The 144,179-nt window shown below is 43.2% G+C and overlaps 1 protein-coding gene and 1 long non-coding RNA gene across 5 annotated transcripts; one reads left to right on the plus strand and one right to left on the minus strand.

The window, feature by feature from the left end:
• The first annotated feature begins 12,333 nt into the window (after positions 1-12,333).
• On the plus strand, positions 12,334-87,755 carry SNX10 (sorting nexin 10). 4 transcript variants are annotated; one of them, XM_030308132.1, is made up of 7 exons: positions 12,334-12,421; positions 55,840-55,886; positions 73,868-73,954; positions 77,545-77,645; positions 78,045-78,143; positions 85,281-85,493; positions 85,966-87,755. In XM_030308132.1, the coding sequence occupies exons 2-7, from the start codon at positions 55,863-55,865 to the stop codon at positions 86,045-86,047; spliced, it is 606 nt and encodes a 201-aa protein (XP_030163992.1). In that variant the 5' UTR covers positions 12,334-12,421; positions 55,840-55,862; the 3' UTR covers positions 86,048-87,755. The 4 variants fall into 4 exon arrangements, with proteins under 4 accessions (XP_030163992.1, XP_030163991.1, XP_030163990.1 ...); XM_030308131.1 differs by lacking the exon at positions 12,334-12,421 and adding an exon at positions 41,645-41,855; XM_030308130.1 differs by lacking the exon at positions 12,334-12,421 and adding an exon at positions 41,645-41,787.
• LOC115509006 lies at positions 84,829-85,688 on the minus strand. The gene is made up of 2 exons (XR_003967187.1): positions 85,596-85,688; positions 84,829-85,438 (listed from the first exon to the last, which is right to left on the minus strand). It is a non-coding gene; the product is annotated as an uncharacterized LOC115509006 (long non-coding RNA).
• Positions 87,756-144,179: the final 56,424 nt, after the last annotated feature.

Below are 144,179 nucleotides of genomic sequence, written 5' to 3' on the forward strand. Positions count from 1 at the left end.
GAGAGAGAATCTGAAGCAGGCTCCATGCATGGAGACTGCTGTAGGGCTCAATTCCTCGACCCTGAGATCACGACCTGAATTGAAACCGAGTCAAACGCTCAACCCACTGAGCCACCCAGGGGCCCCTCCTGGGGATATTTTAAACCCTAGTGTATCCGTAGCACAGCTGTACAAATTAATTACCTAAGAATTTGGTTGGGATGTGGAGACTGATTATGGCACACATACCCCAAAAGGGTATGAAAAAGGTTTACTACTTACTGAGAAGAATAGGGTGTCCCCCCAGCAGGTCTCAAAATAGTTTGAGAGAGCCCAGAGAAAAGAGACCGGCTTCTGGGTATTATGTTTGGGGTAAGGCCAGGTAAGGATTCCGTGTGTGTTTGAACTTCCTTTTGGTGCCAAAGTGGGGAGCACCACACTTTCTTATCAGCTTGCCAAGATGTGGGATGCAAGGGAAAGAGCAAGGTGTAAGACTTAAAAGCTATCAGAAAACATAAAAAAGGAAAAGAAAAGAAAAGAAAAGAAAAGAAAAGAAAAGAGAAAAGAAAAGAATCAGCCTCTTTATTGTAGTATGTGACCTTGTTGACAGAATTATCTTGATGCAAACTAGTTGAAGCCGATGTTGATGTTTTGACATAACATACTTTCAGGCAGATAAAATAACAAACCATTAAATTTGAGTTTTCTTTTTTTTTTTTTTTAAGTTTATTTATTTGTCTTGAGAAGGGAGGGGGGAGAGAGAGAATCCCAAGCAGGCTTATCAGGGCGGAGCCTGACACAAGGCTTGAAGATCATGAGATGAGCTAAAATCAAGAGATGCTTAACCGACTGAGCCACCCAGGTGCCCTGAGTTTTCTTTTTAAAAAAGGATTGAGTCATATACACAAAATACACTGCACTCTAACCCACCCATCCCTGAGCCTTGCTCGATCCTACCTTCTTTTCCTTTTGATTTGCTCCAGGCCCCTGCTCTTGCGACTGCTTTCATTAATAATGACAATGATGCCTTCATGACCTGTGGTAGGTTATCAATTGTGTCCCTGGATCAGGAGGGCAGAATGGCTTGACAGTGTCCAGGAAGCTGCCTATAGGATATGTTAAATGAGAAAAAAAAAAAAAAAAGCATCACTCTGCAGGAATTAATGCAATAGTCATATCTAGTTGGAATTGCAGAATGTTTGCTGATGAAAACCATTTATTCCACTTTGATGGATTATACCAAATAAAAGAATTCACTGTTGGCTCAAGCATGCTTCACAGGGCTGTAAAACCAGGCTATGTTAGGCTGGGGAAAATTCTACCTGTGGTGAATGAAGACTTTCATGGAAGTCATATTGCTCAAGTTCTTGTTGTTGCAATTCATGCTTATGTAAATGTTGAGCAGGGAAATTCTTGAAGCGCCATCTGTGTCTTCCAATGATGCTTATCAGAACACTTGAGAGGCAGTGAAAAGAAAATTGCCCAACACTGAAGTAATGAAAAAAACATACTCTCATGAAGGGGAGGCTGGGCCCACTGTCAGGTCCAGTAAACCACAGACTTGACATCAGCAGGGTTTCTGGGGTGCTGTGGGGTGGAAGGGGAAGACATCTCACACAGTGGACCACTGTTTGGCACGTGATCCTCCCTGGGGACCTAGTCCTGGAGAATTACCAAAGTGCTTCAATAGGAGCCAGCAGTTTCTTATTCCTAGGGGGAATCCTGGGAAGAACCTTGATAGGGAGTATAAGAGTTTACAGGAGGGAGATTGTAAGCAATAGTCCCTTGGCTGGGCAGGGGCTGAGCCGCAAGATGTGCGAGGGGAATCACATTAGACCCTTTGTCTCCCTCTATGCATCCATTCTGCATATGCACCTGTGTGAATGCTAGCGTGATCAAGAAGTAGAATAGTAGGTCATGTCCCTTCCAGTCATGACTTCCTGCTGCCGTGACTAATAATGCCGCAGCTGACTTTCGCCTGGTTTGTGTTTTATACAATCTTGTATTTGGCTTCTTTCACTGAACGTGATGCTGTAAGAGTCATCCACATTGTCCTGCATAGTAATAGGTGCATTCACTGTCAGGATTGTATGAATATACCACAGTTTAGTTCTCCTGATGGTGATGGTCATCTGGGCTGTTGGCATTTTGGGAATATTATGAATAGTGTTGCTATGAACATTCCTATACGTATCCCATGAACGTATGTGTGCATTTATGTTGGGCATATATCCAGGAGTGCATTTGCTTGGCCATATAGTGTCTATTCAGCTTTATTACATGATACCAAAGGATTTTCCAAAATGGATCATGAAAGTTCCAGTTGCTCTTCATCCTCAGCAAGATTTACTGTTTGTTTTACTCTAGTCAGTAGTTTTAATGTACATTTCTCCGAAAACTTACGAGGCTGAACACCTTGTTATAGCTTTATGTTAATTGTTCATTTGAATATCATCTTTTGGGAAGTTCAAGACTTTGCTCATTTTCCTATTGGGCTGTTTGGCCTTTAAAAAATTGATTTGAAGGGGTTGTTTATGTATTCTGGACACAAATCTGTTGTTAGATTTCAGATATTCAAATATCTTCTACTCTGGTTAATTTCTCCATTCTTTTAGTGGTATCCTTTGATGAACAGAACTTCTTTTTAAAAAAAATTTTTTTAATGTTTATTTTTGAGAGAGAGAGGGAGAGAGACAGAGCATGAGTGAGGGAGGAGCGGAGACAGAGGGAGACACAGAATCCAAAGCAGGCTCCAGGCTCTGAGCTGTCAGCATAGAGCCCGACGTGGGGCTCGAACACTCGAGTCTTGAGATCATGACCGGAGCTGAAGTCGGACGCTTGACTGACTCAGCCACCCAGGTGCCCTGATGAATGGAACTTCTTAATGTTAAGGTAGTCCAATTTATCAAATTATGTTCTTGATTATTAATGCTTTTTGTGTCCTGTTTTAAGGCCAACAAATAGTATCCTAAATGTTCATCTGGAAACATACGAGTTTTACCTTTCACATTTAGGTCTATGATGCATCTTGAAATGATATTTCTATATGGTGTGATGTTAATTTTATTTACATCATATATATATAGATATATATGATGTAAATACAGTGTAAATATATATATATTTTTATAAATGTGCCCCTTACATTTTCAGACCCCAGGCCAAGTGTATAATGGAGACATACATATCATATATCTAAATATTTACAAATTATAAATCAGACTGGAAAACTGTTAAATGAAACACAATTCTTCTACCTTGATAGATGTACCTTTATAATGTCAAAGTTGAAAAATATGTTCATGGTCGTGTTTTTATGTGATTGACATTTGATAAAATACCCAAGATGACCAAATTTAATAATTATTGGGCATATCTAGTCTTCTGTTGATGGACTGGTGATGTTTGTATGAGGGATAAAATAAACATTCACAATTCATAAATTATTACATATTTATCCCATAAAGTTATGTTTCTTTATTTTATCTAAATCATTAATTTTATTACTATAATAAAGATTTTTCACACAATTTGTCTTCTATTGACACTAATGATCTAAAGAATTAAAAATAAGATGTAACTATAATCAAAAAAAGAAAAAAAGGAAAACAAAACAAACAGACAAAGAAAGATGTAACTATGGTCAAAACGACCAAAATTTGAATGTATTTCTATTGAAAGTTTCATTTGTTTTCCAAAAATTATTCCTCTTCTAAAACATTCACTATCACCTATTAAAAATTAAAAAGCAGAAATAGGGGCACCTGGATGGCTCAGGTGGTGGCCCAACTCTTGATTTGGGCTCAGGTCATGATCTCACGGTTTCTGGGTTCGAGCCCCGTATTGGGCTCTATGCTGACAGCGCGGAACCTGCTTGGGATTCTTTCCCTCCCTCCCTCTCTCTCTTCTTCTCTTTCTGCTCTTCCCCCATTCACAGGCACATGCTCGCGTGTGATCTCTCTCCTTCTCTCAAAATAAATAAACTTTAAAAAAAAATACATAAAAAGCAAAAATAGACCTTGAGAGGCTGGTGGGATGTGGGAGTGGCCAGAAATGCTCAGAATAGCTTGCAAAGCTGAGCTCCCTGTGATGGGAAGACAGGTCCTGGATGCAGAGATGCCTTATGCCCTGTCTGCCCCACATCAAGGACAAGTTCTTCCTGGGAGACTCCATGGTTTATCCCAGAATTCGCCTGAGCAGACTCCTGGGACCCTGAGGGACAAGTGCTGCAGCTGGCAACGGGGGGCACCCTAGATGGGAAGAAATGGAACCAGTCTAAAGAGGCTAAATGACTTGAGACCGGCGTGAGAGAGAGAGGCCAGCCAAGCCACCAACCAAATACAAGCAAGTGAATGGGGGCAACAGAAGCCATCACATGTGGAAGCCAACACATGTGGAAGAGCCACCTAGCTGAGTTCTACTTGAATTCCTGACCCACAGAAGCCCCCAGAAACAAAACACACACATGAAAAACCAAAAAAGCAAAAATGAAGCATATACACTAAACATAAAATTTGTTAAATAAATTGTTTGAAGAAACTGACACTTTTTGACTTGATTTTTTGAAAAATTAATGAAATACTATTTAATATTTTCATACAAACAAAATTCTTCACAATTTTATGTTCAATGCCAATTTCATTGCCACTATAAATAACCAGTAACACATTTGACCCTTGTATATCTAAACCCGCATAGAAATTTAACAGTAATTTGAATTGCTTAATATTGCAAAAACATTCGAAGCTGCCATGAGCAATTGCTGCAAATACTTTACCAATTCCTGGTGCCTCCAAAACATGGTTTGAAATATAAAGAGAAGCAAGAAGATGGATACCTGGTTCCACTGAAGAAATGATACTTTGTTATGCAAGATTTATTGCTCTCCTATCATCTAAAAGGAAGGAGTTGAGAGGTAATTAATTTATCTCATCTGATACCCAAGGTTGCTGCTGCTCAAATCCTCCCTGCACTTGGAAGCAGTCAGTCTCTGATGTTGGCGATGATATTAAACCCACAGACCTCACCGCATTGCCACTTAGCTGCCTTTGCACGCTGAAATGTGTTACATGCTAAATTTTAACACACTGAAAATGACCTGATGTTTATCCATGTGGCCAAGGTAACTGTTACCTTGTTTTGTGTAGAGCTCAGAATAAAACTTGATCTCAGTGTCACCGCAAAGAAGTTTAGTTCTTACACATAAGGGGCATGTCCTCTATAGGCAAAGAGCAGGATCATGCAGGTTGTACCCCTGAACAACCCTAGGGGGCAATCTTCACAGGGTAGTAAGTTTTCACGTAGTTTTAGTGATAGTTCTGCACAGACGGCAGTAAAGTGTCCTGATGAAAGAGAGTGTTTAACAAATTCTCACAAAGGTCTAGCAGCAATGTTGGGTCATTCTTTTCTCCAGAGGAAACCTCTGTAGAAGTTTAAAGCTCTCCTAGACCATACATACATATCTATACATATACCAACAGAACAAGTTTTATAAGCGTAAAACTTCTACATAAAATAGTAGCACACTACATTATTTCTCACTTTTCTTTTTTCACTTAATTTGTCTTGAAAATCTTTTGATGTCAATGCATACAGACATTGCTACGCATGTGCTATAGATTAAACGTTCCCTTATTGGTGGACATTGAACTTGCTTCCAGTTTTTTGCTGTTACAAACAACGCTGCAGTACCCATCCCTGCACATACATATTCTCAATCACACAAGTAAGGGTCTCTAGGAGAGATGCTGAGAAGTGATGTTGCTGGCCTACAGGGTATGCATGATTTGGTAGGACACTGGCAAATCACGCTTCAAAATTGTTCTTCCAATTTAGACTCTCAAGAACAGAGCCTGAAAATATCTGTTGTCACCATGTGATGCTCTCAATTACAGTTTTTTTTTTTTTTTTTTTTTTTTAAATTTTTTTTTTTCAACGTTTATTTATTTTTGGGACAGAGAGAGACAGAGCATGAACGGGGGAGGGGCAGAGAGAGAGGGAGACACAGAATCGGAAACAGGCTCCAGGCTCTGAGCCATCAGCCCAGAGCCCGACGCGGGGCTCGAACTCACGGAGCGCGAGATCGTGACCTGGCTGAAGTCGGACGCTTAACCGACTGCGCCACCCAGGCGCCCCTCAATTACAGTTTTTAAACTAAGCCAACGGTTGAGAAATGGATTCTCCTTTTATGGTCTATTAGCTATTGGTACTTCTTTTGTGGAGTTATCTGTTCATGTGTTCCGTGCTTGTCTCTTACTTCGTTCGTATATTTGTGAATGTGCTGTCTAATATTTGAAAGGTTCAGAAGGATATAGAGTGAAGAGTAATCTTCCTCCCACCTTGGCCCCAACGCCCTATTTCTCCTCATCCAAGTGTACCAGAGATATTTCATGCATATGCACAGACTGGTTATTTTAAAAAATGTAGGCGTGTCTATGCCTGTTCCCAGAAAGCTGCATACATGAGTATAAGCATATCCTCTTCTGCAAGAGTTATCACAATGAGATTTCGATATTAGGCAACCATTTACCCAGGAAAGATGAGGTGTGCATTAGAAGCAATACTGTCTAAGTAATGCTTACGAAGCTCTTTTTTTACTCCGTTGCAGCACTGCGCTAAGTTATGTTTTTATATCATCTTTTAATTCCAACCCTTGGGTAGATACTATCATGGATAAGAAAAGTGAGATTTGGAGAGATGAAGTGATTTATCAGGCCATGTGGCTACCAAGTGAGAGCTTTGGGAAGAGAACAGAGCTTTTGGCTCAGGAACCATAACCACTGCCCTCTATCACCTCCACATGGCTATGGGCTGCGATGCACCCAAAATCTAGAACTAGTACCGTGTGTATAAACTAAAAGGCTAGAGCATTTGCAGAGCAGGAACCTCTACTGGCTCCTCTATGCGAGAGGGTGGCTTCTCCATTGTTCTCTTGCTCTTTGATTGACCGTTGGTGCTAATTATACCGTATTACAATTTATATCAAAGGCCTAGAAATCCTATGTCATGGGACTGGATTTAAGTACAAGATATGCTCAGTAATGCTAAGTTCTGTTATTTGGTTTTGGTCAGTTTTAATGGACCCATTTATTATTTTTGGTTTGTAATAATAAAATCTGCCACTAAAACCAATGCTTTTAAAATGGAGTTTTGAATAATGCAAAGCTTTTTTTTTTTTTTTTTTTTTTTTTTTTTGGTTCTTTCTTTCCTTTTAGGGAATGAAGCTATTGGCTATTTGGAAAGAGCAGAATGACAGAACATCCCTGCAGCATGCATCCATGGGTGGGTCTTGTGGAAAACTAGGCGAGGTACCCACCCCTCTGCTTGGTGTGTGCTTCTGTTGGTTGTTGTGAAATAATACAAAAAAAATTACACACACACACACACACACACACACATACACACACACGTATGCTTCGGTTTCCTGGGATAGGGCTCCTAAGATCCTTGTAGTTTCCTAAGTGATAAGAACATTGGGAGATCTTGTGTTCTAATACTTGGTTTTGACCCTGGTTCATGACACAGAGCTCCTAAATCCCTTGGAATTTCCAAGATACTTTGGAATGTCTTTTGTTCTAATTAGGCAATGCTGGGTGGGTTCCTGGATAGCTTCAAGATAGAAGCTGGTCCCCAGAAAGACCAAACCATGGCTAGAAGCTTGAAACTTTCCACTCCACCTCCTAACCTTTAGCAAGGGGAGAGGGACCAGCATCCCAAAAGATCATACCATATATGCCTAGCCCAGGAAAAGATCAAAATTCAAACTTCGAAGTACAGTTTCCACTGAAGATATATCGCTTTCACACTGTTGTTAAGTTGAAAAATCCTAAGTTGAACTGTCATAAATCAGGAACCATCCATAGGGGTGACAACTGGGACCTTGCAAGTGGCATCTGAAGTGCAGGCAGGCTTGTGGGCCTAAAGACTTAACCTGTGGGATCTGACACTAACTTCAGGTAGATAGCGTCAGAACTGAATCGAACTGTAGGACACCCATCTGGTGTCGCAGAATGGCTTGGAAACCACACACATCTTGTATCAGAAGTGCTGCGGATGTGGTAGTCATGGGAGAGTAAAGGAGAAACACAGGAGGGTTTTTTCTTATACGGTTATGTAAAGACATGTGGACACATAGCCTGTCATCTGGCGATAATTCCCATTATATGCATCTTAGCATCTACTCTAAATATTGGTCTTCTGCATTTTCTTTCCATTTTTTCAAGTTTATTTAATTAATTTTTTAGTAATCTACACCCAGTGTGGGACTCAAACTCACAACCCAGAGATCAAAAGTCACATGCTCTTCTGACTGAACCAGAGAGGCAACCCACCCCCCCCACCCCCGCCTCCGACCGGCATTTTCTATTTACAATAAAGCACGAGGATGTGTTATATATTCTTAGTGCTTCATCTTTGAAACGAAAATTTCCATTATTCCTCTTTCAAACTTCTGAATACTTTATATTGAAGAAAATCTTAAATTGTTTACAAACTGTGACTATTTACAAACACCTCTCTAAATAGATTAGGTTTTTTTTCCAATATTGAGCCATCAAATACTGAAATAAATTATATGTTAATGCTGATAGTAGATTCCAACAATCATCCACAAACCCCTGATTTCAAATGTTGGTGTTCAACAAAGCAGCTTCCAGTGGTCTGGGAGTTCTTTATAATATGCCAATGTTACAAAGTCGAATTCTTCAAATAAATGTATAGCAAAGCAATAGTATCTATTGCTGTTTATAAAGGGGGTTCATTTTTAAGAAAGGGTCCCTTGCTAAACACAATTGAAAACCACTATCTTGGACCACCGTAAAGAGGATGCTGTAGGATTCTGAGAGAGTGGGGAGCTGGATAAGAGAATGGAAAGCAGAGAAGGTGAGTGACATCAAGATCTGACCACAGTGAAAAGCATGGAACTTGGATCTCTGTGGATCAGGGAAGGGAGCAGGTCAAAGCCAGTGCCAAAGTTGGTAGGATTGTGGCATTACCTGAGAGAAAGGTAGTCCAGGAAGATGAAGTGGTGGGTAAATGGATGAGAAGTCTAAATAAGCCCTTTTGTCTTACAAATAGGTAATCCGGCCCAAAAGTTTTCTTTAGTCATTGTTTGGCAGGGATGCATAAGAGAGGTATTTCGAAAAAACAGGTTAGATTGATGGTCAGGAGTGGTTATTTTTTACTCAGGTTAATCTGTCTTCATACTATTGAAAAAAGATTATGATTGTAAGGTCGGAAATCAAAATCCAAATTATTTGCAATTTGCTTAATTTTTTTTTGCTGATGGCCCTTATTGTTTGATGCATGACAAAAACTACCTTCTGTACATCGTATCTACCATCACAGTGCTTCTCAAGAAGACAGGACAATTAATGTAAATTTAAAGGTAAAGAGTTTTTAATGTAATGTTCTGTATAGTAACAGCTAATTATAATTTCTGAACACTGAGTTCAGGCAATTTCCATTTGTACTGTCTGTGGGTTTTGCAATTTTCCCAGGGAATAGAGGAAGGACTCAGTGTCTTCTTAGTGACTTTTTTTGAGCTATAGGCAGTATATTGGAGGTGGCTTCCTTATGGGCAGCTTGGAGATGGAAGAGATTAGAGGATCAAATTATAGTAACAGCTATAATAAAGCTATAATAATGTTATAATAATAAATATAATTTCTTGAGCCCTTGCTGTGTATCCAGCACAGTTCCAAGAGATTTACCTGGATTAAATATTTCACTTTTTTTCTTAAAATAATCTCGACAACCAATGTGGGGATTAAACCCATGACTCCGAGATCAAGAGTCACGTGCTCTACCAACTGGGTCGACCAGACACCCATACCTGGGTTGTTTCACTTAACCCCCACAACAACCATATGTGGCTGGTGCTAATCTTACCATCCTCCTTTTTCAAATGGGAAAATGAGGCCCAGAAAGTTTAAATTATTTTCCCAAGATCGCATAATGAGAGGTAATAAAGCTAGGGTTTAAACTCAGTTAACCGGGCCCTCGTAACTATTGAGGCCAGACTGGACGGTTAAAAGAATTTCTTCTTAACAGCAATTTTATGGGGGCACCTGGATGGTTCAGTTGGTTAAGTGTCAGAATCTTGACTTCAGCTCAGGTCATGACCTCACAGTCTGTGGGTTCGAGCCCCGTGTCACGCTCCCCGTTGACAATGCAGAGCCTGCTTGGGATTCTCTCTCTCTCCTTCTCTGTGTGTCACTCCCCCACTCACTCTCGTTCTCTCTCTAAAATATATAAAAAAAATTTTTCTTTTAAAGCAGTTTTATGGTGACTTTCTCAGCTGGCTAGGATTTTTTAAGCACCAGAAAGTCCTAGTTTTTTTTACCTGCCTACTGATGCTGTAACAAAAAGTCAGAACCTAAAAAGGTGGCAATCACCTAGCTTAGTCCCCTAGATTCAGGCTACACATTATAATTCTTAAGTTGGTAACACCACCCAGATGCTACATCCACGGAGTGCATTGAAATACCTCATTATTGCATCATTCTATTCTGAATTCTTTCCATATAGTCTTCCTCTTTGTTAGGGCCATAATCCTAACAGATATTTAAATGACCTCCTATAGACTCTCCAAATTTTTTTTTTTTTTTTTCTGCTCTGTCTACAGTTATAAGGTTGTGCTTTGACAATAATAAATTTAGAAAGATTTTAATTTTCCAGAATCTCTTGGGATCTTAGACATATGCAGCATTTTGTTTTCCATTCAATTCTTTCTTTGTGGAGCAAAGGAACAAGATTTGAAAAATAAACTTTAATTTGATTTTCAAAAGTGATCGTGTTTACATCACTTGTGTATTATGACTTGGGTGCAGTTTTAAGAGATTAAATAGTAATATTAAAAACAAGACAACAGGCCCAAAATGGGCCCCACCTCACCAAACTAAGACTTCATTACAGTTTCAGGATCTTCCAGAAATGGACTCTTAAACCAGTCAATCAGGAATAACCTGGTCAGCACAGACTGGGTAATCTGCCTGATATACTCCTGCTAAACCCTCCAGGAAAATAACCTGGCCACAACCAACTTGCTTTTTCCTAGTATTACTTGTTCTGCTCCCTTCTGCCTATAAAATCTTTCACATTGTCCAGCTCCTCAGAGCTCCTTTCTGTCTGCTACATGGGATGCTGCCAGATTCATGAATAGTTGAATAAAGCCAATAAGATCTTTAAAATTTGATTCTGTTAAATTTTAACACCAGTAGCTTTAAGATTCAGAGCTTTAAGTTCAGGATCCAAGATGTTAAGACACTACCTTGTAGACTTGGAAGTTTTGTTATGCAAAGTTAGTTTAGGTGTGGAGGATAGACAGGCACAGTTTTTCCTTTTTTTTTTTTTTTTTAACGTTTATTTATTGTTGAGACACAGACACAGAGGGTGAGCAGGGGAGGGGCAGAGAGAGGGAGACACAGAATCCGAAGCAGGCTCCAGGCTCTGAGCTGTAAGCACAGAGCCCAACGCAGGGCTCAAACTCACAAACTGCTAGATCATGACCTGAGCCGAAGTGGGTCGCCTAGCCAACTGAGCCACCCAGACGCCCCAAAGACAGGCACATTTTCAGGTGGGCCTGGAAAGGCCCTGAATGATAATCTGCAGCTGGCTGCGTCTAACGGGAAATTTCGTGCTGGGAAAATGAAGTATAAGGCTACTTTTATTATTCTGGCCTGTAGTCATCTAGGAGCTGCTTCAGCGAACCCTTGGGTTTTCCGTGCAAACAGGTGGGTCAGGCGCAGCCCAAGGTGTCATTGGGAAAGGATTCAGGTCCCTTGGCAGAAAAATTTCAAACATACAGCAAAGTTGAAAGAATTTTACAGCAAACACTCCATGTGCCCACCGCCTAGATTCTACCATGAACAATTTACCTTTCTTGTCGGTCACGCTATCTATCCCCTCTCTCCCCATTCATCAATCCTTCCATCACTAAGGGGGCAGGCTTGGCAAACTCCAGGTGGCTTTCAGGTGGTGATTCCAAAGGATGCCGCTTGCACACCTTCAGCTTTAGAGCCCCGGCAAGCGCGGGTATTGCCTCCCCAGCCGGGTTTGGCGGACTCGGGAAAGAGAACGCGGGCTCCGCGGCGCCGCGGCGCACCCGGGCGGCGGCACGGTTCGCTGCAGCCCAGCGGGCCGAGGGTGCGTCTCATCTTCCGCGGGCGGGAGGGCGGGGCTCCCGGACGGCGCCGGGCTGCACCTGGGCTGGGCGGTGCGGTGGCGCCCCGGGGCGGCGGAAGCGGGAGGCCCGGCGGCCCCACGAGGTCTGCGGGAGCTGAGCGCGGGCGCGGGCCGCTACGTGCGCGGGGCGCGCGGGGCTGCGCTCGGGTGCGCTCCTGGGCGCTCGCCGCCGCCGCCGCCGCCGCTGTGCCTTTGAGTCAGCAAACTCCGTCGCCTGCCAGCCAGCCCGCCGGCTTGGCCCTGCCCGGAGGAACCATCCGTAAGTGACAGGAGCCCTGCGGGGGAGGCCTCCTCGCGCCGCCGAGGTGGGGACCGCGGCCGTGGGCGAGCCGGCCACCCTTTTCTTTTCCTGAGGGGCCGATGCGCCCAGGTGCCGTTCCCTGCGGGCCGGGAAGAGCTTGGGTCTCCCGGGATTGGAGCGGGGAGCTGCCACCTTTCCAGCCGGGATGTGCAGGGGAGGAAGAAATGGTCGGCTTCTTTGCCAGGGGAGGGCATGGAGCGTATTACGTATCGATACAGGGGTTTATGGCTAAAGAGATACCCCGGCGAGAGGGTGGGGCGGAGATGGAATCCTGGATGCCCAAAAAAGTGCTGTAGCACCTTACTTCAGGCCGGGTTTGGGTGGTGGGTTTTTTTTTTTTTTTAACCCATGAAACGGTAGCTTTGAGTTTAGAAATTGGGAAGGGTAGGTAGGGGTTTTCGTGGGATTGCGGGATTGAGGGAAGAGGCCCGAGAGAAGATCCACGTTGACTGGTGACCGGGTTTGGTACCACGGGAAAGCAACAGCCTGTTTTTCAGTTCTGATGCATCATACTTCTGTGAGATTATCGAGGGGAATGGTCACGGGGACGCAGGGCAGCGTGCCCTGCTTGAAAGGAAAGGCGTCTATTTCTGCAGGAAACGTTTTCTTGTAAGAATGATGGAATTAGAAATTTGAGCAGGAACGAGGCTTTCACGTGATCTCCTTCAAACCTTTCATTTTAAGGACGGGGAAACTAAGGCCCTGGGAGGGGAGTCCTTCAGCCGGATGGAAGCAGAAACAGGCCTAGATTCCAGTGGGCTTCTGACTCTGACCCTCGGGGGACGTGGAGGGGGGCAGGGGCGGGCTTGGAATGCAGAACTCCCTGTCCCCCCCCCCCCACCTCCGCCCCGGGGGTGGGGGTGGGGGAGCGGGTGAGCTGGGCCGCGGTGTAAGGTGGACGCCCGGGAGAGAGCCAGTGAGAACCCACCGGCTCCTCCATCCGTGTCCGGGAGGTACCAGGCACGTGAGGTGAGCACTCCTGCCATTTCTGCCATCACTTCCAGGGATGGCTGTTCCTAAGGCCATTTTTATTCTAAGGAATGGTAGATTTCAGGTTGATTACTGGGGGTGTTTTGGATAAAGGTACAAAAATAAAATACATTTAGAAGTAAATAGGGGAAGATGTGAAAAACGTGGTTACAAGCACTGGCTTGTATTTAACTCATCGTCCTGTTTTCTTCTGCCGGAGTATTTCATTCTCAGTTCCCACCTTACCAGTTACCCGGTTCAGTGGTGAGCAAATTGGTGTTGAAAGAGTGGGGGCGTGCTCAGGTGACAGTGCTCCACACCAGGGGTCTCTTGACTGGCACTCCACTTCTCTCCCCACCACTCTGGGCTGTGGTGAGAACTTCCTCTTATTTTACTTTAGGGGAAGGCCTCCTGGAGCATGGTATCCAAAAAATAGATCTGAATTGTCATTCTTTTCTAATACAAATGTATTCATTAACGGCTGCCGATTGTGTCCTAGACGCAGTTTTCGTGGCTTTGGAGCACTCTTAAGTATCTTCTTTCAGGCTTAGGGTCTCTGCTTTCATTTTAAAGGGTTCACTTTGTTAGTTAAACTAGTTTGTGAAATGGCCTCTTTTTTTTTTTTTTTTTTTCCTCTTTTGGTGTCCCTTCTGTGGTTTAACAACCAAGTTTGCAAAAGGCTTAGAAACTGGTTGAGATGAAAGTCCAGCCTCTGTAGTCTTTCATTTCTAAGAGTGGCAAAGAAGGGCTTTTTGCCAAGTCAGGGCTGACTTCCATGGAGAATATCCCAAATTTTAGACTGTTAGCACCTACCTCTTTCTTTCTCTTGGTTAACGCAGTAACTATGAATCAGCATTTATGCTCTCTTAGCCCTGTTCAAATAAAAGATAGTACGGGGTAGTGGTTACAGATTATGGTCTCAGGCTCACCCACGTTGAAGTCTTGGCACAGTCATTTGCTAGCTGAGGTACTGTCAGTGGGGGCACTTAACCTGTCTGACTTATCCTTTATTCAGAAATTAAAACAAAAAAAGCAATGGTAATCCTTGCGTCCCAGAATTGTAAATAACAACAGCTGACATTTCTTGAGCACTTACTATGTGCTAGGCATTGTGAGAGAGTTTTTATGTGAGTCTCCTTAATCCTCACAACAAATTTACGAATCTGATTCTATTTACCTCTGGGGAAACTGTGCTCGCTTCGGCAGCACATATACGTCTGGGGAAACTAAGGCATCAAGGTATTGAAGACTTCCCTAAACTTCACAGCTCACAATTTTAACCACTCAGCAAATGTATCCCACCTTTCTTTTTTTTTTTTTTTAATTTTTTTTTTTAACATTTATTTATTTTTGAGACAGAGACAGAGCATGAACGGGGGGAGGGGCAGAGAGAGAGGGAGACACAGAATCGGAAGCAGGCTCCAGGCTCTGATCCATCAGCCCAGAGCCTGACGTGGGGCTCGAACTCACGGACCGCGAGATCGTGACCTGAGCCGAAGTCGGACGCTTAACCGACTGAGCCACCCAGGCACCCCTGTATCCCACCTTTCTATAATAGCTAATAATAATTTTGGGCTTCCTGTAGGCCAGGCCCTTTTTCAAATACTCTATGTATATATTAACAGTCCTTTCTACCCCCTCACACTTTTTTTTTTTTTTTTTTAAGTTTTATTTAAGAGAGAGAGATAGAACACAAGCAGGGGAGGGGCAGAGACAAGGAGAGACAGAACCCCAAGCAGGCTTCACACCATCAGCCCTATGTGGGCCCCAATGTGGGGCTCCAACTTGGAAACCACGAGATCATGGCCTGAGCTAAAACCAAGAGTCAGTCGGTCGCTTAACCAACTGCACCACCCAGGCGCCCCACATCCTTCTTTTTTTTTGGTTATAGATGGAGAAACTGTGGTTCAGAGCCCAGGGCAGACAACTAGTAAATGATGGAGACAACATTTGACCTGGGCAGCCTGGCTCTGGAATGGGTGCTCTCACCCAGTCCCCCGTGAATGTACATAAAGGGCTGAGCCAGGCCTCAATCAAAGGCAAGTCTTATTGGCACTTTCATTTATTCTTCCCTAAGTAACTACTTCCTCCTCCCAGTTATCTGCAGAGGAGATGCTTTTAGTTCTGCAGATTCAACTTTGCTTAAGGTTTTATGATTCTATATACGTTTATGGTATCCTCTGGTATTTTTAACAGTGTGTGGTAGGTCTCAGAGATCTTGATCCTAGGAATACAGAGATAGGCTTTTGGGGATCTGTGAACCCCCTGAAAATGTCTGATTTTATACTCATGTGCAAAAGTGCATTATTCTGGAGGAGAGAATCCACAGCTTACTTCCGATTCTTAAAGGGTTACCCATGGCGGAAAGAAAAAAATGACTGTTCTATTCCCGACATCTCATTTTACAAATGGGGCAATGGAGACCCAGTGGAAAGGCAGAATAACTTAATCTGAATGACACCGCTAATTAGGAGTAGAAAGGGGACCAAAACTCGGGTTTCCTGGTCTCGTCTTCTTTCCATCGCACTCCCATGTTTCCCTTTGGAATAAGTGGTGCCAGGTGAATAAATTATGAGATGTCAAAAGACTCACTCCTCACCCGATAGGCTGCCACAGTGTGTGGGGCCCGCAAAGCTTCCTGGAAGTACCTATCAAAATACAGCATCTTTTGGCATATCATGTTGTAAACTGAACCCCTTTACTGTGATTCAGGATGGGCATCAACAACTCTGAAAGGTATGAGCAGGAGCATAAAAATGGGGGAGAAGGTGAGGAAAGATTCATAACATGCACTGATTGAGTCGCAAGGAGGCCATTGAGGCCTCTTGGTAGAATTGTAGTGTTAGAAAATGTTTTGCTGAGACGTTTGTAAATTCAATCTAAATTCCGTGAAGTCTGAGAATTCTGTGTAGTGTGTGAGTCACTAGGAGTCAGGCCACCTCCTGGCCAAAGGCTGATGCTCCGTGACTAAGCAAGACTGAAAGGTCATGAGATCTTTATTAGTTTAGGCCAGTCCTTTAACTTTGCTTCATTTTTACAAATTGATAAAGTTTACCTGGAAAAATAGATTTGTCCTAATAGGTAATACATTTTGAAATGTACCGTCCAGCCAGATTTCAAAATATATCATGTAGGACCAGGGATGGGGAGTCCAGAAATGGTTCCATTGTGAAGACAGGAATTGAAAGTAACATAAAATCAACTACAGTTAAGTCTGTTGAGATGGTTGCCTCATACCATTCATAAAAGCACATTCCATTTAGAGTAAAGATTATATGTCAGAAACAAATTATAGACATTAAAATGTACATACATGTGATGGTTTTCAAAAATAACTTTGGAGTAGGAAAGATCTTGCCAACTTAATACTCAGAAGGCATAAAGGAAAATATTGATTTAACTTTATGAAACATTATACTAATATAAGAAAAGAGATGTCGTAAACAAAGTTGAAAGGCAGATGACAGATTAGCAAAGCAAATAGTTGCAATATCTATAAAAGGCATGGAGTTTTCAAAGTCAATAGAGAAAAGAAAATAATCCAATAAAAATACAGGTAAAGGCTATTAACAGGTAATTCACACACACACACACACACACACACACACACACACACACACATAAATGTTTAACTTTGTTAATAATCAGATAAGTGATTTGTTGCCTTCCCTGTTCTTCCACTCTCCCACTGACCCCTCCATTTGGTGGCTCCTTGGCCTGTCCTGATCTTCTTTTATTTTTTATTTATTTATTTATTTTATAAATTTTTTTTAAATGTTTTTATTTTTGAGACAGAGAGAGACAGAGCATGAGCAGGGGAGGAGCAGAGAGAGGGACACACAGAATCAGAAGCAGGCTCCAGGCTCTGAGCTGGCAGCACAGAGCCTGACTCAGGGCTCGAACTCACGGACTGTGAGATCATGAACTGAGCCAAAGTCGGATGCCTAGCCAACTGAGCCACCCAGGTGCCCCCTGATCCTCTTTTATTTCTCCACACTCTCTCTGTATATCTGTGGTTTTCAAATGTTTTTGTGCATTAGAATTCTCTGGGAAATTTGTTAAAGCAGATTTCTGGGCCTTACTTTGAAATATTCTCATGCAGTAGGTCTGGGATGAGACCTGGGATTCTGTGTTTTGATTCCCACGTGATCCAGATGCAATGACAAACACTGGACAAGCTGGTTTAATTTGTTTCTGAGACTTTGAACCATTAATTCCTTGATGCAGATGGCTGGCTCTCTCGTGAGCCCCAGGATTATGTAGTTAACATCAAATCTGACCCCTTGGATGTGTCAGGGACATTTTAAGTGAACTTGCCAACATTATTGACCCTCCCCTCCCCAGTTTTGCGGGGCCTGACACTCAAGCGGTGTGGGGTCCTCTTTACGAAAAAGAACGCAGCATTGTGAATGCAAAATGCAGTACAGGTCCGCAGAGGTGTCTGTGCAGATGCCGGCCCAGAAACGGGAGATTCTTTAACTTCTTGGTGATTCTTCCTCTGCTCCCCACTCTCACCCAACCCGTCCTCCTCCCTTGCCCATCTGAGAAATCATTACTGCCATCCGTCCATTCGTGTGTCCAGGCTAGCACCGGGAGCTATTTCTCCACCCCACCTCCCAGCCGGCTCAAGGTCTCGGTTCATTTTCCATCTGTCTATGCTCCACCCCCTACCCCAGCTCCCCGCCTTAGCTCAGGCTGCTGCCACACACATTCATATCAGCGCCTGATACACCTCTCGTTCCGCTCGGCTCCCCTCAGATCCAGTTTCCTAAATCAGCCAGAGTAATCTTTTTAAGAACATACATTGAAACGTGTGGTCTCCTGGATTTGCCAGCCCCATGGTGTGGACTGGATTGTCCCTGCAGATGGCTGAGACTCGTGGCAGGGCCATGAATGTGGGGTGGGTGGGGGAGGGTCGGGCTGGGTCACACTACACGAGCTTGACCTTTTTGGGGACTGGTTTCAAGAAGTGGGGTGCATCTGGGGAGGCATGCCCGCATTGTTCACTAAGGCTTGTTGCTTTCCCTCCCAGTTTACCGCCTTTTCCTGTTAGAACTGGGGGCCATGTAAGACCTGTGGAGTGCGAGCAAAGTCGGGGTGGATGTCCATTCTTTGCCTTTTGGTGCATTCCTGTGGTGATTAGATGTTATGTAGTAAAATCAGACTGTTTAATTAGTTTGGGGAAGAAAGGCACATTCTCTTCTAACCCAGGTGGCACCTGGGGGCCTCCTGTTCCTTAGAGAAATAATAAACCTCGGGGAGAACCCACCAGCCATAGTCCAGGGAATTCCACAGTTTTTCCAGGTTTTCTGCTAATTCCCTGGGGTTGCAAGTGGGAGAAAGGCTCACCTGCTCTCTCTGTTTTACTTTGGTGTCAGCCCTGACATGCTGATAGAGCAGTCTGCCACCATGTGCTTTGCTGGGTCAGTGGACTTAACTAGGTTAGTGGGAGGTCAGCCGGCGGGGCCCCTGACCCGCCATCTTGTGTGTCCTTCCCTCTGCCTCTTAGTCCTTCCCTCCCTCCCTCCTCATTTTCCTCTGAGCTCCAGTCTTTTCCCTCCACGACTCTGGATTCTTCCCAGTTCTTTCCTCAGACTTATAAACCCAAACAGTTCAACGTGCAGAGCACAACAAGGGGCTTTGTATATTGGAGACCTGTGCTTCTTAGAAATTAGAAATATAAACACGTAAGAAGAGAATTTTCTATTAGGTGATAATTTTCTTCCCCCCTTTTTTTTTAATTAAAAGTTGTTTTTTTTTTTTTTTTTTTTGTTTTTTTAATGTTTGAGAGACAGAGACAGAGCATGAGCTGGAGAGGGGCAGAGAGAGAGGGAGACACAGACTCTGAAGCAGGCTCCAGGCTCTGAACTGTCAGCACAGAGCCATATGTGCGGCTTGAACCCATGAAGCGCAAGATCATAACCTGAGCCAAAGTCGGGCTTAATCAACTGAGCCACCCAGGCACCCTCTTCCCCTTCTTATTGACATAGCAGCTCTCCTTATTGTAGAGTGGCATTTGTTTTTTTTTTTTTTTTAATTTTTTTTTCAACGTTTATTTATTTTTGGGACAGAGAGAGACAGAGCATGAATGGGGGAGGGGCAGAGAGAGAGGGAGACACAGAATCGGAAACAGGCTCCAGGCCCTGAGCCATCAGCCCAGAGCCTGACGTGGGGCTCGAACTCCCGGACCGCGAGATCGTGACCTGGCTGAAGTCGGACGCTTAACCGACTGCGCCATCCAGGCGCCCCGTGTAGAGTGGCATTTGGAAGAGCTGGGGAGAAGGGGGAAAAGGGGAGAAGGCAGTCGTCCTCACAGCATTCCGGGGTCACCAGCTGGGTTGGGGGATGGTGTTACCATAGCTCTGGGTTCTGGTATCTCAGCAGGAGACACAGAGACTTTTTGTCAGCTATCTATGGATGATCAGACCCTGAGAATCTGGGCTTCCGCTCAAACACGCATGAAAGCTCCTATGCCAGGAAATCAATGCAGTGATTTACAAGGAGGTGCAGACTAGATGCTGGTTTTTCCTAGTCAGCTCATATCCCTGACAGCTTGAGAAAACCTTGAAAAACTGACCTCTGTTTTTGAACTTGCTAAACCGAGTACGGTAAACAACACACGTCAAAATGCCCTTGGAATTACAGTCTAGTGCTTTGGCAAGTTAATTTAGGTGAATAATTACTTTGGTATTTTCCCACTTGAAAAGGACTTTTTCTCTGTGGCTTATCTTCGCCCTTCTTGGATCAAAGTTGGGCATTGGACATCCCCGGGTAATGATTTCCTGCAGGCAATGGCCCAGGATGCATTTCACACACGTGGGCTGAGTTTCAGAGCCGTATAAAGATGTAAGATTTCTGCTTTCTGTAAATATTACTGTTTCATCTGACAAAACAGATACTTGAAAAGAACATTTTTTTTTTTTTAAAGAACATTTTTTAAAGGCACATGTGCTCTGTGGATATTGAGGGAGACTTCCAGCATTTTTCCTCAGGGGTCTTGGAGAAGTCTAGGACCGTAATGAACAGGGACAGTGGCTGACACGGCAAATCCTTGGCATCTGCCTCCATGTTTGTTCCTTCAGTCTTTGCAGCAGATCGACGAAGTAGGCAGGTGTCCTGTTTTTACAGATGAGGAAACTGAGGCACAGAAAGGTTACTTTCTCCTGGCAAAGGGCAGAATGAGAATTCACAGTCAGGCTGCTTGGCATGAACAGGCTCCACTGTTTTCCCATTCACTGTGTCCCTCCTACTTCCTACTTCCTACTCCTAGGGGAAGTCAGAAGTGAAATCTTGCTCAAACATGAAATCTCCCTTCTTGCTTGTCCCTCATTTTAACTTGCGAGTTCTTCCTATCTGGACTGATGTCACTTTGGACAGATTTGAACTTGACCAGTAGGTCACAGTTCCTTGTGTTGCTCTTCTCACAAGTAACTGAAATTGCCTCCCTAGTTGCAGTTCTTTGCAACGGAGGCTGCGAGCTCCTGGAAAGATTGTCATTTCCAGCGTGTGTAATGCTTTCCTTTTGAAAGAGAATTTATCACTGGTACTAAAGAGGAACATTTAGTGCTCACTTCTGTCTCTAATTTGCATCCCTGTACCCTTTTCTTATCTCACTCCCAACCTGTTCTCCAAAACAAGATTGTTTTGTGTGGATGTCCTACATCATCCTAGCTTGTTCCCACCCGACCTCATCTTTCTCTCTTAGCTCTCAAAACAGCGCCCTCACCCCCCACCCCCACACCTTTCAACTTCTTCATTCTGCCAGTGACCACAGTCTTTTTTTCCGGTCACCTGATTGGTGAGTCATCACTGACTCCCTTTCTCCATCATGCTCTTGTCCAAGTTTTCTTCATGATATATATATATTTTTAAATAGATTTGTGTGTTTTTTTTAGAGCAGTTTTAGGTTCACAGCAGAATTCAGGGAAAGCACAGAGAGATTCTATATACTGTCTGCATCCCCTCCCCCATCATCACCCAGAGTCCACACTTTACATTAAGGTTCACTCATGGTGTTGTACTCTGTGGGTTTTGACACAAGTCAGACACGTGGTCCACCATTAGAGTATCCTACAGAATAGTTTCACTGCACCCAACACCCTCTATGTCTGCTTCTTGTTATTTCTAGTGCTTTTTCCATCCACCCAGCCCACCTTGGGTCCGTGATGTTTTCTGCTGGCTGGAGCATCCAAGCAGCCCCCTGATGAAGCTCATGGCCTTTAATTTCTCTCCCGGTCAATCCATCCTCCACCCATCCTCGCATGAGTTGTTGCTATCATATCATGGCAACTTCCTCAGTCATCCCTGCCTTCCAGCAGGATCGAAGTTCAAATTCCTCCTCTTTTTTTAATATATAATCTAAAAAATTTTTTTAAATTTATTTTAGAGAGAGAGAGCAAGAGGCAGAGGGAGAGAGAGAGAGAATCCTAAACAGCTGTACACTCAGCATAGAGCCCGACACAGGGCTTGATCTCATGACCTGAGGTGAAAGCAAAAGCTCAACCGACTTAGCCACCCCAGAGCCCCATCAAATCCTCCTCTTATCATGCAGGGACTTCCCCATCCTAGATGCCCTTTGGAGCCCTTCTAGACTTACCTCCTTGCAGTATTCTGCCAACACAGCTCTTCCACTCCTGGGGGGCCGGGATTCCTGGCTCTCGAACGTGGTACTGCTGCTTAATCACCTGGTCCCATTTTCTGTGCTTGTCCTGATGCGAGCATCGAGGCCTCCTCACTCCCTGTCTTCTCCGTGAAGCCTCTGCCTCTCCATTCTTCCTGTGGCCTTGTTGTCAGTGCTATTTTGGGGGGGGAGAGTGACACACAGTGAGTTCTGCATTACAAGCGGACTGTCTCATATCTGTGCCTGGGCATCTTTAGGCCGTGGAAGTGAGAAAGTGTTACTTAACCATTTAAAAAAATACCCATCACCAGGACCAGACCTGTAACAATCAGACAGCAGAGGCTCAGTGATTACATATTGAATTGACTTGTCCTTGTCCCCCATAATGCTTAGAGGGTCCTTTATTGCCAGTGACACTAAAGAGGTCTGTCATGTGAATGCAGCACACCTCTCAGTTTCTTTCTTTCTGAGGAGAAAGTCACATCTAGATGTTTGGCTGCAGGCTTTCCCAGGTTCATATACAGACAGGACTCTGCCCCCAGCTCACCTTCTAAAGCATTTGAGACATTAATGAGCCAGTGTATCGGTTGCTGTCTTTTAAGCATTTATTTCTAAGGAGATAGTGCAGGTGCCATGCTGGACATAGTGGGTCCCGTGTGGTGAGTAAGGAGGAGGCTGGTTACCTGGCTTTGGATCCTGGCTCCTTCACTTACTAGCTACACGACCTTGGGTGTGGTTTCCTTATTTGTAAAATGCGAGTAATGATACTTGGCCGTCTTGGGGATTAGATGAGATAATTCATCTTACAGGCTCTTCAGTGTCTGACACATGGTTAGCAGTCTGCTATTTTTTATTTTGATTACAGTTTCTGATTATCAGTGGCATAACTGTAACATTATTCCCCATTCTCCTCTTTTACAGTCCAGTGGAGTTAGGTCAGGAGGAAGATAGAAAACGACAGAGGAAGACCTGGGTGGCTCTGATACTCCCCTCTAGGCTGTTGCTGGCTGAAAGCTTTCTTTTCTTCCAAGGTGAATGATTAACGACCATGAGTGAGAAGGGAGAGGGCTGGGAGGAGAGGCAGGTGAAGTGTTCGTATGCCCCTCCTCTCAGCCACGTGGTTAGGCCGCTTAGAAACTTGATGTGGTGCAGACATGGAGAAAATTAGTTGGGAGTAATGCAGTCAAATTTAATTGACCCGATATTTATTGGGCACTTACTATATGCCAGGCACTCTGCTAAGTGCTGTTATAAAGCCTGAATGATCTGACAAGGTCCCTGTCCTTGTGGACCTTTGAGAGGACAGATAATAACAACAAAATAGATTAATAGATAAAACAATACAGATTGTGATAAATTCTAAAGAGAAATAAAAGGGTAGAACATGACTGGGGGGAGTTTGCTTTAGTGGGTGATCAGGGGAGGCTCCTCTGAGGAGGTAGCATTGAAACCAAGAGCTGCAGATGGGAAGGAGCCTCCACGGTGGGTTAGGTGGGGAGGTCGGGGTGGGAGGGGCTTTAGAGGGAACAAGAGGCGCAAAGGGACTGAGGGGGGAGTTCAGAATTGACCTGTAGGGCAACTAGGCACCATGAGTGTGCAGAGTTGAGCCAAGGGGTTGGTCAGAGAACCAGAGCTTGTGCTTTACAGGGGTTGTGCAGATATAGACTTTGTCCTCTGAAAACAGTGGTTTTCAAAAATTGTCACCAGTACACTTGAGGGAGCAGGCAGTGACCCTTCTGGGGTGGGCTGTCGAGGGGGTGGTGATGGGGAGTCTCGGGTCTGCGATTTGAAAAGAGCCCTCTGTGATTGGGATGTACCTCCTTCTCCCCTTTTCCCACATGGAGAAGCACTGTTCTTCAGGATCCACTCAGAAGCCGTGGGATCTGGGAACTTTTACGTCCCTTATTTTTCAATTAAATGTGTGAGGTTATATAGGCACACTATAGGACATGGAATTCTGTCAACTGGTGTGAGAACATTGGCTTGGGCATTTGAGGATGAGTCACTGTTTAATTGGAATGCTGTGTGACCCACTTCAATACCTAACGTTTTGTGAATAGAAAAGTTACTTTTCACTTTCTTTTGAAATTATTTAGAAATGACCTTTGGAGATGTCCTTTAAGATTCAATGCACGTGGATGTTGTCCTTGTGTTAGGAGAGGCGGTCGAGGGGAGAGGAGAGAGAGCTTCTGGCATTTAGGAGCCTCAGTTTGAGTTCTGCACCACAGAGTGTGGCTTCAGTGGGCCATTTATCCTCTCTGGGGTATTGGTATCCTCTTGTGTGAAATGAGACACGTAAGTTGCCTGCCTCACCAACTGTCATGGGACAGTGCTTTTATAAACGTCAGAACGTCAGAAAATAAAGTTAACTTTGAAAAGCTTAAATTCTGGGGGCACCTGGTGGCTCAGTTGGTTGAACATCTGACTTGATTTTGGCTCATCAGGTCACTATCCCAGGATCATGGGATCAAGCCTGCTTGATGCCTGCTTGGGATATTCTCTCTCTCTCTGTCTCTCTCTGTCTCTCTCTGTCTCTCTCTGTCTCTCTCTCTCAATCTCTCTCTCTCTCTCCCCCTCCCTCCCTCCTCCTCTCCCTCTCCCCCTCCCCCCTGCTCATGCTCTCTTGCTCTCTCTCTCTCTCTCTCTCTTAAAAAAAAACAAACAAAAAACCCAAAGAACTTAAATTCTGTTTGTGTACATTATGGCCAATAGCTCTTACGGCCCCGATATATTTATGACATAGAAGGTAAATTTTCACTGCTTACAGATGATTGGTTTCTGGAATAATTTAAAGGAGAATATTTTTATAACTTTACACTAGGAGTAGGCTTTGTAAGTATGGGGTAAAACTTAAAAGCCATAAAGGAAATGACTGATAAAATTCATTACCTAAAAACAATTAGCATAGCAAAACCCCATAAGCAAAAAAAAAAAAAAAAAAAAGTTTACAAACCAGAAAAACATTTGTATTTCATGTTATGTATTAAGGAGTAATTTTCCTAATACATAGAGAACTCCTAAAAATCAATAAGGAAAAGAACAAGAATACTATAGGAAAATGGTCAAAGGATATGAGCAAACAATTCATAGAAAATAACTTAGTGGCTCCTAATCACATAAAAATGTTGACCTCACAAATAATTTTTTAAATCCTAATTAAATTGCACTGAAATTTACAACATTTCACCTGTCTGGGATTCACAAAGAGAAAACATTTTGAAAACCATCCATGTTAGGGAGGCTGTGGGAAAACAGAACTCACATACTCGCTTGAAGAATGTGTATTAGTTTCCTATAGAGGCTGTCTTGCTGGTATTTGTCAGAGTGGAAAATTCACATGGTCTTGCTTGACTCAGAAATTCCATGTGCAGAAATTTATCCTTCGGATAAATTCACGGGATTCACTGTTTCTAACAGCAAGACTGCCTATCTGTGCAAGCTGGTGAACATGAATTAGGGTACATTTGCACAGTGGAGTAGTACACAGCCACAAAAAGAGAACAACAATGGTCTATGAATATCTGTGGAGCAGTGTGTATTGTTAAGTACAGAGTGAAGTGTAGGAAGGACCATATGTGAGTCTACGATTTACAGAAAAGGAAGCGGGGGGGGGATCATATGTGTATGTACTCACATATGCATAAAATATCTCTGGAAGTTATATTAAAAATGATGAAGAGGTAGGGAAAAGAGGGAGAGTTTTTATTCTATACTCTTTCGTGTATTTTATATTTTGAAATAAGTTATGTTTTAAAAATTAATAAATATGAAACAAAAAATAGAACATAAAACTGTCGTTGAGGTAGGGATTGAACCTACGTATAGATTCAGCATTGTGTTTGATCCCCAGGTTATTAAACGTCTTTATGTGTTCACCACTATCACAGTTTGGGGCTGTGAGAAGGGAGGACACTCTTCAAAGAGCTGTTGGCCACTTTGGGGACACGAGACTAATGTACACCACAGTCAGAGGCCAGTGGAAGGACCATCTGATCAAACATTCAGGGGCTGGTGCAGCTGATTTCTGATGGGGATTCGGTTCTCCACTAGTCAGGGGAACACTGTGTTCAAAGTGCATATACAAAGCTTGTGGTAGAATAATGGCCCCCCAAAAGGTCCATGTTCTCATCCCCACAAGCTGTGAATGTTTCCTTGTATTCAAGGGTGGATGTGATTAAATTAAGGCCCTGGAGATGAGATTATCCTGGGTTTTCTACGTAGGCCCAGTCGAATCACATGGATCCCTACAGGCAGAGAACTTTCTTGGCCGTGGTCAGGGAGATGCGCCCCCAGAAGAAGGGTCAGAGAGATGATATGTTGCTGGCTTTGAAGATGGAGAAGAGGGCCAGGAGCCCAGGAATGCCAGCGGCCTCTAGAAGCTGGAAAAGGCAAGGGAGCAGTCTCTCCCTTAAAGCCTCCAGCCCTGTAGATGCCTTGATTTTAGCCGAGAGAGATCAGTGTTGGATTTCCGATCTACAGAGCTGTACAATAATAAGTTTGTGTTGTTTAAGCCACGAAATTGATGGCAGTTTGTTATAGCAGCTATAGGAAATGCGTGCAAAGATGATGTAGAAATAGCCCCGAAGCTTTGCTCTCACGGGCTTTCGAGTTTAGGAGGGAAGAGAAGACAAGAATCTAGTCAATTACCATGCCAAGCAAACATGGAAAGTGGCATGAAGATTTGCAAGGAGCTGTCCACGAAGGAGCCAGGGAAGGCTCGGGGAAGAGGTGCAGGTGAATTGTGCCGTGAGAGGCAGTGTGGCTTTGGTGCGGATTGTGGGTTTGAATATTGGCTCTGCCTCTTTTTTTTTTTTTTTTCAACGTTTATTTATTTTTTGGGGACAGAGAGAGACAGAGCATGAACGGGGAGGGGCAGAGAGAGAGGGAGACACAGAATCAGAAACAGGCTCCAGGCTCTGAGCCATCAGCCCAGAGCCTGACGCGGGGCTCGAACTCACAGACCGCGAGATCGTGACCTGGCTGAAGTCGGACGCTTAACCGACTGCGCCACCCAGGCTCCCCAGGCTCTGCCTCTTCTTATTTATGGGGCCTGGAGAAAGTCAATCTCCCCGTGCCTCAGTTTTCTCATTTGTAAAGTGGGGATACTTAATAACGCCTCTTCGAAAGGCTGTTGTGCAAAGTCAATAAGTTAACCTGTGTCGAGTGCTCGGAGTAGTTTCTGGCCATTCTAAGGGCTGTGGAGGTGTACGCTTTTGATATTTTGCCCTAACGGATGGGTAGGGCAGAGATAGGCAGAGAGACGTGATGGAGCATCTGGGGACACCGAGCCCACTGCTGGGGAGAGGAAGGCTCTCAGTTGAATGGTGGGATCGCCGGTGGGAAGAAGGAGCAGAAACTAAGACTGTTTCAGACCATGGAGCCAGATGATGGTGGCCTTGGAAGTTGGATGGAAGGACATCCACTTAGTGCCCTAGAGGTTTCAGCAGGTAGGATGACAATGAGTTCAGCGAGGGTGCTGATCAGGTTTCTCTAAGAGGGGAGGCAGGTGTGGTTTTTGAGCCCTGACTCCAGAGTCTTCTTCCCACTCACCTCTACTCCATCCCTTCACTCTGAGCAGCCTGACCTCTAACCAAGATGGTCACTCTTCATTCTCCTCTCTGCTACCAGGGCCACCCTGCAGGATTTGGATTCGGGGCCACCACCTGGTGTCTTGTCAGTACTGGATCACCAGGATTCCGTGTCTCTAGAGAACACTGTGGGATCTGTAGCTGGCTGTCATGTGTGTAGATGCTCAGAGTCACCTGCTTCTTCAAAGCCAGTTTTCAGCCTCTTCTGTGTCCCCACAGACAAAGGAGCAGAGACCTGAGCTGTGTGGCTTTAGCAAGTCCCCACAGGCTGATGGCTGGCCCGGTGGTGAGTGTGGGCCTATCCCTGTTGCCTTGAGAAGCCAACTCTTTCTGGCCATTTGGGGTCTGTGTCTTCTCAACATGTAGGGTGGTTCTTGCACAGATGAGCCACCAGAACCTTCAGAGTTCTGGAGAGAATGATCCTGAGGTGCAGCATTGTAAGCAGAAATGGGAATCTGGATTTTCCAGACCCGACTGCCCTAGTCCCTTGTGTCCTGTGTGTTCAACCTTTGCCTTTTGGAATCCCTCTTTCCTCATAGCTGCTCAGATTCCTCTTGCTGACTCGGGGATGCCCAGGGCCTCTCAGGGAGCTGTCCTTGAAATACGGGATTCCCGCCTGGCCTTCCTCCCCATCCCCCCCTCACCCCCCCAACTCTATGCTCTTGGCTTATCTCATCCTTCTGCCTCTCCTCTCACTCCTGCTTTTGTCTCCTAAGAATTTACAAGCTGGAGTGTCAGTCTTCCAAGGCCTCTTCTCTACTACATTATCTGATAAGTGAGTGAACTTGTGCAAAGGGACAGGTAAGGGCTAATGAGTGGATTTATTATGATCATGTGAGGAAATGCCCAGGCCTGCCTGTCCTTGGATAAGTCATCACCTCCATTAGGTGTCTCTTCTTATCTGAGAAACAGAGACCGTAATACTTGCCCCGCCTCAGAGGACTGTTGTGACTAGGATATCATTCATCATTTGTTACATTCACTCATCCGTTCCATAGTCATCGAGTACCGACATCGTGGCTGATACTGTGCCAAGCAGCAGGTATACATTAGTGATAGAACAGATGCGATGCCTGCCCTACTCTTGTGGGGACAGATCACAAACAAGAGACAAAAACATATGTATTCCAGCTTATGGGGACATGGTAATGTCCGTGACAGGGCCAAGCTGTGATTGGTTTTTTGTTTTTTTTTCATTTTTTATTTTTTTACATTGTTTATTTTGAGAGACGGAGTGAGACAGAGCACAAGCGGGGAGGAGCAGAGAGAGAAGGAGGCACAGAATCTGAAGCAGGCTCCAGGCTCCAAGCAAGCATTCAGGACAGAGCCCGACGTGGGGCTTGAACCTACGAACCATGAGATCATGACCTGAGCTGAAGTTAGTTACTCACCGACTGAGCCCCCCAGGCACCCTGGCCAAGCTGTGATTGTAAATGCAGCCTTCGGTTTACCAAGGTGGAGGCCTTCTAGTAACTCGGCAGTTTGGGCTCAAGGTCTCCTGGGTTTCTGGGTGATAGCGTGATGGGTTGGGAAACGTCTGAGAGTGCTTTGCTCTTCCTTTCCCTTAATCATGCCGTGGAGGTTCTCTTTCCTCTGCCGGGGCTTTCAGCTGGCATCTGGGCGGTGTTTGTATGGGCGCCTGGCCTTGCCAACTTCACCGCCTTCTCACTGCCTGGTAGGTGAGTGCACAGGTGTGCCCCCTGGACTCAGGGCTGCTTCCCAGTCCTGTGTGCAGGAAAGGAAAGAGGATCTTGGCTTCTGCAGCAAATGACAGAAGCTTTGGTCACTGTTGACTTCATGATAGTTGCCAGGAGGGGTCACTGGAGATTTAGGACTGTTGTGATAAAGAAGTTTGAGTTGCTTAAAATAGATTCTGAGGAAGCTCCAGATGCCAATGGTCGTGCGTGAGTCTGGCTGTGGGTTACTTCATTCAGAGCATAGGCTACACATAGTTCTTAAAACTGTCATGTTAGGGCGTGTACTGGGCCCTTGAGATCAGGATTGTAGTTTTTCATCCCTTCCTCTGCTGAGGAAACTGGCTTGGACTGAGTCTACTCCCAGGTAGTAGCACACTTGGGAACAGAACCTCTTTTTTTTTTTTTTTTTTAATTTTTTTTAATGTTTATTTATTTTTGACAGAGAGAGAGAGAGTGAGCGAGTGCGGCGCGCGCGCGCACACACACCACACACACACACACACACACACACACGAGCGAGCAGGGAGGGGCAGAGAGGGAGGGAGACACAGAATCCGAAGCAGGCTCCAGGCTCCGAGCTGTCAGCACAGAGCCCAACGCGGGGCTCGAACCCACGGACCGTGAGATCATGACCTGAGCGGAAGGCAGACACTTAACCGACTGAGCCACCCAGGCGCCCCTCTGTTCTTCTTTATACACCGTGCTGCATCTTGGGAAAGGGCCTAGTATTTATATTAAAAAGATACGTGAAGCACACATAGGAATCAAGATGTAGAAGTTAACTGGCAAAAGGAGGAAGAAGCTAGGTGTGTGTGTGTGTGTGTGTGTGTGTGTGTGTGTGTGTGTGTGCGCTGCGTGCGCACATGCACAGAAGAGGCGCGAAGAACCTCCATGCATGGGCATTTTGGGGACCCTGCAGTTTCTCTCTCTCAGCCTTCATGTGTGGACTAGAAAACCACTTAGCAGATACCTGATCATCTTTTTTTTTTATTGTAGTAAGAACATTTAATATGAGATCTACCCTCTTAACAGATTTTTAAGTATGCTACACAGTATTTTATTTTAATTTTTTTTTTCAACGTTTATTTATTTTTTTGGGGACAGAGAGAGACAGAGCATGAACGGGGGAGGGGCAGAGAGAGAGGGAGACACAGAATCGGAAACAGGCTCCAGGCTCCGAGCCATCAGCCCAGAGCCTGACGCGGGCTCGAACTCACGGACCACGAGATCGTGACCTGGCTGAAGTCGGACGCTTAACCGACTGCGCCACCCAGGCGCCCCGCTACACAGTATTTAAAAAAAAATTTTTTTTTTAACATTTATTTATTTTTGAGAGACAGAGAGAGAGAGAGCACAAGCAGGGAGGGGCAGAGAGAGAGAGGAGACACAGAATCCAAAGCAGGCTCCAGGCTCCGAGCTGCCAGCACAGAGCCCAACGTGGGCTCGAACTCACTGACCGTGAGATCGTGACCCGAGCTGAAGTCGGCCACTCAACTAACTGAGCCACCCAGGTGCCACTGACACGCAGTATTGTTAACGATAAGTACATATCACACAGCAGCTCTCTAGAATTGGTCCTTCTAGTAGATACTGGATGGTGTTAGAACTTGTACACTGGTATTTTGTCTCCTCAGGGCTATTGTTCCCTCACAGGCAACACTTTTCCTTGACTAAGACATTGCATAACTGGGCTCTTCACGGTTGGTTGTTCTGCCAGGCCCGGAGAACCTGCTGTACCTGTGACTCTCTGAAAAGAATATTCGGGGGAATTCTATACCTATAAAGATTGCTGTTTTTTTTCTTTTACATTTATTTACATTTTAGTCAGCATACAGTGCAATATTGGCTTCAGGAGTAGACTTCAGTGATTCATCCCTTACGAACAACACTCAGTGCTCATCCCAACAAGTGCCCTCCTTAATGCCCATCAGCCATCTAGCCCATCTCTCACCTCCCTCCCTCCATCAACTCTCAGTTTGTTCTCTATCATTAAGAATCTTTTGTGATTTGTTTCTCTCTCTCTTTTTTTTTTCCTGACCCACGTGTTCATCTGTTTTGTTTCTTAATTCCACATATGAATGAAATCATATGACGTTTGTCTTTCTCTGATTGACTTATTTCGCTAGCATAATACATTCTAGCTTCATCCACGTCATTGCAAATGGCAAGATTTCATTCCTTTTGATGGATGAGTATATTCCGTGGTATGTATGTACCACATCTTCTGTATCCATTCATCAGTCAGTGGACATTTGAGCTCTCTCTGTAGTTTGGCTATTGTTGATAATGCTGCTATAAGCATCAGGGTGTATTTTTGTATCCTTTGGGTAAATACCTAGTAATGTAGTTACTGGATCACAGGGTAAGATTGCATGTTAAAAAAGGGTTAGATCATGTAGACCTTTCATGAATTTGGGGCTCTGCTAAACCAGTGGGACTAAGTTAACCTTTTCCCCCTTTTTCCTGAGCATTTATGTAACAAAACCCCCTCTCCGGATTGTCTCCACCTCTTCCATACTCTTAAAGCTCAGCGTTCACCTGTGATATAAAACTAAAAACATTACAAAGTTAGAACTATCATCAGACTGATAATCAGATCCTGAGCCCTTAAAAAACCTGATTTTTTGACAGGTAGCAAATGTAATTTTCTCTTTAAAAAAGTTACTCCTTTTTTATCTTATTGGACTAAAAAGCTTGCTCGGGATGTGTTTTCGAGTCTTGTGAAGGACTTAATGCTTCTACCATTTAACATTTTAATATTATGAATGGAGTATAATATGGGATGGTGCTATATGATTTGCTTAAAAGATTTTGCTCAAGGGTGCCTGGCTGGCTCAGTTGGGAAAGCACGCGACTCTTGATCTTGGGGTCGTGAGTTTGAGCCCCATGTTGGGCGTGGAGCCTACTTAAAAAAAGACAAAAAATTTTACTCTCAACCATTGGGATTTTCCTTGTGACAGTGCCTTACAAAGAAATGCTGAGATTCAATAACTGCTTTTTGTTTGTATATAGTTTCCTTTATTTCCAGTTGCTTTTGGTTTCGGAGCTGAGTGTTAAGAAACTAGCCTGTGAATGGGATGTGATTCTGCTTCAAGTATTTGAGAAAAAAGATATTCAAGGAAGGGAATAGAATGCAGATTAGAATGGGGGGGGGGCAAGAAAACAGAGGGGACGCCTGGCTGGAGCATGAGACTCTTGATCTCAAGGTTGTGAGATTGAGCCCCACATTGAGTACAGAGATTACTTAAAAGCAAAATCTTTAAGAATTTAATTAAAGAAATGTCAAAACAGAATTAAGCCATATGCAGTGGAAAGAGTTGACCACAATGAATCAGAAGCATGATTTATTATTATTATTATTTAAATGTTTTATTTATTTTTGAGAGAGAGAGCAAGCAGGGGTGGGACAGAGAGAGGGAGACACAGAAACCGAAGCAGGCTCCAGGCTCCGAGCTGTCAGCACAGAGCCCGACATGGGGTTTGAACCCGTGGACCGTGAGGTCACAACCTGAGCTGAAGTCGGACGCTTAACCGACTGAGCCACCCTGATTTATTATTAATAATATCTTAATTGGGTTGATGAAGAGTCCATCTCTTGTACTGCCCTCTTTCAGATGGGAAGATAAACCATGTCTCACCCCTGGGAGGTTTTGTGCTTGAGATCCTCCAGTTCTGCTTATTCCAGTTCTTCCAGTTATCTTGTCCCTCAGAATGGGCAGGAGGCATTGTGGTGCCCACACACGGACGAACACTGAACTGCCTGTGCTTGGTGCAGTGCCCAAGCGGGCTGGCTGATTTCTAAATACTGTTTTTCCCCACTTTTTTGCACAATCAGTGTAAATGTCTGTAGAAAACCCATTATGTGCATGGTACTGGGGTAGGAGGTCAGGGACCCTAAGTCAACAAGCACAGCGAGGAGCTGTGCTATCCCTGAGCTTACAGTTTGGTGGGGAGACAGACATTAATTCAGTATTGACACAAATAAGGGTACAAATATCACTGTGATCAGAATTTCAGAGGAAGACAATGGTGCAAGGGAAGTAGGGGATTTGACTTTGCTGGAGGGAGTTGGTGTGAGTGGAACCGAGATCTGAAAAGTGAGTAGTGATTAACTAGGCAGGTAGGTTTGAATTCCAGTGTTGCCCCTGGACAAGTTGGTGACCTTGAGCAAGCTGCTTCACCTCTCTAAGCCTTGACCTCTTCATCTATAAAATGGGTGATTTTAGGAATTAAACGGGGCAGTGCACATAATATACTCAGCACAATGCCAGCACATAGTTGACACTCAGAATGGTAGCTATTTTATTACTATCTGTGTTTTCTGCTCATTTGGAGACTCTGAAAGGTACCTGTTTACATCTTTTTTTTTATCCTGGTTATCAAGAGCCACTGAATACCTGAGGATACTTAACTTGGAAAATGGAAGCCTAAAGGGAGATTTATTGCTGGTCTTCAACCAGGCCAACTGTCCTTGGCACCTAAGATATGGAAATTCGGCTCATACAGAGCTGTTGGTGTGAAATCACATTCATAATGGGGCTGCCTGGGAAGCATTTGTAATAGACTAGGATTTTAAGACACAGTAGTGTTAGATCACATCTCCATTTCTATTTCTCGTGACAGTCAATCACGAATAGCTAGGCTAATGCGTATTTTCTGTACCAGTGCCATATTCTGTTTGGCCGTTGATTTTGCTGCAGTGTTTATAGTTTTACATGGATATTTTTATAGCTAAAGATGCAGTGGTCTTGTGCATCCTTTGTGAATGGCAAGTTTTGCTTTTCTCTCTCTGCTCCGGGACATATACATACATGTATATGCAGCCATCCAATTGAGCTTTTTATTGAAAATATACAATTTTTTGCATCTTTCGTTGTTCTTAGATTTTGAAGAAAAAGGTGCCAAGAATTCAGCCATTGGTCACACTTAACTTTTATTGCATACTTGGTAAACGCAGTAAGTCATTATGTGATTTAATTCTCATCCTACGAAACCGGCACTATTAAGAATCCTTTCTTGGGGCGCCTGGGTGGCGCAGTCGGTTAAGCGTCTGACTTCAGCCAGGTCACGATCTCGTGGTCCGTGAGTTCGAGCCCCACGTCGGGCTCTGGGCTGACGGCTCAGAGCCTGGAGCCTGTTTCCGATTCTGTGTCTCCCTCTCTCTCTGCCCCTCCCTCGTTCATGCTCTGTCTCTCTCTGTCCCCAAAATAAATAAACGTTGAAAAAAAAAAAAAAAAGAATCCTTTCTTTGCCCCTATAAGAAAATGGAGGACCAGAGAAGTTAAGTCACTCAGCCAAGGTCACACAGCCATGAGTGGAATGGTTGGGATTTGAATCCAGGTGTGAATGGCTCCAAGTATGAGCACTAAACACTTCCATGCTGCCTTTTGAGCTGGTTATCGAGGATCGTTAAGCTGCTGTGTCAGCAAGCTAGGTAGGTGCCAGAAGATCGATTAGACTTATATGAGAATTAAGACAAAGGCTTAGAAAAAGGCCAGTGTCCTCTGAAGAGCATGGGGAAGCTTGTTCAGATTTATTTACTGAGTCGGTAGAAGTGGAGAATGTAGTGCTGTCCTTCTGGATGATTTTCCTGATTGTTATATTCCCTGGTTTTACAGTACAGATCTTAAGGAGCCCTAGTGTATATCAACCCCAAATTAAATATGCTTCAACCCAAAATTAAATATTAGGAGTTTATACTTAAAATGACCTTTTTACTTTTTCCTCATTCTTACCGTATCTGTATCACAATTCCTATGTTAATAGCTTTACTGCCTTAGCTGTTTGGGAAATGCTTCCCATCCATTTGGAAGCAAGGGAAGGATGAATTAGAGATAAATGATATATTCAGAAATGGGTGTAGACCAGGTGGGTGGAGTTGGAAAGACATACCCCTGAGACTTTGGCCAGTTAAGCTGTTGGCTGTCAGTGCCTGATACTGGCCACAGACTTAGATGAGTCTGTTCGGGCCGGGCCAGGCTGGCTTTCAAACCATGTGGATTTGCTCTACAGTTCCTGTTTTGTGTTTCTGCTAATGCGAATCTTGCTTCAAAAATTAACTGTTGGGGCCCCTGGGTGGCTCAGTCAGTTGAGTTGTATGACTCTTGATTTTGGCTCAGGTCATGATCCCAGGGTCGTGGGATCAAATCCCATGTCGGGGCTCAGTCAGCATGGAGTCTGCTTAAGATTCTCTCTCTCCCTTTCTTTCTGCCCCTTTCCTGCTCACTCTCTTTCTCTCTCTTAATTAAAAAAAATAATAATTGTTTTTTGATGAAGTTTTGGGGTGATGGGGGGTTCGTGGGGTCCGAAGCCGACTGCCAAGAAAGAATTCTTGAAGGCGTTGTTGGTGCAGAAAGGTGATTTTAGTAAAGCATGGGGACAGGACCCGTTGGCAGGAAGAGTTGCACTGGGGTTATGTGTGTGTGTGGGGGGGGTGGTGGTGACTGTTTAATGGAGTTGGGGGAGATAAAGTCTGAGAGGGAGTTTCCCAAAGAGACTTCTACATGCAAAAGACTTACTGGAAGCCTAGCTATTTATTGTCAAGCTAAGGTTGTTTTTCCCTCCAGTAAAGCATGAACATTAAGACAGTAGGGAGTTCCTGGACTTTAGGCTATGATGGGATTGCCTTTTTCTGGCAAACTGGTGGAGACTCTTACCAGTTTAACCATTTGTTTTGTTGTCCTTTCCAGGTTTGGAGTAGCCTGGAGTGTCCAAGGAATATCATACATGTCCCACCGGGGCGGGGGCGGGGTGGGGGTGGGGGTCCTAGCTTGTGCTTTGCCCCTCAGCCTGCCTCAGGCTCCCTCATCATTTCTGATGGATCGGAACTGAATACAAATCTGGCCTGATGTGTCAGCTAAAGGAGGGAGAGATATCTTACACACTTCTGGAGAAAGTGGTGTGTTCACTTCTCCAGGCCGTGTTTCCTTTCCTAGTAATTGGGATCTTCTGATTCAGCAAAAGAGGAATAGAGATGCCCAGGGGCTCCGGTTTATTTTATATATATATATTTACATAAATACTTTCAAATTACAAAATCCCATTTTTAACAATGAGAGTTCTTAACAATCCAGGAGTGTATAAACTAAAAAAAAAAAAAAATAAGTGCTTCCCTCCCCTTCCCTCCCCCCCCCCCATACACCTCCATTGCATTCACTTTGGCACATATCCTGTGGAATCTTTTTCAATGCATCACTGGGCATTTAAGTGTATACACATGTATGTTGTTAAAAAATTAAATTCAACGGGTCAGCATCTCATTTAGCAGGTAGAGAGATGCTCCAAGGAACTGTACAAAATGGAAGGTTTCTATAGGAAGGAGGGTAGGGCAGGGAAGTTGTTAGCAAAAGAAAAGAAAAAATTGCTTCAGGCAAAGCCATTGTCCCTTGGGAAGAGTGGGGGTATTACCTGCAGATTATTTTACCTTCTTTCTGTGGGGAGAGTGGAGGAGTAGGACCAAGAGGCCCTTGTAACAGATTATCTCATTAGTGTTGACCAGAAAATTCCTGACTGACCGGTTAAGACTACTTTTCTGGGGGAGGTTTTTAAACTGCATTTAGGTTAGGCATTAAGCAACCCCCCCCCCCACCCCCCCCACCCCCCGGCTGGTGGCGTGGCCTTGTGTAAGTGACTCCATTTTGGGCCTATGGTTTTCTTTTTGACAATGTACACGCTTGAACAGTGGAATCACACTACATATCATTCTGCAGTTTGTTGTTCCCACTTTGTGCATCGTGGATAATCCCCTATCTCAGCACTTACAGATCCCATCCCCTCTTTTGGAACAACTGCAAGGTATGCCATGAATGCGCCTTACTTTATTCAATCTGTCCTTTACTAACGGGCATTCACGCTGTCTCCGTTTCTCCAGTTAATAAACATGGCTACAGCCTCACAGATGGGACTTTGCAACTGGTGCCAGTTTTTCTCAGAAATCCCTTCCTAGAAGTAGGGATGCTGGGTTGGAGGGTGTGTGAGCTCTAGACTTTGAAGTCAGTAACCCTGTATTCTGGTCAGGGTCAAGGTGTAAATCCTGGCCTGAGTTGCATGGAGTCCTGTCTTATGTGCCCCTGAAGCATGCAGAGCAGTGCCCAGCCCAGAACCACGTGACAGGGCTAGTTAATGGGCATGATGATTCTCCCAGCTAGCTTACGCTTTTCAAATTTGTGAAGGTAACCATTTAACCAGTGTTAAATCTGGGCTTTTGCTTCAATCCAGATATATTCACAAAGAACCTGAATCTGTCAAGTCTGCTCCTAGAACAAAGCCAGTCTGAGTTTTCTTTCCCACTCCCCAGCCACCTGCATTTGTTTGCCTTCTTAGTATTTTGTTAATCTTTGGACTTCACAAGACCACAAGATCAGTGTTGTTTGGAAAACACTCCCTTTGGCTTTGTTTGATTTGGTCAGTTTTGTGAAAATCAATAGTTCTACTTTGGTCAGTTTTGTGAGCCCTTGCCTAGCCAGACTCCCTGGGCCAAGGCTCCTTTCCGGATGTACAACACACCCTCGAGGTCACGGATCCAGCATTGACAGCTTGCTGTCAAGGTTATGCTGGGGCAGGAAGTGAATCACGTAAAAGGAGTGAGCGAGGCCAGCTGATTGCTGGGCACCCTAGTGACTTCCTGGCCCTCTACTTCTCTATGTTCAGCAACAACTTACGTTAAGGGGCTGAACAAGTGATTTTAATTTTATACTTGTAGTTAAAAATTTTTTTTTAATATTTATTTTTGAGAGAGACAGAGACAGAATGCGAGTGGGTTAGGGGCAGAGAAAGAGGGTGCACTTGTAGTTTATTTAGCAGGTTTTAACGTTGGGCTCTGACGGGCTTGGGGCAGGGGTTATTTCTGTCAGACGCATTGCTCATGTCACCCTGCCTCTGCTTTATCTCCCATTCCCTCCCTGCTTGGTATTCCCATGGCAGAGGGCACTGAGTGATCTGGTCCTGCCCCTTTCCCTTGCAGCCAGACGAGCCCTCCGGAATATTTACTTTCAAAGGTCAGAGAACGTTTCTTTGGGTTCTTTCACTTAGTATTTATGTCTCTCCCCTTGACCATGAGGGATGACCATGTTGGTCTCCCACGAGTTGGGAGGCCTTGAAGCTGTGGTCATTGTTTGATCTCCTGGATCCTCATGAAGGAGGGAACCAGAGTAGCACTTACAGATTCCAAGGTGACCATTTCCAGTGACTGACGAGATTAGGAACCTGTAGGTCCATAGGGACCTAAGGGCTTGCTTAGATGGCTTGCAAGGCTGCTTCCCTTTTCTTTCCCGAAGCAGTTTTAGGGTGAAAGGTTAGCTTTAAGGTCTGCCTTTTAATGTTTTTTCTACTAAAGTTTTCCTACTATAAATTTATATTTTATTTATTTTTATTTTAGAGAGTGCGCGCGTGCACACGTGAGCAGGGAGGAGGAGCAAAGAAAGAGGGAGAGAATCTTATATATTTCTTAATGTTTATTTATTTTTGAGAGAGAGCAAGCATGAGTAGGGGAAGGACACAGAGAGAGGGAGACCGGATCCAAAGCAGATTCTGTGCTGACAGCAGATGGCCTGATGTGGGGTTCAAACTCACCAACAGGGAGATCATGACCTGAGCCAAAGTCGGACCCTTAACCGACTGAGCTACCTTGTCGCCCCAGGAGAGAGAGACTCTTTTACTTTTAAGTTTTTTTAAATGTTTTATTTATTTTTGAGAGAGAGACAGAGTACGAGCAGGGGAGGGGCAGAGAAAGAGGGAGATACAGAATCCGAACCAGGCTCCAGGCTCCAAGCTGCCAGCACAGAGCCCAATGTGAGGCTTGAACTTACGAACTTCGAGATCATGACCTGGGCTGAAGTCGGACACTTAACCAACTGAGCCACCCAGGCGCCCCAGGAAAGAGAGAGTCTTTTTTTTTTTTTTTTTAGTTAAAAATGTTTTAAAATTTTTTTGATTTTTATTTTTGAGAGAGAGAGAAAGAGAGAGAGACAGAGTACGAACGAGGGAGGGGCAGAGAGGAAAACACAGAATCTGAGCCAAGCTCCAGGCTCTGAGCTGTCAGCACAGAGCCTGTTGTGGGGCTCGAACTCATGAACCGTGAGATCATGACCTGAGCCAAAGTTGGATGCTTAACTGACTGAGCTACCCAGGCACCCCTCTAATATAAATTTATATTTGACTGACTTGTATATAACTTCACAGTAGTGAGGTGTGAAGATGGCAATTTATTGGCTCACATTTGAAGTACTATGAAACAAAATTAGAGATTTTTAAAAATATGGGTAATCTTTTCAAACTAATACTGTGTCAAAAATAAATGCTTGCAGGTTAGGGTGCCAATGATTATTTCCATGGACCTTGGGGCCGGTTGTACCATCTAGTTAACCGTAGGACCTTGAACAACTTAGCTCTTCCTTTGCCTTTTAGCTCTTCCACCTTGATATTCAGGAGAACTAAATACCGTGGTTAAGAAAACAGAGTGAACACGTTCCTCTGACAGTTCACTACCTTGTGAAAGTATGGAGGCACTTTACGTATCAAACAAGACTGGCCATTGGCCCTGGACCAGGTAACAGGAAGCTTTGTGTCTGACACTGTCTTTTCTCTGGGGCCTTACTTTCTACTTCCCCTTGATCCCAGCCACAGCAACCCCCCCTTCCTGTTGCCAGATTTGACTCCCACCTTCTTGCCTTGCTGCGTGTAATCGTACGTTCCCTCCACCTGGAACCTCCCTCTGCCATCTTCCCTCCATCGTGAAGACAGTGTGCCAAAAGGTTAAAGGGACGGCCAACGCAGACATTGGAGCCAGACTGTCTGGGTTCAAATCCCAATTCTGTCACTCAGTAGCTTTATGACCTTTGACAAATTGTTAACTTCTTGGTGACTCTGTTTCCTTAACTGTTAATACGGGGATCACATCTGTACCTGCCTCATAGGACTTTTGTGAGGGTGTATGCGAAGTTCTTAGAATGGTGACTCTATCAGAAGCACTCTCTGTGTGTTGGCTATTACTATTACCTTTTGAGGTCCAGCCTGTCGTGTAAGCCTGTGACCATTAGCCATGATGGGATTTGGGGCCTGCAGACCTCAGTTTGAATCGAAACCCTGCTATGTATGAATCTAAACCCTGCCACCGTAGATCATTATTTAACTCCTTTGACTCCTTTGACATTATTTAACTCCTCCTTTAGACTTTATATTTCTTAGCTTTCTTTGTACACGGCATGCATTTATTCTTTTATTTATTCATTGATTTGATCACTTAATCATTCTGTTCACTCATGCATGCTCCCTCTCTTTTGTTTATTCAAAAATCATTTACTGAGCATCTGCTAAGGGTGTTGGGCCCTGGGAATCTCCAGTATTTCAGCTAGGGTTCAGTAGAGAAATGACAAGATCCTGAGCTAGTCCATTGACCCTGGAGGCCAGGAGAAGGGAATGGACGTAGGAGGTATTCAGAGAGAGAGGGCTTGCTTACCAGTTGGATTTGGAAAGTAAGGGAAAGGAAGGAGTCAAGGACAGTTTCTGGGACTCCCATTTGAGTCACTGTGTAGATGTTGATGTGATTCATTATTAAAATGGGCAACATAGGAGGTGGTAGAATAGGCTAGGCCACAGAAGTGCAGGGAAAAGGTGACATGTGACAGCCAGCTTGGATTAGACACAGTAAGTTAGAGGTGCCTACAGATGTCTGGATGGAGCTGTCCACTAGGAGGTGGCCAGGCTGTCCTCAAAGGCAGTTCTGATTCTGGACTCCTTCGCATGTGATAAGGGAGTGTTAGCCAAAACAGAATGAGTAGAGAGTGGAAGGAAAGAGGGCTGCCAGTGGCCCGTTTGGGAACTGCCCTGATTAAAGTGGAAGGTGACAGTGAGTACGTGGCTTCTGCTGAGAAGCCGTGTGTGGTGCCTCACCAGGGAACCTTTTCATGTCCCCACCAGGAACATACTGTCCCTTGTGTACTTCAAGGCCAGCCCGGGAGGTATCAGTGCAGAACTGGGGAGAAGAAGGCCCATTCCCCCATGGGAGCCTCACCAGGGAGTGCTGTTTCCCAAGACCGCCTTGTCACTGGCTCCCTCTTGGCCTTTCAGGTTTCAGTTCAGAGGTCACTTCCTCAGAGAAGCCTTTCCGAATCACCCGAATGTGAAGTAGTCCCCACCAAGTACCCGGCATCACGCTCGATTACATCATCCTGTTGTTTTCTTCATTAAGCTTGTTCATTACCTTGTCTATTTGTTTACATGTCGTCTTCCCATCCCTTCCCACTATGATGTAAGCAAAATGAGGGACCTGGTGTCTTGCTCGTTGTCCTATCTCTGACATCTGCAGCAGTGCCTGGTCCTTAATAGGTTGAATGAATTAGCCAGTGTTGCCCATCTACACTGGGATAAGAGGCACTTGAGCTCGTTTGTTGGAGAAGGAAGCAGTTGGAGTTAGTAAGGCTGAGGGGTACTTGAACCGACGTCTTGGAGGAGGTAGGAGAAATAAGATCACAAAGACAGGGGGAAATGTGACCCTTTTTCTCTGAGACTGAGGGAAGTGGGTGAGTATGTGGGTAGATTTCAAGGGGGCAGAGAACCAGGATGAAGAATGTAAACCTGATGGTCTTACTGTTTTGATGAAATGGGAAATAAGAGTTATCAGATGATGGGGTGGGGTAGCAAACTGGGAGGAGGTAGGTGGCTGGAGGTGAGGGGTGAAGGTCTGAAGCTGCTGGCATGAGTGGAAGATTCCTGAACCCTGGAGGAGCCCACTGAAGTTGGAACTCATAACCTGGTGATGGAGGCAGTCATAGAAACGATGGCATTTTTCTTCAGTGGTAGGTGAAATGGAGGTGACAGAGGTTAAGTTGATCCGTGTTTGGAGGTTGACATATAGAGTGTGTCGATGGAACAGGAAATGAGGGGTACTGGAGGGAGACTATACGAGGAAGTGAGGCCCAGAGGAAGAATAGGAAGGGTAGGATCAAAGTTCTTGTGGTTTTCATTCAAATGGAGGAGCAAATTGGATGAGAATGAGGAAGTGAGAAAGAAGGGTAATCAGAGGAGACTTTTAGTTTTACATTTCAAAGAGAAGTTCCTGGTTAGGATGTGATATGGTCACATGGTAAACACATTGTTGGTAAGAGGTTAGGTCACAGGAATCAATAGGCTAAGGCAAGACCAAGAGGTTTTAGGTCATTACCGTGAATGAGGTCCTCCTTGGAGGGATCAGGAAAAAATGGGAAAGCACAGGGAAGGTTCCTAAAAATGTAGAAAGGAGAAGCAGGAAACTGGCGAGAAGGAAGTCATTCCAGGAAGTGAGGAGGAGGGAGTTGGCCACATTCCTAGGTTCTAGGCACTTGTTGGTAGGTTATTGTCTGGAGATTGTAGTGACCTGGGGAATTTGGTTTTCTCCCGGTCCTTAGAAATGGGAGTGCTGACTTGGGAGGGTCACAAGGGAAGGGAAGAGTGGTCAGGGCCCAGCCAGAATCGTGCTGCTGAGGTGGGTGTGAATGTGGGCCCCTTGCTGGATCTAGGAATGAAGTTCCGAGGCATAGTGGGAGGAAGGGTTGGAAGACGGGATGGCACAGCAAGGATGGGGTCAGAGCCAAGTCGGGGTGAGAGAACCCTAGGGGTACATGATGCCCACAGGGCTTTCAGTTTGGCACACATGGTGTTTTGTAGGATGAGGGACACCGGGGCTATGAATAAAATGGGTCAAACTCAGAGTTTCAGGTAACACTTAAAAAATAGCTTTCTTGAAATATCCACATACTATACAATTTACCCAGCTGAGTGTACTATTCACTGGTTTCAGTTTATTTACAGATATTTACAACTATTTTAGGATGTTTTTATCACCTCGTTTCATTGCTCTTTAGCTGTCACTTCCCTGAACCCCTACACTCCACCCTTTCACTCTCCACACCCCCCACCTGAGCCCTAAGCAACCAGTAATCTATTTTCTGTCCTTAGTTCCCTATTCGGCACTTTCATATGAATGAAATTCTATAACAGGTGGACTCTTGTGGACCTTTTCTAACCTGATGTTTTCAAGCTTCATCCAAGTTGCAGGTGTATCAATACTTCATTCCTTTTTATTGTCAAATAACATTCCATTGGATGGATATACCACATTTTGTTTATCCGTTTGTCCATTGCTGGACGTTTGGGTTATTTCCACCTTTTGGCTATTATGAATAATGCTGATATTTATATAGTAGTTTCTCTGTGGACATAACATTTTCATTTCTTTTGGGTATCCACCTAGGAGACTTGCTGGGTCAAATGATGAGCCTGTGTTTGGTGGTTTGAAAAATTGCCAGATTGTCTTCTGAGGTGGCTGTACTACTTTACAAATCTAACAGCAGTGTATGAGGGTTCCGGTTTCTCTATATCCTTAGCCAAATTTGTTATTATTGGACTTTGTGATTCTAGTCAGCCTAGTGGAATGCAGTGATATCTCATTGTGGTTTTGATGTGCTCTCCCCTGATGGCTAATGATATTGAGCATCTTTTCATATGCTTTTGGCCATTTCTCTGTTTTCCTTGGAGCAATGTCTGTTGAGGATCCTTTGCCTGGTTTTGAATTATCAGCTATCAGTTATCTCTATAAGTTGTCAGTGGTCTTTTTATTATTCTATTTATATGTGTAATGTAATACAACATATATATTTTATTTTTATTATTTTTCCAGCTTTACCAAAGCATAATTGACAAAATTGTAAGTTACTTAGAGTGTTCGATGTGATTTGATGGTATGTATACATTGTGAAAGGATTCCCCCATCAAGTTACTTAACACATCCATCACCCTACCTATTGATATCCCTCCCCTTTTTTGGTGAGAGTTCTACTCTTTTAGAAAATTTCAATTATACAATACAGTGTATTATAGTCACCAGGTTATATATTAGATTCTTAAGGTTTTTTTATTCCTGAATTGTATGAACTCTATATATTCTAGGTCAAGTTTCTTATCAGATACATGATTTGTAAATACTTTCTCCCATTTCATTTATTGTCTTTTCACTTTCTTGATGGTGTCCTTTGAAGAATAACAGTTTTGATTTTCATGAAGTCTAATTTATCTGGGTTTTGTTTTTTTTTGATGTTGTTGTTACTCATGCTTTTGGTATATATCGAAGAATCCTTTGCTAAATCCCACGTCATGAAGATTTACCTCTGTATTTTCTTGTAAGAGTTTCATAATTTTTGCTCTTACATTTAGGTCTTTGATCCATTTCAAGGTAATTTCTCTAGCTGGTATGAAGTATGGGTCCAGCTTTATTTTGCTTGTGGATATGCACGTGTCCTGGCACCATTTGTTGAAAAGACTGGTTTTCTTCCCCCATTGAACTGTTTTGGCAGCCTTGTTGAAAATCAGGTAACCATAAAAGTATGGATTTATTTCTAGACTGTTAATTCTATTCTGTTTATCTGCTTATCTTTGTGCCACTCTCTTACATACTGTGGCTTTGTAGTAAGTTTTGAAATCAGGAAGTGAGAGTCTTGCTACTATGTTCTTCTTTTTCAGGGTTGTTTTGTCTATACTGGGTCCCTTGCAACTAGATAGGAGTTTTAGAATCAGCTTGTAATTTGCACAAAGTCAGCTGCGATTCCGATAAAGATTGCATTGAATCTACAGATCAGTTTGAGCAGAGTTGCTGTCCTAACAATAACAATGTTAAGTCTTCCTGTCCATAAACAGGTTTTTTTCCCCACTTATTTAGATCTTTAATTTCTTTAAATGATATCTGGTAATTTTTAGAGTATATGCTTTGTACTTTTTTGTTAAATTTAATTCTAGACATTTTATTCTTTTGATGCCATTTTTAAGGTGTATTTTAATGGGAAGTTGTGGTTGTACTTCTGTGAAGTCCCCTGATCAGGGGATGGGGCTAGAATAAGTGACATTGAAAAAAATGCCTTCTAATTGTTGGTAGGAAAGAAGAGCAGGGTGTTTTCTGCTGTTCCTCAGGGGGCTGTGGTCTCAGTCTTTCACGATTCTGTGGCAGGGCGCTGAGGGATGCATCAACCTCCAAAGAACTCCACACCCCCAAGTACCAATGGTTTCCCCTCTTTTCCCTCTTCGTCAAAACTATGCATTGTGATGGGGGTGGGGGAGGGGAGTGAGTAGCTGTAGATAGCTTTTGGTTAATAGGAATGCTGTCTGATTGGACAAATTCACACTAATGTTTAGATTACTAATACCCCATCCCCCACCCCAAGACTTACCTGCTCTTCTAGAAGAGGAAAAGGAGTAGCCCAGACACATCACTAGTTAAGAGAACCTTAATAGCATAAAAAAAGGAAGGAGACCATTTGGGAAATGTGAAAAACATTCTTGGGTTTGATCTGAGAGGGTAGGGTTGTTTTTCGGAGAGCAGATGTCACAAGTTAGGAAGTCTAGTGTTACCTGCCTGTCTGCTCTAGTGTCCCCATCTCTCTCCTACATCTGCGTTTTATGGCTTCTTTCCTTCAATTCTGTTTCTTCTGGTCATGTGTTGCTATTCCCCAGTGTTGTTCTTAGTGTATAGATGAGGGGAGGTAGAGTCAGGCCCACAGTGTACATGGCTATGTGTCCAGGTAAGACCTTAAGTCTAAGGTAGCACGTTTCCTAAATGCCACCAAAATAGTTGAGGTTAAAATTCGATGTATTTTTTTCTTGCTCCTGGATTTTAGACCCCATATTTGGCCCACCATCATTTCATGACCATAAAAGGAACTCATATGTTGTGGAGATTACGCAATCAGTGGTTTCATTGTTTTTTTGTACCGTGCACCAGTATTTTTTTAGACTGCTAATACACCTTAAAAAGAAATGCCGTATTCTCTTTGATTTTTTCTTTTGTGATAAATGGTGGCAAACTTAAGCAGTAATTTTATCTGTGTTTCCAGCTTTCACTGAATTTCAGCTTTCTGCTTGTGTTTCCATTTTGGTTGGTGTTTTTTAAGTTCTAAGGTCAGACTGAGGAAGAACTTGGGCTGGCTTTACAGGTGGTTCTGCACGCGCTGCTGGTCCTCCTCGAAAGGGCACAGCTGCCCCACATCGGTCCATTTTTCATGTTTTGGTGCCAGCTTGTTTGTCTTTTTCTTTTTGATTGCCCAAGCTGGGCTCTCCCTCAGGCCACCTTGAGTAAAGGGGTGCATGGGTACCCAGGAGACGCTGGACCCTTAAGCTACTGGACACTCTGGATGCTGGCTCCAGGCAGCTGTGTGGATGTCAGCAGCTGAAGCCAGTGCCGTAATTCAGCTTTTCTGGTGACCAGTTTCTTTGATATCTCATGAGATCTTTTATCTTCAGCATGGCTTCTGTTTCAGTGCAAGCTCTGGTCCCTCAGACCTCTGGCTGCGACGTTGTAATCCCTCCTGTTTCTCTTTCATCATTTCCCAGCTTCGGGTCCCAGAGTACTGCCAAGTCTCTCAGTGTTTCCTGGGCCAAATGTGGGCAGGAGCAGGTGCCCAGCCCTTGTTTGCTTGCCAGGCTGTGTCTTGGGCACCTGACTAACCTGTGGATTGGCTTCTCTGGAGTCTGATACTTAACCATTGATGCCATCACCTGTGTCTAGGAAGGGTCCCCTCAGGTGATACAAAACGGGGCTACCTGTAGAGCTGTCCCTTCAGCAGGACCTTGTCCCAGAGCTTCCCCCCTAGAGGAGGTTGGGGGGGGTATGGCCTCACCCCCAGACCTGCCCAATGCATCGCGAAGGACATAGGTGGTACTGAGAAATAGGTATGTGGAAAACTGGCACTAAGTTAAACTTTGAATTTAAAACAACCTCACTGATGACATATCTTTATGAGCTGAAAGTAAGAAGTCAGTAATTTTTGATTTATGTAGAAAAATTGCTGAACATCATAGAAGGAAGTAAAACACAAAGTGAAATTAACTTAGCTGTTTTCTTGGAAATGGTAACATAAAAGTAATTGAGCACATTAAGTTTTACTTAAAAAAAATTTTCGCAGTGTTTTCAGACTTCAGAAGTAACAAATGCATTGTAAACTTCCTGAAAAATACAGAAAAGAACAGAGTAAAAAGCCATTAGAATCTCACCACTCAGAAATGACCACTGTTAACTCCCTGTATGTAGGCTCTGGTTCTTAAATATTATTATTATTTTTTTAATTTAATTATTTTTAATTAATATTATTATTATTTTTTTATTTGTTTTTGAGAGAGAGAGAGAGAGACAGAGCACGAGCAGAGGAGGGGCAGAGAGAGAGGGAGACACAGAATCCAAAACAGCTCTAGGCTCTCAACTGTCAGCACAGAGCCTGTCGCAGGGCTCGAACTCATAAACTGGGAGATCGTGATCTGAGCTGACCTCAGCTGAAGTCGGACGCTCAACCGACTGAGCCACCCAGGCACCCCTGGTTCTTAAATAAATAAGTAAAGAAATAAAACATACATAAAAAATTCACTTGGCGATACTGTTACAGAAGGGTAGGAGAGACACTGGCCTTGTCTCACGGAGTCGAAGAAGGAATCTTTGCGGACAACAGAGAGCGCGCAAAGCCATAGAGTTTATTGAAGGGAAGTGCAAAGCTCTCAAGAGTGAGAGGGGTCCCAACTGGGTAGCCACCGAGGATTTTTGTCCCTGACTTTTTATTGGGACCCTATCAGAAAGTTTGTGAGACTTCACGCACGGCCCCTAGTGTGGGCAGGTCCAGAACACGTTTATCTCTTCCTCTTTTTCCCCAAACTCTGCCGCCCCTGCTGCCTCCTTAGCCTCCCGCTCTCTGATGCAGTCTGCCTCCGTGGAGGTCCTGTATCTTTCCCTGCCTGGTGTCAACCCGTTCCCTATTCAGAACTTCTTGAACAGTCCTTACGTTTAATATTCTTCTATAACATAATTTGTAGTGGCACAAGCTGGTTGGTGTGTTATGAAGCGCTGCCATAATTCATTCTGTCTAATCTACCGATGGACATTTACGTTTCCATTTTATTTGATACACGTTTTAAAAACACTGCATTGTGAACGTTCTTTCATATAAAAAAATTTTTTTTTGCACACGTCTGATTGATTTTTTTAGGTTGAGTTCCCAGATGTGGAATGATTGAGTCAAAGAACACGAGCAATTTAAAAATTCTTTTGAAACATATGGCCCACTTGTCTTTCAGGAATGTTGAAACAGCTCACATTCCTGCCAGCAGCGATCAGTCCCATTTCTCATGATCTTTGCCAGTGTAGATATTATCATTAAAAAAAATTCTAATTTAATAGACACAAAGATGGTACCTTATTTTTTATTTGCATTTCTGTTTATAGCAAGGTTAAACATTTTAAATAAATCATTGACCTTTTTCCTAAAACTTTTTTTTAACGTTTATTTATTTTGTGAGAGAGAGAGAGAGAGAACGCACGAGTGAGGAAAGGGCAGACAGAGAGGGAGAGAGAATCCCAAGCAGCTTCTGCGCAGGGCTCCATCCCACGAAGCACGACATCATGACCTGAGCTGAGATCGAGTCAGACGCTTAAGCAACTGGGCCACACAGGCACCCCTAAAACTTTTTAATTGTGGTAAGAACATGTAAAATTGACCTTCTTGTCCAATTTAAGTGTCCAGTCCAGTAGTATTATGTATATTCACGTTGTTGTGTAACAATATCTCCGGGTCTGTTTCGTCTGGCCCAACTGAAACTCTGTACCCATTAAACAAGAACTCTCCATTTTCCCCTTCCTCAGCCCCCGGCAGCCACCATCCCACCTTCTGTTTCTGTGAATTTGGCTAGTTTAGAAACCTTACTTATGTAGGTAAGTGGAATCATAAAGTACCTGGTTTCTGTGTATGTGACTGATCACTTCATTTAGAATAGTGTCCTCAGGGCTCATCCATGTGGTAGCATGTGTCACAATTTCCTTCCTTTTAAAAGGTGAATAATGTTCCCTTCTACATATATACCACATCTTGCTCATTCGTTTGTTGATGGACATTTGGGTGGCTTCCCCTTCTTGGCTGTAGGAATCAAGCTTCTAAGAAGGTGGGTGTGCAATTTTTTGAGATACTGTTTTCAGTTCTTTCGGATATGTGCCCAGCAGTAGAATTGCTGGACTCTAGAGTAGTTCTATTTTTAATTTTTTGAGGAACCTCCATACTGGTTTCTACAGGAGTGCCGTTTTACATTCCCGCCAGCACGCAGGTTCCAGTTTCTCCATAGCCTCACCAATACTTGTTTTCTGTTTGTTTTTTTTTTTTTTTTTTTTTTTTTTTGTTAGTAGCCTTCCTAATGGACGCGGGGTGATAACTCACTGCAGCATTGATTTCCATTTCCCTAATGACTAGTGACACTGACTGTCTTTTCATATGTTTTTTGGCCATTTGTATATCATCTTTGGAGAAATGTCTACTCAAGTCTTTTTCCCAGTTTTTTTTTTTTTTTTTTTTAAATTTTTTTTTTTTCAACGTTTATTTATTTTTGGGACAGAGAGAGACAGAGCATGAACGGGGGAGGGGCAGAGAGAGAGGGAGACACAGAATCGGAAGCAGGCTCCAGGCTCTGAGCCATCAGCCCAGAGCCCGACACGGGGCTCGAACTCACGGACCGCGAGATCGTGACCTGGCTGAAGTCGGACGCTTAACCGACTGCGCCACCCAGGCGCCCCTTTTTTCCCAGTTTTTAATCAGGGTGTTTGTTTTCTGTTGTTGAGTTTGACCTTTATTGTTTTCGTTTTATGAATTGATTATTGGTAACCTTTACCCCATGTTTCTACAGAAATGCTCTTTGGTATGGATTTACAAGAGCTTTTCATAAATTAAGAAATATTAATTCTTTGTTATGTATTACAAATATTAACATTTGTCTTCATATTCCTTTTGAAATGTACGCTACAGCAGGTTTAAATTTCATGTGGCCACGTCTGTCACTGTTTTCTAAAAATTTTGTCCTGTTTTTATGTGTGTATGAGGGTGGAGGGGTGTTTACTGATAGTAATATTAGTACCAGTTCCTTTGGGTATCTTAGAGGACTCTGTGGGGCCTTCAGCACCCCAGGGCATCTCACAGGGCAGCACAGTGGCCACAGCATAAATTCCCTGGCATGGTGAGCCTTTCCCCTGCTAGGTGGTGAGCTGCTGAGACACAGGTGTAGACAGAACACGTCTCCCTCCTCTGTGCACACTGCAGAGGCCATAGGCACAGGACTGGGTGTAGGTGGGAGGAGGTTCTCTCGAAAGGTAAGGAAATAAGCTTTTTAGAACCCCGAATCAACACAGGTCCTGGGTGCCCCTGAAAGCAACCACCCCCCTCTTCCCACCTTTTTAGCTACCGCTGAGACTGACACAGGCTGTTCAGCCAACTCCTCACATGGGCCCTCTCCTCCAGTGCTCACACCCCTTCAATACCAAGGCTTTTGTCTGACTTTCTTCTAAAAGCCCTCTCTGAAGGCAGAATCGTAACAGGAAAGGAACTGGGTGACTTACGCCTTTCGCTAAGCCCCCTTGTCCCGGAGTGGAGTCTCTTCAACATTAAAAAGTAATACGTTGGTGTGAAGGCTCTAAGACTTGGGTGAAAATGCGTTGGAAGAAGCAGTGTCGGGGCACCTGGGAGGCTCAGTCGGTTGAGCGTCTGACTCTTGATTTCAGCTCAAGTCATGATCCCAGATCATGAGATCAAGCCCCACATTGTGTTCTGTGCTGAGTGTGGAGCCTGCTTAAGATTCTCTCTGTGTCTCTGCCCCTGTCCCCCACTTGCTTTCTCTCTCTCTCTCACACATTCTTTAAAAAAAAAAAAAAGAAGAAGCAGTTTCAAGGTGAAATGGTGAGACATAACAGAAAGGTGAGGTGGTATCTTTGTTACTTGTTTGCTTCCTCCATGCACAGCTTGTGGGCCTGTCTCCAGGCTCAAGCCCCAGCTCTTGGAACCTGAGCACAGCTGCAGAAGGGAGAAGAGGTTAAGTGTATTTTGTTTGAGGGTTGACGACTCCTTCTAACATAGCAAAAGAAAGAAAGAAAGAAAGAAAGAAAGAAAGAAAGAAAGAAAGAAAGAAAGAAAGAAAGAAAGAAAAGAAAAAGAAAGCTATAAAAGTTGTTTCCTAATAAAAAATATACCCTTGTCCCATTACTGTTAGAAGAGCCCTGCCCACCATGAGGTTAATTAAAAATCTACCTGTACTTTCTGCTAGGAGCACATGAGATTTCTCTTGGCTTCTGGGTGAGAAATATGGAAAAACATACCTATTTGGTTTACGAAATTGTATATTGTTACAGTGAGTCAATGACTCTGTGTAGATCTTCGATAAAACCAGTTTTGTTCTGTTTAGAATGTCCTTGTGCCTTTGATATAAATTCTGACCTAGTTCATGATTAACAAGTTTGTTGGGTTAATCAGCCTTTGACAAGAGATGGTAAGAAAACCCAAAACTATGGTACTAAAAGCTCACTCCCCCCACCCCCATCTTCATTTTAGAGAATGACGTAAACCATACTTGTGTTGCTTATTTCACCATGGGGAAAAGTACGTAATCCCTTCTCTTTCCGGCCCCGTATATGGTCTACAGACTCTCGGTCAGTAGTTTGCTTGTCAGAGAGGAGACTGCCCATGGGTATACAGACCAAGCTTAACATTGTGAAGTTTTTTTCCTGTTTATCTAAGAGAGGGCTTCAGTAAGGTATAGAATTGAAAACACAATACTTACTTTCTCCATAGGTAGGGTCTGCAAACTGCTGCTGCCTGTTTTTGTAGATAAAAGTTTTGTTCAACATAGCCGTGTGCGTTGGATTATTTAGCATCTGGGTGCTTTTTTCACTACAAATTTTAGACTTGAATAGTTATAACAGAGACTGTTTGACATGAAAAACCTCAAATATATACTATCTGGCCCTTTACAGAAAAGATTTGCCACCCCTGCTCTATAGAATTCTATCTTGGTTCCAGACATTTTGTATGTTATAGAAGAACTATTCCAAGGTGGAAAACGGAGGCAGTTTTCTCCTGAAGTTTCTGGTTTTGGCACATCATACTCTCAAGGCAGTGATAGAGTTGTGAAGATACATTTTGAGTCTCTGAGATGAGTCTCCGTGGCCGCCATGTTTCCCAGTAGGGGGACAATCCATATCTCTGTCATCTCTGTGTACCTAATTCTAGCCTGAACAAGTTTGAGAAGTCATCCCTGTTGTTCAGAATAGTGGGGACAGTTAATAATTCTCTCTAGGAAGGTAAGTAGGAAAGATCATGGATCTCAGTGGGTGATTATCCAGATGTGCAGTGGTTCCCCATCGGTGGTGGGGAGGTCCAGTGCTCCGAAGACAGTCTTGTTGATGGTCAGCTGGAGGCAGACTTCCACAGTTGTTGGAATGAAAGTCTTCCAGTGAGTACAGTATTAAGAAAGACACATGGGCTAGTCTGGGGAATTTAGAAATCTAAACAAACCTAATAATATTATAGCCCACCAGGTGGGTGTCGTGTTTTCAGAGGGCAGCTTCTCATTAGTGGCTTTGGTTTGCTAAGTTATAGACAACTGACCTTTTATCTCAAACCATACTATTGTGCTAGCAGTTAATTTCCTTCTCTTCATTAGTAAATGCTATGGCAAGGTCTAGTACCAGCTGATAGTTTCTGTTATAAAGATACTGTCTCTTTGTAATTCAAATCTGCTATTTATTTCACATGAAAGAAAAATCTTCCATAATTTATGTTAGAGTCACTACTTCTGACAGAATTATGGTGTTTGTTTTAAACCATCATTATTTCAAAAAGTATAAAATGAATTTGTGTTAACTGGAAAAATTCAAACAATATGGAAGTATATAGAGTAAAAAATGAAAGTCCTACCCCCCCGCCCCCCACCTCTCTCCATATTAAAGGTTGACTGTGTGGTTCTGTGAAGTTCTGGAACTGGTTTAAACATTCAGTTTCCTACTTCTGTGCTACTTGGTATGTAGCATCTCGGGGTGGCTGGCACCCTATTGGGGTTGCAGAGTCCTTCTGTCTGGGTGGGAAAAGCTCAAGCCCTTTAAGGAGAATTAAGACCCAAACTTTGACCCATGGGTTCATATGACACAGTCATGGGTGCAACCTTGGGCAATGGAAAGAACAGGGTCGGGAAGCAGACTGGCTTGAGTTGAAAGTAGACTGGAATTCTGTCACTGGCTGTGTGACCTTGGACAACTTGTTCCCTCTGACCTTCTGTTTTCTTACTTGTAAGGTGAGGATACTCACATCTCCCTCACAGAAGATTACACATTTCCTTTGATTACACAGGAAAACACAGATACACTCTGTTGGAGAAATTGACTCAATTGGGGTCATATAGATAGCATATATAAATATTATGATGCAGATGAGGGTCATGATGGCAGGGGACCGTAATGGCGCAGAGAGCTGGGGCAAGGAGAGGGGAAGTGGTTTCTGAGCAGAATCCTGGAAAAGGACTGGAGCTTTGCAGGGGGGTCTGGAAGGGGTGAAGGCATGAGAGTAGAAGACCCACCTGGGCGGAGACTCAGCTGTGTGGTGCATTGCAGGGTGTGTAGGAAACGAGACCCGTCCTGAGATGGATACAACTCTTGGTGTAAGTTTTATCCAATGCAGGAACCCCTTCAATGACCCGGCCCTCTAGCTGCTCCTCCCAGCCTCCACCCTTTTGCACATGCCAGTCCCTCTGCTCAGAATGTTTCTCCTTTTGCATTCCACGCTAAACCACACCATCCTTTAGGTCTCAGCTCAAGTGCCATTTTCTCAGTAAAGCCTTCCCAGCTCCCCACTCCACCCCCTATTTTGTCCCTCCATTCTTGAAACAGGTGTCGTTTCCTTTCCTCTCCCTTCCACATTATGGTTATAAAGTCATCTTTTGAGCTTCCGGTGTATGCTGTAGTCCCCTGTGTGCCCCACTCCTAGCCCAGCACATGGCACATAGTAGGAGTGCCATAAATATTTGCCGAGTAAATATGCCGAGTGAATAAATGAATTCCCACCCCTTCCACAGTTACGACCCCAGCCTGTCTTTTCTATCTGATCCCCACAGACCCTTTCTGTATCGGTTTCCTATGGCTGCCAAAAGGAGTTACCATAAACTTCGTGGCTTAAAACAAGAGAAATTTATTCTTTTGTAATTCTGGAGGCCAGATGTCTGAAATCAATGTATTGGCAGGACCGTGCTCCCTCTGGAGTCTCTAGGGGGACATTTTTCCCCTGCCTCTGGTGACTCCGGGTGTCCTTGGCTTGTGTCTGCCCCTCTGCAATTTCTGCCTCCATCTTTGCACGTCTTCCCCTCTGTGTGCGGGTTTTCTCCTCTTCTGTCTCTCCTAAAACACTTGTCATTGTATTCGGAACCCACAATAATTCAGGATGATCACATCTGAGATTCTTCTTTATGTCTGCAAAGTCCCTTTTTCTAGATAGGTCCTGGAGGTTAGGACCTGGGCATATCTTTTTGGCAGCAACAGTGCAACCTGGCCCACCCCCACCATCCCTTTCCCACAGTGGAACTGGCCTGTCCACCTTCTCTTGACTGTCCACCATGCTTTTCTCCCTCCTTTGTGCATGCTGCTACCACCCCTGTTCCTTGGAGGTCCCTCTTCCTTCCGTGAATGCTGACATTCCTGTGTTCTCCATGGGTCCTCCTGTGTTTCCCAGGTGACAGGAACTGCCTTCCCTTTGGAAACTCTCCAGCCACTCACATGCAGTCCTCTCTCCTCCTGCAGCAGGTCCTTGCCTCTGCCTGCTGTGCGGCATCCTATCAGCAACATCATGTGGGTCTGGAGGCTGAAGCTAGGGTTCTCGCTTCCTTTTATTCCCTGCAGTCCCAAGGATGTTAGTAGAGGCTCAGGAGATTTTTGTGGATGGTAAAAAGTATCCCGAAAATGGACCCAGACACCTATGGTCAAAATAAAGACAGACAGTGATGACACAGTCATAGCCACCTTTCCGTCATAAGAATACATGTGCAGGGATACAGCTAGGGGATTTTAATTTTCTTTGACAGAGAGCAGGTGTCAGATTCAATGAGCTTATGTAATAAATGGGGTTTAAAATCCAGCAGACAATCCCAGGGACCTTCAGGGCCTGGAATCACCCATCAGGTTGGTTGTACTGACTGGAATCAAGGTGCTGACCTTTATCCCTCTTGGGGCCCACACCGTTTCTCGTCTGAACACTGAAGTGGTTCAGATGTCACAGGAATGACCCGTTCCTTGAATGTCTGGTTGCCGGTGAAGCCATCAGAGCTGTTCTCAGCAGTGACTCTGTCTGGGCATCTCCATTGTCTCCATTTCTCTGCCAGTGGGCATCCTCTGCCGGCCCCCCATGGCCACCCTGCTCCCCCACCTCCAGGCTCTGACTTACCAAGGCTTCACCTGTAGCTACACTCTGCCTGGCCTTCGGGTTTGAGCGCCTGTCAGCATCCAACTGCCTCAGACTTGCCGTGTCCTAAACATCAGTCTGATGTTCACCTTGGTCTGGTCAGCAGTGGATAGGAGGGAGGAGGAGCAGAGGTTCATCTTTCAGGGACTGAGTAGGCAGAGAGATTTTCTCTTGGAGGATTTTGGTGGGAGGCCATGAGAGACATTTCTGCTTCCAAATCACTGACTGTTGGTATCTTATTTTTCAGATTGATTGTATCCTGTGCTGAAGATGTTTCCAGAACAACAGAAAGAGGTATGTCATCACAAATCCAAAGATAAATAATCCATGCATTTTGACTCACCGCGGATTAGTTCTTCATTCAGTAACCATCAATCTGTGGTGAAGAGTCAAGATACTTCAGGGCATCCTAGAGGAGGGCTAACGACAGAACAAAACACCTGCCCTCCTGTCCTCACTGCCCCCGCTGCCCCCATTTCCCAGCATTGATGCGTCCTCGGCCCTCATTCCTTGGTTCCAGTGACTGAGCTGGCTCCTTGCTCACTTCCACCCACTGCTTATAAAAATATCTTTTTCCATGACTCAGATTTCTCCCAGGCTCTGACTGTCACCCTCTGCTTTGAACAGTCTCCCTCTTGCTTTCTTGGTTTTCTACTCTCTTGCCTCATGAGTGAATCCCCCCACCTCTGGTAATGACCCAGGGGAACTGTCCGCCATTAGTTTCACTTTCACTTGGCTTGTTACCTCTCAGATCTCTTGGCTTGTTTTCACACAGTTCAGAGAACGCTGTTCTTTCCTGAACCCAGTCTTACCTCCCAGGCCTCCAGTCCTGGCTTCTTGAGCTTTATCTGACTGGGCGGAGGGTAGGGTAACCACCACCCCAACCCTTTGCTGAGTGGTCCTCTCTTCACAGTACCCATTTGTCCTACCCTGCCTACTCCTGTATCACACACTTTGTCACTGGGTGAGCCTAATGAGACTGAACAGTGGCAGAGGGACTTGTTAGGGAGTACACAACACACACACACACACACACACACACACGGCCACATGGTCCTTAGTTTGCCTTGCCCAAGTTTAAAGCACTAAACAATCTGAGAAATCCATTTCAGAGAATCTTTCCAGAAGCTTCTTTGCTAGATCTCACATCCTTACTTTCAGCCCTGTCTTTCGGTTCATATTCTCATTACTCCAGCTCACTTCTACCCTTTAATTCCAGGCTGGGCTCCCACATTTTCTTTTTATTATTTTTTTTACATTTTTTTTTTGGCTCTCCTGTTTTTTTTTTTTATTTAAAAAAAATTTTTTTTTTTTAACGTTTATTTATTTTTGAGACAGAGAGAGACAGAGCATGAACGGGGGAGGGGCCGAGAGAGAGGGAGACACAGAATCCGAAGCAGGCTCCAGGCCCTGGGCCATCAGCCCAGAGCCCGATGTGGGGCTCGAACTCACGGACAGTGAGATCGTGACCTGAGCTGAAGTCGGACGCTTAACTGACTGAGCCACCCAGGTGCCCCTTGGCTCTCCTGTTTTCAAAGACAGTGTTTTTTAACTTTTGGGGTATAACATATAAATAGTAAAATGCATAAAATTCCTTAATCTTACGTGTACAACAGATTATCCCTTATGTGTACACCTGTGTAACCACACTCAGCTATAGATGGTTCCAGCACCCCAGACAGTGCTGTGTGGCCCTTCCCATCAGTCCCCTCTATCTTCCCCACAGAGGTAACCTCACATAATACCAGGACTTCTCTCTCGTCTCTATATTAAACAACACTGGGATCAGGCTGCTTGTTTCAGGAAATACCTTCTCAGTGAAGTTGGCCAAACTACAAGTCCCCACATGACTTCTCTCACTTCCGACACCAGTTACAATTTCAGGGATTCCCAAAACCATCCTCAGTTTTGATAGTTCGTAAGGCTCACAGAATTCACTGAGAGAGCTATGATACTCACAGTTACGGTTTATTACAGGGAAAGGACACAAATTAGAACCAGCCAAATGAAGGGATGCAGAGGACAGAGTTGGGGAGGCATCCAGATGTGGAGCTCCTGCTCGTCTTCTCTGTATGGATTTGCTGGAGTTACACTCCCACCATTGATGTGTGAGGATATGTGCAGGGGAGCTCAGCAGGGCATTTGGTGTCCAGTTTTTACTGGGGCTCGGTCACATACTCCCTGTGTGGCTTTTTTTTTTTTTAATTTTTTTAATGTTTATTTTTGAGAGAGAGAAAGAGAGAGATAGAGCGTGAGTGGGAGAGAAGAGGGGGAGAGAGAGAGAGATACAGAATCTTCATGAAGCAGGCTCCAGGCTCTAAGCTGTCAGCACAGAGCCCGATGTGGGGCTCGAACCCACGAACTGTGAGATCATGACCCGAACTAAAGTCGGACGCTTAACCGACTGAGCCACCCGGGCGTCCTCCTGTGTGGCTGCCTTTTAGTCTCCACTCCTCCTGGGGTCAGGCTAATATCTTTAGTCTCCATTTCCTCCAGAGGTTGCAGCTGGTACAACCGAACTCCCATCATATGCACATTGTTGGACTGTCTGGTGGCCAAAGCCCAGGCAGGCAAAGGTACTCCTGTCAGGCAGGATGTTCCAGGGGCCTAGAGATCACCTCCCAGTAGCTGAGGGCAGAGGCCAGACCTCTCTCTGGGTGAGGTGAACTCTTCACTACACCACCTGCATTGTCCTGACCACTGGGCAGGCAGTGCCGAGAGAGTGAGACTATGTGATTGATGGCACACTCCAAAGGCACATTTTAAACCTTGTTCTCTTAGGGGAGAAGGGTGCCTGGGTGGCTCAGCTGGTTAAGCTTTTACTCTTGGTTTTGGTTCAGATCATGATATAATGGTTCGTGGGATTGAGCCCCAAGCCTCGTGTTGGGCTCTGCACGGACATCCTGGAGTCTTCTTGGGATTTTCTCTCCTCCCTGTCTCTCTGCCCCTCCTCCACTTGTGTGCACCTGTGCTCTCTCTCAAAAAAAAAAAAAAAGTTCTCGTAGGGGGGAAAACTGCCAATGAAAGCAACAAAGACTGTTTTTCCAATTAGAGGGTTTACTTAAAAATTTCTTAATTTTTAAAAAAAAATTTTTTTTAACGTTTATTTATTTTTGAGACAGAGAGAGACAGAGCATGAACGGGGGAGGGGCAGAGAGAGAGGGAGACACAGAATCGGAAGCAGGCTCCAGGCTCTGAGCCATCAGCCCAGAGCCCGACGCGGGGCTCGAACTCACGGACTGAGAGATCATCACCTGAGTTGAAGTCGGACGTTTAACCGACTGAGCCACCCAGGCGCCCCAAAAATTTCTTAATTTTTAATTTTCTAAATTTTTTACTTGGTTTAAGCACTTGATTTTGATTACAAACGCATTTCAATTAATAAAAACTACAACACGAAAAATAATTTAACCACCTACATAAAGAAAGTGTTTTATTGATTGCAAAAGTCCTTTATTATAAATAATTATATAATATTATAACATTGGGGTGCCTGGGTGGCTCAGTCGGTTAAACATCTGACTTTGTGCTCTTAGCACAGAACCTGCTTTGGATCCTCTGTCCCTCTCTCTTGCTGCCCCTACCCTGCTCATGCTCTCTCTATCTCAAAAACAAGTAAACATAATAATAATAATAATAATAATAATAATAACAATAATAATATAACATTAAGGAATTTTAAAGTAATTTTTTAAAGTTTATTTTTTTTTGAGAGAGACTGAGACAGTGTGTGCGAATAAAGGAAGGGCAGGGATAGAGGGGGAGAAGACTCCCAGCAGGCTCTGCCCTGTCAGCATGGAACCTGATGTGGGGCTCAAACTCATGAAACCATGAGATCATGACCTGAGCTGAAACCAACAGGAGGACGTTTAATCAACTGAGCCACCCAGGCGCCCCATAAAATTAAGGAATTTTAAACTAGAAAGTCCTTCAACTGAAAAGGAAAAAAAGTATGATAAGAAGAGAGAGATTTAATGTTTGGAAATTTATGTTAGCCTCTGTCAGCAAGAACTAAGCATAGCCGGGCCAGGTTCTGGATGTATTATAATGTAGTGTTGCTCAGACAGTCCACTGTTTCCCTGTGGCCAGAATGATCTCCTGGCTTCTAATGGCATTGCTCTTAAACAAAGTTAAAACTCCTAAATGTGTGACTAAGACCCTCTATAATTGGACCCTGCTTCTTTCTCCAGGCTCATCTTCTGTGCCTCCCTTTGCCCTGATGCACTTCTCACTTCTTATTTTGGAGCTTATTTTGTAGATTCGAATGCTCTGTGTCCTCTGGGCCCCTGGGCTTTCACAGATGTTTTCCCCACTGCTTGGATAATCTCTCCTCCCCCAGACTTCACTCCATGTTGAGTGGAGTGGCTAACTCCTCCTTATCCTCAGGCCTCCGCTTAGAAGTCAGGAAGAGGCTTTCCTAAAGCCTCAATTATAAAAAGGTATTTTTACCTCACCACCTAACCTGTAGTCCGTGTGGTCAGAAGTGGAGAAGGTTTTGGCTGAGCTTTTCAATATCCTAGTGCCTGGTTGTTGTTCAGTGGAAATAATTCATTTCCCACCTGACTGCATATGTAAGGGCTGAATGTAGTATCACTGATTGCTCTAGAACCTAGACCAAGGAATCAGTGTGTGTGTAAGCACTTTCCACTCAGTGCCCATAGCAGACATTCCTAATTAATCTTGACATTGGCACATGAAGTGAGACCTATTTACTACCTTTGTTTAAAATTCAGATGGCCTAAGAGGGACATGTTGGTTCTACCTAACTGATAGAGCCAGCCTAGAAGTTTGGTAAAAAAAAAAATTTTTATAGATGTGGGGGGTGGGTAACCAAATCTAGTCTCTCTTGTTAAAATAGCTTTATTATTGTAATAAATCTAGAGAGAGGAGAACAGGGAGCGAGAGTTTCCCTTGTTAGTTAAACATATTCCATTTGCACATTGGTTTGGATTCCCAGGAGAACAGTATGCAAGCTGATGGATCTTCCCCATAAAAAGGCCCTGGCATTGGGCCATTGTAAAATTAAAATGAATTCAGATTCATTCATGCATGCAACTTTAATTTACAATTAAAATATTATGGTTACATATTTTAATAAGAATAATTAGGTGGACTCAACTGAATCAACTCTTCTGTTTAATGAGACAGAACCCAGTATCCTAATGAAAAGGCAGGTGGCTGTGTCAGGAAACGTGTTTCAGATTGTCTTTCGTGGAGTCAGGCATTTTTGTTCTTTTTCTATTCTGATGTCCAGAGTGAGCAGTTTGGCTTTTCTGCGTCACTAAAGGCCCTTGCTCTCTGCCACGTTGAGCTCCTCTTCTGTGATGTGTGAATAAACAGTTCCCTCCTGCCGAACAGTGTTTCATGACGTCCCACATTCTGGTCCCTCCAGGGCACTGGGTTTGTTCCTCTGCCCAGGGCTCACATGGTGTAAATGGGACAGTCCTGCCTCTGTGATATGGCTGGAAGGGTGGGCCGAAACCCCTTTTGTGGGTGTAGGTGTTGGGGACGGGATGTATATCTCCTCTGCTCTCCTGGATCATGACGACTGAATTCTACCTTGAGAAATGTATACCTTTAGGATGAGGGTTTTTCTTCAAAATGTACATACTTGATACTGGGTAGAGCAGCAACTACCAGTATTGACGTCTAGTGGCAATAAATCCTCAGCTCTGTGGCAGTGGATACCCTGAATGGAACGGATCCAAGTGGGCCCAGGAGAGTTCCAGGGACCATGAGGACCCTGCCTCCGAGGGAGGAGACAGGGCCCTACAGGGACAGATGCCAGGGATGTGCTGCTCTTTTGGATGTGTTGCCTCAAAACTTAACATTTACGTGCTCAGGATATGCTTTTGCTGACTGATGGTAACCTCTTGGGCTCGCTCTAGGAAAGCATACTTTTGTTATTGGGAAACTGATTGGAAACTGACTGGGCTGGAACCAATGAATGTCATTAAAGAATATCCCATAAGCAGGCCTTCCACCTGGGTCCTGTGATGCTGGGGACTTTGAAGGCAAGTGACAAGACAAGACAGAAGGCTCTCCTACTCTGCCAAACAAATTTTTTTTTTCCTTCTTTGCCTGTGTGGTGTGATATAATAATAGGAAAAACTGGATGTGAGATAAGGGGGGATTTTTCTGTATATCCAAAACTGTGCTAAAATTAACACTTTTATTTATTGTTTTTTAAAAATTTTATGTTTTTATTATTTATTTTTGAGAGAGAGAGAGACAGAGCATGAGTAGGGCAGGGGCAGAGAGAGAGGGAGACACAGTATCCGAAGCAGGCTCCGGGTTCTGAGCTGTCAGCACAGAGCCTGACGCGGGGCTCGAACCCACAGACCACGAGATCCCAACCTGATCTGAAGTCAGATGCTTAACCGACTGAGCCACCCAGGTGCCCCTAAAATTAACACTTTTGAAGCAAATTACATCGAATTATATATGCTCAACATATAAAGGTTTCTAAAAGATCGTGCAGTAAATAAAGCAAGATACAAAACAGTATTTATATTATGATCCCATTTGTGTTAAAATTAAATATATATACATACAAATGCAATTCTATATCTATATATAATATAAAAATTATAAAAGTCCTCACTAGGTAGACAAAAAGCAGGGCGTCCAGCATGTAGGGGATTTCATTTTCATGGTGTATTCATCTGTGTTTGAAATTTTATGTATCTCTCTTTAATTACATACATATTTTATTTTTATAGGAATGAAAAAATCTTATTTTTTAAGGCAGATAAGTATTAGGCTATTATGTTAATGATGTCAATAAATGTTGAGTAAATGGTTAACATTTTAGGTCTCTGTTTCTGACTTGCTTTCACTTTCAGGTACCACATTTGTTCCTTTTCATAAAGCAGTCATCTTAGGATGACCCCCCTCTCCCTCTCCCTCCCTTCCTCTCTCCCTTCTTCCCTTTCACTTTCTCTGATTGTAACTTTTCATTGTGAAATTTTAAACGTACACAAAGCAGAGAGGTACACAAGGGTTCATTACGTTATTCTAAGGATTCAACAATTAGCACATTGTTCATTCATGACCAAGCTATCCCCCACCCATATTCATTTTTTCGTGGGACCAGGGAGTGAATTACTTTGAAACAAATTCTAGACGTTGTGTATTTTCTTTTTTTTAAATTTTTTTTTTCCCAACGTTTATTTATTTTTGGGACAGAGGGAGACAGAGCATGAACGGGGGAGGGGCAGAGAGAGAGGGAGACACAGAATCGGAAACAGGCTCCAGGCTCTGAGCCATCAGCCCAGAGCCCGATGCGGGGCTCGAACTCACGGACCGCGAGATCGTGACCTGGCTGAAGTCGGACGCTTAACCGACTGCGCCACCCAGGCGCCCCTAGACGTTGTGTATTTTCATCTGTAAATATTTCAGTATACATTTCTAACAAATGACCCTTTTTAGGAACAAACCAGATTATTACACCTTAACTAATTAGTATTAATTCTTTCATACCATCAAATCTTCAGTCAGTGTTCAAGTTTTTTTGGATTCTTTTGGGGAGGGGAATGTATGTATTTAGTTCTCGTTATGATCCAAATAGGGACCACACATTGCATTTAGTTACTGTTTTGCTTACAGTCTGTGATTCTGCCTTTTTCCCCTTTTGTAATTAATTTGTTGAAGAAACTACATCTTTTTGTTCAGTAGAGATTTTCACAAACTGGATTTTGCTGATTGTGTCCTGTGGTATAGTTTAATACAGGTTGGCAATTACTTCTTACTGCAAAAGATGAGTTTTTTCCCACTGCACTTTTCCTAATGTATTACGAGATACAAAAGGTAACTCTCCTTAATTTTGAACCCTACTTGTATAAAAAAGCTTGCGACATCACGAACTGTTATAAGTCATACAAAAGGCAGGTCTAAGTGAATCTTATCCATGGTTATTTCTCCTAAAGTAATAAAAGCTTTCTTAAAAATCATCATTCAAAACTGCCAGAGCATGGCATTTAAACACCCTCCAAGCTATAAAGTAGAAAGTAACATCCCTTGTAGTATTCCTTTAGGTGATTTGTCATAACTGTTATTAGGAAATAGGAAGCTCACTTGATGCATTCCTTCTGCCTTTCAAGCTTGTTATTTGTAAAGAATGTAGTGTGCAAAATGGGTTAAATATTAGTTTTGAGATTGTTATGTGAGAGTCCTGAACAGAACACTGGTGAATAAGACATTGGTTAAATTCTACAAGTTAGAACAGTGCCTAGCACAGAGTCCATGTTCTTTAGTTGAATGAATGAAAATATGAATGAATCCTTAGTTTAAACACATAAGCATGTAAAACATACTTTGGAATAGGAAAAAAAAAAGTCCTGAGAAAGTGAACACATAATGAAACAAGTTTTCATTTTTGTGATAGAAAATTCTCATCAAGGCTATGAAAAATTACTCTTCATTAGCACTTAGAGGTTCTGATTTATTAGCTTTTGTCCCTACTTGTCTTTTTGTAATCTGAGTAAATATTCTTACAATTAGCACAAGGTTATGCTTCCTGTACTACAAAGCTAGGCTACAGTGAAAATTAAAAAAAAAACAACAACCCACACCTATCAAAATGGCTAACATAAACTATAGGGATAACACCCCCAGAAACTGGTAGGTGCTGTGATGTCACATCATGGTGGTGATTTGCATTTCCTTGTGGCTAATGATGTTATACCACTTTTCATGTCCTTGTTTGCCATCTGTATGTCCTTGATGAAAGGTCTCTGTGTGTGTTTTGCCTATTTGCTAATCGAATTCTTAATTTTTTTTTAATGTTGAATTTTGTTTTTGTTTTTTTAAGTTTATTTATTTATTTTGAGAGAGACCGAGAGAGCTTGTGTGGGGAGGGACAGAGAGAGAGGAGAGGAAGAATCCCAAGCAGGCTCCTCGTGGTCAGTACAGAGCCTGATGTGGGGCTCAGACTCAGGAACCGGAGATCATGACCTGAGCTGAAATCAGGAGTCAGACGCTTAACCTACTGAGCCACCCAGGTGCCACATAAATGTTGAGTTTTGAGAGTTCTTTATATGGTCTAGGTACAAGTCCTTTGAAGGATGTGTGATTTGCAGATATTTTCTTCTAGTCTGTCATTTGTCTTTTCAACTTCTTTTCAGGGTCTTTTGCAGAGGAAAGGTTTTTTAGTTTTGGTGAGGTCCACTGTATAACCATTTCCTTATGTGTATTATCCTTTTGGTATCGAGTCGATGAACTCTTCATCTACGCCTAGGACCCAAAGATTTTCTCATATTTTTTCCTGTTTTATGGTTTTGTGTTTACATTTATTTATTTATTTTTTTAATTTTTTTTAATGTTTATTTATTTTTGAGACAGAGAGAGACAGAGCATGAACGGGGGAGGGGCAGAGAGAGGGAGACACAGAATCCGAAATGGGCTCCAGGCTCTGAGCTGTCAGCACAGAGCCCAACGCGGGGCTCGAACCCACAGGCCGTGAGATCATGACCTGAGCGAAGTCGGATGCTTAACCGACTGAGCCACCCAGGCGCCCCTGTGTTTACATTTAAATATATGATCTGTTTGAATTAATTTTTGTGGAAGGTGCAAGGGTCAGGTCAAAGTTCATCTTGGGCCTGTCGATGTCTAATTGCTGCAGAGCCACTTGTTTAAAGGCTGTCTATACTTCATTGGATTGTTTTTTTATTTAAAAAAATATTTTTTTTTTGTTTATTATTGAGAAACAGAGAGAGACAGAGCGTGAGCAGGGGAGGGGCAGAGAGAAGGGGAGACACAGAATCTGAAGCAGGCTTCAGGCTCCGGGCTGTCAGCACAGAGCCTGATGCGGGGCTCAAATTCACAAACCGCGAGATCATGACCTGAGCCGAAGTCGGACGCTTAACCGACTGAGCCACCCAGGCGCCCCCTTCATTGAATTGTTTTTACACGTTTGTCAAAAGTTAGTTGGACATCCCTGTATAGGTCTATTTCAGGGTTTTCTGTTCTGTTCTGTTGATCTGTGTACCTCTCCCAATACTGTACTGTCTTGATTACTGCAGCAGGGGGATTCTTTTCATTCTTTTGTACTTTTTCAAAATTGTTTTGGCTATTCTAGGGTCTGTCCCTTTCCATGTAAATTTTAGAAGAATCTCATCTGTGTCTTCAGAAAATCTTACTGGGATTTATACAGGAATTGCATTAAACCCATAGATCAGTTTGGAGAGAACTGATCTCTTTACTGGGTTGAGTCTTTCAATACATGAACGCAATACAGACATATACTTATGTAGACATATACAGAGAAGTGTAGACTTCTTTGATTTCTTTCAACTGCATCTTGTAATTTTCAGCATACGGAATCTACGTTCTTTGTTTTTGAGTTATCTCTGTAATCAGTTGTTTGATTAATTTTCAAACATTTCATGAGGACTTACTATGTGCTACTACTGTGCTTGGGGCTAGAAATATAAAAATGGAATAGAAAGCCTTTGAGAAGAGCATGTCGTCTGAACTGATACTGGCTAAGAGCAACAAAGATAATTTTTTCCCTCCAAAATAATTAGAGAAGATGGAAATCATCTGAGATTTATCATTGCCAAAAGTACCGCTAGATAGAATGTTTGAGAGCACAAGCTTTGAGTTTGAATATTGAAATGGCCAATAGCTCAGTCTGTTGGCTGTTTGGCTTTGGGCCAGTTGCTTAAATTAAGCTTTAGAAGCCTTACTTTCCTTATCTGTAAAATGGGACAGATAATTAATTGACCGCTTCCTTAGAATTGTTGTAAAGATTAAAGAAAAACATATGTAAAACGCTTGTCACAGTGCTCTATATAATACAGTTATTTTTATTGTTAATTTCATCTCCTATCAGGGCTAAGGAAGAGAAGACAAGGTAGACGAGTAAATAGACAAAGGTTGAACCTGGGGCAGTGGTGGTGGGGGACAGGATGCATTACAATCAAAGAGCGATTATTATAAGAGAACACAGGAATTAGATTTTCAAAGAGTCTAGCAGTCTCTCTTTCTTCAGAAGCCTTTTCCCACATGGAGAACAGTAGGGATCAGTTAGTTTAAATTTTTAATTCTACTCTGCCTGGCTTCTTCCTCCACACTAGATACAGTCATTAGGCCCAAGAAGTCATTAAAGTGTTTAATAAGGTTATTAAATTGACTGACTGCTGCTGCTGAAGCAATTTTCAGAGGAAATCCATATGATTGTAGGTGTGGAACTCGGAACTGTCCTCTGCGGCTGACAAGCTGTCAACATTCCTTTGAAGGATGGTGGGCAGCATCGTGAGGGATGCGTCTAATTAAGAGATTATAGGTGAACCTTGGCTTCCTGGGTGTGCTATTCATAGCTGGAAGTACGGCGAAACTTCACTAATTCCTACTAATTGCGGGGTGGGGGAGGGGAGGCCCATCTGAATTATAGAATATTTTAAAATAAATGTACTTTTATTACTTTCAAGTACATATTTTAACTCCAACTAGGCAAACAAATTGTCGTCTGGCACAGGTCTTCGGGGACCCAAGTTATTGAAGCTATCAGAATGATTTTCAATTATTTCTATGTAAATAGGTGCTTCTAGAGTTCTTTAGGGTGCTCGAAAACAGTTTGTTCTCATAGATCTTAAACATTGCTCGCGTAGCCATATGCTGTTAATTGGCACACCCTTAGAGGAAGGGGTTTGGTAAATTAAGATAAACTTTAGACCAGCTGCTAAATAACTTCTCATTAATTCACGGAGTCCAAGAACCCAAGCGGATGAGGATTTTATTCCAGTTCAGGTTGGATCTTGTTTTTTTCCCGAAGGCAGTTCATTCATTCCTGCAGGCATTCATTTATTCATTAGGTGATATTAATGGAATGCATTGGCTGTGTCAGGCCCCCAGGTCGGCTGTGACGGCCTGGGCTACCCTGAAGGATCTCAGTGTCCGACAGAGGGGACCTACAGGTATCACAGCACAGTAAGCTGTGGCAAGTAGGGACAGTGCCCAGGATGTGCCCGGAGGTGTTAGGGGCTCGGAGGAGAGTCAGATGAATCAGACTGGGTGAACTGCAGGATTTCCAGAGACTGAGTTGCATTTTGAAAGAAGAATTGGAGTTAGCAGACCATGAAGGCTAGAGGAAGATGATGATGAAGAAGAAAGCGGAAAGTAGGGTAGGGATCGCAGTCCAGGCAGAGGGAACAGTATGTTCAAAGGCATGGAGGGCTGGACTGGCATGTCATGTAGGCGACCTTTGTTTTGCCTTTGGCCATGAGTAGAGTGAAAATCATGTTGTGCTACCTAAGGAGTCTGAACTTGATCTTGAAAATTATGGCGCAGGTTTTGAAGGACTTTTATCAGGAAAGTGACATCCCCAGATGTGTGCGTTGGGGCCATTCTTGTCTTAGTGTGGGGGATGAACTGGGTGCAGGCGAAGTCTGGCATAATTGCGTTTCGGGCGGGGTTGCTGGAGATGAGATGGGGGAGCAGGATGGGGTGTGTGGCAATGGTATAGACTCTGTGCTCGTGAGACTTCTAGGCAAGAGTCTGGAGATGTGGAGAGACGCCCAGGCTGGATTGGGGATGGAATCATCAGCTCCTGCTGGGTGCTCGAAAGCATATGTTTGCATGAGATCATCCTGGAAGTGCATCTGGGTGTGAAAGACAGCAGCTGGGGGTGGCTGTCAGGGCCCTAGCGATGTTTAAGAGAGTGAGAAGGGAAGAGCTCACCATCCACAAAAGTATAGGGATATTTAGCCCTCCTACCAAGTTAAAAATTTTCAAGATTGAAAAAATAGTTGGAGTTTTAGCACCATAGTTGACTTTAAATGTGCATTTAAAATGCATTGCTGTTTTTGGGGGGCCCAAGTGGCTCAGTAGGCTAAGTGTCTGATCCTTGATTTGCCCTCAAGTCATGATCTCACGGCTCATGGGTTCAAGCCCCATGTTGGGTTCCGCTCGGATTCCCTGTCTCCCTCTCTCTCTGCACCCCCCCACCCCGGTCAAAAATAAATAAACATTAATGCATTGCTGCTCTTACAAGACTTTTTTTCCCCCAGCAAAGTTTTAGAATATGTATTCAACATGTCCTTCCCTATGTAAAGAGTAGACTTTAATAAGTAACAATAATAGCAGAGTCTGAGAATTCCAACCCATTGAGATGAAGAAAAGACTTTTTTACTGTAATTTTTCATTATGCTGTCCATCCCTTCTATAAATATTATGAGGCGCTTGCTCTGAGCAAGTACTGTGAAATCCTTAGGTCAGTCTGAGTTTTGCAGAAAAATTACAGTGTTAGCGTGTTTGCTGCTGGGTTCTTAAATTAATAATTTTTTGTACTTTAAGAAACACATACAATTGGTTTAGCTTAATTTTTTATTTCCAGTGTCTGTGGGAAGGTCTCAATGCTTTGGGTTTATTATAAGCATTTTCCTTTCTGTGTAATAATACTTTACCTTCATGTAGTACTTAATGAAAAACTTCCCAGGGTTTCCACTGGTGTTTTATAATTTGATACTCGTAACAAATAGCTGGGATATTGTTCGAACAGGCATTATTCCCATTTTCCAGATGTGGAAACAGAGGCTCAGTGAATAAGTTCATAATTTAGAATGCAGCGAACCAGAATTTATCCCTAGTCTTGTGACCATAAATTCAGTGCTCTTTCCATGAAACGGGACATGTTACTCAAAGCTTACATGTTAACGGTTGGGCTGTAGCAAGCAAATAGTGGGGGGAAATAAAAGCCCCCCCTTTTTTTCCCAGAACTATTTGTCATTGCTACCATCATCGATTAATAGAATGTTGAGTGGTCAGGGGCATTGTGACACTGTAGTAACTGTGGGTTTTATAGTTTCAGTTTAGATTTTTTTTTTTTAATCACAAGTTTGTAGCACATTGACAAATGGATTTCCTTTTCTTTTCATTTTTGTTTAGTCTGTGTAGAGACCCACTATTTCAGTTACAGGTGCATATCTTCTGCTATTAATATAGAACACTGAAGGGCACGTGGGTGGCTGAGTCAGCTAAGTGTCCGACTTCAGCTCAGGTCATGGTCTCACAGTTTGTGGGTACGAGCCCCACAGCAGGCTCTCTGCTGTCAGTGCAGAGCCTGCTTTGATCCTCTGTCCCCCGCTCCCTCTCTGCCCCTCCCTAGCTAGTGTGCATAGCGCGCGCTCTCTCTCTCTCTTTCTCAAAAATAAACATTTGAAAAAAAATACAGAACATTGAGCTGTTGGAAATATTTAATTCCCCTTTTGGTATATTCAAGAACTTCGGCCTCTCCAGTGGAAAAGTGGAGTTGCCAGCACCCTGTGAGGGCTCATGGCCCACATGTGACCTGATGACTGGGTGCCTTCTGGCTGTAGGGTGGTGGAGGGATGGAGTGGGGGCATGCACAATAACCTTGCCTGCTGTTATCAATGTCCTGCCTTGCTCAGTGTAGGCATAGTGGTGATCAAGGCCCACACTGCTTTTAGGGGTTTTCATTAAAACATGAAGACGTTTTAATTTTTTTTTTTTTAATTTACATCCAAGTTAGTTAGCGTATAGTGCAACAATGATTTCAGGGGTAGATTCCTTAATGCCCCTTACCCATTTAGCCCACCCCCCCCCTCCCACAACCCCTCCAGTAAACCCTCTGTCTGTTCTCCATATTTAAGAGTCTCTTATGCTTTGTCCTCCTCCCTGTTTTTATATTATCCTTGCTTCCCTTCCCTTATGTTCTTCTGTTTGGTGTCTTAAAGTTCTCCTATGAGTGAGGTCGTATGTTATTTGTCTTTCTCTGACTAATTTCGCTTAGCATAATACCCTCTAGTTCCATCCATGTAGTTGCGAATGGCAAGATTTCATTCTTTTTGATTGCCAAGTAATACTCCATTGTAGATAGATAGATAGATAGATAGATAGATAGATAGATACCACCTCTTCTTTATCCATTCATCCATTGATGGACATTTGGGCTCTTTCCGTACTTTGGCTATTGTCGATAGTGCTGTTATAAACATTGGGGTGCATGTGCCCCTTCGAAACAGCACACCTGTATCCCTTGGATAAATACCTACTAGTGCAATTACTGGGTCATAGGGTAGTTCTATTTTTAATTTATTGAGGAACCTCCATACTGTTTTCCAGAGTGGCTGCACCAGTTTGCATTCCCACCAGCAGTGCAAGAGAGATCCTTTCTCTGCATCCTCGCCAACATCTGTTGTTGCCTGAGTTGTTAATGTTAGCCATTCTGACAGCTGTGAGGGTGGTATCTCATTGTGGTTTGGACTTGTATTTCCCTGATGATGAGTGATGTGGAGCATTTTTTCATGTGTTGGTCGGCCACTGAAAATGTTTTAATTTCCTTTTAAACCAGAAAAATAAAATGAACTTTCAGATCAAATGAAAGGTTTTAATATATAATATTAATATATTCCTCTTTATGTCAGTGTGGTTATAAAGTATGATTTTTGATTTTTTTTTTTTTTTTGGTGTATGTGGCAGAAAGGTCTCATGAAGGCAAAAGTCCCCAAGGCCCATGAAAGCCAGAATGCAGCCCTAAGTGTGTGTGGGGGGGAGGGGGGAGGTGCATAGTTTGGAAAGATAAATGTGGTCTGCTTTGTATTCTGGTCTTCTCTTCCTAACCTATTTTCCCTTCTGTTCATTGATTCATTGATGATTAGTCCATTAAGAGCTCTGGGTGTGTGAAAAGTACTGCAGGGAAATGAGTTACACACACACACACACTCACAGGAGACGGAAATGACAGTTAGACTAAGGGCAGGGTGCCTGGGTTTGTTTCAGTTTCCATCTCTGAACAGTTTCTCTTACAATTTAGAATGTACTTTTGAGAGGCGCCTGGGTGGCTCAGTTGGTTAAGTGTCTGACTCTTGATTTCAGTTTGGGTCATGAGCTCACGGTTGGTGAGTTTGCAACTCACGTCAGGCTCTGTGCTGACAGCATGGAGCCTGCTTGGGATTGTCTCCCTCACTCTCTGCCTCTCCCCCACTTGCTCTCTCTCTTAAAATAAATAAAAATAAACTTTAAAAAAGGGGGTTTGAGAAATAATGGCCAAAAGAGCATCACTATGTTGTCTTATTTTTATTATCTGTCTTCTAAATGACTTAAAAAAATACATAAAGAAAAGCTTTTAAAGTAAGACTTTTGGGAAGATTAACTCATAATCCCTGTATCCTTCGGGCAGGCAGTGGGGCAGAAGTCTCAAATTCAAGAACAAAGTATATGTTGCCTTAGAAGGTGAAATTTGAGGGGCACCTGGGTGGCTCAGTCGTTTGGGCATCCCACTTCGGCTCAGGTCATGATCTTGCGGTCTGGACCGTAGGTTCAAGCCCCGGGTCGGGCTCTGTGCTGACAGCTCAGAGCCTGGAGCTGCTTTGGATTCTGCGTGTCCCTCTCTCTCTCCTCTTCCCCTGCTTGCACTCTCTCTCTCTGTGTCTCTCAAAAATGAATAAACGTTAACAAAAAATTTAAAAAAGGTGAAACTTCATAGGTGTCAAAAGGGAATGTGAGCTGTTTTTTTTCGCCTTTTTAAAAAATGCCCTGGGCTGAATGAAATATCATTTTATGATCTGTGTAACAGAATAGAGGTACTCTGTCCAGAAAACACCATCATCTCTCTTCTGCTTCTGCTCTACAAACATTCAGAGCCTGCCTCTCAGATGTGCCAGCACAAAGCAGTAACAGAAGCCTAAGATTTCAGCTTTGATGCCCACCCTTTTTAGATAAAAAGTTGAAATATTTAAAATAAAATTAAATTTGGGGCACCTGGGTGGCACAGTCAGTTAAGCATCCAGCTTCGGCTCAGGTTATGATCTCACAGTCCATGGGATGGAGCCCCACATTGGGCTCTGTGCTAACAGCATAGAGCTGCTTAGGATTCTCTCCCTTTCTCTCTGCCCCTCCCCAGCTCACTCGTGTTTTCTCTCTCAAAATAAATACATAAACTTAAGAAAATTAAAAAAATAAATTGAATTAGGGGTGCCTGGCTGGTTTAGTCGGTAGAGCATGCAACTCTTGATCTTGGGGTTGTGAGTTTGAGCTCTATGTTGGGTATAGAGATTATCTAAAAATAAGATCTTTAGAAAGAATTTGGGGCACCTGGCTGGCTGAATTGGTGGAGCGTGCAACTCTTAATCTTCGGGTTCCCACAACCCGAAGTAAAGTACACTTACTTTAAGTAAGTGTAGAGCTTACTTAAAATGAAATCTTTAAAAATAAGTAATAAGATTTAAAAATTCAGTTAGCAAATTTGTGATCACCAAGTGAATAAATTAATACTTTCAGATTTATCATGCCAAACATAATAATCGTTTGTTGTATATGATGTCATATTTTTATACTAAGAATATTTAGTAAAGAGCACTTTTTGGAAAGCATTGTGTTTTAAATTTTACCCTGTATTTCCAATTTTTGTTATCTTTTGAAAGGAACAAGATTGTCTACCAGGTATTTTTGTTAACATCTCTTTTTACTCGTAACATGAGGTTATTAAGAAGGTGAAATTATTTACTATATGGGAAAGTGTATTTAAAAAAATAGAAAAGTATTGGGTAAAAGGGTTTCATCTTTCTAAGTTATTGCTGCTTATTCTCATGAAGGTGGGGTGCGTAGAAAGTCATTTTCATCTTCCGTTGCTTGCTTATCACATGTCCTTTGCCACTCTTCTATTTTCTTCTAGGAAGGGATTTATCAGGTAGGGCCTATAGTTTTTTTATTTCACTTATTTATTTATTTTTATTTATATTTGGGGGGAGCGCAGGAGGGGGAGGGGCAGAGAGAGGGGTACAGAGGATCTGAAGCGGGCTCTATACTGACAGGCTGACAGCAGTGAGCCCGAATTTGAGGGCTCGAACTCACGAACTGCGAGATCATGACCTGAGCCGAAGTCAGACGCTCAACTGACTGAGTCACCCAGGTGCCCCAGGGCCTATGGTTTTAACGTAGGGAGATGAAAAAAGTAAGAAATGGCTGCTGTAAAGAAAGTGAAAAAAAGAAAGAAAAGTAAGATTTGAGAAAAATCTGAACATATTTCACGATTCAAAATGACACATCAGTTACTTTCTTACGGTCTTCATTAACCTGTAAGACTCCCTAGAAGGACCCCCAGGTTGGATTTACACCATTTTAAAAATTCCATTTGTGGCAGAAATGCTCTTGGACTTCCCATAGTGCCTGATTCATTAGCTTTACTTCTTGTTTTTTAAAGAATGAACAACCACGCTCATTTCAGTTTTGTTCCAGTACTGTGTGCTTCTCTCTTCTTTCCAGCCCTGCTTGCGATTCTGAAACATATTCCTTTGTTTATGATGCCTTTACAGGAATTTGTAAGCGTCTGGGTTCGAGATCCTCGGATTCAGAAGGAGGACTTTTGGCATTCTTATATTGACTATGAGATATGTATTCATGTAAGTATTCAGTCAATAGTCTGCAGAAATCATGGCAGTTTTTAGGTATCCTGCATTTGATGGGACACACTGTTATACTTCAAGTTGATATTTGTAAAAATGTTCCTATCTCAAATAACTGACTTTGGATGATTATAACTAATGCCTGTGTCTCAAACGGAGTAGTAAGTTGGTTCCTTAAGTTGGAAAATTACTCATTAGAATTGCTTATTGTACCTTTGCTAATACTAATATTTTAAAGTTTATTGCCTTCATGTATGAATATGTGAATACATCTAAAATTCACAGTTAAAGTGTATTTATAGCTCATTAATGGTATTTCTTTATGATCTGTTATAGCATATTTCTGGGTAATAGATTGCCTGATAAATCTTAGGTTTTAAGAGGATATAGAGCTTTCTGGGAAACTGATGTGCAGTGGTTATATATGTAGAATAAGAAAGTGGAAAATAAATATGTGCAATTATTTTGCCTTAGTCTAGATTCATAATTAACATACGTAAATAACTAGAAATGATGTACTTTATTTGGAAGTAATACTTTATCATAATCTCGAGCATTTTTGTGTGGTGTATGGCCTTCTGTAATCATCTTGAACAAGGGTCAGCAAACTTTTTTTGTAAACACTGAGGTAGTAAATGTCTTCAGCTTTGGAGTATACATTCTGTCTCAAAACTACTCAATTCCACTATTGTAGGGCGAAAACAGTTCTAAACAATACACAAATGAATAGATGTAACTGTATTCCAATAAAACTTTATTTGCAAAGCTAAGTGGCAGGCTGAATGTGGCCCACAGGCTATAGTTTATTGGACCTGATCGTGAAGATAGGTTCCTTTTCCCATCTGATTTAGTCCAGACTTCTCTTGGGAGCATAGACTCAGATTTTATCTGTGACTGTATGCAATGTGAAATAAAATCTAGCCACCTTTAATCTTCCCATTGTAAATAGTTAAATTGGTAGATTAGACACCCAGGCATCAGCCATAAAACTTTTTTTTCTCTCCTTTCTTCCCTTTTTTTTCTTTCAAAGTTCTCCAACTTAGAAAATAAAAACTCAGAACTGCTTTTTTTTTTTTTTTAGAACTGCTTTTTTTGATGATTGTGTTGAAGACCACTGCCAGGGTATACCTTGTATTTTGATTTTGTTTTGGTTTTACTCATAAAATCCCACCAGATATGCGTTCTGTGTGGAAAATTATGAGTATGTAAGAGTAAGCATTTGGAAATGAAACGTAATTCTTTAGTTGCCTTTTTAACTTCTTCTGAAAAATTTGTGTGTCCTTATCACACTTCATGGGAGACATGAAATTTAATTATCCTCAGAGAGTTAATGAAAGCGTAGATTTTTTTCTCTGCTACATAAGTTGCATTAGGTGAATTCAGAAATGTCTGTCTCAAGCCAGAAATGATAGATTCCACAAATATTATTTGGTGGTGTTCTGGCGTGTCTCCGAAATGCTAATACATTGACAATGACTAAATCTTCTTGGCTTGGGAGATAACAGAATAAGCAAACAGATTTAGAGGAACTTAAAAATTAGTGATCTCAGCATAGTCTGGTCCTAACTATCCATACCTGTTTATGATTAGGAATGAGGTGGGGGGCCGGGTGGGGGGGACTAGAGAGCTCTAGTCAGCCTCATTTAGGTGCTGTACCCATAGGGCTTTGCAGTAGAGAAGCCGGTAGTTAACCCATTTAAATGAACCTCAAGAGAAATGATACCAGGTGACTGTGGAATCTCAGCATTTATTTAGAATTGTAAACTAGTGAACTGTATATGCTCTCCTAACCTTGTCCTGCAAATGAAGGACTTATGGATGGACCTTTGTCTGGCATAGGTACCAGGTGGATCTCCAACTGACACCCACATTATTGACATCCACAGTAATCCAGAACAGAGAAATGAAAGGGAGTTGAAATTGGTTCAGTCCTACCTGAGGTGTCAGGAGTCCCTGCAGTGGCCTGGTCCTCTAGAGGACACCTGCCCAGGCCTTGTTAGGACACTCGTCCTGGTGTGAACGGTCTGCTGACTCCGTCCCTAGGGGTCACTTTAGAGTGAGGCTGTAGTAGGCTTTGAAATTCACATACAGAATGTTACTGTGCCCCAGACTCCATCTTGTGCGTTTTGCTGCCGTGTTGTCAAAGGTGACAGGCTTTAGACCAGTAGCTCCTTTGGGGGAAGATCTCTTCATCTGTCTGCATTCTGAGGTTTCCTGAACTTTATCAAGTTTAGGAGAACCAGGAGCTGTGCCGTACCTTTCATGGGGGTGGGGGTGGGGGTGGTTTAAGAACTCAGGCACATAGTCACTCACATTCGCTAAGGGAAACAACTGCTGGGTGCTTAGGTGCTAAGTGGTAGGATAGTCATGATTTTTGAAAGAATAAAAATCTTGGGGACCCAAAACACTCTCATTTGGCAAGGTAAAGATCATGAAATAGAAGTTTGAAATAAATGTAGAGAACAGAAATCTTACGAAACCATTAGTCAGGTATCTGCCAGTCTCTTGTTTTACACAAAGGAGAAAGGAGAAACATGTATTTACTGGTCTTGGGTTTACCCCGAGGAGAAGCTTTGCTGTTCTGCTTAGGATGGGGACTCTGTAGGTGGCTTTTCCAAGTCTGCCTTAGGGTAGCTGGAAGCAAACCGACATCTCCTATCTAATAACAGTATTAATAGATAACATTTGTCAGGTACTTACCATCAATCCTTACGACCACCCAGTAAAATAGGTGTGTACTACTTCATCCCCCCATTTTACCACTCAGCAAACTGGAGTTTAAGTGACTTGCCATATGGCAGGGCCAGAACTGGCATGTGGGTTCCCCACGGGTATAATTGTCCCTGCGCACCACAAGCCTCTCTCTACCTTGGATCGCACTCCCTTGCACATCTAGTAGAGAAGGAGAATGCTCTTCTCTTGTTTAAAAGTGATACCAGGGGGCGCCTGGCTGGCTCAGTCAGTAGAGCGTGAGACTCTTGAGTTCAGGGTTGTGAGTTCAAGCCCCGCTCTGGGTGTGGAGCCTACTTAAAATAAACATTAAAAAAAAAAAAAAAGTGATTTCAGGATGCCTGAAAACCACCAAACCTGGCGGTTTGTGTGATCTGTACTGATGGCCGTATCAAGGATATGATGGCTTCTCGTGGTGTCGTGTCAAGGGCCATAAGAAGGTGTCTCTAATTCCCAAAGGCTTCTCCAGCCTCATGGATGGACGGTGTTAAAATGGAAGGGATGACCCCGAGTTTTTATTGGTCATTTAGACTGCAGGATTTGTTTAATTTTTATGATTCATCTTTGAAAGCAGTACTAATAGGTGAGCAGGAGGCTACCTCAGGACTCAGGGGACGGCAGGGTCAGGCTTTGCCCCAGGACAACACTGCGCGTTGATGTCATCCCGGCTGTTTTTCAGGGATGTAATAGATAGTGGTGGGCTTTATGCAAGATTGGAATCTGGCACAAGTGCAACTGTGCTTTCGGTTTCTTTAAATCCTATGCAAATGAACATGGGCACATTTGGTGAGTTCGAGATGGAGGAAAAAACATTTTTTCCTTAAATGGGGCTTGTATTTTTCTTTTTCTTCAAACAGACCAATAGCATGTGTTTTACAATGAAAACATCCTGTGTGCGAAGAAGATACAGAGAATTTGTGTGGCTGAGGCAGAGACTCCAAAGTAATGCGTTGCTGGTGTAAGTGATTTAAATAAGTGATACTGGGGAGGCTTTATTATTTTATATTCAATATTTTAAAATTTGTCATGCATTAAGATACAGAAAACATGAAGGATTTGATAGGCTTCTTGATTGCCATCTATAGCTTTAGTTAGTTTTGTGGCTGCTACATCTGAATACAAAATTTATCACTTGCATTTCGCTAACCTGTTGAGTATTGAGCATGAAAGCCCTCAAAAATTTTTAAAAATGGGTTTTTCTTTAAGTTAATTAATTATCTTATACCCTTATTATATATACCCTATAATATATACAACTATATGATAATTATAACATAATTTGCTTTCGCTTGGAGAAATTTTGTCACTAACCCACCTTGATTTGATTATTAAAAATTTTTTTTTTCTTTTTCCTAAGGCAACTGCCAGAACTTCCATCTAAAAACCTGTTTTTCAACATGAATAATCGCCAGCATGTAGATCAGCGTCGTCAGGGTTTGGAAGATTTCCTCAGAAAGTAAGTGTGCGGAAACTCTTGCGGCCGTACAGGAGTTGTAAGCAAAGTGCTTTGCAAAAGTTGAGTGTCCTATAATTATGTGGGGGAGAAGAATATCACTGTTCCAGATATTAATAATCTAGAGCCTAGTTCAGTAGTTCATTTCCTATATTAGAGCGCCATCTTGTGGCTGACATCTTATCGTGCACATCTGGGACCACATCTTCTAGAAGGAAAACAATGAGCTAATTGATTCTGGTAATGAATAAATCTGTGGTCCTTGAAGCTGTAAAGCAGAGCCAAATTACTAAGGAGTTCAGCTGACAAAAGTAAAATTTGCGAGGAAGCAAACGTGCTTTATTAAAAAGGTGCTACTTAAAAACTATCTTTATTTACAACATTTTGGATCGACAGACCAAAATCCGTTCTCCAGTGCATTGGCTGCTAAGTGATACTGTTCTGGGCTCTTCTAAAGGAAGACTTTAACTCTCCTCTTTGGAGGGAATGTTTATAAGGGAGTATTTATTGGTGGTTGAATAGTCCCGGTGGGTTATTAACTCTGGATTGCTTGGTGATGGTAGGCAGTGCAGTTAAAACGACTTGAATTCTCACCGCTATAATTTCTTTCTGTCCCCACTCCGGAATGCTAGAATACCCATCCTGTGAGACAACACATTGGTTTGCACACAGATGCTGAGGCCAGACTGTCTGGGTTCAAATCTTGGCTCTGCTACTTATGAGCTGAGGGGCTGGGAGCATTTTCTACCTCCTGTGTGCTTTTGTTTTTTTCCATCTATACAATGGGGTTAATAATAGTATGTACTTCATATAGTTGTTGAGAGGATGAAGTGAGTTAATGAATAGAAAGCACTCACAATAGTGTGACATGTCATGTGTGGTATTGGCTGTTATTGTTTTGATCCACTTAAACATGAAATAGCTTTGAGCTAGTTTTTTAAACTTCCCATTTTATAGATAAGGAAATAGGCTGAGTCATAGGACTGCTGGTTAGTGGCAGGGCCCAGCTTCCTAAGCTGTCTTTCTTTTTCTCCTGACTTCAGGGTCTGCAGTAATCTCCTTTTGAGTTCATTCACTCCATGGGACCTTAGAGCCAGCCTGAAATAATATACTGCCTTCTCCCCATATGGCTCACTCATAAAGGGTTTGGATATTAAGTATGCACATGAATATTAATATTTATTTCCATTAAGTTGATATAGTGTCTTTCCTTGGAAGGGGTCATGGAGACATACAGAAATATCCGCGATTATAAATTGAAGGAGGGCCAGAAAGGAAAAAGAACAGAGGACTAAAAATGACAAGAGACCATAAGAACCCATTAACCAAGCCGAGTCCTCAGAAAACATTACAGTGGTATTCTTTTGGGTATCACAGGCATGACGGAACAAAGGCCTGGTCAACTTTTTTCTGCCCGTTTCCTTTGGAGACCGCTCTGCTTTTAATTGTTGTCTGTATGAGACCCAGGTGGCTGATGGCGTCTCCCTTAAGATGTGGCCCCAGTTGTCCAAGTTGGCCGAATGGCCCGTCAGTGCAGATGCTGTTCAGGAAGCTGCAGACTGGCCATTGGCAGTGGGGCCTGGGTGGGGACAGCCAAATCCTGCAGTCCCTGTCAGCACTGGGGGGCCGCTTGTCTTCCGTAGAGAGGTCTCCTTTTTGGAGGTCAAAGAACAGCATGTGTCTCTGTCTTTACATTGAGTTAAGCTCAGGGCATGTGTTTTTGACCAGGAATCACTTCGCTGCTTTGAATACGACCTTTTTTCCACAGTTGATCTGCCAAATTAATGACTGAACGAATGTCATTTGGCTGCAGTGCGCTTAGGCTTGTGCTTGGTTATTTTTACATACTGTGTCGTTTGGCTGTTTGCGGATTGAATTTGATGCAGACGTCATAGCAGCAAGTATCCTGGATCAGGAGCTTGAAGAGCTGGGTTCCAGGTCTCCTATAAGTCACAACTCCTAATTTTTTTCTGGCCATCCGACCTTGGAAGAGTCACTTAATTCTTGTGTGCCTTTGTTATAAAGGGTATGATGATGTAGCACATTCACTGCTGCCCTAGTTGGTTGTGTCGTTAAGATGATGCATTGGTAAGGACTCTGGAAACCTATTTAGTAAGTGACTACTTTGGACTGCGCACAATGGACACCAATCCTTATCCACTTGAAGCTTCCATTCTAGTGGGAAAGTCCTATGTACTTACCAGGGGATGGCTACGTTCATTAAAATTGGGTCTGGGTTACCATCCAGAAGTCAAATCAGAGAAGAGACAGCAAGTTCGCTTGTGGTGTCTGTTCCACTGTGGTGTGTGAACATTAGTCTCCAAGCTGGTGAGTTTCACATTAAAAGTGAAGCTGGTGCTTCTACGTGGTTTGAACCTGAAGGAAGCAACGAGTCTATAATACCACACGGCCGGATTCACCCCCGACCTAAATGGCCTAAATACCGTGGCCCCTTCAGGTCCTCCTCACCCTCCGTTCTGTGTCCCTCGGATTCGGATGCATAGCTTTGTCCAGTCTGTGTAGAAGTAGCAACCTTCCAGCTCTTTTCCCCTGGGATCCCCTGAGCCCAAGTCCATTTTGGGAAGCGGGATGTGACTTGCAACTCGGCGGTCTCAGTGCCATCTCAGCACCGTGTCCTGACCCCAGCTTGACATCCCCTGAGGCTCCATGATGTACCTGCTAAGTAGTGGTCACTGTCAGTGGCCTGTACCTTGTTTTTTGTGTAGTACTTCTAGGAACTTGAGAGGGAAGATACCACAGCGCTCAAATGTGATATATACTTGTGCTGTAGATTTATCACATGTATTTCTTTTGATAATTTTATTTTTTTTAACTACATCCAAATTAGCATAAAGTGCAACAGTGATTTCAGGAGTAGATTCCTTAGTGCCCCTTACCCATGTAGCCCATCCCCCCCTTCCTACAGCCCCTCCAGAAACCCTCTGTTTGTTCTCCATATTTAAGAGTCTCTTATGTTTTGTCCCCCTCCGTTTTGATCATCGCATGTATTTTTTAAATCTGGTTTTTATGTAAGTTTTGAAGTTATGAACCAAGAAGAGTATATATGTTCAAACCCTTTAAAACCAAATTGCTGCTGTCTCTGTACATGTGTGTGTATACTATATATATATTCATCTTAAGGTGGAGTAATACTTTCTTATTAAAAAATTTATGTTTATTTTTGAGAGAGAGAGAGAGGGAGAGAGGCAGACACAGAATCCGAAGCAGACTTCAGGCTCCGAGCTGTCAGCACGGAGCCTGACGCACAGGGCTCAAACCCATGAACCGTGAGATCGTGACCTGAGCCGAAGTCAGTCGCTTAACCCACTGAGCCAACCAGGCGCCTCAGTAATACATCTTTAATAACAAAGTACGCATCCAGGCCAGTCTTCATAAAGGAGTTGGAAAGTTGTTCCTCTGACTAGGTGCCAAAGAATAATAATTTATACTGTTTATTGAACACTTGCTATGTGTCTAGCTTTTTGCATGTTTTAGCTCAGGTCCTACAATAATATTAGGAATTGGGTATCATCTCACTTTTATAAACAAGGAAGTTAGAGGAAAGGTGGAGGCATATTCATTCTAGGATCTGGCAGGTTTATAATTAGTAGAACTCTTACATGATAGTTAAATTTGGTCAGTATGAGTGTGAGATTTTTCAAATACATTCATTTTCCCTCAATCTTGGCTATACTCTCCCGTTTGGATTTTCCCTCCCTAGCTAATTATAAATTGTAAGTCACTTCTGCTAATAGTTATGGGAAAAGAAAGTTATGGACTAAAATGATAAACTGTGTTGGTAAGTCCCTAACTATAAACATGGCAGTCCTACTAATTTTTTGTTTGATTCATATCATGAATGGGAGCCAGCTTTCCTTTTTTGCTGAATTCATCCCATTAATATAACTACGTGTGCCTTACAGTGTAGACTTTTTATTACAGCTTTGTATTTCTTAAAAATTTAAGGAATATTAGTTTTTTGTGAAAGGATACCATGGAAACACAAACACACACACACACACACACACACACACACACAATATAAGTCTTTGTGTTCAATAGAGGGCACCATAGCACAGATCATGAATGTCTTCGGAGAAGATTTGTAGGTTGTTTTTTTTTTCCCTCATGGTAAGAGGTAAACAGGCTGACTTAAATTCTTTCTCCCCTACATCCAACTGCGAACCTTCCACACTATACACATGTGTATATATCATTATATTGGGTTCAGTAGACAGGGCATCCTTAGTTAGGATTAAATGGTTTTGCATAGCTATATATTGTTCCCAACTGAACTGGTATATAATACACCTAATAAAATCAGGTTGAGGAAAACCAGATTTTCAACTGTGTCCAATTCAAGGGAAAAACAAGATTTGCTTTGTTTAGTTTAAATTTGTTATGGGGAAAGGAATAACGTTTGACTCATGTTGTAAATATCTTTTCAGAAATCCCTGTAAAATTCTAGAGGCTATTTGTTGCTCCTTTTGTAAAGGCTTGAAAATTGTATACATTTGTTTTTATGGAGGCTTATAAAGATGACATTTTATTGACCATTTTACAAAGTACTCTTTATATTAAGTTTGAAGTTAATTTCTGCTGTTAGATTTGTTTGTGGAAAGTGTGGTATGACTAAGGTAAAAATAGGATTTGACTATATGACTAAGGTAAAAATAGGATTTAATACTATGATAATGGCAGTCACAACGTTCTCTGAAATACAGTAAACCAGGTGTTACTTAAAATGAAGTGGTTACGCTCACTGAACCAGATGGGAAAATGCTTTCAAAATTTTGTATTTTTAATTGTGAAATGAATTATCTGAGTAAAAAAAAAAATCATAAGTACATTAAAAAATTATTTTGCTTCTTTAAAGGCCATACCCATGGGGTATGGTAGGATACATTTAGCCAGCCAGCGGGCATTCAGATGTACTGTATTTGAACTCCAGGCCTGTGTGGTGTTCAGATCTTGCCTCCCCAGCCACATTCTCCCACTTCAGAATTGTGAGCTGGGTGTGTGCGGGCTCCCTCTCGCTTTTCACGGGCATGTCCTCCAGGTGGCAGTAGCGAGCAGAAGAGAAAACACTGGGAAATAATGAGTCTAATGTACAGTAAAATTGGAAATTGAATTATAGCTCAAGAAAAAGGACAGTAGCCTTGAGGTCCCGATCAACCTGGACTCTGATCACTTTTGTTTGCTGTACCCGTGTGTTAGGTTACCAGCAAGTTAATAACAGCGCGTGAGCAGTTCAAGGCTCAGTAGAATTGCTTTAGACGTGAAATAAAGCTAAAATGAATTTGTGTCCAATATCATTGGCATTAGTGCTCATTACTTTTGTGGTGTAATGCCTCGAACCATCTAAAATCAATTTTAAGGATTACCCATTATTTTATAAAGAAAATAAAACACATTTCCAACAGAAATAAAGCAGTAAGTATAATCCTGTGAGCAGTTACTTGTACCCTGGCTGGCAGGAAAACCACTGACAGACAGAAGGGCGCAGGAAACACTCCGTGCAAACTTCACAATGGATGCAAGTTCATATTAATGGTCTGTTGCCACATAAATCTTCTCTTGATTTCAAGTATTTAAAACAAGAGTGGTAAACATTTGTAAATGTAGAAAATAAATCTCAAAGAGTAGTAAAAGGGATTTACTACTTTACTACTTGTACTTGGTAAATTAATCTTTACCATGTGACACGCTCATCTTCTGGGAGAAGCCAGGGCAGAAGACATGGAGGGAAGGGAAGTATTTAGCTGCTTTGCTTGAGAGTTTTGCCCTTTCAAAACGCACAAAGCTTTTCATTTTCCTTTTCGTAGGGCCAGTAAATAATATTTTCCCAGGCTACATTTGGTAAGCCTGTCGAAGCTGCATTTTGGTTGTGATACTGTACGTGTTTAGACTTTTGCCTCTGTTTTATTTTGAAGAAAAGGAAATCTTGTAATGACCTTGGATTTTAAGTAAATTAATATGCATGGCCAGAAAAGATTCACTTTTCCTAATTATTTGTGGAAAAATGCAGACTATAAGGCAAGGTTCATTTGGCCTGACATACATAATCTGTTTTTCTTAGAGCTCTCTATGAAAAATCCCATGTTGGGCAAAATTATGCTCAGGTTTTAGTATTTTAGTTTTGTCCCTTCCATCTGGTCTGAGTGCCTTGTATTATATCTTTATTGAACTATTTGTAGAGACTAAATTATCATACATCAGGATCTTCCCTGAAAATACGAAACGGGTTTTTATTAAAAATAAGGGTGTATTCTGACTTCATTTCCCCTCCCAAGACATGCATTTCAGAAAGAAAACCCACATTCAGTAATAATATGAATTTGAGCATGTATGGATTTGTTAGAGTCGTTTTTAATTTTCCGTGTAGTTCTGATGCACTGGTTGAAATCTGTACTCGTTGTAAACTTTGACATTGAATATGGGAAGGCTAGTATGTACTTACCACAGAATCATCATGGTTTAAGTATAGATATGGTAAAATTAGCTGGGAGCAATTTTATTTGATGGCTTATTTTAATAACATGGATACACAGTGCTACTGCAGAGTATGGAGAAATTTCTCGCCAATTTTAGGTATTCAAAACAAAGCCACCTCTCAACTTAGCTCTTGTAAACATGTACATAAGTATACTTGTAAAGTTTTAAAATGTAAAACATGCTGAGAAACGTATTGACTTTTTAATATAATTTTTAATGGCAGTGGAAAGTTTTGATGTTTGATGACAGCCTAGCCAATAAAGATCACAGAACAGACATGCTGGTTGGCAGTAAAAAATTTTTTTTAAGTAGAATAAATTTCTAGGACTATCAGCAGAATCTTTCCATAATTAATCCACACGGTCATAACAGATGGTTAAATTGAAGAAACGTCCTTGATGTTATTCTTTTAACAGATGTTGTTAACTATTAGCTTCGTGGTTTTACTCACCTAAATTTCCAAATAATTGAATAAAAGTTAACATATGCTTTCATCCTTTTAATAGGCAGAGTCTGTAATTGATGCAAAGTTTGCCATAGTAGAGAAATTATTGCGGTGGCACATTTCTAACGTTTCTCCTCTCTCCTGCCCTCGAATTGTCCACCCCTGTTCACTGAGGATGTCTCCTTGTTTCTTTTGCCCAGGGTCCTACAGAACGCGCTTCTGCTCTCGGACAGCTGCCTTCACCTCTTCCTGCAGAGCCATTTGAATTCGGAAGACATTGAGGCCTGCGTCTCCGGGCAGACGAAGTACTCGGTAGAAGACGCAATTCACAAGTTTGCCTTGATGAACAGACGTTTCCCTGAAGAAGATGAAGAAGGAAAAAAAGAAAATGATATAGATTATGACTCAGAAAGGTATCGCCTTGCATTTTCGAGTTAACGTGTATGCGTCTGTATGAAACAGAGCGCGCGTGTGCGTGCGCATATACACATACGTATGTGTATATGCATACGCACCTCACTGTTTTGTTGATGTAATACTAAGATAATGAAAAAATTAATTGACTGAGATTTTATTGAGCTGTGACAGCTCATCATAGTAGTCTTCACACACACCTCCACACTGAATTAATGAACGCAGTAGAAATTCAATTATCTGCATTCTGATTATGTGACTTTCATTTAGTCAGACTTGAATTATTCGCGTTTAAATTATCTAGCTAAAAAAATATCCAACTGCACTCCAAATGGCTAATTAAAAGTCCAAATTTCCTGTCTCTCTTTGTGACTGGAGATAATTAAAGTTCTCCTCTGTTACTCAGGCTTTGAGTGTGTTGTGAAAACCAATTTCCTCTTTTTATTATTTTCCCCCTCTCTTCTTTTCCAGTTCATCCTCTGGGCTCGGACATAGTAGCGATGACAGCAGTTCACACGGATGTAAAATGAGCACAGCCCCGCAGGAATCCTGAAAAAGAATTCTGATGTTACCATCTTAGGAATAGTGAATTATGTCCAGTCGTGGAGAAGCAAGCTCACTAATAATAGCTTCTTACCTAAAGCTCCCTGTCATGATAGTAGGTATTTAATTAAAGACGTTGGGTTGTTTATTAGTGGTATTTTTATGTTGTCTTATTTTGGATGAGCTCCTGTAAAAAGCTAAAGGCCCGCGAATGCAACTCTCCTTTATAGGCAAACATTATCGGTAAAACTAGATCCTGTCCTGAACTGAAATGCCACATACATTTAGAAGCACCGAGTTGGTTTTACTGAATTTGAAAAGATAGGTAAATAGGCAGCATTGAAAATCCAGAGAGCGCCTTCCTTCTCGTGTCAGTGGGACAGCGTCAGCATAAACCCAGCTTGTATGATCTTAGCCAGTATGAAGACTGACGGCATCGACCGGACGGCCTCTTTCAGACATGTGGCTGATGTTTTGTGGGCACCTCCCCTGCACTGGCAAAACACTTCGCTTTGGGTGTTTGAAATATTTTAAGAAGCTTCGCCTTTCCAGTATTTTATTTCACACGTAGATGGAAAATGTACCTTATTACTAGAGACATGGTAAAATAATGTTTATGTCTTACATGAAAACAGAAATCGTGCTCGTAATTTTGCTCATATTTGCAATATATAGATTCAGAAATACATTTGCATTGTTCACATTCAGCTTTAACACCTGGTTTCTGGAAACAGGTACTGTGGTTTCATTACCGGCGTGTAATTAGAATTCCAGGTTGACTGTTTTCTGACTAAATGTGCAATTTCTTATCACTAGATAACTTTCAGTGTCAGTGGTGGTTACTTGTTACTTATTTTTAAGTTACGAGTGGGATCTTATAAAAAGTAATACATTTAATGTTTTCAATAAACATTCCCATCATTTAGAAAAGAATGTCAACTTGCTAATTTAAGAATTATTTTTCAAGAGCCTTTCTTTTAAGGCATCTGCCTGCGGACTGGCGCAATTTAATAAAATGTCTTCTTTGTTAGTGGCCCAAAGATAAAATGTCTTAGATAAACTACATTGAACTTCAAATTTCAGATGAGGCAGCGTTTTCTTGAGATAATTATCCAAGTTTCTTCTCTGTTGAATGGTGTGAAGTGTCTCTTAAACTACCACGAAGACACTTTCACGTAACTGCGATAACTTGTTGCTTTAATTAAATGTTACCTCACCTCATTTTAACTGGGAGTTTAAGAGTGACTGTATTATTAAAAAGCCTTTGAAGTGCTCGTAACTAAGAACAGAAAATAAATTAAATTTAGAACAAGAATGATTTCCTTAAGTTTTCCTTTTTTGTTTTTGTTTGGTCTAAAACATTATTGAACTTTTGTAAATATTTTTATTTAATGTATCTTGGATCTTGTTATTTTATCATCTAAGACTCATTTTAACACGGGGGCGGAAAAGATGGAGCAATTTCTTTTTATCTTGCTAACCTGTGAAGTTTGCCATCTAGTCATTTAAGAGCGATCCCCAGCTTGTTTGGCAATATGTGTCTGAATTCACATTATTTCTGTTTTACAGCAGTTTTCAACAGCATGTAATGTGCCACCAATTGTCATATTTTTAGATGATGTAACATAGCCATTAAAGTTGATATTAAGTAATGCCTAATACTGTGGTATGTAACCTTCACAAGATCATCGTTTTCACATTAAACGTGAAAAAATCAAGTTCAGTTTGTTGGATCACTTATTTTATAGAAGAGAATACATTTTTTTTTGACTTCCACCTAATTTCAGGGTGTTTTTGAGCAAGCAGTAAATTTTAAAGAGAAACTTTGGTAAGATTTGGTTTACTGCTCAGTATAGTTGTACACATTTGAGGTTTTTAGCCTTGGGTTTGGTTGTTTTGTAAGCACTGGCTTCTCATTTTCTGCAGCTGAGATATTTAGGTAAACTTCAGCCCCCAGTGGCCTTCTTGCTATGTTCAAGTCTCTTATTTTTCTCTGGCGTAATTTTATAAAGCTTTCTTTGGGAAAAGAAAGTAGTTACTAAGTAACTAAATTAAGTCGATGTTTACTTAAAACTATTTTTAATGTAATCTTGGATGCTTTATGATTTACATACAGCAGAACTGTATTTCCCTGGCTAGTTCTTAAAGGGTAAATGATTCACCTATAAAGCCAGTGTGTGTGTTTTGTTTGAGAACTGGTTTTATATATAACCCGGAGGTGTCAACAAGGAAAGTCAACAACCTGTTACTTAGGGCTTCTTTAAAGTCTCACTTGGAAGAAAGTGACTTAAATTCTAGTTAAAATTACAAGTTTTAAAAATTACCAAGGAAAAGCAGAAATGTTTATCTTTAAATAGTTATGTCCCTTAAGATATTAAATATCTTGCAGGAGCTTTTCCAGCCTAATGCACATTTTATTGAATAATTAAATACAAACAAGTGATATGCAATAACCTTACTGTAGTAAGGTAAAAGAATAAAATTTCTTTTATGGCTATTGAGAACATAAACAAATTCATTTAGCCTCGCCACAATTACAGTTATATCCAACAGTAAATTGAATGTTGTTTTGAACTCCGTTTTTTTGGTGCCTTAAGGATTCATCATTATGGAGCTACTGTGGTACAAATAAGGTTTTTAGTATTTCAGCTATAAATGGAAGACAGTTTTTTTCACAAAAGGCCTCTACAGTTTTAAGACAAATATAACACAACAAAAGCTTATTCTCTTTCTAAATAGTTGCCCTCAATACTTAAATTGCTTAGTTGGTGTCCTGTAAATCCAATGTAGCATCTTTTCAGTGGAGGAAAACCATTAATTTCAACACAATTTTCTGTTTTTGTTTGGAATATAGACCTTCTCTTCCTTTATTATATAGACACATTTTCAAGTACAAAACGCCATCTGAAATTAATTACTGCAGTTTGACATTCAAAGCATAGATACAATTTTCTTTGCAAATAAAGGTCATAAGAAATACATTTTAATAGAGGGAATTCAAAAATTTTAGAAGAATGTAGGTAAGCAACATTTTAAAATTTAAAAATATTTACTAAGGATTTTGACTCTGTTCTTTGCCGTATGCATCTCACAAACGAGTCACCATTGTCCCTTTAAGTCAGACACAATTGCTGTTCACTCTTGTTGGAAACTTTTCTGGATCATTGTTATGAACACTGCCTTGGACAGTCATTTATTTCAGCTGCGCCAACTCTGGTAATGATCATTTTCTCTTTCTCCAAAATTCCAAAGACTTCTTTTCAAACGATACAGAAGAAAAGAGGGGAAAAAATTCAGCCACGGTTTTCTGCTGAAAGTAAACTCTGGTCTAAAGACACTATGCAAATGGCTTATGCCAAAGAGGCACACACCCTTTCTCTCCCCCACGAGAAGTGTAGACTCATCCCCAAACCCCACACCGCTTGTCTTTGCTGCTGCAGAGGCACAGCACGGGCATAACTTGTGGTTGTGTTTTTGTTAGTTTCTTACCTCTGGGTCTTCTTTATAGCTTTGCCCCCACCCCACTGGCGGTGGCGCTCCCGCCGCTGCACCCTCGGCCGCCCGTTGGCTGCGGCGCCTCGGCGGCCCGCGCACACTCCCCCGCGCCGCGTCCCGCACACGCGCGCTCCCGCCTCCTCCCGCCCGGGCGCTCCGCCGGCGGCGGCTGCGGCGGCGACTGGGTGGCAGGTAGCGAGCCAGCCGGCCTCGGTCCGGTAACCCATGGCAACCGCCCTGGTAACCCATAGCAACTGCGCTGCGGAAAGAAAGAGAGAGAGAGAGAGAGAGAGAGAAAGAAAACCCGGGTGGAGGGGGGCGGTGGGTGGCGAGTGGGAACAACGGCCGCAAAAAGACAGCGATTTACAGCACAAACCTGCAGCGCCCTCTCCCCTGCCCCACCTGCTGCCAACGTGGGCACCACGAGGCCCCCTTCCCAATGTGAAAATGACGACTCTGGCTGCTTGGAAAACAATAATAAAACATAAAAATGCAGAGGGGCCTCGGAGGGTGGGTTTGGTGTCGGAGGGGCGGGGGGAGCTTTGAATAGCGACGTCCCCACCGCGGGCCTCCGGGCTCAGTGGTCTCCTGGGGCCCCGCTGGGTTTGGGAGCGCGCGTGGAGCCGCAACCCCGTCGCTCCGGTGGGTTTGGGGATGGTTGGGTCGGGGTCGGCCGCGCCGGAGCCGGAGCCGGGGGAGGCGGAGGCGGCGGCGCTGCCCCGTCTAGACCCGAGTCTTTGTTCTGCAAGATGCTCGCGGCGCTGCGGCCCCCGGCCCCGCCGGCCGTCCGGAGAGAGGGCGACGACGTGCCGCCCGGCCTGGAGGCGACGAGGCCTGGGGGGGGGGGGGGGGGGGGAGGGGGCCGGCGAGCGCCCCGGGGTCGCGGCGAGGCTGGGGCGAAGCTGGTGCGCTCCGAATGTCTGCGCACGCACCGCACCCGTTAGTTAACCCCTTTCCTCTCCAGTCTCCCCAGGACCTTAAAACCTGCCTAGCGGACGCGCCGTCGCCTTAAACTCGCCTCCTCCCGTTTAGAGAGGGAGGGGACGGTCGCGCCTGGTGGCGGGACTGGGCCTCGGGATAGAAGCGCGTGCCTCCGGGTCCAGAAACGGCCCTGGGTCAGAGTTTAATGTCTCTGTGTTTGGGGGTGGGGGTAGCGGGGTAGTTTAGGAACACGGATCCTCCACCGCTTTAGGCTGCGGGCCCAGAAGCGGGGCGGGGGTGGGGGGGTGGTGTTCTTCGCCTGGAAAAAAGAGGCGCGCGCAGATGGCATACCCGGTGCAAGGCTGTCGGAGGACAGAGGGGGGCGCTGCGGGGCCAGGGCGGCGGAGAGAACACGCAGCCTCGGGTCTGGCTAGTTGTCCGCGTGGTGGAGTGAGCGGCGTTAGGGGTTCCAGGTCGGAGGAACCTGCGCCCCATGTAGATTTCACTTTGTGCTTGGTGGCATCGTCTGCTCGCTAGTGTATTCGCAGAACCCCCAGCCCTCGATGAGATGATGCAGGAAATACAACCAGGGACTGGGTCCTTTCAGTACAGAACACCTAGGCACATAAAAGGCCATTCCACAAGGACATGTACCGGAGTGAAGATCGGCTGCCCTAGGAAGCTGGAAGTCCACAGTCTACGTCTAGTTCAAACGAGTTGTGATTCCAAGCTCATTTTGATGCTTTAGAAAGGAAAACGTTTGACCTGGACGATTTTTTAACTCCTTTGAGATCTTAATCCTCAGTTATTTTCCCTCTGTAGATGTGTCCCAGTTACAAACCCAAATAGCAAAGCCATCAGCAACATCTTTTTTTATGGCAAAGATCTACACACGTATAACACGCATTCGTTTGTACCATGTATGTTCCTGAAGAAGTGATTAGATCAACCGTGTTTTATATATCTAACTTTTGCTGGTAGACAAAAGGGAATCTGGCTATGTAAAGAATGCTATTTTAATCCTTTCATCAAGAAAAGACTCTCCCAAATATATATTTTTGCTGCGGGATCCTCGGGAAACTTGGTTCATTTTCACAAATGTGCGCGTTCTGGGTTCCACTGCCTACTGGGCACCTGCTACAGAGAGACCCTGTGAACCTTTAGAGGTGAAAGGTAGCTCCTTGCACGCCTGGGGATCCATTCAGTACCACCCCAGCCCTCTGCATAGTGGTGTACTGGGAGCCCTGTTCTTTAATTTAATTTTTTTTTTTAACAAAAGCAATTACAGAAAAGTGCAAATTTAACGTGTGACATTTAACATTTTGCCGTGGCAGGCAGCCTCCACTTAAATGGGGCCTTTCTGCAGAACAACAGGAGCCAAAAGGCCTTGTGTCATGGAGTAATGTAAGACACAATCTGGGCTGCAAACGCACAATGAATCGGGAAGGATTTATGTAATTAATTGACCAGTCTTAACCTGTTATCGTGATGTAAGGAATTTGGAACTCATTAATTTGGGCTCTGACAGATTTCATATTAGAGCTGGCAAATATGGATTGAACCTCTTATTCTTGTAGCAGCTGGAATTTCCATGACAGTGAGGATTAGTGAGGAAGACCTATTGCTGGAGTCAAACTGCCTCTTTGTAATCAGTAGCCCTGCTCTGCATTAAAGGGATAATGGAAAAAAAAAAAAAAAAAAAAGGAAGAAGCGTATTACCTGGTTGAAGAAGCCGAAGGGGCTTCTTCACTCTGCTGGTCTGTGTGTTAAGCTCAGGCATTTGCAGTGGAACGAAAACATTAATTGCAATCATAAAGTTAGGTGGTTCCCTAAGCACCTTGAGAGAATGAGAAGGTAAGGGGTCTTAGGGTCGGGTTTGGTATTGTTGTCCAAGTTAAAAGGAGTTAAAAGACGGAGCCTTTGAATTTCCTCTATGTGAGCACAGGGACTGTATGGAGAAGGATCTAGAAGTCTTCTGAGGGGCTGGGGCGCCTGGGTGGCGCAGTCGGTTAAGCGTCCGACTTCAGCCAGGTCACGATCTCGCGGTCCGGGAGTTCGAGCCCCGCGTCAGGCTCTGGGCTGATGGCTCGGAGCCTGGAGCCTGTTTCCGATTCTGTGTCTCCCTCTCTCTCTGCCCCTCCCCCGTTCATGCTCTGTCTCTCTCTGTCCCCAAAATAAATAAACGTTGAAAAAAAAAAAAAAAGTCTTCTGAGGGGCAAATTGTGTTTCTTGTAATGTCATATCCACAAATGAGTAATTCAGAGCCTTGAAGGAGAGGCTGGCTTTCTCAGGAGTCACTCACTGTCTCCCGGTCAGAGCTCTTTCCCGGACCTCACGAAACCCAGAACTCACGTAATGAGCCTTTCATTGATAATCTAATCTCCGTCCTCTTCACAGCATATGATGTTTAATGAATCACCCATTTGGAAATGTCTGAAATGTCTGATTTCTTTTTTGAGATTTTAAGAAAACCCAGTAAAAACCTTACTTTCATTACCCCCTACCCTTGACAATCAGAAAATTGCTAGGCTGAAAAAAGGGTCTCAAGATTAAACTAAATGCCTTTTCTTTTCCTTCCTTTCGCAATAGTTTTCCCCTATTGCTGTTCTATGTGATAAGGTTAATATAACAACTGCCGTAAGGATCATTAATACAGGAAGATAAGCAAAGTTGCACGTTTAAAACATTTTCAGGGTATCATTTGCCTCCTTCTGCTGATAAAGAAGCCTTTGGTAACAAATGCAGAATGCAGGCACCGAACATTTAACTGTTTAGACAGACAGCCCAATTGGCCTTTCCTAATCCATTATTATTCATAAATACTCTTCAAATTTGCACCCTGACTGCTCTTGAAATGTGTTCTTTAATTTGTATATTACCTGTAAAATGTTTTCATTCAAACATAACTTAAATTTTAATATAATAGATACTGTTATAATAGAAATCTTCACACCCAAAAACCCAAAAAACAAAACAAAAAAAAACCTTCCCTTCCTTTTTTGTGCTGTCTGGATTCCAACTGAATTCCAAAGTAAGGATTTTCCTTTTAGGTGGTGATGATGGGATTTGATCTCGCAACGAAGTACTTGGTGCAAAGATTTGTTTTGTGATTATCTTGTTAACAAGTGATTTCTTCAGCTTTGGTTCCATTTAAATGAATGCATAAAGATAAACACTAGAAATTGCCATCGAAATATTAATGTTATCTTTCACACTGAGAGCAACGAGAGAGCTAGTAGTTGTTATTAGTATTATTATTTCGGTGGGAAGGCTGTGAAGATAAACAGTTGATATCAGCAAGAGTTGGATAACTAATATAAACCATGACAAGGGCGATTAATAGTGTATATAAACACACTTCAGATTTGTATACATGATCTCAGCTCTCACCTACGGATTTCTTTGTGTTTTTTTTTAGAGGGGTAATTTGTTAAGTTGGCAATTACAAGGTTATCAACTCATGTGCTGTGTGTACTGTTTACATATTGGAAGTATGGAACGGACATATTGAAGCATGATTTGTCTGAGAGAATGTTGACTGGAAGGAAGTCTGATGAATTGAGTTCTGACTCTGCCATTAGCACATACCCAAAGGTAGCTCCCAACCCCTCTCCACTGCAGTTTCCTCATCACTGCAGTAAGAAAATTGGATACAGAATGTCTTTAAAGGTGTTAATAAGTGTTACTAAAAAAGGAAGGAAGGAAGGAAGGAAGGAAGGAAGGAAGGAAGGAAAGGGGTTGGGAAGGAAGGAAGGAAGGAAAGAAAGAGAAAGAAAGAAAGAAAGAAAGAAAGAAAGAAAGAAAGAAAGAAAGAAAGAAAAGAAGGAAGGAAAGGGGTTAAGTTGAAGGTTTCCATGGTCAGTTACATTTCAGACACATTGAGTTAAACAAAATCTAACATTAATTTTTCTGCAGGACTTGTCAGTGCCTTTCATATGTTAATTGCACTGTGAATCTCTTAAGTGTACGCGTGTGGGAGGGCGTGGGGTGGGGGGGGGGGCTTCTCTATGCAGTTTCCTTAAACTGATTTGAAGAAGAGAATCTAAAATTCCATGATATTTGATTCTGTAATACTTTGGATCTCTTCCCAGAATGAATGCACTTGCATTCACCCCAGGTGTCCCTGAGGTGTGGTGTGTGAGGAAAGTGTGAATATCACTAAGTAAAAAGGATTCCCCTTCAGAGAGCAAGTTCTATAAAGAGGCAGGGAATATGGTAACAAGTTTAAATCTTGGTTTCACTGCTTACAAGGCAAGTGGGAATAGGTCACTCAACCTTATGGAATTCGTTCCTTCATTTATAGCGTGAGGATAATAACACAACGAGAGGCTGGGTGTGAATTGCTGATGAAGTCACTTCGGGTTCCCTTGGTTCAGAAGGGTCTTTTCTTTTCCCCTCCCAATGCCTCATAGCTTGGCTAATTCCTACTAGTTATTCAGGACTCGTGATATGTCTCCTATGCGCTGATGGCTGAAGTCTACTCTGAGGGCATCCACTACAAGTCAGGTGCCCTTTCGTGGTGTTTCTGTAGCAAGACCCACGTATCCCTGCGTGACTTTCTGGTAGCACTTCTCCCCCTGCTCTTCATGATTGGTCACCCGCCTGTCTGTTCCTCTGTTCAGGCAGAAGCTCCTGGATGGTGAGGAATGCATTTCATTTCTGCCTCCCACCCCCCTGCCACCCAGCACCAACCTACAGTTTAATACGGAGCATGTTCTGGAGTCGACGATGCCATGTGGTGGGCAAACCAAAGGCCTGTGGACCCTCTTAAGGCTCCATTTCCTGTGGCAGAACCAGCAAAAATAGAAGAGCTTAGAGAATGCAGCAGGTAATGCAGAGACGTTTACCTCCTTGAACTTGGAGACTTTGGTCATCCTGACGGTGCATGAGAACCCTCAAGCACAGTGCCTTGTTTCCCAGTTCTCTTTTGCAGTAGGCCTTGCGATGGTAATATAATTGTCCACTCGTGAGGTCTGCCTGGCGGGTCAATAAATGCCTTGCTCGACATTACTTTTTTCGTTGATCAAAGAGACCACTCAATGAAACATTTTGATGAAATATTTCTTTTGGCCAACTCGGTTCTGACAAGACACTGTGCCTAGTGCGGTGTGTCAACAGTAGAGTGACATCCAAAACAGAGTTGATGATCGAGTTGAAATATTTGACTCTATGGGGCACCTGGGTGGCTCAGTCGGTGAAGCGTCCGACTTCGGCTCAGGTCATGATCTCACGGTGCGTGAGTTCGAGCCCCGTGTCGGGCTCTGTGCTGACAGCTCGGAGCCTAGAGCCTGTTTCGGATTCTGTGTCTCCTTCGCTCTCTGACCCTCCCCCGTTCATGCTCTGTCTCTCCCTATCTCAAAAATAAATAAACGCTAAAAAAAAATAAATTAATTAAAAAAAGAAATATTTGACTCTGTGGACAGGTGAGCCTTTTCTCCGAATGTCTGCGGCTCTTGTCATATAACCCTACATAAAGCTGAAGCCCAGACGGAGTTTTAAAGTTTTACTAAAGTCTCCTAAAACAAACACCAAAGGAATCTCATTTTAGCCCCCTACACTTTCTCTGTCTCTCTCTGTCTCTCCACACACACACACACACATGCACCCCTCACATTCCTAGTCAGTTTCTTTCAAACTTCTGGCAACTTGGGCATCTGTCGAGACTTCCAAATCCCAGCCCACACTGGCTCTCGTCTTTCTCCCCTTCTTTTAGAACCTGCCCTATCCATTCCTTGCTCTTGTGTAAGTTGGTGAAGACAATCTCCGATCCTCCCGGTTCCTACCCACACTACCACTGACGCCAGCCTGCGCGGCCAGCCCTGGGGGGAGGGGGGCTGGGGTGTATGTGTGTGTGGACGTGGGTGTGCGGGGGGGGGGGCAGAGGGCGGGAGCAGGCTGGCTGTACTCGCCAGGTAATTCCCCCTCCCCACCATCGCAGAAATGAGCAGAGGAAACCCACAGTCTCACACTGCCAGGACAGCTTTCCTGAGACTCCCAATTTTTTTAGGCTCAATAACAACAAAGGGTAGTTCGCACCCCATTTCTATGTTCCTCTCTGTAGGTCTATCTATCAGTTTCATCCTCTGACCTTCAGGGGAATTCACCTAAAGCCACAAGTGTGAAAATCAACCTTATTTCTAAGGCCCATTGGGGAAAGAGACTGTGTCCTTTGGTAAGGGGTAACAACTCCTTTTAGAAAATTAATTTTAGGGGCACTTGAGTGGCTCAGTCAAATTTAGCATCCCACTCTTGGTTTCGGCCCCGGTCATGATCTCACGGTTCATAAGTTCAAGCCCCCGCGTCGGGCTTTGCGCTGACAGTGTGAAGCCTGCTTGGGATTCTCTCTCTCTCACCCTCTCTGCCTCTCCCCTGCTCATTCTCTCTCTCTCAAAATAAATAAAAAACATTAAAATTTATTTTAAAAGAAAATTATTTTCAATCCGTGTGCCTCATGCTACACGTGAAGCCCAGTCTATGGCCAAATCCCTCGGGCTCCAGGGAAATGTGTAAGAATCCCAGCGGGAGTTGGGGGGGGGGGGTGCAGCCCTGGAGCGTGTATGTCCTTGAAGTACAGAAATTCAGAAATCCTGCAAGTGGTGTTGGACTGTGCCAGATCTGGGGAGGGGAAGGCCAAACAGGTCCACGGGTTGGATGCAACCTACGGGATGGTTTCGAATACAACCATATTTTATGCAAAAAAAAAAAAAAAAATTTAAACTTTTTCTTCACTTTTCATTCTCTCGTTGAAATGTTCTCAACATCACTCTTTCATCCTAAGTTTTGCTGTAAGAATCTATGGTTCCTTTCGGAATCAAATTTGCCCATAACTGTAGTAAACGGTAGACCTGCAAACTCAAACATGACATTTTTGTAAGGGTTTTGACAGTGAGCTGTGTCGTGAGCGATTGAAGGTCGTCTCAGTGCAATCTAGGTATCTGGGGGGCTTGTGGAGCCTGACCTGCAGAGGAGCAGAACATGCACCCGTAGTAAACATGTATTGAGCTGTAGCACCCTTCTGACCGCGAAGAGAACCAGAAAGCAGTAAGGGGATGGTGAAGGCAGGGGAATTATCCTGTCTGTTAGAGGGAAGCAGGCTGCTTCGAAATAGAACGTAAGTAAATGAGGAGCTGGAGTTGGGTAGAGAACACTAATTATAAGAGAGAGAGCCCAAAGTGCAATGGCTCCAATGAGTCAGAGATCAATTTCTCTTCCAGCCACTCTCCAACACAGACCAGCAAGCCCGGCTCCAGGAAATCATTCAGGGACCCAGGCTGGTGGAGTAGCTCTGTCACCCTCCACACGTGCTTTCCAAGGTTGCCCGGTTCCTTCCTGTTTCTAGCCAGTCCGATGGAAAGGCTAGAACAACTGGGGCAAGAACAACTGGGGCGAGCGCCTGTTAATTAATTAATTATGTTTTATTTTAATTTATTTGGATTCATCTGCCAATAGGAATTTTCAAACACACCCACAGGTAAGGATAATGTAGTATAATATCCCCCCCCACCCCGCACCCCGGCCGTGCCCGTCACTCTGTGATTAAGAAGCTATCTGAAAGTGGCAGCCGTCACCACACCCGTCGCTTGGCAAGAACTCAGTGACCCGGCCACATCTAGCTGTAGGCAAAGCCGGGGCAGTCTCCAGTAGGCGGCTGTGTGCCCAGGAAAGTGGAGGAAAGTGCCCCACTTGAGGCCACAGGATTTGAGGGGCGTCCTTGAGAAAGGCCACAGAGATCGAAGTTAAGTTAGTCAAGGAAAGACTAAGGACATTTCCGCACTGCGATGAAATCCAAATGATGACAACCGTGTACTGCTGATACCTTGCGAAAGGCCGAGTGTGAGTCTTCCGCCCTTGAGTTTTTAGCAAGTGCAACATTTGCTGAACAAAAACAGAACAGCAAAACGAAGCGGCTTAGAGAGGCACCACCGAATCTTGCTTTTTTCTCACCTGCGTAAAATTAGCTGAGATAATGATTTTAGAGGAGAGTCAATATATATGTAAATTATGAAGATGGTTTATTTGCTTCTGCTGTTGGAGTCTTGCCTCTTCGGCGTTAAAAGGTGTGTGTGTGTTTGAGACTTTATGTACCCTCGTGTAATAAAAAGAGAACAAGACAGCACAGAATTTCAAAGGAGCACAAGAAGAACTAGTTGAAACTAGCGTCATGAATCAATTCGTGTCAAGAAACATTTACTGAACTTGTACTATATTCAAGGATTGTCCTGGGTCTTGGGGATACCATGGTAACAAACAAATAGCCCTTGTTCTCAGGGGCTCTCGATCGGAGGGCAGATACACATGGAAGCATCTGACCGTAATACGGGATAGAATGAACTAGGTGCCCCAGTTGAGGGTAGCAGGCAAACATTGCGTTACGTGCCTACTGCGCATTGTCTTCCTGCAAGCACCTTGATTTTCCTCGGTGGGCATCTCTCTTCGCTCTCGGTTCACGGAGGAGCTGATTCAACCTCCCTACCTAGAGGGGGCTGCCACCAGCCTGGCCAATCAGAGCAACGGTATTTCCCTGGCCCAAGTGATTGGTTCAGGGGTGGGCACATGACTCTACCAGGACCAGTGACTTTTGTGCAATTATGGAGGAAAGAAACTCTCTTTCGCCTTCTGGAGTGGCTGGGTGAGGGTGTAAGCCCGGAACTCTGGGATGCCGTCTTGCCACCGGAAGGGGAGCCTGCCTGAGAATGAGGAGAGTGAGGCCACGCGAAACAGAACAGAGCTGGGAGATAAGAGAGTGGGCCCTGATGACGTCACGTAAATATCTTAAGTACTTCCCACCTCACGCACGGCAGGAAGCACACCATTCGCTGATTTATTCATTCATTAACGCACTTGCTCACTTTCCTGATATTGTTGCATTTAATCCCTGTAGCATTAATATGAGTAGGTACCATTATCCCCATTGAATAGATGAACCTGCTGCTCATTGATGGAGGAGATGGAATTGAACACAGGTCTGTTTATAAACCCTTAATCATTTCCCTCTGTGATTTCCCCAGACACAGCTCTTAAGAAGAAAATAGGTCTTATTGACCAATGAATTCCCTTAGCACCCAGAATAGTGCATTTGCTTCAGAGGTCCTCCTGATACATTTATTGACTCAGGAGGTGCAGGAGGAAGAGGAGAGGGCGAATGACTTCGGGGTGTGGGTATAGGAAGAGATGGTGTGTTTAGGAGTGCCAGCGTGGTGTTGAAATCAGGAGAGAGGTCAGATGTGGAAATTCAGAAATCGTCTGAGAGGAGAATCGCAGAGGTCACCTCTGCACAGATGTCTAGCCAGTGAGGCCTGCCTTGACCCCCCAAGTTGCAATCTCGTCTCAACTCCCTGACCCGGCCACTCCCCTATCCTTCTCTGCTTTCTATTCTTTTATCCGTTTTCTCTGCACCCACCCAACAGTATAAACTTTATTTGTGCAGGGAGATCGCTGGTGTGCGCTGTGCTATCCCATGGGTCTAGACTGGGGTGTGGTACGTTGGAGACGCATAAGAAATACTTGTTGAATGAATAAACGAAAGAACAGAAGCGGATGAGATTGCTCACTGCTGGCGGAAATAGAGAGGAGGGGACGGAAGTCCAAGGAAGAGGAAATCTTGGAAGAGACCGAGAAAGTCTGTGAGGCAGAAGGCCAATCAATAATGAGCGATTCCTGAGCATAATGAAAGCAGAGGGTTTCAAGAAGGCAGGAGTGAGCAGCAGGGCCAAATGTTGCTGGGAGGTAAAAAAGGGCCACTTCCATTACACTTGGAGTGAATTCTCTTTGTAATGTTGCTCAGCAGCTACCTGTGGTAGCACCCGGGGCTTGGCTGATCGTGAGAAGAGGAGTTCCAGTCCCGTCATTTATTAGTGATGTGAATCTCTGAACATCAGAGCCTTGCTTTCTTTACCTGTAAAGTGAGTACAATACCGATCCTATCTCCAAGCATGATTGTGAAGGTGAGCGGAATTACTCCATGTGAAATGCATAAATATGGGTGAATTATTAATATTATTACTGATGTGCAGTGAGTAGAATAAATATATAAAAAGAAGGTCATGAGAATTTCTATAACCATTATTATTTTTTTTAATTTATTTTTGAGAGAGAAAGAGCGAGCGAGCGGGGGGGGGGGGCAGAGAGGGAGACACAGAATCCGAAGCAGGCTCCACAGAGCTGCCAGCACAGAGCCTGACTCAGGGCTAGAACTCCTGAACTGTGAGATCATGACCTGAGCCGAAGTCAGACACTTACCCGACTGAGCCATCCAGGTGCCCCATTTCTATAACCATCATTATTTGGGACTAATCGGTTTCAAGACAAAGCAAAATGCATGGTGAGTCCCGCTGTCATTTTTCAACCACCATGCATATTCATTTGAAAGGTAGTACATTGTATTTATGAATTTGAATTTGGGGCATTTTCTTCGTCATGCCTGTTTCCGGTTTTCCATGCCCCTTCTTGCTCGGGCTGCTTATGCAAATACACAACCCCAAGCCAAGAGGCAACATTTCAGTTCTCTGTCAATTGGGCTGGAGAGCTGCACGCTACCATTCTCTTCCCCTGCCCCCTCCCAGGGCATATTGTTTCCCACCCTCTGTGGCCGGGAGGTTGAATATCTCATGTCTTTCCAGAAAATCACTGATTATATTTATGCATTAGCTTTTGACATGGTAGGCTTTGAGTTAGATTTAGTCCCGGTGGCTGAAGGTTCAACGTTTTCTCGATATTTTCCTCCAAAACCACAACCATAGCTGGCAGCAAAGAAGATGAGGGATGAATAGGCTTCCATGTTGCTTGGTTATAGATATGGAGATGCTGGCCGAAATTTGCAAGCATTTGCATATATACAATTGTCTGTCTGATGTTTGCTTCCATGCTTGCTCTCCTCCTCTGCCCCCTGTTCTCTTTGTGCAGTGAATTACTAATACAAATACAGATAATGCAATTTCTGATCCCAGCCTGCACAGCAGACGCACATTTTGGAAGGTATCTGGGGAAAATGGATAGGCTCTCCTGATCTTGTTGCTTTATCCAGACAAGGAAACGAAGAGGAGAAAGTAATTACAGGGACTTGTCTTTGAAGGCAGAGTGAGTGGCGCCGACAGGGTTTCTTTTCAGAGCATCTTGTAGAGATGCTATTTTCTTGTTAATACCAGTAGGTATTTCCCTGGAAATAGAGTTTACTTATTAAAATGTGTGTTCCGCAGATGGGACGCTGTCCACAGGAAGCTGAACAAGTTCTGACCTCGGGGCTTCAGAACAGAGTGGGTCTAGGGGCAGGTGAAATTTGTCCCCAGGACAGCACAAATCCCGGGGGAAGGAAGAAAGTAGATTCACCCCTGAAACCATCTTTTGGTAAATCACTGCTCCTGCTCCTGCACACTCGGGAGCTACGAGTTTCTTAATGCAGCCGCGTGACTTTGTCCGGTAACTGGAGGTGGTGTGGCTCAGGATCCCAGAGTAGGTGGCAGTGATGTCGGGAATGCTCTGCTTGCCTGACCTCAGAATACGTGCCCATTAGCTATTAGAAAAATCCCCTGAAAGAAAGAGGTGAAAGGCAGCTTTCATTGGAAATATTTTAGGGTAACAACATTTTCGTGTACTTATCCCCGGAAGTGAACCCAAAGTTAATACTCTGGTAAGTGAGTAACTAAAGTGAGGCCCATGTTTTCTTAAATAAACAACCAAATGAATCAACAACGAAGTTCTAGTCGTCAGTGTGCTATATAATGTATGGCAGAACACGGCCACCTCCTGTTCCAAAAATGTGTTATCAACTCCATACTTCTTTTTAAATAATCTTTGATTTTACCTATCGTTGACCTTTTCTCATATGTCACGTATTAAACACAAATTCTGTTTGTGTGAACAGGTTTCTAAACAACCCAAGTTTGTGCTGACAGCTGTATGAAAAGAGCAAATATTTGCTTTTTATTTCGTGTAAATATGTGCATGCTGTAAACCAGACGGGGTTAAAGACACTAAGATTTTGTCTTTCACCGCTCAGGAAGGGACAGCTAATCTATATCAGAAATAATTTTAGATGTAGAACTGCAGTGTGAAAAATATAGACCCCCCCACCCACCACTGGTTGAAATGACATCAGTAGAAAAAAAAATTCAGCTGAAAAGGGTTATGAAATGTTTATTTTGTCATATAACTTGAAACATGTTGGGAACAGAATTTTTAAAAGAGAGAAATGGTCTAGAAAACTGTTCTAACAGCTATTACTCTACTGGAAATTAGTTCAGTGGTATTATAACATTTTAGGTAGACATATATGAAATGATCGAACTTTACAGTAGACCGGGGTTAAGTAAAACACATTGATAGTATTATTTTAGATCGAGTAGGTTCATTCCTTGAAATTGCTGGTGTTAAGGAACTCATTGGGCACTTGCTGGGTGTTTGCTTTTTTTCTGTTCTTTGATGGCACAGCCTTTATAGCTCATGATGAGGTAGGTCGAGGTACACTCTTCCCACAGCAGTTTTGTGGTGGAGAGTAAATGAAAGAAAATTTCTCTTAAAAATGAAAACAGTGTTTATCCTCACGGTGCTGTTGGACTATACACTGTGGAGATTTAAGCGAGTGTGTGGAATTCATCTGGAGATATAATGGATACCAATCTGAGTATGAAATATTAATCATGTACCATATTGCTTCTGTTTGGATTCGTGCTGTCTGCCATTTTAGATGGGGTTGTGGACGGATTTCACCCCTGACTCATTTCCTGTTTCCTGATGCCTACGGTGCAGTATTGCTGGGATATGTCAGCCGAGGAGCTACCTCTTACGGGAATGACTTATCCCCACATTCCTTTACACAATGAAGAATTAACTGTTCAGGTACAGCCATCTGCCTTATACAACATATTTTATAACACAGAAGGAGAATTTTAATAAGACCTCCAACGGGTCTGCTGCCATTTTCAGAGGGAAAGTCTCCTACAAAGGAAGTGCATGGAAACGCTCAAGAGAAAGCCGTTGAAAACACCCCCAGTGAGAGGAACGGGTGTCATCCCATTTTATTGTCTACCTGTCACCACAGCCCTTGCATGATTCTGACAGGCTGCTCTTTTCTCTTGTAGCCGGTGCTGCTTAATGTCATTTTCTTGGTTGAACATCTTTATTTCTGACTTGTTACAAACCATTAACTAGTTTCCAGGTTTCAGTGTCCTGGATACTTTTGACTAGTAAGTCATTTGGCATAACAAGGTTTCCCTTTATCTTCTTGCTAAAGAAAATCTCTACATGAAATGATCAATGTTCCAATTTTTATGAAACCTAGCAGATAGGAAGTGCCTGTCATCGGATGCAAGGCGTCTTTTCTGAAAGCATATTCTACTTCATGTAATGGAACTTGACAGACACACTAGGTAACCGCTACTCTGTTTGTAGAAAGCTTCAAGCCGTTTAGGTGAACAGCAGAGAATTTTACAAATACACTTCGCTCGTGATGATTTCACATAAACATAACAATACTGGTTTTAATTAGATTTCGTGGATGAGATGTCTTTCAACGTAAAATTCTTTGAATATATTTTTGTAAAACATTCGATAGTTTAACAGTTGTCAATCTCTATAAACACACTTTAAGAGGGTTTGTTACATGTAGCGTTGCTAAAATGAAGACTGCCTGCTTTGAGTGTTGGTATTAAAAATAATACATACAGGGGCGCCTGGGTGGCTCCGTCAGTTGAGCATTGGACTTCAGCTCAGCTCATGGTCTCAATAGGTTTGTGAGTTCGAGCCCCGCGTCAGGCTTGCTGCTGTCAGTGTGGAGCCTGCTTCAGATCCGCTGTCCCCCTCTCTCTCTGCCCCTTCCTTACTCACGCTCTCTCTCTCCCTCTCAAAAACGAATAAACATTTTTATTTTTTATTTTATTTTATTTTTAACATCTCTATTTTTGAGAGACAGAGAGAGACAGACTGTGAGAGGGGGAGGGGCAGAGAGAGAGGGAGACACAGAATCCGAAGCAGGCTCCAGGCTCCGAGCTGTCAGCCCAGAGCCTGATGTGGGGCTCGACCCCACGAACCGTGAGATCATGACCTGAGCCGAAGTCTGACGCTTAACCAACTGAGCCACTCAGGTGTCCCACGAATAAACATTTTTTAAAAATACATACAGATGTGTGGCCTGGTGGCATATTGTTAAGCATTAGGAACAACTTAGACTTTAGTTTGCTTTTGCATAAAGCTACTCAGGAATTAAAACTTTAGATGAACTTTTCCTAAATTACTTCATATTGTTAACGTTTTAAAACTATACTTTTAAGAAAATGTATTTAAATATTATGTACAAATCTATTAATGCAATGTTGTAGTCAGATCCTAAATAGGGACATTCATTTATTCTAGCCTTATGCACTTAATGGATTAAGGAGATTTTATTTTCTTTTTGTAAGTAAGCTCTACACCCAATGTAGGCCTTGAACTCATGACCCTGAGATCAAGAGTCACATGTTCTACTGAAAAATCAGTCACTGACCTAGCAATTCCACTTCTAGGTCTCCATCTAAGTGAAATAGTTGAGCAAGTGCATAAGCATATATGTTCAGTGTATGTGGCACTATTTTTTCATTGTGAAAAATTGGAGACAGATTAACAATCTTTAATGAGGGAATGGATAGATGGACCATGGCACCTCTATAAAATGGAGCCCTATACTGTTGTTTAAAATACGAGGTACAAATGTACGTGGTGATACGGGGCACATCTTTGATATATTGTTGAGTGAAAAAAGCAAATCGCAGCACAGTAATGTAGAGTGTGATGCCATTTTTGAGGGTAGGGGGAACTCTTCCTCCCCATCTCCTCTATCTTTATCTATTTATTTATTTAATTTATTTTTTAATGTTTATTTTTGAGAGAGAGAGAGAGAGAGACAGAGCGTGAGCTGGGGAGGAGCAGAGAGAGAGAGAGAGAGACACAGAATCCGAAGCAGGCTCCAGGCTCTGAGCTGTTAGCACAGAGCCCAACGTGGGGCTTGAAATCGTGAATCACAAGATCATGACCTGAGCCAAAGTGGGCCGCTTAATTGACTGAGCCACCCAGGCGCCCATCTTCTCTATCTTTAAATGAGCACAGAACAGTCTGGGAGGTTACTCATCAGACAACCTCTATGTGTAAAAGCATGGGGGAAATAAGAAGAAAGCCCTGATCTTTTGCTTTATATGCTTTCATATTCCTTGAATTTATTTTTATTTAAAAAAAAAATTTTTTTAACGTTTTTATTTATTTTTGAGACAGAGAGAGACAGAGCATGAACGGGGGAGGGGCGGAGAGAGAGGGAGACACAGAAACGGAAACAGGCTCCAGGCTCTGAGTCCGATGCGGGGCTCGAATCACGGACCGTGAGATCGTGACCTGAGCCAAAGTCGGACGCTTAACCGACTGAGCCACCCAGGCGCCCCCATATTCCTTGAATTTAGATTACCTGATTTTTTTTTTTTTTCAACGTTTATTTATTTATTTTTTTGGGGGGGGGGTGGACAGAGAGAGACAGAGCATGAACGGGGGAGGGGCAGAGAGAGAGGGAGACACAGAACCTGAAACAGGCTCCAGGCTCTGAGCCATCAGCCCAGAGCCCGACGCGGGGCTCGAACTCACGGACCACGAGATCGTGACCTGGCTGAAGTCAGACGCTTAACCGACTGCGCCACCCAGGCGCCCCTAGATTACCTGATGTTTTAAGATGCTATGAGTTCCCTTGGCAATCTAATTAAATCTAATTAAATAATTGACAAAGGAAATCTGATGTCATAGAAAGGATAGGACGAAAAGAGGTAAATGTAGCTACTTGAACTTTCTAACAAAGAAGCATGGCTTCCTTTTATCCAGTTAGCTCTGGCACTTAGAGCGTTTGTGTCTCTCCATGGATTTTAATGGAACCTCAAAATCTGGGTGCACATGCTGTCAGCCCTGGGTGTACGTCTTCCCAGGCAGTGGCACTGGTCCTCAGTCGGTTTCTTCGTGCCGTATTTCAAATCGGCTCATAAATTATTAATAGTACATGTGTAGGTCAGAAACACACTAACCCTGACAATCATCCCATAATATTCTCTCTTTAGCATCAGAAGAGAAGAGAAGGGAGAAATCAATATGCAACATCAGAGGTACATTTCACATAGATATGGTATATGCACTTAGAAAAAAAGAGTCAGATCTTTACAAAAACCTGTCAGCCTGGCATTAATCTTGTGTTATGAATAATGTGGCTATCTATGAATCTTTAATATTTTTTCAATGATGAAATTGTATGGTATGCTCTACCAAAGCAAATTTGATAAAATGTGAGAATGGTTTGATCAATGAAGATGTTGCTATACACGAATAAAAAAAATTGAAACCCAGCTCATCAAAGCAGAAAAAGCTATACTTTGACCTCAGAGTAAATTTTCAGCCCCAGTAAATTTAGTTCCACCATTATCCGTAATGCCCAGATATTATTCTTTAAACAACTGATAAAATAACTGTTTGGTTAAAACCACCAGCTCCCTGGAAACTAAGCTCTGGTAATACACTACCAGCTACTAATATGGGGCTGTCTCCTGGCTTATAATAAAATCCATATTTGAAAACTCCTAACAAACACACAGATTAATGTGTCATATATAAGAGAGAGCAGTGCTTGAGAAGGATTGTGAATCCAACGGCTTGTTGGAAATACTGTTACATTCCATTTTTTTGCCCATGAAGTAATCCTGGAATAATTTGCTCCAGGTTTAATTTTCAATGAAAGTAAGAAAAGTAGATCAAGAACTTTGCTTATGAAATTTGCCTAACGAAGAAATTTTCATCAGTGCTTGTTGAACTGAAGATAAAAATAGTTTGTTTCTACAGATTCGAGGGGAATTAACATGTATCTGATTGTTAATATTTGATTCTTGTTTAATTATTTATGATATCAAGGAATGAATCTGTCAAGTAAATAATGAAATGCGTACATGCAGCATATGTAATTAGGTTAGGTGCATAAATCCAAAGTGTTCACTTTATAGTTGTCAGTGTAAAATTTATTAATAATGAGAACTGTTAAGTGAAGAAAATTCTTAACACAGTCTACCTCATTAGTGTGGATTATGGCAATTGTTGGTCAAAGGAGAGGAGGCAAGGGATAAAGAGGAGAAATATGGCTTCATTTTCTTAGTTGTGCCTCAATTGTTGAAAATATTAGTGAATTGGAGCTCCTTTTCCTTTCTGCTGCTTAGAAATGTACAATATGGGGGCGCCTGGGTGGCTCCGTCGGTTAAGTGTCCCACTTCGGCTCAGGTCATGCTCTCAAGGCTCGTGAGTTTGAGCCGCGTGTCAGGTTCTGTGCTGACAGCTCAGAGCCTGGAGCCTGCTTAGGATTCTGTGTCTCCCTCGCTCTCTGCCTTCACCAAGCCCCCTCAAACATAAATAAACGTAAAAAAAAAGAAATGTACGATATGAACAAATGAGTTGTAGGTTTGAGTGAATGCCGCCAATGGAATAATTCTATTATTCCATTCTGGAATAATTCCAAACAATTATTGAAGGGGGAAAATTCAGCTGACCTTGAGAAGTAAAAACCTACTTTCATGATTGAACTGAAAGACTCTATTCTTAAAATTTGGCTTCAAACTCACTGTGAGGGTGACATGATGGCCAGCGATGCCTTGTAGCTGTGCTCTTCTGTTTGTCCCTTCTTGTGCTGAATGGGAGTGTGGGGAGAAGCACCTTGTCAGGGACGCTCCTCGCACCCTGGGTTGGCCTGGACTGCTGGGACGTGTCATGAAAACAGGGATCTGAGGAGACCCGAGGTACCTGTGGGTCAGGATGTAGGTAGTGTTGGGCTGGTGGGGAGGACACCCAGAGGATAGAACCTACACCCTGCCCTCTCGGGGACCTGGCTGAGCGGGTGCCACCTATAAAGACTTTGACCTGATGACCTGGTTAGACTGAGTTCTGTCCTTAACGTCAATCATTAATGGCATTGTGTGGTGTAAAGGACACGTAACCAGAAAACAAGGTGATGGGACCCTACTCTGCCACCGACTAGCCCGGCAACTTCCAAAAAGTTCTCCAAACGCAAGGGCCCTCCTGTTCTTCACTTACCAAATAGAGGGCTGTCGTTCTGGATTTCATGGTCTACGATTCACAGAGATGAGGTCGAAATACATCTGTTTTTGTGCAAGCAGTTCCACGAGCTTCTTGAAAAAAAAAAAATGGGGGAGAGAGGTAGTATTATTATACGGACATTCATCATCTGACTGGGTATTGTTAGAGAGGCGGTTATACATTTATTAGAAGATGGAAGATATCATCACAAAAGGAAGCCCATGTATTATTTTAGTAAATGATATGAATCTCACTGTAGCCGCCACTAAAGCATTTCTTGCCTCACACATATGGAAGTTAGAATTGGAAGGCCTATTTAGGGTAAGGCGGTGGCATTACAAAACAAAGAATACTAGGTTGCCATTTGCTACCTGCCCTGATTAAGACGAGAGGAACGGTTATTTAATAATTGTATCCTCAAAAGCTTCTGTGGTTTACAGGTTTTCAAAAGGGTAATACTCTGGTGGCGAATAGTCCAGTTACCAAATTATTTGCAAAACCAAAGGAATTATTTGCTATCCTCCTGACCTCAACTCTCAGATGTCGACAACCTAAAGAATTTAGGGCAGAAATGGCTTAATTCAGCCAAGTGTTAATGTTACTGAAGGAAAACCCCTATGTGGAGTACATAGCATGGCTACTTATTTAGGAGAAAACAATGCAAAAGAGCAAACATGATTCTACCACCCACGAAGAAAATTATTGGTTAAATTTAGCCAATCGGCTATTGATGCAATTAAAATATACCATTTGAAAATATTATTTAAAAGTTTATCTATTCATGTTGAGAGAGAGAGAGAGAGAGAGAGAGAGAGAGAGAGAGAGAGCAAAAGCGAGCAGGGGCAGGACAGAGAGAGGGAGAGAGCGAGAATCCCAAGCGTGGAGCCCGACTCGGGGCTTGAACTCACAAACCGTGAGATCACGACCTGAGCCAAAATCAAGAGTCAGAGGCTTAACTGACTGAGCCACTCAGGAGCCCCTAATATATACCATTTTTAACACATTTTGTAGAAAGGACAACTACAAGAATAATCTAAGTGTGACTGTTTCTAACTTTCAAATAAACCATCATAATTTGCATGAAAGAGATGTTGTCACTTGCCCACCCAACCAAACCTCCCTTCTTGCTTGGGGTTCACCCCTTTCCTCACCCAGCCTAGAATATTGAGAAAAACAAATTATTTTCTTAAGCCGGTAAATTTGGTATGGTCTGCATGCAGAAGAGATGACTGGCTAAAATTTGCCGTTTGTTCTGATGTTACCTGTCCTATCCCTTGCCTGCTCTCCCAACATAACCCAGGGATAAATCCCGGTTAGTCACCAGTGATGATAATCTCCTCTCCCTTGCCAGTAAAAGTTTGGAGATGTGATCCAATTCCGGCTAATGACATATGAGAAAAGATCTTCTGAGATGCGTCTGGTGTAATTTTCCTAACTCTTCAGAAGAAATGAAAGGTTGGAACAGTCCCACTTTTTTGGCTGGTCTTTAGCATGTCTTGAGGTGATGCCTGGAACTTTGGTAGCCATTTTGAGACCCTGAGGAGAACCAGCTAAGGACAATGTCAACAAGCTGAGGATGGTGTGGGTCCTTGACAACACTAAACATTATGGAGACACTGAATTAATCGGCCTCAGCACCTGCCACTTTGAGACTTCCTATGTGAGATGCTACATTTTCCTTGTTACTTGAACTAGTAGGGACAGCTTTTCTATTACTTACATTAAAGTTGTCCTAGTAAAGGGGCACCTGGGTGGCTCAGTCGGTTGAGCGTCCGACTTCGGCTCAGGTCATGATCTCACGGTCCGTGAGTTCCAGCCCTGCGTCGGGCTCTGTGCTGACTGCTCAGAGCCCGGAGCCTATTTCAGATTCTGTGTCTCCCTCTCTCTCTCTCTGACCCTCCCCCGTCCATGCTCTGTCTCTCTCTGTCTCAAAAATAAATAAATGTTAAAAAAAATTTTTAAAAAATGTTGTCCTAGTAAAAACAAGAAGTGCAAGAAACTTTATCATATCTAAGAGAACATCCTTAAGTTGGGAGTGAGGTTTATACATTCTGCTGATAATATATATAACCTATTTGATTTGTTTGCTTGAGGATATTTAAGGCCTATGCTATTTGGGCATGTACATTACTTTTAGAATACTGGGTGTCAATAAACTCAAAACATAGGCTAAATATTACTGAGAACAAATACTAGGTAACAAAAGTTTCCGTCATTAAATGTGAGGAAGGGGAAAGGATTTGGGGAGGAGGTCGTATTTAATCTGTACCTGAAAAGGGCAGTGGTATTTGAATAGTTGGAGATGGGGTTCGAGGGCTTTCTAGATAGCATGGGCAATGAACATACTAAAGTGTCTGCCATGGGAGAGAAAATGCAAGAGTACGATTTAGGGGTATATGATGTAGACAGATAAGGCGAGAGCTGCTTAGGTACAGATTGTGGCATGTCTTGAATGCCTTGCTAATGCATGAGGGCTTCTTTTCCTCAGTGGTGGGAAATATTAGAGATACTTGAGCTGTTCACCATACTTGATTCTGGATGGATTGTTAAAGCACATGGTATGTATTTTATGTAGTGTTTTTTTTGCACATTTTAATGAAAAGTGTGGATTTTGTTATTTATTTTGAGAGAGAGAGAGAGAGTGAGCGTGTAAGTGGGGGAGGGGCAGAGAGGAAGAGGGCGACAGAATCCCAAGCAGGCTCCACGCTGCCAGCACAGAGCCCAACGCGGGGCTTGATCCCACGAACCGTGAGATCATGAGCTGAACCGACATCAAGAGTCAGACGATTAACCGACTGAGCCACCCAGGCACCCCAAAAAGTGTGCGTGGTTTTAATGAAACAATAAAAATCAATTTTCCATCCTAATGTGGATTCTATATTTTAAAGCATCTGCCAAAGGAAACTACTAAGTGCCTAGTTACGTAGCCATTGTTTTTGAAAATGTCCCAAACCAGATACACATTCTCTAAAGACACTACTTGAAGGCTAGTAAGCAACATTTCAAAGGGGGTCAAGCTCAGACACCTGCGTGTGTGTGTGTGTGTGTGTGTGTGTGCACGGGACAGTTAGATGGAGGGTCTGATGCTGAGAGGGAAGAGACGCCTCGCCTGTGTAGACAGAGGAATGTCTTCAAGGAAAAAAGGGGGTTGGGGAAAAGCTGCCTAGTGCCTTGACACTGAATGAGGTTGGAGGTGAGTGTCCGGGAAGAGAATCTGGAAAGGCGAGGTCTCATTTTAAGCATCTGGTGCAGACACTTCAGTCATTTTACTTCATTTTGCCGATGAAGACAGGGAAAGAGACCAGGGAAGAGACCTGACCAAATTTCTGGGGGGGGGGGGTGTTTCCCTTCTTTACTTCTTTATATTTTCTCTCATTCCCAAACAGGCTTAACTTAAATATACCCCTGAATGAACATGAGGCAGGGTGATTTCACTGCTGGTAGACATGGGAATAGAATGAGACTTGCCTAAACTTTAGCTCTCTCATTGTGTACTGATGAAGGGACTCCATTTTAGGAAGGCTCCATCTCTGCCGTTTTTCTGCTAGAAACCATCTACTCATGTTCCACATTTTGCTTCTGAGTCAGCTCAAAAAGCTACGTTCCCAATTCAAGGGGGGAAGCAAGACAGTTAATCCTTCTCCGAGTTTTGTCATAGGCCTCACAACATGGAAGAAGAGAGAGCCAGATCGCTGACATGTCCCAGGACATTAGCTTCAAACAAACCTCGACCTCAATACCCCTACCTTCGGTCGGTTAGGGAATAGCCCCTACTGTTCACCTGACACTAGCCTTTGATTGGCCGCTACCCTGGATTCCTGAAGGAACACATACCCCAGACCCCTTTCCAGAATACATTGGAAAAAGTGACGACGAGATTCACCCTCCTTCCCTTCCAGAGTTTCCCAGACACTCTGCTGTGCTCTGTCACTCACGCTATTCAATAAACTCTGCTTTCACTTTCTTTGGCTTGCGTTGGAATTCTAGCCTGCGTGAAGCCAAGGACCCTCTTGGCTGGTCCTGTGGGACCCCCCTCCCCCCCTCCCTCCCTGGGGCCTTGGACTCCCTCTGCCCGCATTACTGCATCCTGCAGATCTGTCTCCACAAAAAGTAGTTTCACTGGCTGGCACCCCCATGGTTACCAGGTGGTAGACAGTATCAAACTACACACAGCACCAAGATATCATCCAACAGAAGAAACGGGAATCCCTTCTGTGTGTCCCTGTTTTAAGCACTTCCCAGAGCCCCCTAGCAGATGTCCCCTCCCATGACATTGGCCGGGACTGGTCACGTGTTCCTTTCTGAACCAAGCCCGGGACAAAGGAAGGGGTTGACTGGAACAGATTTAGGACTTACTCCCGGGCCACAAGGGAGAGGACCCTGTGGGAGGGGGTTGGGGAGTCGAGAGGAGGGCGCCCAGCACAGCAGTGCCAGCGGCCCCGTAAAACGAATATTGCCGAGTGGTTGAGAGCAGACTTGCTGGCAGACAGGCCTGCTTCCCAACCCCTGCTCCATCCCTTCCTGCTGGGTTACTCTGGGCCCCTGGTAAGGCTTCCATAAGCCTGGGTTTCTAGGAGAGCGGTAGCGTTGTTGTGGCAAAGATAAAGTCATCTAGATAAAGGAGTGGGGATATATTTTGCGCATAAAAAGCTATCAGCAGATGTTAACTATTGCTGTTGATGTGATTAATAAAAATGACCTAACTCCTGCCCTAGAGGAGCTCCCAAGGAGTCCTAGTGGAATAAGTGGAACTGTCGCAAGGCGAGAGGTGACTTCTTGCCAGGGAGCGAGCCCTCCTCTCGTTCTACATGCCAAAGGAAGGAGGGAGGCTCTGTAAGGGCTGTTTTTCCTTCCGCCCTAGACCTGCCTCTATTGCCATCTGGACTGGGAGAGGGGCTCTGCAGGGTGACGCGGCATCGTCCTGGGGGGCAGGTGCACCCTAAGGCCTGGGGAGCAGGGAGCAGAACGCTCGCTTCCCTGCTTGCTCAGTAGGCGCAAATGGGCGGTAGGGATGCTTTCGTCCAAATTAATCACCAGGCAGGGCGGCCGGGGACCAGTGGGGTCCAACCTCTTCCTTCAGGGTTCAAGGTTGCGAATCCCACGCACCGAGTACTCTGTTTTCCCGGCATTTCCATACATTAATTAGATGACAGTTAAGAGGCAGGGCATTTGCTTCACACTCACGAGCACATCTCAGTCGATCAGCAGTTCTCAGCCGCCCCCACCCCCATGTCTCTCCCGAAACCGGCCTCCCCCGCGGCCCTCAAAGCCCGCGCCGGGCGGGGGTCCGGGGTCCCGGCGGCGCGCGGGGGCGCGGGAGGAGGCGCCGGCCCTGCCGCGGGCGGTTCGTCAGGTCGGGCGGCGGCGGCTCCCGGGGCCTCCGCCCGCAGCCGGCGGCAGAGCGGAGGCAGGCGGCTGAGACGGGCGAGCCATTTGCATTCGCCGGCAGTCATTTTTATACGCGGAGGTAATGAAGTTGTCAGCGGCGCCCGGAGTGTGCCGGAGCCTGATATTCAAATAGACCTGCCCGACTCGCCCAGCCTCCCGCCCCCGCCCCCCGCCGGCCTGCGAGTCCCCGGATGAGCGCGCGCCGCCCGCCCCCTCCCCGACGGCCGCGGGCGCTTTGTTTGCAGGGGCGCCGCTTCCCCGCGCCCCGCGCCCGCTCCGGCCGGAGCCCCGCCCTCGCCCTCTTCCCTTTCTCTCCCCGCGCCTTTGTCTCCGCCTCCCTCCCGCTTTGTGTCTCTGGAAGGCTCAGCCTCAGATACCAGCGACCCCACCCGGCTGGCCGCCGGTGGCCCCGCAGACCCCGAGACGCACGTCCCCGCTGCCCTGCGGACAGCACCCAGGGGGACGAAATTCGTGGCAGTGAGGCCACCACCCTCACACTTGGCACCCTTCCCTTCCCCCGGCAGCTCCCCCTGTTCCCCTTATCTCCATCTCCGAGAAGGAGGACTTAAATGCTGTCATTATCACTTTGGCCTGCAGTGGTTTTCTCCCCTTGCTGAATGCATGTTTGTGGTCATTTTTCTGATTACAAAACCAAAACATAGCCACCCAGTCAGACTGCTAAGAAAAGGCTGTAGGTGCGGCAGCACTGGTAAGGAAACGACGTGGAAAGACAGACACATACCTGCTTTGACATAGGTAGTTGCTGGTGAACCTTGAAGCTCGGGAGACTCATTTTCCTGGGCTTCTGGAGCTGTGCTGTCCACTGGAGCAGCCACTGGCCACATGTGGCTAGTGAGCACTTGAAATGTGGCTAGTCTAAATTGAGATGTGCTGTAAGGGCAAAATACAGGCTCTATGAAAAAAGGAATGCAAACTCCCCATCGTTTACAAATATTGATTGGTTATTGACATGCCGTTTTGGTATTTTGTGTGAAATAAAATATTAAAATCTGTTAAGTCTGTTCCTTTTTGCCTTAAAAAAAAAAAACGAGACTGCAAAGAACACTTAAAATGACATACAAGGCTTGCACTGTATTTCTGTTGGGCAGTGCTGGTCTAGAGACTTAAGACCCAAGCAGCCTGCCTCTAGCCGTGACCTCTTACCTGACTCTGCAGGTGCTTTGGAGCAGGGCAGGGAGAGAGGGAAGGTTCTGGGATCTCAAGTGTCAAACGCCCAGGAAAATAGTTAGAAAATAGTTGGGGTTATATTGAAACACTGAGTAGAGGCTGAGGCTTAGACTGCACGGACCAACAACTATCCCTTTCCCTTTGTTCACCGTAAAGAGAGACCCCTGTTCCCGCTACAGCCATGCCACAATTCCATGGGCCAACTGTCTGTGTGTGAAGTTGGGCCTCTAGGAGCGTTTTGTGCCTTTTAGGAGTTATTTGTCGCACACTAAACTTGCTGACATGCCGTTTAGAAGAGTGAATACTGTGTATGCACTGTAACGACTATTTCATAAGTATTTCTGGTGTACATTGTTCCTCGGCATGCACAGGCCGCAGAGTAAGGGCTCCCCGAGTATGCATTGACACGATGCGCTGCAAATGATCCAGGCATGAGGGCGTCCCTGAGTGTGCATTGACTCCACGCACGGCCATGGCTCCTACAGGGCTTTTATGGTGCAGCTTGCCAATGATCCGTGCATTAAAGACTCCCCAAATACACATTGACACGACAGACTGGAGTTGTTTGGGTCTACCATGGCAATGATCCGGGGATAATGGTGGTGTCTTATGCACTTTCCTTGAGATGAGAGTGCTCCTGGTCCTAGCGGCAGAACCAGAACTGCCCCAGTTAAGTCCCCCTGTGACTCCTGGTGCAGAGTGCATGGGTCTTTGACCTCCTGCCACTGTGGCATTAGTAACATTTGTTGATGTTTTCACTAATGCAATTGAGTTAGCTTCCCCCCCCCCCCGCCTCCCCCAAATGTACTTTTGTAAGTCAATACCTGGATTGGGGGGCCACGTACTGATGGTTTCATCTGGTTGATGATGAACTGAAAACGTGGGAAAGGCCGTGTTTAAAGTGCAAAAGTGGTTTAGAGAGAATAAGTTTGAGAGATACATACGAGTTTCAGAGTTAACATGGAATAAATAACTTCAGTCCTGAGAAAAATCTAGTTGCGAAACCGAAATAGATAAAATAAGAAGGTGGTAAGGAGATGGAAGATACTTTTAGAAAATCACAAAAGTGATATATTTTATAGTAAAATAATTCAAACACTGCCAAAGACTATGAACTAAAAAAATGAAATTCTCCTGTTTCCTTCTGGCGTCTGTACCATCCGTTGTTATAATCTCTGTTAATATTTTTTTATATTCTTTTAGTAATTTTTATACATATGCAAATGTAGGCATCTGTTGTTTTTAATAACATAGCGAACGTCTCCCCCCCCCCCCCAGCATATTTAATCTATTGCATCCTTTGTGGTGATTGCATGAAATTCCAGGGTATAGATGTAACAAATTTTAAATTTATGTTATTCCAACCATTGCTGCAATGAATATACTTACACACTTGCAGATTTGTGCAAACATGTTCATGGAGTAAATTTTTAGCAGTGAGATGCTGGGACAAAGAGATGTACATTTAAAATGTTGAGACATATTGCCAAGTTGGTCACTAGAATGATTACGCTGTCTTATACTCCAACTAACATATGTGTGCCTACTTTCCCACGCCAGGCCAATACAATGGTTTATCATGGGGGACACTTCTGATGTGTGTGAGTGAATTTTCCCACCATGTTTTCTGCACAGCTTTATGGTGAGAGCCCAGCCCTGGGGGGGGGGCGGGGGGGGGGCGCTGTGATAAACGCGGTGAAGTGGGGAAGTCAGCTTACAAAGTAGGAAGTCCTGTTAGTAGAGATAAAAAGCGATTGCTCTACAAAACACACTGAGATCGGTTGAATTTCATAATAGCCTATCAATCTGGGACAATTGGAATTAAGTCATGTTAATTCATCATTCATCAAATATTTGCTAAGAAGTTATAAGCGACTTCTCCACTGGATGGTAAGCCCCTTGAGAGCAAAAGCTTTGTCTTTTTACCTTTGTGGCTTCTACAGATTTATGGAGTTGGGTCTGGCCTAAGGTTGTTTTTATTGTTATTATTGTTTATTGGCTTGTTTTAATTTGGCCATTTATTGTCCACTACATACCTGGGTATACTTGGCTCTCCCTGAGGCTGGGCATTCAAGATGGCTGACATTTAATTCCTCTTCCAGCAGCTCAGAGTAGGAGAGACAGGGGAATGGAAACCAGTCTGAAAATTCACATAATACGGGCAAAGTGAATAATGAGCAACTAACTCTGACGGAGTAAATAGTTTCCTCAAAGTTTATTTGACCTGGGTCTTGGAAGATGATTAGGGAACCGTTTCCATAGCAACAGGGAAGGACCTCTAGACAGAAGAAACCACAATAGGAGGGTGAAGCTTTGTGGGAATGCTGGTGTGAATGGCTCACAGCGAGGAAAGGGAGCAGAAAGGGAAGCACAGCCTACTTAGGAGGAGGCACTGAGTCAGGCATTCGGGAGCATAAAGAGAATGAGGTATAAGGAGGGAGTGGGATTTTCACTTAGACTCTAAATCTGAATTGCACTGGGGCATTCAAAAGCCATGGAAATCCTGTGCCTTTAAAGTGCCTCGGTCTTAAGATGGAACATATGAGCTACGTACTTTCTAATATTTTATCATTTCTAAAATTCTATGGTCTTTGAGCTACGGGACTTGAACTTGCCTGCAAGGACTTTGTCTTTTGTTCTGTGTGCCAAGGAGCACTGTGTGATATCTCAGGGTGTTCCTTTAAGATGATAGGAAGTGTCTCGTTATAATTTGCTGCAACGGACTACCAACGCCACTTGCTGTGATCTCAAAACTACATACACTTTTTAGTCACCTCCCCACCCCCAAAAAAGATGCTAATGAGAATGAAGAAGAACACAAAACAACAGCGGGCAGTATACATCTTTTGATAATTACTCTGCACATGCAGCTAAATCCTATCTTTACCGGAGTTTGAAAAGACACTGCTTACATCGTTTCTCTGAAGTATATTGCAGAGCTGGATGTCAAGTGTCCTGTTTCTTGGATTCACACGCTGAATAAATTTCATAGGATTTGATAAGCATGCCATCCATGTCCTCGTCGGTGGCGGGGGAAAACATTTGGACTGAGGGAATGTCTAAAGACAGAGAGAGCCCTGTGGCCTATTGATTAGAGACCTCCCTCCAAGCTGACACCAGTCCTCTTTGAGAATTATGAGCCAGCTCATTTTGTTTAAAAGAATGAGAGACTTGGTTTAAGTCTGTGCTGACTTCCAGATGAACTTTACGTAATTCCCCCAATTTTTAGGCTCAGGGATTTCCATGTTGTATTTGAGGCTGTCTAGAAGCAAACAAAACAAGCACAAGCAGACCTCCCATAGGACCAAACATGTGGCACAATAACATCTCTTGTGACCAGTGACTAGCCTCAGATTAGGGAGTTTGATGACATGATTGAATTACTGAAGAAGGATGTCCTGTCAGTCCTACCAGTCCCTGTTCAGAGTCTTGAATTTTACAAATGAAAGTGAGAGGCCTGAGAGGCTCTGCTGAAACCTCACAGAGTCAAGCCACCTGCCCCCACACGTTGATATTGGGGATTTCCAACATAGTTTCCCATGAGATCACCTCCTATGTGAAATTCTTGGCAATGACCTCCAAGAGGAACTCCTAACAAAACCAAATTTGATATTTTCATTGGCATGGGACTCCTAACAAAACCAAATTTGATATTTTCATTGGCATGGAACAAAGCCTGGGCCATGAGAATAAATTTCTAATTTTCTCAGATATCGAACAGAAGCGCAACGTTGTTGAGAGAATTCTTACTACGTAGGTGAATAAGATGATCTGGCAATCCCAGACATCATTAGGACTCTGGGGACATGCAATCCTTGTTCAGACAGCAGTCTTTCCTCAGTGATTTTCTCCTAGATTCAAGGAGGAAAGTAAAAATTGTTTTGAAAGGATAAACATTGTGAAAGGATGTGCCCCTTAACAGGTATGAGGAATCGCAACTAGCAGAGCATGACATCTAATCAATCATTGGGTGTCTGGAAGCTTACGTATTTTTACACCAGCGGAGACAAGAAGGTCCAAAAGTACCTGTCCGGGGGCCATGAGCAACACATGAAGGTAATGCTAGTTGTTAGGGTCTGACTGGTAAGACATCACCCTAGAATTTTTTCATGGCCTTTTGCCAAGATTATTAATACTAACTTCACAGTAGTTATATAGTTGATATTTCTGGAGCTCTGTTGTGATTGTGAAGTTCAACTCCTTCTTGAGAAAGCTTGGGAAAGAACAAAAGTATATCATCTAGAATTGATGTCCCCAAATTTTTATGTGTTTATGATTTAGCAAAGTAACTAGACCCTATCTAGGTGGTCAATACAAACTAATCAAATGATGAGTGGAGAAAGAATAACTCAATGTTAGATAAAATATAAAACGATAACCGATTGTTTTTATCTAGTCTGATAATACCTATGTATGAAGAGAGAAATGACTGCAAGCCTAAATATGTAGGTGGTAGGATCTAACTACTTGTCACTAAAAGTTGAAAGAAAAGAGAAAATAATTAGAAAAAATGGTCAGTTCCTAAGGCCATCACATCTTTTGAAAAACCCAATTATAGGAAGATCTCTCAAAGTAGACCGCATTTATATCTAGACATGTCATCAATTGACTCGAAGTCTTGAGTTTCTATTCCAACAAGGTAGATTTGAAAACACCACACATAGCTAGTGAACTGTACTAGTGTCTCAACACTTAAAGCCTGTGAAGATCCTAACACTGAAGTTAAAACTGAGGAGGGAAAAAGAGCCAACAGAAACTTGCAAAGTCATTCCAAATATATGAAAAAAAACAGAGTGTCATGATGGAGCAGGAAAGTTCCAATAAAGAATCCAAATTTTTTATTTCAACTTAGGAGACATATATGGCATCTTCAGTAAATGAAATTCGGACTATATGCAGAAGATTGAATTCCTGTAATGGTCATTTAACTGCAGAGGACAGAGCTCATACTTCACATCATAGAAATGTGGAGAATACAGTGTCATACCCAGAATTGGTTTCCTGGTATAAAATGTAAGACGTCTTGAGGATAAAACTTAGATAATAAGTTTTATTTAGCACCCCCATTTTAACATCAGATCTTAAGAGGCCACCAAAGCTAGGAGACAGAGAAAGCAATTCTTCAATGGCCAGTGGAGCTGCTTTAGGAAGCACTGGATCTTTCTTCATCTCTTCCTAAATTCAAGATCGTCTCTCAGTGTACTTTTTCCGCAGGTTAAAATGTACTGTGATTGGAGATGCTTTCAAAGTGAGATTAACAGGCGAGACACATCAAGACGCTTGTTAAAAATTAAAGGCAAATTCCTTTACCCCTGAAATAAAACCTTCCTGGGTGATTCTTTTTTTTTTTTTTTTTAATTTTTTTTTTCAATGTTTATTTATTTTTGGGACAGAGAGAGACAGAGCATGAACAGGGGAGGGGCAGAGTGAGAGGGAGACACAGAATCGGAAACAGGCTCCAGGCTCCGAGCCATCAGCCCGGAGCCTGACGCGGGGCTCGAACTTACGGACCGCGAGATCGTGACCTGGCTGAAGTCGGACGCTTAACCGACTGCGCCACCCAGGCGCCCCCTTCCTGGGTGATTCTTAAGCACATCCAACTTTGAGACCTCCTATGGTTAAGGTTGCAAGGGTGTGATCTAAAGTTATTGCCCGGTTCCTTCAATATTGGAAGTTACGTGCTGGAGGAAATCGGTATGGTTAAACAAATATTTCATTTAAAAAATAAAAACAGCCTTATTATTTTTCTTGGTGGAAAAATGGTATATGTTCATTGTAAAAAATCAAACAATGTTGGAAAATATAAAGAAGAAAGTATTTAAACACTCTCTTTAGATTAGTGATGTTAACTCTTTGAAAATTATGTTCGCTGCAAATGTTTTTCTGTTTGTCATTTGCCTTCTTTTTTAATTACAAGGGTTTTACATTTTTTATGAAATAAAATTTATCATGTTTTCCTCTTTTCATTTCTGGCCTTTGACTCATGATAAGAAAGACTGCCATTTTTCCTGGATAATAAAAATCTTTGTTCTTTTTTCCCTTATTACTTCTACAGTTCCAATTTTTACATTTGTTGTAATTTTGTTGATCCCTCTGGAATTTAACTCAGTGTAAAGAACGAGGCTGGGATCCAACTCTATTTATTTTTTTCCAAATGGCTAGCTAGTTTTTTCAAGATCATTTCTTGAATAATTTATCTTATTCCCACTGATACAAAATGCTACTTTTATTATGTACTAAATGTCTATATATACTTTCTAGGCTCTACCACGGTCATTTGATTGCTCTGTGCATTTCTATGCCAGGACCACACGTTTTAATATCTCATTACTATTCATCTTCAGAGTTTTCCTGGCGATTTTCGAGTGTTTAGTCTTCCAGAGAGATTTTGGAATCATTTTTCAAAGGTTCAGAGAGGATCCTTTTGGGATTTTCATTAGAATTGTATTTTATGTATAGATTAATTTGGGGTTGGGGGGAGAGCTGGTTACTTCACAATTCTGAGTCTCAAGTGACAATGTCCCCGTGTGTGAGTGGGTATCACAGATTTTGCCTGTTTCTCTCAGTGTTTGTTTCTGGGTATTTTAGTGGGTTTGGTTGGTTTCACGATTAATCATATGGTTCTCAGGTATATGTTTAGACAGGCTACCCTCTGACATAGATTGTAAACTCAGAGCTGCAGTGAGGTGTTTTAGGGAGTTGGTATGTAATAGAAATCTACCAAGTGGATCTTTGATATAACTTCCAGGTTGCCAAGAGGCTTAGGTAGATTCTCCTGTCTAAGCTTCTTTTCCCCATCTATAAAATAGAAAACCTGGCAGGAATTTGTAAGCATCGATAATGATAAATGAATCACTTAATACACGTCTTAGCACTTAGTGAGTTCTCAGAGAATGGGAGCTATTTGAGGGCCGGGTTAAGGAGTTCATTTCAAAATTCTTTACAAGACTGAGATTCCTTGAAGCTTTCAGAAACATATCCATATCCAGCAGATTTTTAACAAATGCTCTTAATAAAATCATTGTTCTAACACTCTGCCCTCCCAACATCCCCCTTCCCATGATAGCATATTTGATATGAATAAGAGATCTCATCCAATGACTGACTGGTTCTGAGCAAGATCATTGCTGAACGGTTTGGTCCCAGTCGCATCACAATGGGAGGCCTGGTTTTTTCTTCTTACGCTGTTAATTAATGATCGCTTGGGGAATTGGGGGAGGGGCCTCAATGTGTTAATGGCTTAGAAAAATACATCTGAGGTACACAGACCATTTGCAGCACCCAGTTAAGAATGATTTGCCACATGTAGGAGAGCTTAAAGAAGGCTTTCACAAGCATGGGCATTCAGCTAAACCAATAGTTAGCCCCACATTCTTAATGGCATAATCACCAACATAGCCAATTCAGCATAATGGCCTGTTAATACTGAAACAATTACTTTGGATAATAAAATAACACTTTTAATTTGCTTGACACCAAATTCGACCTATGTGGATCATCTGATGGTGAGGTGAGGGGAAAGGGAGTCTGTTGAGTTCTAAATACATTATAAAGCGATAACACTTAATGTACATAATGTAGTTCAGGACTGAGATGCTTTAAATGGCCTAGTGGAAAAATAAAACAATTACCAGAATATACTATTGCTTTGGAATTTACCCAATACTTCATAATTTACACACTGACTTCCACAAGTTTCTTTAGGAAGAGATGGTTAAAACTTGAAGTTGCTGTACTTTGATTAAATTTGTTCATTTTAAACACCTACTGTGGGAAGTCTACACGAGATACAATCAGCATATTTTTGTTGAGTCAAAAATAATACTGTGTTCTAGAAGGAAAATGTCAGCTCAATTCATTGCTTCACTTTTTTTAAATATCTATTTTCCAGCCATTACGAATTGTTTTATTCTGTGTGTGTGTTTTTTTAACTGAAGTATGCATTTTTAAGTTTTATTTATTTAAATAATCTCTACACCCAAAGTGGGGCTCGAACTCACAATCTCGAGATGGAGCATTGCCCACTCTTCCGACTGAGCCAGCCAGGTGCCCCTAATTGAATTGTTTAAATTTCATCAGTGTTTTCAAATTCTTTTGGGAAGTAGGTGAGCCTTAAATCCTAAAAAATGGAAAAACCTCTCTCTCTATACCTCCTAAGTGGGTGACGAAGGCAGCATCTCTGTTTTGGTCTCATGGCTCATTGTTGTGGGCAAGGACTCTTGGAAAGTGAAGAGCTGGGACCAAGCTTACGAGGCATATCCATATATATCAGGGATCCAGCTTCTTTCAGTTGCCTGATTTCAGAGTAACATTTCTAATGCATAGCTAATTGAAACTGGACAATTAATTCTTTTTGCTATGTCTCCTATTAAAAGACAAATGCTCCCGGAAAGCATTACTAGTTATTAGTCATTTACACCTTAGTGAGAATGAATCTATAACATTTCTTAAAATAAGTTGAGGAGATATTAATTAGTATGTTAAGAAAAACATTGATGCTAGCTAAAATCGTCTACCAAATTATAATTAGAAACAAGATAGTTTATAGAGTCCTTTCTTGATAGCAGATTTTGGTGTGTTAGAGATGGGGATTATACTGGATATATGTTACTCTTGTGTTCTATTTAGCATTATATCTATTTTTCCAATGACTGTATACTATTCCAGTGAATAACTTCACCAGAATTATTGTTCCGTTCTTCTACTGTTAGACAATTGCATCTATCCTATTGGTTTATAATATGAGAGATGCTTTTAGGTCTGGGAACTACCTTTTTGTAAACGTCTTGGCTTCCTCATTTTCCTTTGGATTTTTTAATGTTGGGCTTTCCTTCTCTGAGATGTACCTGTACATACAAACACTAATCCTTGTCAACTGGCCTCCTTGCCTTTGCAAGATTAGCGGGCTACAGGTCCAATGTCCTACATCACTGCTGTTCAACGTGTGGTCTGTGGACCAGTGCATGTCTGTGAACTGTTTGCTGCTGGTCTGCAACGAGACAAATACATAAACCGAGAGGAAGTGTCTAGATCTCAAAATGACATAGTGGTTTGACACTGCTACACCATCCAAGAAATGGTCAGAAGATTATCTTATAGGATATCGTGCAGGCTGGGTTCTGACTCTTATGTGGTGGGAATCTCTAAGCATATGAGAACTCTGCATCGGTCCATGGCAAACCGGACAAAACAAATAAGCAAACAAACCAGTTCTTCACTTTGGACAGGCTGAGAATCAGAGTGGAGAATGCCAGCACACAGGATCTTGAAAGCTGCATAAACCCTCACAGAGGGGAGGACAACAGTCGGAAGACAGACTTGGTTTAAATCCCAGTTCTGCCTCCTGTTTAGCAGTTACTAAAATTACTAAAATTCTCTGTGCCTTGGTTTTCCCCATCTGTAAAAATAAGAATAAGGGTAGAATTAACTTCGTAATACAATCCTACAGACAAAGGACTTTGCACATTGCCTGGCATGCATTAAGTGCTTAATAAATGGAAGCCACCATCATTATGTCACTAAACAGCACACCAAGCAGAAGTCTGGGAAGGATTCCTTTATGCATTATTATTTTTTTTTTTAATTTTTTTTTCAACGTTTATTTATTTTTGGGACAGAGAGAGAGAATGAACGGGGGAGGGGCAGAGAGAGAGGGAGACACAGAATCGGAAACAGGCTCCAGGCTCCGAGCCATCAGCCCAGAGCCTGACGCGGGGCTCGAACTCACGGACCACGAGATCGTGACCTGGCTGAAGTCGGGCGCTTAACCGACTACGCCACCCAGGCGCCCCTCCTTTATGCATTATTATTGCAAAACATACAGCTCTCGAGTGAACTCCCCCTTTCCGTACGCCTAACGGTGATCCAGCAGCTCTTGTGTTTATCTTCTACAGAGGGTGGGGTCACATCCCTTACAGGACAGCCTGGCTCAGAGCTGACAGACCAGGAAATCAGAGACCCTTCAGAACACTCACCTCTGCTCCTTCCCGCGCTGTCACTGACTCATCAAAAGCTCTGAGTGCTTATCTCACGAATGCCAGATGTCCCTCTGTTTGGGATTGTCCTGAATTTTACTGCCTTGTCCTGTTTGCAATCCCCACAGGACACACAATGGCCCTGTGTTGGTCTGAGACCAGGTAGCAGCCATGTATCTGTGCCAGCACACCAGGATCCTGTGGGTCTCTAGTCCTGCTCCTACTGTTGACGCACTCACTACTTTGCAGGCTTAATGCAGCACTAGCACCAAAAGAGTGTCAGAGCTGAGGTTGAAGATCTGGATTTTTATCCTGACTCTGCCACTTATGATCTCTGAGCGCCAGCGTCCTCATCTGCAAAACGGGGCCGTAACACTAATCTCGCCATGCCGCTGTGGTGACTGAATGAGACAGCCCTTGAAACGTGTCCTGATGGATAATAAATGCAACTTTCCTCCCCTCCTTCCAAGGTTAGGTGACTTCTCTTTCCCCACTTTGTGCTGTGCTAAGTGTATAAGGCATCACACGAAGTGAATTTCCTACCAGAACATATGTTTATAAAGGCAAGGATTTGTCTGTTTTATTTATTGGTCTGCCCCCAAGTTTTAGAACAATGCCTGGGGCTAGTGGATGTTCAATTAGCACATGCTGAACAAATTAATTAAAGTGAATTATATAGTCATGCTTTTCTGCCATCTCCTTTAGGATACTTTCAGCCCTGAGCAGCAGAAAACCCTGACTCAACTTGCTAAACCAGTAAGGACACCTATTATTTCATACAACCAGAAGTTTGAAAGGTTGGCGTGTTTGATGGCTGGCTAACATCATGCCTGGCCCAACTCCTTCTCATCTTTCTGTTCTGTCATTTTCGGGTTAGCTGACGTCACAGTCATGAACGGCCGCTGTGGTTCCAGGCACCATATCTGGACACAGGGACATCCAACAGAAATGGAGGGAGCCTCTCTCTTCCTTGCATATCCTTTCACACAGAAGCCCAGGATCCCTGCAGTTGACATTTGCTCACTTGCACACCTAAGTCAATCACTGGCTTGGACCAGGTTAGGATTAATCCTGAGTTTCGTGTGGGAAGGGTAGATACCCTAACAGATTCTGGCCATGCCACAAAAGAAGACCAGAGGGCAGCCAACTGTGTGGGATACACCTAGTCTTTGGAGGCTTAGGGAAATAAAAGGAATTATTAAGCAAAAATTAATTAAACAAGTGCCCAAACAAGCGTTTATGTTGTATGCAAATTAAGGGCTGGGATAATAAGTGAAGAGAGAACTGCGTTTTGAGAGTTGGAGGAATGTACTCTACCCAGCTTCTTGACTCAAGTACAAATACGTTTGTATTTGGTTGCCAACTGGCTATGTCAAAGAGGGTGCTTAAATGCAAGATGAAGTAGAATAAGATATATTCTCCAGTGTTGCAATATCTCATGGATTAGGTTAGAGACTGGGAACCACTGTCCTTGCTGCAGTACAATCTCACTAATGCATCCTCAATTAATTCAAAACATGACCTAGTTCCCTTGGCCAGGCTAGTATTTACTCTGGCATTTTCAAGGGAGCAATGGTTTGCAATAGTCCAAGTAGAAGTATAGGGAATGTGTTAAATTATTTTTACTATTCTGGCCTATGAAATCCCGTATGCAAATAATCATTATTTGTTTGTTTAAGCAGGTCCTTGGAGTCTATACTTGACACACTTAATGGCTTGTGGTTGAAGGCACAATATACGTTTGGAATGAACCAAACCTGTACTTTCTAAAACACTTTGTAATGCAAATTCTCTTAATTTGGCCACTGCCTTCCCTGCAGGTAGGTTGGATTCGGGAGGTTTTCTTGTGTCTTCAAAGTACCTCGGGCACTTAGGGGTAATCAGACTACCGGAAGTCGATTCTTATTTCTGCGGCTGCTACTGTGAACGTGGCTTTGAATCAGCTGTAGGTCCACACTTAGTGGAAGCTGTTTAGGGCACAGAAGCCAAGTGTAAAACACGGGTCAGCCAGACCACCCGTATACAAGTGCCAGTTTGACAGCTTGTTGTCTGTGTGACGGCAGGTGAGTTCTATTATCTCTCCGTGTCTCGGTTTCCCCCCTTTTAAAATGGGAATAATAGTAGTTACCTACGTAACAGTCTTGTGATGAATACACGAGTCAGTATATATAAAGTTCTTATAACAGTGCTTGGTTTACAGAAAGTGTTATAAATATGTTTGCTACTTATTGTCATATATTGACTATGTGAATGAATTCAGGACGACTACATCAAATCGTATCTATTGTGATTTAAAGGACATTTGACCAATTATAAGTCACTTTCTTTCTGGGTCCCTTGAAATGCAACATTTTCCTCCGTGCATGGGCAAATTTTGTCCAATGTGTCTCTCATAGGGCAGTCATATTATGGCTGGGTGATATTGGTTGCAACTGATTTTTCATAAAATTAACCACTCAAGTGCCTCTCAAGCAGTTTGCAATGATTTTATTCCCATGTGTAGAGACGGGAATTCTCACTTTGGCCTCCCACTGAGCTGGACATAGTCAACATTGAATACACACTTCCAGAATTGCGCTAAGATAAAAATTACTGTTTAGGCTCGAACCTAGTTGGCTTACTTTCATCATCTGCTTAGAGATTATCATTACTTTGCCAGAGAGCCAGAAAAATAATTCATTGAATAGCAACCTGGTTTAAAGTAAAATTCTTCTGCATGAATTATCCTGATAGGGGTTAGAATGTGTATGAATTTGCCGATGAATTGAGTCATCCTGTTTGTCTTCATGGATCTGGGACTTTAATGTCCCGCTAAGGCTGTTGATCTAATAGGGGCATGTAAGTCACATGTTATTATTCATACAGTTCTGAGTGACCTGAAGCTTACGGGTATTGGAGAGATGCTTTGTATCCTGTATTCAAGCTGGGAATAAATGGAAAACAATTGACTTCTTGTCATTTCTGGAATTCTTTCTACCCGTCTACACAGCAAAGCATTGTCTCATCTTAGGTTCTAACTCAGTCTGCAAGAGGAAATCAGTCACACACACCACACCATTTATGTCTTCCCACGCGGAACTTTCTGAGAAAAGCCAGGAGCTCCGGGTCTTAGGAAGATACTGAGATAGAGGTTCAGCCCACCTGGCTCTCTGGCTGTCTATGAATCAATCCTTTCATTGACCCTTTCCAGGGTGAATCTGAAAGCAGAATCTCCTCAAAGTTCTGCTCCCAAGTAATAGTGGCCCCAAAGTCTGATTCAATATTCTTATCTGTTGTAGACCTTTCATGCTTTCCTATGGTACTTATCACAAAATTAGTTGTCCTTGTGTTTATTCTCCTGAATATTTGCAGGGATGAATCAGAACTTTTTTATAATATGTGAGCAGCCCAGGGGAAAATGCAATTATTTTAAGAGCTAGCCAGGAATTCCTTTCAGGGAGGAGGCTGTCTACCACCTTAATGGGAGCTTTTGGCTAAGAAGATGAGGCCTCTGGAGATAGCCTGAACAGTCTGGAGCTAGACTAGGAGAGAGAAAATTGCTCTGTGGAAGAAGTTTACAGGAATTTGTGAATGGTGGAGAGCAGAGGAGAAAGAAGAGGGGAGAGAGACTAAGTAAGGGAGAAAGCAAGATGGCGGCATACGATGGACCTGATGAAAGACTTTTAAGGACATAGAAAGTCTGTGGCGCACAAATACTATTCCACACGAATACTGTTTTTCTGTGGTGTTTTGACAGAAATCAAATGAAAGGGGTTACCTTCAGAATCTAAATTGGCATGAGGCAGCCACAAGATGTGAGAGATAGCGAGGTCAAGAATCCAGCCCAGAGAAGTCACTGGAACTCTAGAGAAGTGAGTATAAAAATATAGGTTCTCCGGGATTCTCAGAAATCTAGGGGAGAGCATCAGACTTCCCACAGGATGTGGGGTGAACACTTGAGCCAGTTTTTAATTTAAATCTCAGAGGACAGAGCGACCTCAGCTGAACGCCTTGTTACATCTCTACCAGGGACAAAAGTGGTTTTCAGTTAAAGCATTTTTGCAATACTGCTATAGAGATGAATGAAACCTTAAAGTAAATTGTATGACTTATGTGTCTCATAAAAAGAAAAGCATATCAGTGGTATTTTAAAAAGTTATTTTAAAGGATTTCCTTATTCTAATGGATAGAGATTGTCTTTGGATAATATAAATATTCCAAATGTTTAATGAAGTTATCTGAGACCATGTAGACCATTAATTAGAGTTCTGTAATTAGAATTATAGTTATAGAAGCTTCCTACCGCAAAATAGAGGGCAATATTTCAATATTTCAGGTTTACTGTGCTGTTAGAACACAGTACCTGATGCATTTTCATATACCATGGCTTTAATAATTCTTTCTAAATAACCATTTTGATAGATATTTAATAGTTTTTTAATTAATGTCGGAGTAAAACGCATTTGTATTTGTGCTCGTTCCAGTCCTTCTTCTCTCCAAGGGAACAGTCTGTCTGCTTCCTGAGCACAGAGACACCCAAACCATTGATGACACAGAATCCAATCAGAAAAGCAGCATAAAGATGAAAGGTCTTACCAATGAGAAGTGAACTTGCTAAAGTACACCTTTCAATGAATTTGGACAAAACTGAAAAATGTTGTTGATATCAGATCCTTAGGCTGATTACTGAAGTGTTCGATTTTTCAGTATGTCAATTCATCACTGTCTCCCTGGTTATATTTAACACTTTCTCCTGTTTCCAGCGTGTCTGCTGAGACAGGCAATTGCTGTCACATGGTATCTGCCTCTCAGGAAGGTCAGTAGACTCTTTGGGGGGCCGCGGTTTCTGTCCCCCAGCCGCCTCGATTCTTTCTCAGGTAGCGCTAACAGCAGGTGGAGCCTCAGTGTCTTGCGGGATCTAAAATATTAATAAGATCAGGGCTTTTATCCTTCAAACAGGTTAGCCTTTCCTTTGAGAGCCTCTGCAAAAATGTCTGATCTGTTAATTTATAACACTGGCTCTCCAGGAAGACCTGCCACCACTTAGAGATACCGAAACACCACTTTGTACCAGGGGCCTTCCTTTTCGTTTTGTGCAAGTGCTCGTTCACCTTTTAAATCACTCATTTTTCAGAGACACTTGAATGAGTCTAATTCCATTTTGAGATGAGAGGTCTTGGGGTGCGTTTTGATAAATAGTTGATGGGAATGCTGGCCCTGGGGATCATTCTTATTTGCAAAATTAGGGATGGCGTCTCTGAGGCAGGCTTGACTTTCTGGAAGAAGCAGTGTTTATAAATGCACACAGTACTCAGGTGCAGGGTTTGCTCTCCTTTCCAGAACACGGTGGTGATCCACGGTTTTATTTTTAGAAGCACTGATTAAATTGCAGAGCACTGCTGTGTGGTACCAATTAAAATCACCATTGTGTATTCAGTGGTGGGGTGTTTTTTTTTTTTATTTGTGGAAAGCAAAATTCTCTTTTTGCATATATGCTGCAGAAAATATATATATGGTGTGCAGTTCAGGTCTTGTTAAGAGACAGTGATGGCATTAGTTTAGCTATCCCACTCTAGTCGGGCAATGAGCACCAATTTTGTTAATTAAGAATTTTAGGCTCTGTAAATTCATAGTACAATTACAATTTACCTCGTTTGGAAGAGGGTCTTTACCCCATGTCACCATTAGCAGAATGTCCACTTTTATTATCTGCTGACCATTTCAAAGGCAGAGGAATTTTAGAGGAAGAGTCACCGTTTCTTCTTCCGCATTGAAATTTCTCATTAAATGTCAATTGTTGGTCAGCAGAATGGAACCATGAAGACTTTTGACTTAATCAATCTCCCTCTGTCTCTCTCTCTCTTTCTTTCTTTCCCTCCTTTTTCTTCCTCCCTCCATCTCTCTCTCCCTTTCTTTCCTCCTTCCTTCCTCCTTCTCCTTTTCTCTCTCTCTCTCTCCCTCCTTCCCTTCTTTCCTTCCTTCCTTCCTCCCTCCCTTCCTTCCTTCCTTCCTTCCTTCCTTCCTTCCTTCCTTCCTTCTTTTCTCTCTCTCTTTCTCTCCTGAAAAAGCCAATTCATCAGGTAGGAAAGGACTGCCTTTTGCAGTCTCAGGTCCTGCCAGAGACAAATGACTGTAAAAATTTAAAATCAATCATTAACAGATTAGCTGTTGGTCCAAAGTAAATAGCAATCAGCTTATTAGGCATCAGGCAGAGTGAGATAAAGGGGAAGGAGTATTGAAAATGAGGATGTTGTCTGGGGCTCTGCTCGCGGGCCGCACACAAGGAAGCTGCTTCTTTGTGACTCTAATTACAAATGGAAAACAAGGTAGTTGGCTGAATAAGTTGAGTCCCTGGTTGTGTTAAACAGAGTCCCGTGGTTTTCTGTTCTGTGTCATGGCTTTATTCACCTTGATTAGCATGGAAGTTGGCTGTGCTCCTGGTTGTTTTCCTTTTTTGTCTTCTAAGCAAGATCTGTCAACTGCTGTGCAGTTGACTCTGCAAAACAGCCCAGAAATTGTGGCTGAGACTCTTTAGTTTCAGGAACCGGACCTTTCTCACCCCTTTGCACATTTAGTTCAAATCTCATTATTGGTTGGGTTGAACTTGGGAAGCAAAGGGATGGTTCATGTTCACGAGCTGCTTCCCTTCCAGCTTCAGGTGGATGAGCCACCATTCGGCGAATGCCACGGTAATAATGTTGCAAGCAAGATCCACCAATGGACTCTAAAATCAGCAGATGAAGGTTTGAGGAGAAAGGATATTTGTATAATCGTAAAGTATCTTTCTCAAGATTTTATGAATTATATAGGAAAAACAGTAACTTGACAGTGGTAAAATCCAGCAGATACTCCCTCCACCAAGTGATTAAGTAATAAGTGATCGCTAGTAATAAGACAGTTCCCCCCACCCCCCTATTCCCATGATGCACTGAGAAGGAGCCAACATTGTTCTTGTGGTATTCTTACTAAAAATGCATAACCTCATTCCAAATATGAATAAACATCGGGCAAATCCATTCTTTAAGAATTTTTTTTAATGTTTATTTTTGAGAGAGAGAGAGAGAGAGAGAGAGAGAGCCAGGGAGGGGCAGAGAGGGAGGGAGATACAGAATCTAAAGCAGGCTCCAGGCTCTGAGCTATCAGCACAGAGCCCAACACAGGGCTCGAACTCACCAACCATGAGATCATGACCTGAGCTGAAGTTGGACGCTCAACCGATTGAGCCACCCAGGTGTCCCATGTTCTGAAAAATAACTGACCAGCAATCTTTACAGTGTCAAGGACATGAATGTCAAGGAAGACTAAGGAATTGTCATGGATTTGAAGACGCTAAGGAGACAAAACATTGTGGGTGGGATTCTGGATTGGGTCCCAGAACAGAAGAAGGACATTAGTAGAAAAACTGATGAAATCCAAAGAAATGTTAGTACCGGGTGAAGGGAATATGGGAACTGTACTAGTTTTGCAAATTTTCTGTAGGTCTAAAGTTATTTCAAAATAAAAAACTAAAAAAAGAAAAAAGAAAGATAAAGAAAAACAAGACACGCTGCTCTGAGTGAAAATAAATAAATAAATAAAAGGTGTGAGATCCAAAAGCTGCCACTGTAAAACCCAGCTGGTAGCCCGTGCAGGTTTTAGGTTTTGTTCACACCTTGTGCTTTATTTTAGCCAAAGCTGGAGTAGACCGCTGCTTTCAATGGGAAAAAATAAAACAAAACTCTTTGTGTGGGGCCCTTCCTCACAATCTCTTGTGAATAGCACAATAAGATTATGGTTTGTTGATGAGTGCGTTCGCTAAAGGTCGGCAAGGACCATCCCAGCTTGTGGAGTGTTGCATTCTGAAATTTGTGTGACTTGAATTTCCAGTTTGTGTGGATTGTATTATGTCGTCCGTTCTCAAGGATCTGCAGGCTGGCTGGGGCTGGCTCTGCTTCAGTGTGTGGGTCCGGGTGGGCTCTGACTTGGGCCAAGGGACTAATTGGGACGTAATCTTCTCAGAGTGGTGGTAGAAGGGTAAGAAGGCAAGTCCCACCACGCAAGCACATTTCAAACCTCAGCCTGTGGCCCCCTCTAACGCTTCGCGGTCAAAGCCATTCACGTGGTCATGCCCCAAGTCAGAGTGGGGAGCTACACTCCTCACATGGAGGTTACGGGGATAAAATACATGTATTTTTTAAGTTTATTTATTTATTTTGAGAGAGAGAGAGAGAGAGAGACAGAGAGGCAGAGAGAGAGAGAGAGGGAGAGCAAAAGAATCCCAAGCAGGCTCAGCCCTGCCAGTGCAGAGCCTGATGCCGATGCTCAGACTCGCAAACCATGACCTGAGGCGAAATCAAGAGTCAGATACTTAACTGCCCCAAAGTATAGTATTTTTGATACTATATCTAATCAATTTCTGGCCTTTGCCGCTTCCACCACGTGGCTACTTCTGGCCTGCTCCACAGAGCCTTCTTCCTTTGCTTAAGTGTGGCTACTGAAAGATGGACCTGCTCCCACAAATGGGAGCAGTTTTCATGGGTACTGCGACTGCTCGCGGGCTTCTCGGAAGTGAGTTCCAGAACATTGTTGCTTGAGCGCTTTGGTGTTAAAGGTACGCATGGAGGTCCTCTTCTCGGTTCCTACCCAGGTATGTAGATACCATCAGGTCAGCTGGGGCAGGTGGGTCTAGGAACCTGGCCCCATCCGTTACCCAGGATCACCACTCCCACGTGGCTCTCTTGCCTTCTTCACAGACTGGTTGCCCTGCCAGACCCCAGCCCACACGGTAAGGAAGTTCTTTCCCGCCATCTCTCCACCCTCCCCCTCAACCTGGCTTCTCTCATGCCCTCCCTTCTCAAGACAGGCACAAAACTGTCTGACCAACAGTTCAAGTTTGTTGACTCGTTGGTTTAGGTTTCTCCAGGAGGTTCCTTGCTTCACCCAGATCAGTGGGTGCAGTTAGTGACTTGTCGGGAGACCTAGTCCTCTGTCCCAGAATTCTAGTGTCTCGAACCACAGAGACCATCTTATTTATCTTCCACTCGCTGCGGTGAGTTACGTGTGACCCCATATAACTTCAGTTATCAAAAGGCATTTGTTCAAAGGAGCTAAACTTCCGAGTCTTTCATGTTCTGACCCAACCTTATTTTCTTTGATTCTCCAGTGTTTTCTGTTCACTGGATCTGGCCACTTTTCTCATAGCTCCAAGGTCACAGTGTTACTGGTAACCATGGTCTAGACTTCTCACTTCCTGAGGAGCCCTTCCTCTCCTGTCCTCCAAGCAAATCCTGCCTGCCCCTCAGGGCTCAGATGGAATTCACCTGCTGTGTGAAACTTTGCCTGCTGTTCCTGTCTTGGGGGGGGTTCTCCATTGTTCTATGCTCTGAAGCACACACAGTTTCAACTACAACTTGACCTTTAGTAGTTCTTTTGTTTTTGTAACTGCACACATAATGTAACAACATAAATTATCTTAACTAACTAGTTAGATTATAACCTTATTGTGGTCAGAGGCCCCCAACACTTGTTCTGTATCCTCCCTGGCCAGGAAGAGGATTTTAAGCACAAAGTAGGAATTCAAGACATTCACAACCAGTTGCAAAATGTAAATCACAAAATAAATCCTTTGCTTTCTCCTAAATTAACAGACAAAAGCTAAGAAGGAAAGTGAATCAAGAAAGATCAGGCAAAATAACTTCAGTGTGGATATACAATATTTTAAAAGAAATAGTAATTGAATTAGGAAGAAAATGGGTACTTTGAAGAGGAAAAGGACATTCTTCACAAAGAAAAACTTATTGTGGATTTATTTTTCTCAGATGATGAATCAATGCTAACTATTCCAAACTCTTATCTAAATGTAATAACAGGTTCTGTTTCCCCAGTATTTTGTAGCTGAGGGAGGGCAGACATCATTTATCTCTCTCCATGTTATAGGAAGATAAGAAACCGAGGGTCACAGCATGTATATGCTTTGCTCAGCGTCTCAGCTGCTAAATGACAAAACCGGGTCTAAGTTGTCTTCTGGCTCCAGGACCAGGGTTCTTCCCCGCCGCCCCCCCCCCCCACCTCTGCCACAAATCCCTGCTCCTTGAGGACGAGTCCTTTCTTTCTTTCACTCTCCCAGGGTAATTGTGTAGCTCTGGTAAAAGATCTATCACGATGAAGATGAATTGAGCTATCTGGTAAACATTTTAGGGAAAGAGAGGAGCTAAGTTGGAATGTGAGTGGATTGTGGTGTTGGTGACCACCTGGCATTTTAACTGATGACATAATTACTTCTCATAACACAGAGCACCAATCATGGGGTGATGGTAATGGACAGAGGCTCTTAAGTAGTTACAGGCATGGATAAAAGCGACCACCCTTCATTAATAAAGGCGGGTGCTGGAATCTGCATGTCACTGGTAGCTGGGATGATATTAGGGTGGTAAGTTTTTGGCCCAGTCTAACATTCAGGTCCTCTATCACATCTGTGATCTGCCTTTCTGGCCCTTTCTTCCCCTACTTCCCTTTACTTAGCTTACCACCCAGCTCACCTGAGATATCCAGGGCTCTCCAAACACAGTCCCCTCTTTTTTCCTGTCTCCCTGAGTTTACGCGCCTCCTGTCACTTTCTGCCCTATGATCCAGCTCAAAGGCTACTTTTTCCAGAAAGCCGCCATGCTTCCCTGGCAGGAAGTGGGTTCCCCTGCTTCTAACCCCCCCAGTGCTTTCTTTCCCTGCACTTCTCTGATGGCCATTGTCATGTACTATCTTCGTTACAGTGTCGGTTTCTTTCTCCTTTGTGAGTGCAAAATCTTAAAAGAAGGTTTATCAGAGCTTAGCAAAGTGCTGGGCACTTGGCAACCCTCGGTGTAAACACTGCTTATGAAAGTGACAGAATGAGCAAATGAATGGATGTCTTATGTAGCCTGCCAAATTTTTTAATGCAAAATTTTCATATTATCAGTAGAATCACTATTCTCTTTTTAGGATATGAAAAAAATATCATTTCACCCAAGATATGTGCTTTATCCGTCTCTCCAAAAACTGTCCTACGTTAGCAGTTAAGAACAGCTTATGGGGGGCGTCTGGGTGGCTCAGTTACTTAAGCTTCCGACTCTTGATCTCAGCTCAGGTCTTGATCTCAGGGTCGTGAGTTCAAGCCCCACATTGGGCTCCACATTGGGTGTGAAGTCTACTTACAAGAAAGAAAAGAACAAGAAGAACATCAAAAAGAAGGGGGAAATTAACCAAACTGAGGGATACATTTACTAAGCACCTGAAAATGCCCTGCCATTATATCTGAAAGCTCATTAGCATAGAAATGGGATTTTTTTTTTTTTCAACGTTTATTTATTTTTGGGACAGAGAGAGACAGAGCATGAACGGGGGAGGGGCAGAGAGAGAGGGAGACACAGAATCGGAAACAGGCTCCAGGCTCTGAGCCATCAGCCCAGAGCCCGACGCGGGGCTCGAACTCACAGACCGCGAGATCGTGACCTGGCTGAAGTCGGACGCTTAACCGACTGCGCCACCCAGGTGCCCCAGAAATGGGATTTTTAAAACACTGGGTTTTGTACTTGTTTCTCATGGATATTTACATTTACTTATTTAAACAGTTGCACCAAATATAGCTGTGACTTAGGGTTGAAGATCCTGTTCCCTCCCTTTCGAAAGACTTCCTCCTACATAGGGAGTGTATCTATCTATGTTCTACAGTGTGCTGACATTAGAACAGCCTTGTCCAATAGAACTTTCTAAGATGATGGAGACGTTCTATGTCTGCGTGTCCAGGATGGCACCACTAGCCACGTGTGGCCACTAAGCCCTTGAAATGTGCCAGAGTGACTCAGGAACTGAATTCCAAATTTTATTTAAATTATTTTAAACTAATTAGTGTAAGTGTAAATAGCCACACGTGGCTAGTGGCTACTACATTGGACAAGTCAGATTTAGGGCCTCCAACACGTAGCTGGAACCCATGAACCGCGAGTTCATGACCTGAGCTGAAGTCAGATGCTTAACAGACTGAGCCACCCAGGCGCCCCCCCCCCCCTCCCCCCCCCCCCCCGCCTACATGTTTCTGAGTTCAGTTTCCTTTGTCCAGCTTTTTATTTAAAGGCCACATGCCTTGGGGCGCCTGGGTGGCTCAGTCGGTTGAGCGTCCGACTTCAGCTCAGGTCACGATCTCGCAGTCTGTGAGTTCGAGCCCCATGTCAGGCTCTGGGCTGATGGCTCAGAGCCTGGAGCCTGCTTCCAATTCTGTGTCTCCCTCTCTCTCTGCCCCTCCCCCGTTCATGCTCTGTCTCTCTCTGTCTCAAAAATAAATAAACGTTAAAAAAAAAAAATTAAAAAAAAAAAATAAAGGCCACATGCCTTTAAATAAAGGGATCCTACCAGTCCTGTCTATGCTGTTGTCAAAATTATCATTGACAGCTTCTTTAATTCTCCACGAAGATGAGGAGTCTGCCGGGGATAACTATTACTAAGTAGAGATTTCCCTGTAAATTACTGATGTCCGAATGGGATACCTTCCACCGCAGTGATCTTGTTCACACACACAGCTTTGTTGGGAGAGACTTTTGTTTTGGTGATGAGTTGCTACCATTTTGTTCTATGGGGTCGAGAGCGTCTATTTTCATATTGGAACTGGTGCCATCCCTGCCTGAACTTGTTGGATGTCCTGAAGCAAAAGAACTACTTGCTTGCTCCTCTCCGAAAAATTCTTGTTAATGAGGCCCACGCAGGTGAGCAAGGCGTTCAAGTGAAGAAAAAAAAAAGTCCACAAAACAAAAATAAATCCACTCTATGAGGAAGTGAGGCTGGGAAAAAAGGCATACTTGTTTTGGGCGGGGGAGTTGGGGGGAGCCTTGGAGCATCTCATAGAAGCTTTATTCTCATGCATAAAGATGGAGATTAGAATGAAAAAAAATAAGAATTTGGTTTAGAGCGGCAAGTTTATATCTGTGCTGTTTCCAGACCCTTTAGCAGAAAGCCAGCCATTTCCCTGGAAGCGCGGTGGCGTCATTTCAGGGCCCTTCGGTGCAGGAGTAACCAGCCCTCCTGCCCTCACCTTCGGAGGCCACCCCACCCGCACCCCAGCCTCAACTTGCCACAAGCAGGGGCACCATTAATGGCCCTGCAACATCCAGGGGGACCGCACTGCAGCAGTCGTTCATTTTTTTGGGGGGGGGGTGGTAATTACCAGCACATGATTATTTTATTTTGTCTGAATTATTTACAATGGGAGGAAGCAGTTTGGAGGGGAGGGGATGTGAAAGAGCATGTTCAACTCCGCTCGCTCGCATTGATTCTACCCAGAGCGAGAAGAGCAAACCTATTAAGAAGAAAAATCACTTCCTTTTCTTCTTCTCTTTCCTCTCCCACCCCCCCCCCCCCAGGTCTTAGAAATAAATAAATAATGCAGAGTGAAGTCCTGGTGGCTGCAGGGAGGGGACGGCCACTGGGGACCGGTTCCCATGACCGCAGGTGAGCTCTCGGCCTCTTCCGTTCCCTCCCCCCGCGCCGCATCTTGCGTGTTGGTGGATAATGAGCACCGCGTATGGATTTAAATCCCATTGAGAGGATGTTCCGTTATGGAACCTGTAATCAGGCCAGTTGGGCTTTAACCCTATAGGTGCCATTCCCTTGTTTTTACACTTAAGAGTTACGGTCTGGGACTTCCAAAAGAACTTGCAGATGGTGAATACAGGCAAACACAGGGCACGAGGGCCCCTTTGGGGGTAAAACAGAATGGAAGCCGCCAGAAGGAAGCAGGGTGACTAGAACCGTTGGCCAGCGGGATCCGTGGTGGTTTTGTGCTTCCACTGCTAGGTAGAGTCATGTCTGTGAGAAGAGGTGCTCTATCTTTGGGGCAGGATACTGCATTCTTATATGAAGAAAACAGACAGATATGTAAATAGAGGAGACTGCCCCTCAGACCTGACTCTACTGCATATCTTTAAACAGAAATATCTGCAAAGCAGTGCCCTGGCATAACTGAAGAGAAGGAACCAGCACCTTCTAAATTCCTGCTGCCACCAAAGTGTGTGGGTGAGCCACCTGAGGGAAAAGGGATGGGGCCTTAAGCAAAGTAGTGGCTTTGTTCAGTTTTTCTTCATTGAAGAACTTTTTATTTCTTTCTTTTTAAATAAATTTTTTAATGTTTATTTATTTTTGAGAGAGAGACACACACACACAGAGCATGAACAGGGGAGGGGCAGAGAGAGTGGGAGACATAGAAGCCGAACCAGGGTCCAGGCTCTGAGCTGTCAGCACAGAGCCTGATGTGGGGCTGGAACCCTTGAACCATGACATCGTGACTTGAGCTGAGGTCGGATGCCTAACTGACTGAGCCACCCAGATGCCCCTAAATGTTTATTTATTTTGAGAGAGAGAGAGCACATGTGCATGCACATGTCTAAGCATCGTACTCTTGATTTCATCTCAGTTCATGATCTCATGATTCATGGGATCCAGCCCCACGGTGGGTGGGATCTGTGCTGACGTGAGCCACCCGGGCGCCCCATCCATCCTTTTCTTGATGACCATCTAGATGTTTCCACTTTTTGTTATTACAAGCCATGTTTCCATGAATAGTCTAATCCAATCTAGACTCTTGGTCTAAACATTTCTCTGTTGTATATGCCCAAGAGTAGTGTCGCTAAGTCATAGGGAAGGAGCATCTTCAGGCCAAGATCTGAGTGGTTGTCCAAGCTGCACTCCCAATAGCACTGTTTAATAAAGACTCAAAAATGTGAATCAACCAGGGGCTAATTCAGCAGTTCTCAAATAATCTGAGTTAAGAGGAAAGAGAGACAGCCTGGTTAAGAAGAATCCCCAGACAATGATGGTAGGGACATGATGTTGGCCAGGCACTATTCTCAACACTTCAAACACGTGGACTCGTTTCACTTTTATAATTACTCTAAGAGGTATGTACAATTATCCTTACCTGCAGGTAAAAACAAAACAAAACAAAACAAAACACCGAGAACAAAAAAGTTAAGTAGCTTGGATGGTAAATGTAGGATCTGGAATTTGAACCGTTGTTCTGAACCCTATGCCTCATTTTAGCCATTAACCTATGAGTTCACTCTAAATGAGCCAGTAATAAAGACAGCTTCATGACTGGTGACTGATTGGTTATTCTGCCATTCAAGGGTAGAACTTACCTTTCTAATCATACCTTATTACACCCTGCCTTTCCCAGTGTTCACTGAGAGTTTTGCCTGTATTTAGATGGCATCAGAATTTGATTGTTAGGAAGCAAAGAAAAGCATTCTTTCTTGGGTAGAGGGAATTTGGATGACCTCTTGGCTAATGTAAGAAAAAGTGTGAGAAGGAACTCTTAAACCCAACACCCCAAATCCTAACCTAGCATAGCCTACCTGAAGTTGATTGTGTGGTTATCGACACTTGGCCAGACAAGAGGAGAAATAATTGTTGCTACTGGCCCATCCTCAGGTAGTTTGATGCTAAGTACTATAGTTTGCATGGCAAAGTCATGGGGGAGGATATTGACTGTTTCAAAGGCTGCTCAAAGTGGCTAAAATATGGCCTAATAATGCTGTCACCAGGCATATGGGCCTTGCTATTTTTTGTCATGAAACATCAGCAGAAATGAAGAACCATACATAAATTCATACCTTAAGATCAATAAAGCTGTGTTTTTTTGGCCCAAATTATTCATATTAGTCTTTTACATGGTATCTTCAGTCCTTAACTTTCCACTTCCCACTTCCCTTTGTCTGTACGCTGACATTTGAACAGGATAGAAAAGTGGTATTACTAAAATTTAATACCTAGAATCCTTCTTTATGATCTGCCTTTAAATGCAAACATTATTTCAAATGTGATTAACAACAGTGTTCTCAAGACAGTAATTTCTATTTTTGTTTGTTCATTTCAAATAGGGATGTTCATATGAAAACCCAGTACAAAGGCCAAACTGTTAAGCTCTTCTTAAGTCAAAGTAGGCATATTTCATGTTGAAATATGTCATTTTAATGTTGAAAGATAAAAAAGAAAGTCTTTGAAGATTTGGCCTATGGAGTAAATTTCAAAATGGGAAACAACACCAGTCTTGTAATGAGATGTAAATCATAACACTGACATTTATCTTCTCCTGGTAAGTTCAATTCCCTGTAGCAGCATAGAAAGGAAAAGAAAATATTGAAACTGAGAGTAATAAAGTGAATAGGGCAGGCTCTGCACGTATAAATGACACGTTCCTTCACAAAATGAGAGTGACTGGAAGACCTAAGACATAGTCTCCTTTTCTGAAAATATCCCAGACCTTTGGCTTTTACCAATGTATTTACTGTCTTGCATGTCACCAGTGGGAGAATCACTGGGCTATGGGACAGGCCCCTTGAAAAAGTCAAAAGTCTTGGGAAGTGTGAAGAAACAAGGGGCCATTCATATGTGAGTATGAATTGGATCAATAAGATGGTTTTCCTTAGGGCATCCAGTTGGGAGGGTCTACAGTCAGGGGTTCAGAGTTCAGGGGGCTGAAATAATTGGGAGGAGGTAGGCAGGGGATGAATGTGGCACAGAGGTGAGGGGTTTAGGGCAGCCACGAGGATGCAGGGCACTTGGGGAGAAGGGGGAACACTGTTAAGGAAATAAAGAAAGTGACCTGGGAAGACAAATTTAGCTTACTTAAAAAATGCGACCGCATCGTAGAACTACCTGATTCTAGGCCACTGATGTCATTCCTCTTAGCATTAAGTCTGTTTTGGTAAGCTAATATGATAAGCCACAACTTACAATTTTGTTTTTAAGGAAAAATGCTAATAGATTGCAATGATTGGCTCCAATTCTTCACCCCCTTGCTTTAGGCTCATGTAAGAGGAGTCTACAGTGTATCTTATTATCTCTTGACTCTGGGGTCATTCATAAAACTTGGTGTTGGCCAACCCCATGTGGGCAAAAGTATGCCAGTTATCTCTCTAGGTATTTAGAGGCTTTGTCTTTTTCTGTTTGCCCTCTTGTACTTTTTGCACTTCTGGTCTGTCGATGATGAACTTTCTGTGGATAGCTACTACTCATTTAGCAGAGTTGCAGCTTGAAGCAAAGTCATGGAACTGAGCACCAGCTTAAATGAGCTCATCTCCAGCTGGCCTGCAGATACATGAGAATAAGTGATAGTTGTTTTAAGCTTAAGTTGTTTAAGCGAGTTTGGGGATGCTTTGTTACACAGCATCTTTGTGGCAATAGCTAACTGATACATAGAGCTCTGAAGAACCTTCTTATAAGTGATCTCTTAGAATATAACCCATTATTAAATTGGAATTTTCCTGTGCTGTAACAAGATAATTATTCTCTTTTTAATGAGAAATTTTAAAATTTAGTTACAGGCCAGTGATAGGACAAGTGCACAATTTGTTACCTAATAAGACAAAGTTGAACAGAGAGTATGCCTTGCACCTATAGATAAACACTACTATCTGTTGCCTATAGGAGGGTTTTTCAGACAACTCTCCCAAGTTCTTGGGCCTCCAGGGAGTTGTAATAAGGTCTGCCTTGGAATGGGAGTTTCTTCTCCCCCTTCTTCACCTAGCTTCAACCATATCAGAGCCAGTTTTATTTGTTTTGCATACTATGCATTTTTGTAAGATCTTATCGAATTAAGGTGCTGAGATAAGTTCGAACACCTCCAGTGAACTCCCTGCTTTTCTTGAAACTCATGTTCTCCCACACCTGTACATCTCTTCCCTCTGCCCAAATTGTTCTCTCTTTCAGCTTCACTGTAGAAAGCTCCTATTCATTCTTCAATACTCATGATTTCAAAATAAATCTTTGACACTTCTTCCTTCAAAAGATGGGGCTTAATTGCTATGCCCTTAAGTATGGGCTGTACTGAGTAACTTTTAAACAAGTAGATTATGCAGGGAGTGATGGTGTGTGATGTCTAAGATTAGGACCTCTCTCTTTCTGTCTTTCTCTGTCTATCTCTGTCTCTGTCTCAGTTCACTCATTCTTGGGAAACCCAGCTGCCATTTTATGAGAACATTCAAGAAGCTCCACAGAGAGGCCCACAAGAGGAACTGAGGCCTCTGGCCAACAGCCATGTGAGTGGTCTTGATTGCAACCTAATGAGAAACCTTGAGCTAGCTCTCGAATTCTTGACTCACAGAAATTGTGAGGAAAAGAAAAAAGTTGGCTTTAAGCTGCCGTGTTTTGGGGTAATTGTTATGTGGCCATGTAGGTATCTCTTGCTTTCCAAAAGTTTATGTCACCTCACTTCTATGAAAAGCTATTAGTACGCTGACAGCTTTCTTCATACAAGTGAAAATCCTGGGGCCCCTGGGGTGGTTCAGTCGGTTAAATGTCACGCTCATGATTTCTGCTCAGGTCATGATCTCATGGTTTGTGAGTTGGAGCCCTGCGTGGGGCCCCGTGCTGACAGTGCAGAGCCTGCTTGAGATTCCCTCTCCTTTTCCCTCTCTCTCTGCCCCTTCTCTGCTCATGCTGTCTCTCACTCTCTCGAAATAAACAAATACACTTGAAAAAAATCTTAAGAAAAAAGTGAAAACCCTCTTCAGATTTCTTTTGGTTAGTGAGCAGAGGTACTAAATCTGGTTAGTAAAAACAGGTACTACTCTTCTAAAATTCCCGAGTAAGTGTTAATGTTTCTCTTCTTTCTCATAGCCTTTAATATATACCCCATTTGTAAAGTTTATTCCATTGCATTGTCTATTTACATATCTGTCTTCCCCATGAAGCTATGAGATACTTGTATTCTCAGATGCTGGCACAGTCCTTGGCATCTTCTATATTAGAAAAAAAAAAAAAAAAAAAAAAGCCCCAGCCCAAAACTGAAAGAAAAAAAAAATCACCCAGAGATGAGACAAAGGATAGGAAAGAGTTATCTCTGTCTCCACCACAGTAATTCTCAGTTTGGACCAGCGATGATAAAAAAGCAGAAAGCCCTCAAATGAAGTCAATACTGTGTGTGTGTGTGTGTGTGTGTGTGTACCACGTCTTCTTTATCCATTCATCAATCGATGGACATTTGGGCTCTTTCAATACTTTGGCTATTGTTGATAGCACTGCTATAAACATGGGGGTGCATGTGCCCCTTCAAAACAGCACACCTGTATCTCTTGGATAAATACCTGGTAGTACAATTGCTGGGTCGTAGGGTAGTTCTATTTTTAG

This window comes from Lynx canadensis, chromosome A2 (genome assembly GCF_007474595.2).
Source record: "Lynx canadensis isolate LIC74 chromosome A2, mLynCan4.pri.v2, whole genome shotgun sequence".
Classification (NCBI taxonomy): domain Eukaryota; kingdom Metazoa; phylum Chordata; class Mammalia; order Carnivora; family Felidae; genus Lynx; species Lynx canadensis.

Coding starts and splice junctions, on each gene's coding strand:
- SNX10 (XM_030308132.1), top strand. CDS start 55,863: ATGTTTCCAGAACAACAGAAAGAG. Junction 77,646..78,044: donor CAAAGTAATGCGTTGCTGGT/GTAAGTGATTTA, acceptor CTTTTTCCTAAG/GCAACTGCCAGAACTTCCAT. Junction 78,144..85,280: donor TTGGAAGATTTCCTCAGAAA/GTAAGTGTGCGG, acceptor TCTTTTGCCCAG/GGTCCTACAGAACGCGCTTC.